At 42.9% G+C, this 144,179-nt stretch overlaps 2 protein-coding genes across 2 annotated transcripts; both read right to left on the reverse strand.

Moving 5' to 3' along the window:
- Positions 1–23,061: 23,061 nt before the first annotated feature.
- Positions 23,062–93,930, reverse strand: tnrc18 (trinucleotide repeat containing 18). The gene is made up of 30 exons (XM_033645147.2): positions 93,760–93,930; positions 91,748–92,091; positions 68,407–68,547; positions 62,314–62,418; positions 59,985–61,853; positions 55,918–56,005; positions 55,528–55,757; positions 54,263–54,409; positions 51,498–51,682; positions 50,406–50,820; positions 47,809–48,801; positions 47,537–47,682; positions 47,315–47,448; positions 47,069–47,182; positions 46,795–46,978; positions 46,372–46,696; positions 44,047–44,259; positions 40,206–40,382; positions 39,225–39,697; positions 38,602–38,736; positions 37,875–38,016; positions 37,661–37,778; positions 35,286–35,361; positions 35,062–35,170; positions 34,633–34,749; positions 32,361–32,513; positions 28,294–30,068; positions 27,966–28,202; positions 25,489–25,563; positions 23,062–24,198 (listed from the first exon to the last, which is right to left on the reverse strand). The coding sequence occupies exons 2-30, from the start codon at positions 91,953–91,955 to the stop codon at positions 23,992–23,994; spliced, it is 9,291 nt and encodes a 3,096-aa protein (XP_033501038.2). The 5' UTR covers positions 91,956–92,091; positions 93,760–93,930; the 3' UTR covers positions 23,062–23,991.
- An 18,212-nt stretch (positions 93,931–112,142) lies between these two features.
- On the reverse strand, positions 112,143–117,022 carry actb2 (actin, beta 2). The gene is made up of 6 exons (XM_033645256.2): positions 116,884–117,022; positions 115,312–115,441; positions 114,241–114,480; positions 113,369–113,807; positions 113,081–113,262; positions 112,143–112,955 (listed from the first exon to the last, which is right to left on the reverse strand). Exons 2-6 carry the CDS (start codon positions 115,432–115,434, stop codon positions 112,812–112,814), a joined length of 1,128 nt encoding a protein of 375 aa, XP_033501147.1. The 5' UTR covers positions 115,435–115,441; positions 116,884–117,022; the 3' UTR covers positions 112,143–112,811.
- Between the last annotated feature and the right edge of the window lie 27,157 nt (positions 117,023–144,179).

The raw sequence follows: 144,179 nt of genomic DNA on the forward strand, positions 1-144,179 counted from the left end.
AAAAGGCCTTTTGTGAAGTTTTTTCAGCAGTAAATTTAACACTAAAACACTTTTTGTGGTACAAACAGAATCTGAGGATGCTGGAGACCTTTATGAAGACACTTCAGGTTGTCTTGTCGACACCTGCCTCCTCAGTTTGTACGACATGTCACCACTACACTGAATCAAAACAACACCAGGGGTCTCATTTATAAAAGTGCGTAGAATCCTTACTAAAGATGCACATACAGACAAAAGCCTAAAATGGAGTGCGGCAAAAATATTCAACAATTTCTTCGACAACTGCCTCCATCTAACAATCGGTGTTGCCAATTTCCTGTCTCCATGCTCTTCATGCTCTTCTCCAGCATGGGTCAAAGATCACAATAGATCATAACTTTTCCCATGGGAAGTGACGTACGCCTCTTTCAGGCCTTGTTTTGTGCGTACGCAATGCTTGTAAACGGGAACCCAGGCCAGAGAGGTGAGGCGGAGAGTCACAGTATACTGCAGCTACTGCTAACTTCTTCACCAGAACATGTACAGTCAGTCAACAGAGCACTGAAATAGTTGGAAATGCTCACACAGACATGCACACTCACACACTCAATGCTCTTCAGTGTATGATCAAAAACTACAGTGCTGTCCCATAACAACAGAGCAACTAAAAAGTGTGTTTGTGTGTGATAAGAAGTAAAAACAAGCAGCTTGACTTTAAAGTACTTTAAAGTAAAAGCAAATATTTGAAGGCAGAAACAACCGCAGAGGAACACAGGCCTTCAAACAAATGCAGACAGTCCTACCTGACATCACTGTGAGTCCTCGGAGCAGCGCAGCGCACCACGGAGGAGCTCTGTCAGATGGTGCATTTAGTGGTCACTTTTTAGCTCGTAATTTTTCTGCACTACACATTTCTGTTCCAGCTCCTGTTTTCTGTCTTTTCTCCATCGTCGCTCATTACGTTTACAATGAGAAACGTCACACAGGTGGGAAACGACTGAGCCAATCAGATTTCACCAAAAACGAGGATCAGTCCAACAAGGGAGGGGTGGCTCGTATCTCTCCCTGAATATTTAAAGTATTAGATATGTCCGCTCGGCTCTGTGCTGTCTGCAGCAGAGAGGACAGGTGACAGTCTGGTCCATACACCTGTCTACAGGGGCGGTACGAGCACAGTTGGTGCCCATCTCCCCCCAGAGAGCAGGAAAAGAGGAACCAGCTGGGAAGGGGTGCTGTTACTTAGTAGGCTTTGTTATGTAGTTATGTTGTGGCCTTATGTAATATTTCAAAAATAATAGTAGTAATAGTATCAATTAAAAAAAAGTAAAAGATAAATATTTAGATTTTTTTCCTCCCCCATTTGTACCCCCATGGAGCCTTAGCAGTCTCCTATACCGCCTATGCCACTGGCCATCACTGCATGTTCAAGGTGGAATGGACCAGCCTCTCAGGAGTCTTCCTGAACTTACCTGTTGCCAGTCCGCCCTGGTAATTATTATATGTAGAAGTTCCTGGTGAGAAATTATTAGTAATAAATAAATGTACGTAAAACCCTACTGACAGGTCACTGTTATAATAATCAATTAAATAAAAATACATTTGATTAAATCTAAACTACTTGCCTCTAGTTTTACAAACCAGCGCACCAAACTAAAAACTTATTTACTTTTATGTTCCTGTTAAAATGTTCACATTTACTAGCAATTTAATGACATTTTATAGAAACAGTGTTCCATTTAATCACTGTGCTCTTGTAATACTTTGTTGATCCCCGGGGAAAAATTGTGATAGGCTACGATACAGTGGCTCTGATATGTAGCACAGAGAATTGCAATAAAGTAGAAATAAAAATTAGGTAAAAATATTTTTTTAAATATGCATTATGCTGCAATGCTTAGAACAAATATGTAAAATATTTTTTAAAAAATAGGCTAAAAATATGTGCATTGTGTTCCAACGTATAAAAACTAGCAAGATTTAGAAATACAAATGTGATATAATATCTAATAGTACAATATATATAATATAATATAATAAATATAATATATATCTGCATTGAGTTACAATGTTTAAAACTAGTATATAAAATATTTAAAAATACACAAATATCTGCAATATGCTACAATGTTCAAATGTAGTATGTAAAATATTTTTTAAAAATATAAAGGATAAAATATGTGCTTTGTCTTACAATGTATAAAAAGTAAGAAGTTTTAGAAACATAAAAACTATTTGCTACAATGTTTAAGATTAGTATATAAAATTAAAATATATAAAAATATGCACATTATGCTACGATGTATAGAAATTAGTGAGATTTAGAAATATAAAAAAATATCTGCATTATGCTACAATGTTTAAAACTAGTAGGCCTATGTAAATTATTTAAAAACAGACATAGGCTAAAATATGTTTTTGCCCTATAATGTATAAAAACTAAAAAGTTTTAGAAACATGAAAAAATATGTGTATGATACTACAACGTTCAAATTTAGTATGTAAACTATTTTTAAAAAAATATATAGGATAAAATATGTGCTTTGTCTTCCAATGTATAAAAACTAAGACGTTTTCGAAACATAAAAAATATGTGTGTTATGTTACAATGTTTAAAACTAGTATGTAAAATTTAAAAAAATATGTTTAATATGTGCTTTGTCCTATAATGTTTAAAAACTAGTACATTTTAGAAATATAATAATATATGTATTATGCTACAATGTTTAAAACAAGTATATAAAATATTTAAGAATATAATATGTTGCAAAGTATAAAAACTACTAAGTTTTAGAAATATGTGTATGAGCCACAATGTAGGCTTCAGTACAATATATATGTACAAATAGTAATAAGAATATGAAATAAGTACAGTTTGTGCATCACACTTCTTATACACATTCAAGAGTAGTGAGGTAAGAATATATATTAAAATTAAAATTAAAACTATTGCAGCAGTTGAATCACTGCACCAATTATTGTACAGCTGAGACAGTGATGCACAGAATTATTGTACCGTTAAGTCACTATGGCAAAGCTGAAAATATAATAAATAAATTATAGAATTATAGCTGCTGATGGTTGAATTAAGTATAAGGGCTCAGTGGCTGACACTTTGAACAAACTCTTCACCAAACTGTTGCCTTGTGCATCAAATGTTTTTGGTTGTGTCATTTCGTTTTTACATTTTTACAGACATCGTACACCTGAAGACAGGTGAGATTAACACGACTTGAGCAAGAATCTGAGTGAGAGTGAAGTGAAATCTGCATTAGTTGCTTCTGTCCAGCAGAGGGAGCTGCAGCTCAGAGAACGACATCATTGACTGAGCAGAGCGAGGACTTCAGGTCAAAATGGACACTGGTGTGTGTGGAGCGTTTGTGAGACGGATCAGAGGCTGTGTCTTTATTTAACTTCACATCTATGTCAGGAGCCCAGGAGGACAAAAGGAGGAGATTCTCATGAAGTGAATATCTCCTTTGTTTGACCTTTGACCTCTCTGCTGCAGGACCTGTCTTGTGTTCATAGTTTCACAGAGGTCAAAGTGTGCGTCTGTGTGTAGGAACCTATTTGGGTGTTTGCCTGTGTGTGTGTTGTTGTGTGTACTCGTGTGTGTGTGCGTGTGCGCTAATTTTGGATGTGGCTGCAGGGGAAGAAAGTCTCTGGTGTGTGACAGAGCAACTGATCATTAGTCATTCTGCTCCACATACTGTAGAGAGCAGGAGGAGGAGGAGGAGGAGGAAGATGGAGCAGATAGAAAGGGAGTGGAAGGGTAAAACAGGTTTGGTGGTCGGCTCTCCTCTCTGTGTCTAAGTTTTAATGGTGCCGTGTTTTAAAGGTCAATATGCACTCTTCAAACGGATGGTAATGTCTCAGCATGAGGAAACAAATGGTGATAAAACTCACACCAGGACTATTGTTAGTCTCTTCTTTGTGCCTTACTGCTTCCTGTCAGATTTATCTGTCCATCACTTGTTTAACCGCCTCCACGTGAATGTCCAATTTGTGCCATAAATCTGTATCACTTTGTGCCATAAAGCGATGCAGTTTGTTCGATTACATAAGACCCGTTTATTGATGTGAAAATGGTGCATGTGACATTTTCACATCATCAAAGGCTGGTTCCTCTTCTTCTTTAGTGTCTCTGCGGTGAGGACGAAACCCTATTAGAGAAGGAAGTGAGCACTATCAGAAGACATATTTGTTTAAACTGTGATGCACTGAAACTGCTGGGCTAGCCAGTAGCTTCTTTTCTGCACATTTCTTATCATACTTCACTTTATAATTATTATATTATCACAAATTTAGATTAGGAAACTCACATCACAGAAGTGAAACAGAATCAGATGATGGATTAGAGCCATTAGAGTCCTTTGAGCTGGTTAAACTGGTTGACTACTTACAAATCTAGTCTGAGTGGGCGGAAGTTCGCTGCATAGATCAGCCTCTCATTGGGCGGAACGAGCCACCCACTGAAGTCCCGCCCTACCACCTCCGGTTGCAGTTTTCAACACGTCCTTTACTAACTTTTGTGGTGTTTGATCTTGCGGGGATGTAGCCATTTTTCTGCCATGGCTCGCGTCCTGTAGGTGATATTTTTGAGGGCGTGTTACACCAAAACCTGTTTCCCCCCGGCAATATTTTTGCAAGCGCACCGTTGCTGTGGCACCGCCCAGAACGATTGTGATTGGTTGAAAGAAATATAAGTAGCCGGGGCGTTTTTTTCTCCAATCTTAAAGTGAGAGTCGGCGCAGCCAGACCTTTCTTTTCTTAAGAAAGGTCTGGTGAGTGAGACTATTACAAATCTGACATTTTTTTCCTGAGCACGATCGAAGGCTCTGATCCAGATAATCTATCAAGAGTGACCCAGATACAGGGGTGTAAGTATAGACAGTGCAGGTAGTGCGATTGCACTGGGGCCCCTGGGGTGGAGGGGCCCATAGAGAGAGCAGTGGACCCTTGCAAGTGATTCAGATTGCCACCTTTGAAACCAACACATTCTCACTCTGACCTTGTCACATATCGACGTTTGGTCATGGACTTTGCACGTCCACATACAACGTCCAGGGTACCCTAGGAGTAATGGAGCTGTTTACAGTTAAAGCCATTTAAGTTACAGGAGAGAACACCCACTTCTTCCTCTGTAACGCACCCATCTACCTGGTAGTACACCCACCTCATCAACCTTGTAGAAATCTGACCCAGTGTTCTCTTGCTCTTGAACTGGTCAACCACACCCACGTATTTTGGTATTGCCCCAGTTTAAGAGAAAGTGGGACATTTAATATCAAGGACATTGTTTTTTTAATTCATCTAAGTGTGTAAAACAACACCGTCGACTATAGAAAGATGTGGTGAACACTCAGTCACAGTCACAGATTAATCCATATTTGTGCTTTCCAGTGAACTCTGCCTGTGTATCTGTGTTAAACAGATGGCCTGATTCTAGTCCTCCTGCTCTTGTTCTGCATCTCATAATCACTGCTGTTTTTAAAACGTTAAAGAAAAGAATAATACAGAGTTTAAAAAGAACTGAATCTTTTTTCTTGTTAACTGCTGTCAAAATGTGAACATTAGTATAACATGTACTTGAGCTGAGGTGTATTGTCTTGCAGTAACACAATCCTCAACCTGTAATTTATGACTTTCTTTCCCTGCAGCCGGACAAGGATGAAAGTTAAGGCGATGAATCTCCGACAGGGGCAGAAGTGGGGGGTGGTGGATGGGTCCAACAAACACTGACTTTCATCTGGGAGAGCCGTGTTCGCATCCCGTCAGATTCTAAAGCCAAACCCTGTTCCTTTTTCCTAAATCTAACCTCGTGTTTTTGTTGTCTAAACCTAACCACATGTATTTGTTGTTGAAGGAAAAAAAAACATCAATTTACAGGTGTAGTGCTTTTATTTTGAAAGAGACTGTTTGTAAATCTTAAACTTCCTGCGAAAACTGAAGTGTATTTTTTCGGAGTGAGAATGTGTTGGTTTTTACGCTACCAGACACATAAACACCCGGCAAAGTACTGAAAACAGCCTCTGGGATAGTTCCTGCTACAACTGACGTCACCAGGGCCACATTTTGCCATGATAACACACACACTCACAAGACCAAGACAGACAGAACCCGTTAGATTCTGAAGTCGTCATATACCGCCGCTTTGTCTGTGACTTCGGCATCAGACACCAACGCCGAAAGCCACCTTTTGTGGTGGTATGATATGCCGTCGAGAGTTGTCAGTTTGTAACACAGCCGGACGTAACCTTTGGTGTTAAGATACACTGCCGGTCAGCTAGACGGCACTTGTCTTGGCAGTATGATACACCACTAGACCGTGTCAGTTTGAAACGCTGCTGATAAGGACGTAATATAAGGAGAAGGAAAGTCCAACACATTCTCACTCCCACCTCATCTCATATTGAAGTTTGGTCATGGACTTTCCATGTCCAGATTCAACGTGCAAGGTACCCGGGGTGCGTTGGTTGTTGGGTTTCTGGGACGCCGTGTCAAGTTCAGCCTGTTACATGCATTGTCTTCTTTCAAAATACACTTCTGTTTTCACAGGAAATTTACAATTTACATAGTCTTTTTTTCCTTCAATAACAAAAACACGTGGTTAGGTTTAGGAAAAAAAGAACAGGGTTTGGCTGTAGAATCTTAGGGGATGCGAACACCGCTCTCTCAGGTGAAAGTCGATGTTTGCTGGACCCATCCACCACCCATCCACCTGACGCTGTCTGACGCCGTTGAACTATAATAGTGACCGGCCACGTACCATGCCGCCATTAAAGGACATCTTTTTTGGTTGGTTTGTGACACCGCAAGTGAGTGAGACCGTGCTCAAATGTCCTTATGGGGCAGTAGGAATGGCTGGTGAATTGGTCAAACAAACCACAGACTTTCACCTGGGAGTCTGGTGTTCACTTCCTGTATGAATGTAGAGACAAAGCATGATGTTTTTTTATAAACCTAACCATGTTCTTTGGATGACATCTTGGTGTTGGTTGCTGCATCCAAGAACATGAACAGCAGACACAGAAGGATACCTTGCGTATCATATGTAGACACAGAAGTCCACTGACACTGAAGTGGTGATGTCTGATGACTTGGGATGAGAACATGTTGAACAGTACCAGCCCTTGGCACGCTGTCACAGCTGGTAAAGAAACACCCTGATTGATTAGAAAAGTGTTGGAGAGATATGGAAAATGATGATTCTTCAGAAGACTTCGTCATTGCCCATAGCTGATAATGTATCATCTGTTGTCTGCAATTACCTGGACCATCCTTGTCTTAGCATCACCTCAGCTGTATTTCGACTCATACTACTGTCCACTTTACTTATTGCGTGGGATTTCTCCTTCTTGAGGTGTTTGTTTTCCCGTAGTAGGTTTTTTGTTGTGGACATTTGAAGCCATATAAAGCCGATGTATAAATGAAACTGACTTGACCTGAGAGAAGGGCAAAGCTACATAAATAAAGTGAGGAACAGCCGATAGAGGAAACCAAGAAAAAAGTAAGAGCAGAACCAAAGTGAAAGAGGAAGATGAGTGCGTGAGAGAGAGTGAAGATGAGGAAAAACAGTTGAAACATGAAGGTGTGGAAGGATGATGAGGGAGAGGAGGAAGAGGTGATGGATGAGACGAGAGAAAAGAGAGAAAACCAGAGAACAGATGATTGGCCAGAAGAACAGACGCAGGCATCCTGATAAGTGACACGATACGCAGATACGTCTCATAAGCAGGATGGATAGAGGACGATAAAAACAGTCTGTCCGTGTATAACAAGATATAAAAATGAAATATGACAGAAAACTTCCTGGGTGGTGAGCGTGCGCCCTCCCCCACAGGTGGCAGTCTCGAGCTGGAGAAGACTTAAGTTCCCATCTTCTTATTTCCTGTTCAGGATGTTACTAATTCAAATGTGCTTTAATGGCATTTGCATCATTAAGTTTAGCAACCCGAGATCAGGTTGTTCAAAGTTTACAGAGTCGGTGAGACACTTAACTCATAATGCAGTAAGACAACAGTTTAACTGTCAAGCACAAACTGGCTGACTCTCAGACTCAGATTAAAGTTCAGGGCATCCAATTCGATAGGTCAAAATGGTGGTCAGAGGGCAACAACGGTCAAAGACACACTCACATGGACCACCAGGGAAGCGCTGGAACTCTCACTCAGAGGTGAAGACGATCTGGCAACAAATGAGGTGAAGACATGGACTTGAATGAATTAAGACAAGAAAGACAATGAGACACATCAGGGCGGGGCAAGAAATCTCAAAGAAGGGAAACTTGACAGGACATGGAATCTGAGAGATGAGACAGCAGTTACAAGTAATACAGGGATGACTAAAAAGCTAAAAAGTTTTTTTAAAATTAAGTCAGTATGTAACACCTACTTTCTGAAATGTATTTTTAGACCTGTTATTTTACAACAAAAAAATCTCTGATGACCTCCATGAAACCATCAGGGAGGGGAATATGAGGAGAAACACATTTTCCACATACAACATGGTTTTTTTTTTAGCTTTCTATTATTTGTAATTACCTTGAAATAATTTAATATATACAATTTTATCCATTAAAATATGTGATTTAAAAGAAATAATCTCACCAAACTGTGCTTTAATTAGATAAAGATAGCTCACTCAGTGTAAAAGTGGATGGATCCATGGATGGACATGGATAAACCAACGTGTTTCAACGAGAGAGTCTTCATAAGGGAATAAAATGCATTGGAAACAGGTGAGGGTCATGTGACACAGGTTACATGATATATTGGTAGAGTCCTACTAGACAAAAACCACATTGATAGATATTGCAAATGAAAATGACATAAATGTATACTGGTAACACGAAAATAGGTTCAATACCAAATAAATAGAAATATATTTATATTCTCTTCATATTATATATTGTGACAAACCTGCACATAAAGTGGCAGAAACTGAAAAATATAAATTATGTATGACAAGGACTAAAAACAACATGGGTGAATGGACAAGAAACTAATAATGTGTGTAAAATTGAAATATTTGTGAGGGTATAACTCGTGATAACTAACAAAAACAACATTAGAACATAGGCAAAAAGTTTTTAGGTGAACTTCTTCAGGTTTAGGCAACGAAAGAATGTGGTTAGGTTTAAAAAAAAAAACACACACATCATGGTCCTGCTTAAAATAAGTACTCTTGCTGTTATTGTAATATAACGTCACGTGACATACGAGACTGAACATTCAGACACACACACTGGACACAGACCCCCCTGCCCAATAAGGGCGTTCTCGCTCTGTTGCTGCAAGCGTCAAAAAATGCTGCTGCTTGGGTCGTCTCGTATCGCCACTAAAGGGTAATACTATTCAACTTCCAGGTCAAAGCCCGGGGCAGAAACTGTGGAGCATGCTCAGAGCGCCTCGGCCAGTTTGGGTCTGATTGATTGTACACATGCAGGAGGAATTCAACTCTCAGTCGCATTATCTGGATGTGTTAGACTGACGTTAAAGCCTCAGTGTGTAAAAATGGTGAGTAACAGTGACATCAGCGGTCAAATTCTAGATTGCAGCGCTCACTCACTCACCCCTCCCGTCGGGTAAGTGACGGTGGCCTCGTAGGACAAAAAGCCTTGCGCAGACAGCAGAGTTTTGCGAGTTTTTCAGGAGTATCTAGCGACGAGGTGAATATTTATTTAGGAATCTAAACCATGTTATGATATGTTATAGCTTACCAGTGAGATATAGGTTATCTGTGAGATATATGTTAGGAGTGTTAGTCGCGGCACAGTGCAGCAAATATAGGTTGGTACGATTATAATATATGCGATTCCAGAGTGTTCTTCCACAGGACACAGGGAGATGAGGAAGAGGGAGAGGGAGAGGAGGAAGACCAGGGAGAGGAAGGAGGCGAGGGGGTAGAGGCGGTGCAGGAACAGCCAGGCGAAGAGGTTACGTTAGTGTCTCGGCTACCCAGAGGGAAAAGGAGCAGGAGAGGGTGGCAGCCTTCGCAGCAGTGTAAGAGGAATCAACAGATTAGGCTGTAGGCTAGGCTAACCATTTAGCTGTAGCTCTGGGATAACGTTAGCCAAGGCTAGGATATTGTTAGCACGTAAAGGTAGCTGTCACTCGAACTTAGACGAGAGGGAAAAGTAGTTGCAAACAAGAAGCCAGAATGATTTTAAAATATCAGATTGAATTACCTGTCTAGCAGAAAGCAGGCAACCTCCGCATCCCTTGTGAAATCCTTCTCCTTCAGGAGTTCTTTCCACCTGGAATAAGCAACGCTGATATTCACTCGCGTTTTGTCCCGTCCTCGCTTATCTGATGTTTTTTTGTTTTATTTGGTGGCGTGGTTTCCCTCTTACGGGGCAAAACATATGTGTGGTCCTCTATTTAAAGTGCGACAGAATCATAAAAGTACGAAGCAGGTTCACGCAGAAGCGCCACAGATTGATCTTCACCTTAACCGTCTCCAGTGACGGCGCGTATATCCCTTTCGGCCACTGTATTCAAATATAGTGATGCAAGAGGGCAGCCTCCAGCAGAGCGCGCCCTGCCTGTGTATATATAGAGAAATCATTCTAAGCCTATGAGAAAGCTTTCATTTGTATGTGAATTGCATTACACTTAAGTAAATATATATTTATGAAAGCAATAGTTGATATTTGCTAATAAACAACCACGTAAATTACACATTGTAACTTTAAGAAATTTGATTTAGTACGATTTCAGTCACACTAACATGTTTACACGTTTCTTAAAATTCCGGTTTAAGTCGGACTAACACATAAATCCATTTTCTCTAATGTCGTGTAAACGTACTGAGTGGCACCAACAACCTCCGCCAATGATGGCAGCATGTGCAGTATGTAGCCTGAGAAGCAAAACACAGGGGTGTAAAGTCTAGAAGCTGCTGCCTCCAAAGCTGACTGCTCAGAGCTCAGGGTAACACATGAAGGCAAACCAGGATGAGGATATCAGTGTTTTAATCAGCTCTTTTCTTGTCTGGATTTTAGGGACATTCAGAGGATGTTGTTAAGAGAGATTTTAGAGACTAAATCATGTCCCACTCAGTCTCTCAGTAAATGATGCCCCTGCTCTGTCATTAGGAGGAGCTGGCTGTCTTCAGCTGTCAGGTATTCAGTGGGCATCACCACGTCTTCACAGCAACAATTGGATTTCATTCACACACTGTCACTACTGTCTAAATACCCACAACGGCAGCTGTGCCATGTGTGAGACAGAGAAACGAAGTGTATGCGTGTGTGTGTGTGTGTGTGTGTGTGTGTGACAGAGAGAGAGAGAAGTAAACATGCCTGAAATACAAAGACTGTGATGTTTCATTCATTACGTTGTCAGCATAAATAATAGATAGCTAATTGATATGCAGTACATCACACACACACACACACACACACACACACACACACACACACTTCCATGTGGGATCACACTCTGAACTAATATTTGTGAGGCTCAGTTGTCATTTCACATTCAAATCTATCACAGGAGGCAAAAGATAGAGAGAGAGATCAAAAGGCAGAGGAAACAAAGCACACACACACACACACACACACACACACACACACACACACACACAGAGTTCGTACATATATACTATAAAAGCATGCAGCAGGGGAATTACTAGTTACTCTGTGATGGCTCTGGGAATACGTTCCTGTATCTGAGGGGTCGTACGGTGATTAATTATCGTGTGTGTTAAGCTAACTTTAGCTCACTTTCAACGTTGTCCTGACAAGCTTTAAGACATATCTGAACAAACTGCAGTCTACTACTTTCTCACACTCTACCAACCGTAATCAGGCCTGACAATAGACAGCAGATTGTCAGACTGTCCCAGTCTCATCCTGAAATAAACTCTGAACCGACCATCATCCAGGCAAAGCTCCCTGTGATTTGTCCTCTGTCAGAGGGTCTCATACTTACACAGATCTTCGTTTCCCTGTTTTCAATGTACCACTCGGGAGCAGCCTCTCACCCTCAATCAGAGCCAGAACAGGTACCCTCCGCCTGTCAATTTATATGCAGATTTTAGGGTATCTGCAAGTTTGCTTCTCAACAAAATAGCAGTCAAGCTAAGGACCGTGGATTTATGAAGACACCTGGCAACAGCATTGGCAGCAGGACCCCGTTCATTCCTGTGAAAGTTGCTTAGTTGCATGCGAAGCTTATGAAGCTCTAATGAAGCTCAGAGTAAGTTCAGTCAGGAAGACTTTTTTTTATGCTGCATCCATTAACAGTTCTCACTCTATCCCACTCACACCTCTTCCACCATCAGCTGACTATGAGTGTTCCCTCTCTTGGTTCGCCAATCAAACTTTGCCACAATCTCCTTCAGCCATTCAATCTGTTCTCCTCCCTGCTCCTGTCAGCTGTCATTTTAACTCTTCTCCGCACCATTCACCAGTCACCTTATCCAGAGCCTAGGACGAGCTCATCAAAAGCCCACTCCTCTTCACATCCCGATCCTCAGCTCCCTCTTTATCCCATCTCATTACCACCACTAAGTCTAGACTCTAGACTTGTCACCTCTCTCATACCTATGTGCACATGCAAATAAATATTCTTTTCTCTCCTGATTGAATTTCAGCTGTATGAATTTATGCTGACGATCAGTGCAGCTTCCACATCTTTGTCCTACAGAGCAAGTGCATTAAAGACTTTTGGCTGTTGAACTTCTGCTGGCTGAGTGGCTGATTTTCTTTGCTAACTTGAACAGATATAAAAAAAAATCTTGCAGCTCTTCTAGACTTTGGAAATGTTAGCGGTCCAAATGGGAGCGGGACAAGACATTTTCCAGGGGTTGTGATGTTAAAAAAATGTATCCACTGATTTGTAGACGAGTCTTCTCCAATGTAAGTCTATGGTAAAGAGTCTTTCTGGACACAATGGCATCACATGCGGACACTGGAAACTGCAGCTTTGAAGCCCGGCGCAATAGAGTCCACCAGGAATGAGTCCTAAAATTCTGAAACGAGTGAGCACGTTAGAGCGTTCGGTTCCCTCGTCCAAAGTCCAAATTACAAAGTTAGGTGCAGTATAAATTACATATCAAATAACAGTAAGAGTGCAAGGGGTGGGATCAAATTTAAAAGTTAAATGCAGAGCGGAACAGGTATGTTTTAAGTTGAGTCTTGAAGGAGGTGAGGTCTGTGCAGCCACAGATGTGTTGTGGTAGGGAGTTCCAGAGGGTGGTGGCAGCAATAGACAAAGCTCAGTCTCCCCAGGTTCGGCACTTGGTCCTAGGTATGGTGAGGAGGTTGGCGTCAGAGGAGTGGAGGGTGCAGGAAGGAGTGTAGGGGTGGAATTGTCGATAGAGAGATGGAAGTCTTTGGCCGTCAGGGTAAGGGAATCTGGACCAATTATGAGTAAGTCTGATTTGTCGTAGTTGAGTTTGAGATTTGTTTGCATCCAGTGTCTGATATCAGAGAGACAGTTTGAGAGGGTAGAGTGGGTCTGAGAGGTGATGGATTTGGTGGAGATGTAGAGCTGGATGTCATCAGTGCAACAGTGGAAACCGAGGCCGTGACAAAGGATGATCTGACCGAGGGGGAGGAGGTAGAGGATGAAGAGGAGAGGACCAAGCACCGAACCCTGGGGGACACCTTGGGACAAGGGGCAGTCGAGGAGGAGCAGTTGTTTATGAAGATGAATTGCTTCCTACCCCACTCATGAACCTCGAAGCTTCTGTGTGTTGTAAAAATGGCGGTTGCTAACAAGTGGCGAAATGAGACTACAAAGCACCATCATGCCGAGCTGTGCCATTCTCATTATGGCGGTGACGTTACGTCATGCGACCCTAGCGTAGGTTGTTTATAGCCTACGTTTGCTTTTCACTTTTGCCGATTGCACTCAGACGTAAATAATCATGGAAGTGGTGTTCAGTTGTGAAGATTGTCGTGTAAGTATCATAAATGTTTGTTTGCCACAGGTCAATTATCCAAAGAGTCAATAGAAAGATGCCACTGGCTTTTTGTTGAGGGAACCACAGCGACGCTAACTTCCTTGTCGGCCTACAGATAAACGTCATCCCTGGCGGACTCTGTTTCTGGGGCCCTGCTAAGAACATGGGATTTGTTAATTGCCTAGTGACAGTTTTCAACAAAAAAGGCAGTGCGGTGTGCCTCGCGCTCTGTCTGATTGAGCCCTTACCATCACCATGGTGACCTTTGCAGTCACAGCTGATTGAGATGTGCTTTCTTTAATTGCAGATAAACAGCGGTGTCGTTTACAAACATTTTCACATTGTCTATATTATTAAATCTCTCGTTTGATCCATTGTTGTTGTAAAAATATTGATTACAGCCACTTTAATACACAGAAGAGAGTGGTATCAATCTTATCAGCTTCCCTCCCGAAAACAAGCTTCCCTCCTAAAATATCCAGTTTCATGTTTTTGTTGCGAAGCAGCAGGACGGACAATGACACGAAGATTTAAGGCTTCAGGTGTCTCCAAGGTGATGGAGATCAGACCTCCTGATTTCAGTCTGCATAAGCCAGGAGGAGGACAGAGGGGGGGGATACGCGAGTAATCTGAGAGTGACGGACGTGATCGTTAAAGACAGACAGAAACACGGAAAGAGGGAATGAGGGTAAAGTAGAGTTAGTGTAGAAACAAACAAGGAAAACTCTTTTTTTTCTTCCTGACAAAACAGAGTCGAAGGACAAACACAGTGTTCTGAAAGTCTGAGAGCAGACTCCAGTCTGAATAACAAGCCTTTCAAACTGTTTGTGCTCGCTCAGTGTGCGTTTGAACGCCCCCTCACTTAGATACCTGTCTCCTGGGAAACTGGTGTGTACGACCCACTCACTCACACACACACACACACACAGAATAGCCGAGGAGTAAGGACAGAAAAAGAGGTGGTGGTGGGTGGGGGGATTCAAAAGTAATGAGTTCAAACACTCACATACAGGAGCAAGCACACACACACACACACACACACACACACATGCACACACACACACACACACACTTGCGTCTCCCTTGGCTCCCTGTGTTTAAGCTGCAATGAAACCTCAGCCAATAGAAAGCCTCTGTTCCTGTGATGTCAGCCAATCAGAACGCTGCATGCTGACACACCCACAGGAGGGTGTGTAGGGCGCTGCTGAGGGAGGATGGATAGCGTGTGTGTGTGTGTGCGTGTGTGTGTGTGTGCCAGTGTATGTACCTTTCTGTTCTAGTGTTCTGTATCCATGTGTGTGTGTGTGTGTGTGTGTGTGTGTGTGTATGTGTCAGAGGAAGCGCCCAGCAGGTTCTGATGTTATGCTGATGTTGGTCCTTTGGGGGAAACAGAGAGGCGGCCGAACCCCTGACTGCTGCTCTCACCGTGAAACAGGAACACACACTCAGTTCATGTCAGCAAAGATTTGATTACACGTGGACACACAGGAATTCAACACGCACACATGCACGCACGCACACACACACACACACACACCCTTGCCAGCTCTTTGAGGGCAGAGTCATGAACGGTCAGCGGTGGAAAATGTGTCTCCCGCGGTCAGCTCTGCAGCTCAGCAGAGGAAGCTGAACTTTCCTCCATTTTATCACAACCAGCAGCAGCTTCATTACTGGGCTGCCAAAATGGAGGCCTGATGGAGTCCACTGTTGATTAAAGGGGCAGTCCACACAAACTGAACCCAGGCACAAAAAACAACACCAGAGCAGCTAACTTAGTTGAGTGAGCTGCTTCTTGTGGTGGCAGTGAACGCTGCAGGAGACAAAGTGATGGAGCAGAAAGATCAGCAAAGTGTAATTGTGCTCTGAACTATTACATTAAAGGAACAGTTTGACATTTTGGGAGAGACACTGACTCACTTTCTCGCAGGGAGTTGGATGGGAAGATCGACATCTCTCATGTCTGTACGGTAAACAAGTTTTTTCTCTACGATGATGAAGGTGTGACCCGCCCTACTCTGCATCTGACTGGCTTACTCTAACATTCTTACCCTAACCTGAACAAATCTCACTCCTTTTGCTCAAAACGAAAAGGGACAGCAAGTACTAGCCAATCAGAGAGAGAGCAGGGCTGGGTCATGCCTTTGCCTAGCCAGCACCTTGAAAGAGATGCTGCTAGTGCACCCCAGGACGTACCCTGCAGTCCCACCATCCACTCCCTGTCGCTCAGAGACTACAAAGCCAGAAAGTTTGCTGATCTGGCAGAGAGGAGACTGCTGCTATCTAGCTGGTGCACACATGGAAGTACCCAGCAGCCCCTTCAATTCACTCCCCCTGGAAAGTTTGCTGTAGGGAGTCGGGGGCTGGTCACTGCTAAATATGACAGCTACAGCAGCAATGTCATTAGTTAAAGGGAATCTGTGCAGATTTTCAACCAGCTCTGTGTCACTGCAGTGTGGGCAGGAAGAAGTGGCCAAATAGCTCTGGGCACTCACTGCACAGGTGGGAATTTAATCACCCAAAGCTCCTCCCTCATTTGCTGGCAAAAGTCTGGTAGACCTCCACCAGTGGATGAGCGGGGAGCTCCTGCCAGTCATGGCAAACACTGTTCATCTGCCCACACTGTGATAACGCATCAGGTTGAAAATCAGGCCGTAACACCTGGCAGCCCACTTTCATCATTCAGAAGTGGGCGTGGTTTTATCTAAAGAGGGTTGGAAAAGCAATAGACGCGTCCCGATGAGCACGGTGAAGTACAGTGGCGATTAGTTAGGGCCGTAGACATGACGCATCTTTAACCTCTTGTGCCTTTTTTGTGCCAGCTTTCAAGAGCATGGCGGCAGGTTACGTCTGACGTTGCTATGCGACCCAACAAGCATCATATAGCCTGTTCACCTGAAATCCTGAGTGCAGAGCTGATCTTCTTCCAGGGGCTGTTTATAAGTGTGTAGGCCTATCGTCTGTGGGACAGATGTAAAGCTCTGGGTAGCCCTGCACTAACATGATCAACTTTTCCGTGTTTACCAGACTGAATATTTACAGAAGAAGGGAAAGATATCTGTCAGCTGTGATTGGTTGGTCCTTGCCATGACATGCGGTGTGCACTGCTGTGTTTCAAAAGTTGAATGTGCCATGAAAAATATGTGTTTGGGAACACGTGCGCACTGCTCTGGCATTTAAGCATGCCTGCCCCGTGTCTACATTTAAAACAATGAATTTGACGACACAAAAACGCAGCATGTGAACGACCCCTTAAACAGTGGTGTACACACACGCATGTGCGGCCAGACTGTCTCCCACCACGTCAGACAGGGAAGCTCGGATGACAACACACAGAGAGGGTGTGAGGATGTCATGACTCCACTATATCTTTACACAGCAAACAGTGGTTTGCTATTTTAATGTTCCGAATGTCACATCCAGAACTTTCAACACATTAAATCTCATTTATTCAGGTTGTACAAGTCCAGTCTTTATGCTGACCTCACCAACTGCTGGGTTGAATCAATCCTCTCATCTACTAGAAAGAAAGAATTTTCCAAAATGTCAAACTTTTCTGTCAAATTATCTTTGTGAAGATTTAACAAAACTTCAAAATGAATCAAAACTGTGCTCCTACGTCTTTTCCTGCACATGAATTGAACAAAACCGGTCAAAGATAGATGAAAGGGAAATGTGCCGCAGTTTAAAAGACACACAAACATCATCAAAAGACATCGGAGAAAAGCCTGCAATCTTTGTTTTCACACCAGAGACTCAGAACACCAGCAGTACAGTTCCATCTGTTTATTGATTAACTATAAAATATTGAGTTACTAAAACAATTTAAAAGAAACACTGATAAACGTGGTTGCTGTCTGTAAAAAAAAAAGAAAAAAAAAAACCTTACACATACAGTATAGGGTGACAGAATATATCTGGTTTCAGATTTATCTCTAAAATGTATTCTTTTTTGCATTTTTACAAGATTAGACATGTGTACAAAGTATATTCTGATAGCTTTTTCTCCACCGGACAGTGAAGCATCATTTACAAAACTTAGATGATTTTTCTATTTATTTTCAAAATAATCTTTTTTTTTGTTTCTGTAACAGGACGATAACGATACTGAAGGAACAGCAGACGAAGAACCAGCCTCCAGTCCACCTCTCTTTCTCTCCCATTCTCTCGTATGCTCTCTATCCCATCTCTCTTTCTCTCTCTCTAGCAGCTAGCTCCCAGTGCCTGTCAGCAGTATTGCTTGAGAGGCGTGGACGATTGTTCAGAGAGGGGAAGCAAAGGGGGAAAACAAATGACAAAAACATGCACAAAAGAAAAAATACAGAGCTGAAAAAATAGATCACAGCAAAAACAAACATTTAAAAGTCAAAGTAAAAGATAAACGATGATTAAAAAGAACATTTACAAAGTCAGGCTCTTAAACGTACGACACCAAATGAAAATGAAGGCGAAGTGGGCAATAAGTGTTTGTGTGTGTGTGTGTGTGTGCGTGTTGGACCCTGTTCGAAGGCCTAAGGCTGGGCTTTGGATGGAGATAGAAGGGGCAAATAGAGATTGGAAGGCAATAACACACACCTTAAAGGGTTACAAAGGTGTGTAAGTGTGGGTATGTGTGTGGTGGAGGATAAGAGTGTGATGTCCTATCAGGCTCCGTCCTCTCACACAAACACACACACACACACACACAGAAAAAAAGTGCTTCAGCAGCTCCAGGGGTAAACAAACATTCATAACGGGGACGTTAACGGGTTCACTCTGCAAACACCGGTACGACCTGTGTACCCATTGCGCTCCCACGGCTGAGATGGCAGCCGCAGATCCATTTTGGCCGACTGTCACTCAAAACTTTTTGAACTTTTCTCTGCGGAGTTGTGAGTCTCGGCCTGAAGGAGCAGGCGGGGCTTTAGCAGATGAGATTTTCTGTAGAGATGTTCCGATACCACTCCTGCCTTCCTGATACCGAATCCAATACCTGTCCTTGAGCATCGGCTGATACCGAACACTGATCTGATACCACTGCGTAAAAGACTAACTATTCAGGGCTCATTTATGCCTAATGTTAGATATAAAGACGGACGGAGCCTTCTGTCCGTACTCTGGGACAGTGCAGTGTAGTTCAAGCGTGATACAATCGTAGGAGACCAGGAAGAAATTTAAATAATATCGAGGGAATCTGTGCAGATTTTCAACCACCTCTGTGTCATCGCAGCGTGGACAGTGCATGCAAGCCAACGTCCGTCAGCAAATAAGCCCCAACACTCGCTGCACAGGTGGGATGTCAAACACCCAGAGCTCCTCTGATAATTGCTATCGTAATGTGGCAGGGCTCAGGTTTAACTCTTTGTGAAACATGAACAAATACATACAGAGAATAAATGCCACAGACTTTATCTTATTGTCTAGTTTGAGATTTTGCTAACGGCCAACGTTACACTTTTTACTGGAAATCAATTTTCAGGGTTCCCTCACTTTTTTAGCAATATTTTAAAAACCTTTTATCCCATTTTCATGACTCTATTTACGTTATTTAAGTTGCTAAATGGGTGGCAAGACTTGGTTACAAGACCAAACAGCTGTAGCAGTGCGGCACTGATTTGAAACAAATAAATCTAAAAGTTAATATCATAATGTTAATTTCTTTGCATTCATTTGAATGACTTTAAACCTGTTTTGAAATGCAAAATAAAATATTGAAATTTTAAACGTGGAATTAAAAATGAGATTAAACGAGATGAACTATTGAAATTCAGGGATTAATTGTGATAAAAAAATAAATAAATAAATAATTGTTTGACAGCTCTATTCAAAACTTTCCCAGAACATTCTGTTAATTAAAAAACATTTTCAGGTCTGGAAAACTTTTCCAGGAATTTCATGACAGTGGGAACCCTGAATTCTTCTTTGCCGCACTGAAATGTCGTAGCAGCGCAGCACTGATTTGTAAGAAATAAATCTAAAAATCAAGATCATAACATTAATTTCTTTGCGTTCATCTGATTTCCAATCAAGACACTCTGGTAAGAATGACTTTATCTTGTAAAAAGGGACTTAAAACGGCTTCGAAATGCAAAATAATGGAATTTTAAACATGCGATTAAAAATGAGATTTAACAAGATGAACCATTAAAATTCAGTGATTTAAAAAATTAACTGTTTGACTGCTACAGTCAAAACTTTTCCAAAACATTCTGTTAATCAAAAACAATTTTCAGGCTGGGAAACAGTTTTCTTATTTCAGAACTTTTCCAGGAATTTCATGACCGTGGGAACCCTGAATTCTTCTTCTTTTGCAGTGTAAAACTACTTTACAGTTTTGCAGTAAATTACGTGGTATCGGATCGATGCATAGACTCGTATTTGCCGTTACCCAATGCAGCATTTTAGGCAGTATTAGAGGCATTACTGGTACTGGTATCAGAACAACTCTACTTTTCAGGCGTCAATCGATCAAGTTATCTAGAAAAACAGCACATATAGTCACTCTGTACCTTGTTAAACCACTTTCAATACTAGCAGCACATTATCAAACTTTTCCTTTAGCTCTCCTGCACTGAAAAGCCACTTCTACTGGCAGACGTCTTGTGTCATTTAACGGGAATATGTCACATTAACAACATTAACATCTCGGGCCGTCCTCCAGACGGCCATCTCAGAGTGAGTACAACTACGATATCATAAAATCAGACATAACCAAAAGATCTCAAAAGAGTAGAAAATATTAAACCTATTGAATATCAACAAGACAATCTTCAATCTCTGCGGCGAAGCAGAGCGAGGGCAACGTGGTAAGAAACATACGAGAAAATCAACATGATAATCACAGATATATATACTATGAATACAGTATACCATATACTGCATACAGATACTGATATATCTGATACACACTCTATACACAATAGTGTAACAACGTGGGTTAAGAGCTCAGGAACGGAGTTGTTTAAATCATAAAGAAGAAAGGCATTTCTGGGGAAAACACCAGTCTGATTACTTTTATGATGGTGGGAGGATGGGGCGGGACCTAAGTGAGATTTGGCGAATCATCATCATAAGGCCTGGGAGAGTAAAGGCCGCCCGAACGCTCACAACCCTGAGCACAACATTCAACAGTCTCACCCTAAAAAACGGTTAAACTAGGCACGTGGAAAAAATTCATAAGCAGCTAAAAGAGAACAGAAAAGAAGTGTGTGTCAAAGGGATGCGTGTGTGTATCTGTGTGTAAGGGCGAAGGGGCTTCAGCGGCATGCAGGAGGGGGGCGGTTAGGTAAATACTCTAGGAAGACATACAAGACTCCCAGTCACAGAGTCTCCTCTGCAGCGGAGCTCGTTCAAAGTGCACTCATGTCAAAGATGATTGCTTTGGAGGGGCGAATATGTGATCAATAGACGTCCATAAAACAGCAGAAGCAAAAGTAAAAAAAAATAAAATTCAGCACGAGACATTTAGAGGTTGAAAACGCTGCAGCCAATGAGGGAAGCCAAACTGTTAAAATTGAATTATGTTCATGATGTAATCAGCGCTGGCGGCTTCACACTGACTATCGGTGCCATGACCTTGATGCGCCTTGGACTGACTGCAATGTTTACAACCCTGAAAACACCTTAAAAAAGGAATAATCCACCCTCTGAGACTCCCACACTGTCAATACATCAGCTCCTCTCGTTCAGTGCATGCACGAAGTTACTTTGTCATCAAGTGTTGTAGTTTACTTTTCTTGGTTGCCCATTTTTGTCTTCAGTTTTCCAGTATGCTTTAAATCTTGTAGCTGTGCTGCGTCTCTATAGATACAGTCAGTGTGTCGTTGTAGTTAGGGGGGCGGAGTCTGCCTTTAAATGCTGGGAAAGCGCAGTTTTTCAACTCACATAGGAGACTATAGCTATGTTTAATTAAACCAAATCAGAGCCCTACAGCCAGTAACGCTATGATGTAAGAGACTAGCATGTTTTAGTGAATTTCATGCACGTTTTAAGACATAGAACTACAAGACCTTGGAGGCTCACAACTTTTTACCGGTGGCTTAACAATCTAAAGCTGTTTGGATAAAGTGTTTTGTCCCCATCAGTTTACCAAAAGTGTTTGTTTTTGCCACTGACAGGCTCAGATTATTATTCTAAGCATCTGACATTATGGAAAGAATCCCTACAGAGATACACCTTTTTGTTTAACTAGAAACTCCAGACTACAGACTAGATTTTACGGATTACTTTTAAGGCTCTCCATGGTCTCTGTCTCAGCTCTATCTATGACCTCTTAATGCCGTACAAGCCAGAGGTCTTTTGTCTGTTCCAGAGGCCCGGCTGAAAACTAAAGGGGACAGAGCGTTTGCTGTCCCGGACCCCTGGAACAATGTGCCCGAGGAAATCAGGTCGGACAAGTCAGTGATCTCTTTTCAATCCCTTCTTTTAAGTTAATTTAGTCTTTTATTTCCTCCGTTTTTATACACTCAGTTTTTTGATCAGTTCTTGAGTTGTTGTTTTCATGTCCTGTCTGTTTTAATTATTGACACGTGGAGCACTTTGTCACTGTTTTGACAAGCACTTTATCAATAAAGATTATCATCATAACTGTTTTAAAAGCTTTGATTCATCACGGATATTTTTCACTGAAGCTTTGATGCCCAAAAACTGGTATTAGGGACAGCTCTGCTTTGACTGACGCATGGAAATTACTGTTTATTTAAATGGAGTCTGGTAGGTTTGACTATTGTGATTTCAGGTGTGTTTCTGGTTAAACAATAAGGATGTTACTCTTTGACAAAAAGGTCTATCTCTGTAGGGATCCTTTGAATAATGTTGTGAGACACTTAGAATAACAATCTGAGCCTGTCAGTGGCAAAAACAAGCATGTTTGGTGGATGTACACTGACGGTACGAACATGCTCTCGCTCAATATTGGACCAATTTCAAAAAATGACGTTCCCAGTAGTCACTTAGACACAAAAACATGGGAAAATATGCTGAAAATACCCTTTAACTTTGTATTTTTACGTTTATTTTCCCATAAATACCGACTGTATCTATTGAGGTGTCTGTCCAGTAGAGAAACTGGTGTCTCTGCCTCCTTCAGGATCTACCTCTCCACGTTTTTGATGTTCAACCTCAGAGCAAAAACGGGCAGAATACAAGATAAATCAACAGCAGCTGGTTTTGTTTCATAGTGTTTGTTCAGGGTGGATTTTTCCTTAAAGATAAAGAACTCAAAGATGAAAAATGGGAAGTGCTTTAAATAGTACAAGATTCCTTCCTCTCTCTTTAAGCCTGAGTCTCTGAGGGAGTCAGAAGTTTTAGTAGCATGCAGACAGCTTTCCTGCCAGCGTTAGGATTGTCAAGGGGAGTTTACAGGGTTAAATTAAAGGAGTATAGAATTTAAGTGTTTTAAGTGCTCTCTGTTGGACAGCAATGGAAGGAGTTTCTACCTCTCACTTTCTGTGCGTCTCTTTCTCTGTCTGTCGCTCCTGCTGTTCTGTAGATACATTTATATGACTGTAACATGACTGTAACATCACCACGGCAACATCATAATCACAACGTCACATCACCGCCGTCTGACGGACAGACACGGGGCCTCTCTCCTGTATCATCATTCACAGTTCATTAAAGCTTCTCAACTGTTTACCTCTTTAGAAAAAAGTACTCTGACATAAATCTATTACATGAAAATAAAACACTCATATTTTCCTCTATATAACTGTGTGTGTGTGTATTACATGGAAGTGAGTATTTACACGTGTCTGTGCATGTGTGGGTGTAAATGCTTGTTTATGCAGAGGATTATTTACATGTAAAAGGAGACTGAGGTGCTCGTGCGTGTTCTGAAGAGTTTCCCATGAACACATCGAGCAGAACAGTGTTATGTGTTGATGGAGTCTGTGTGTGCAAACGTTTCAGGAGACGTGTTCCTTGTAATACTGTCTATAGCGTCTCCGTCTCTGTAGTAGAAGCTGTTCACGACAGTCTGTTTGAAGTGTATCGTGGTGTCTGAGCGGTGGAGTTCATTGAAAGATCCGTCATGAGTGAAGATCAGTGATTAGACTTGGTCGGGTTTGACTCCCAGTGAGTGTCACGATTTGGTTTCAGCAACTCGTAGTGAGTTTCTGTCTTTGTTCAGCAGATGACTGGGACTCCGTCGGTGTTGAAGATCATGCCGGTGGTGGGTTCGTAGGTGCCGGCCAGGTAGTAGAGGTCCTCACTGTCGGCGTAGCGGCGTGTGTGGGTCATCTGCTCGTACTCCTCCACGCTGACCACCAGGCACTTGTGGCTGACCGTCTGCACGTCGTTCTCGTCGCTGTGTGACGACTGGTAGAGGGCACGCTGTGACAGAGACAGAGGATTTTATTCTAAAGCTACCCAAAATACTGTGAATGAAACACCTGCTTCTTTTCTACCCAACTAGACAACAATACTCTTAGAAATAAGGGTCCCACAAGGGTTTTTCCTGAGGGGCTGAGGTCCTACCAAGAACCTTCTGAAAACTTTTTTTTTTTGAGAGAAGGTTCTTTGTAAGACTAATGCGGGATTTATACTACTGCGTCAACATAGAGTCTGCATACCCTACGCCGTAGCCTGACATGCACCTCCCCAGAAATGTAACTACGCATCACAACAACACAGACCTTCTGTCTATATTTGTCTAGCTTACAAATATTGGCTATATTTGTAAGCTGAAACCATTTCCTTACTTTAATTTCACAGATAAGAAGCTATAAATTGTGAAGACAATAAAGTCTCCACAAAAATAACATTTTAAGTCTTGTGTGTGATTTATCCTGGCTTCATATGAGCAGAGGAAATCTCCGCTTATCGCTAGGCTAGTTTATACAATATAAAATGCCATAGGCTTGTGCTAATAACGTTAGCATGTTGTATTTGTTTGGAAAACGTGTTTAGTTTAAGACAGTTGTTTTGTCGGTGAACCTTGTGTGTTGTAATGGAGCTGAATTTTGTAACGTTACCTTTGTTAAATGTTGCTGTTGATCCTGGTTTAATATGAGAAGAAGAAAAGTCTGCTAGCCGCTAGGCTAATTTATACAATGTAAAATGCCATAGGCTTGTGCTAATAACATTAGCATGTTGTATTTGTGGGGAAAATGTGTCCAGATAAAGACAAGTGTTTGTCTGTGAATGCTGCGAGTTATAGTGAAGCTGATTTGTGTACTTGTGTTTGAAACTGTCTCTATTAAGCCATGTTTAATGTGTGTTTAATGTGTGTTTTGAATCAACTAAACTTTACAGCACTTCACAGAAACCCAACCCCTGTGTTTTGGAGGTGTAACTGCAGAGTGACACAGACACACCACCCCACATGTATAAAGTGCTCACAACAGCGTAGGCGATGTGCGAGGCAACCAAGAAGTTGCATAAAAATAGGATGTTAAAGGAAGGTTTAAAGCTTTCTATTTTCTTCATCACTCCATACTGATTATATAGCTAATAGCATTGTTTATTGATGTATTCAGAAATGTTTTAAGTCAGCTTTGGGGCTCCATATTGTCCAAGCCTCCCTCGAGTCTGTTTTATGGTTATAATAAAATCAACAGGAATTCTGAGGCCTGAAAAATCAGAGCTGGAAAACACAGGTGTAATAATTAATTCTTTCCTCACCTCCATGAAGTCTTTCCTCTGGATAGAAGAGTGCAGAGCTGCTGGTAAAGACTGACCACACATCTGATCCCAGTTCTGTAGAGGACAGCGGTGTTAGCAAAAAAGCTTCAAACTAATCATACACAAAAATATATTCAGCCTGACGTGCGTTTCTTTTACTTAACAGCCATGAATGAATCATGCATACAATACTAAAAAAGTCATGATCAACCTTCTCACGATGATCTCATGTTTTTTTAATGATAGAGTAGCATGATGTATTGCAATGAGGAAATAAGAGAGAAAAATGAAGCAGGAAGTTTCCATTAGTTATGAGATTGGACTAAATAATTCCCCTGTAATGAATTACAGTTCCGGAAATTAAATACGTGTCAAAGCGCTCTCACCCGTGAATAAGACCTTCTGTTATTCAGACGTAATACTTCAAGAAACAAAATTATCTTGTACTGAATAAAAACATTTTTTAGATAGTGATTTATTGAGTTTTCTAACTCAACAATGACCACAAATGTTTAAAGGTCCTATATTATGTGAACATTCAGGTTCGTTCTTGTATTTTCGGTTTCTACTCGATCATGTTTACAAGCTGTAATGTTAAAAAGCAGTTTACTTTTCTCATTCAGTCTGCCTGAATACATTCATAATCACCCTCTGTCCGAGAAACTCTGTTTTAGTACCTGTCTCTTTAAACCCCCTTCCCAAAAGCCCAGTCTGCTCTGATTGGTCAGTGTTTCCCGGTATTCCACATCTGCACTCTCAGCATCTCAGCACCGTCATCACAGCCAGGGAATGACGGTAACGGCACTCACTATCTTTATATAGTATAGTTGTGACATCACAAATTCATGGAAGTCCTAACGGCTCATTTACAGGCAGTTACTGAATAAGGACTGTGTACACTTCTCTGTGGATTGAGCATTTTGATCACAGTATCTATATATAGCATCTATGTCTGCTCTATAATAAAAAGGACATGTATATCTGACTTTTTACAATGTTTTACAAACCTTTAAAGGAACAGTGTGTAAGATTTAGGAGGATTTAGTGGCATCTAGTGGTAAGGATTGCAGACTGAACAAGCTAAGACTTCTCCAGGTTAGAATTCCATCGGTAGCCCTTTTTAGATAGGAGTTGTGCAAATTTGCAGGAAAGCCCAATCAGTCTTTTTTCAGCATTGGCAGTATAAAAACAAAATCAGGGAGTGCAGCAAAATGCCGCCTACCTACTTTTGTTTATACAGAATGCGCCTTTTTCGGGGCAATGGGGGGCGTGAGCAAGTAACAAAACGTGTAGCTCAGCGTGTGACGTAAACAGTGACGTGGGAGGGAAGCCGCAGCTGGTCAGTCCTTTGGCGATTCTCTCATAAGTCGGCCCGTTCTTCACCGTCCCCGTCATCTGACGGTTAATGGCCTCTTCGTTTGCGAGGACAAGGAGGGCGCGCAATTCCTTGTCTCCCCAGTTGCTCATCTTTACAGTGTCTGTCAGGTTTGCGTTTCCCTCTTGCTACTAGCTGCTCGCTAATTCCTGCTATCATCATCAACAGCTCCTCCCGTGGCGGAAGGCCGCCTCGTTCTTTTTAAACTAAAAGGGTTCCGCCAACATGTCTACCCTACGAGGTGGAAAATTGGGCACCTCGGATCAACTTGCCAATCCGACTCTGTGTGTCTAAATGCTCGCAGCTTGCCGGCAAAACGGCCCAACATACTCCGAAAATCTGGCAGTGTAAAAGGGGCTTGAGTTAATTGTTCCAGAGGTTGTTACCAGGAGTCGAATTACCTGCAGAGGTCTATTCCTCGCCATAAAAAACCAATACAGTGATTTAAACAGGTAAAAACACTGAATAAAGAAGTTTCACCGTACATATCAGTGATTCTCATTTGTTTTTTGGTTCATCACATACACGACGCTAGCCCGGCACCTGCTAATGTGTGCTTGCCGCTCTGATCCAGACGTTCAGGAGGTTATCACCGTGAGCTGAATTATCTCCTCCTCTCTTAAACAAATGAACCTGGTGTTTAAACCGGTAAAAACACCGAATGAAGCAGTTTCACATTTTAAAAATGTGTTTTTCCGACACTGCTCATCGTGGAAGGGCTGCAAACTACGACGGTCGACGCATGCGTCAATGATATACTATCAAGCAATTAATAGTTTGGTCAGGAAACCAATAAGAGCACATCATTGTCATGCTCTTCAGAAACTAAATATGTTAAGTTTTCATAATTTTGTAAATTTCGCCAATATCAAACTGTTTAAATCCTCATTTTGACAAACAGCTTTTTCAGTCTGTGGAATTTACATGTGGAATTCTTTAGCTATTTAACTCAAATTGGATCCTGATTTAGAATTGGGACGGGCATCGCAAATTAGCTCAGCCCATAAATGCTGTGGTGTGTGGCATTAATGTATGCTACACTCTTGTCGCTATACAAATGAACTTTAAATAGAGTTTTTCAAAACTTCAGGCTCCCTCCTACCTTCTTGTCGGTGAGTTTCTTGCCAGGGTTTGTCTCCTCTGGATGATAGAACCAGTTGACCCTGACCACCATGTTGCTGCCCCACGACTCCCACATGCTCTGGATGCGGCCGATGAAGGGCAAGTTGGGCCGGCCGGCGGACAGAAACACAGCACAGTCACCGATGCGGATCATCTCTCGGCCGCGCACAATGGCCTTATAGAAGAGTTTCTTCGCCTTGCCCTTCATACCACGTCTCTGGGGGGGTCAGAGGAGGACAAAGTGGTCACAGAGTGAAAGGAGGAGGATATTTGGACAAATACAGTTTTACCGTGATTTTTCTCCTCACCTGAGTGGGTTTTCCAAACCACTTCCAGAGCTGCCTGGCTGGAAGGAAAGCAGAAATTTTGGGCCTGTTCTCCACGCTGGGGAGCCTCTGACGTTTCGCCAGCTCCTTGGTTGTGGGGAGGTGGACGCCCTCTCTCCGCTTTGGTCTCCCCACCTTCCCCTCTCCTCCGCTGGGCTTTGGCTTCGGAGGACGACCCCTTTGCCCGGAGCCCTTCCCAGTGGCTGGTTTAGCAGGTTTAGCCGGAGCAGGAGTGGAAGGAGTCGGAGAAGTTGACGGGGAGGGAGACTGTGAGGGAGGAGACAGCTCCTCTTCCTCCACTTTTACCTCCACCTCCTTCTTCACCTCCACCTCCTCTTCTTCTTTTGGTTCTTCTTTCGGTTTGTCCTGTACTGGTGGTGGGGTGACAGGGGCTGGTGGAGGCGTAGGTGTCCTCTCTTCATCTGAGCTGCACGAGGAGTCATCAGTTGACGATGATGACGAGGAGGAAGACGATGATGAAGAAGATGAGGAGGAGCCAGAGCAGGATGAAGAGGAGGACGAGCAACTTGAAGTGCATTTCTTCTTTTTCTTCATCTTCCCTTTCTCCCCTTCTTCCTCCGACTCTGAGCTGCTGCTGCTCTGAGACTCCTCTTTCATCTTCCTCTCATCTCTTTTCTCCACCTCCTTTCTCTCCTCCTTTTTACCTTTCTCCTCTCTTGTGTCCATCTCTTGTCCTCGAGCAGCACTTCCACGATTTTCCGTCTTCTCCTTAGTCAGCAGTGGTGCTTTGTAGGTGGAGTCTTTCTCTGGGAGGCTAGACTCTCTGTCTGGAGCCCTCGGTTTAGCCTTCAGCAGTTTCTGATTGGTTGTGGCTGTGGTGATGGGGGTGTGTTCTCCTCTGACGCCCCGACCCTCTAGCAACATCAGGGCCTTTGTCTTCTTGGTCTTGGGGGAGGTGACACCTTCATGGTCGAGCTTCACGAGGGGCTCTGCAGACAGAGGTTTGCGCCTCACCAGCGAGCCCATGTCACTTTGCCCCGTGCTGGGCTTGGGTCTGGAGATGGGGCTGGGTCTTGAGGGTAGCTGGTCGGACGGCATCTTCAGTTTGGGTCTAGGGGCAGATGATGACGAAAGTGAAGATGATGATGATGATGACGGTCTCGGAGTGAGTGAGGAGCTGGGTTTGCCTGTTGACAGCCTGGACATGCTGCTGGGTATGAGTCCAGAGCTGTGGCTGGGTCTCGAGCTGCCGTGATGGTCCGAGGAGGGTTTTGTTTTTGGTGAGGAGGCAGCGGTGGGTCTGGGTGTGGATGAAGCACTTGGCTTGGGTGCAGTAGATGATGTCGCCATACTGGGTCTGGACATTGGTCTGTTTGTAGTGGGACTGACACTGCTGCTGTTCTCTCTTTCTCGGCGCTGGTTGTTGTATGAGCTGAGGTTGGGCTCGCTGTACAGATCCACAGTCAGGACTTTCCCGTATGTGGAGGGGTAGAGGGAGGGAGGCAGAGCGCGGGCTGGTTTAGGAGCTGAAGGCTGGGCTGAGCTGGCCTTCCTGGGCACCGGGCTGGGAAGGGTGGGGCTACTTGCGGGAGATGTGGTGGAGCTCTTGCGGGCTGGTTTTGCCTGGGTTCCCATCGTTGGTCGGGATGCAGGACGGGGCTTCTCCTGAGCTGCCTTCTGGATTGAAGAGGTCCTGTCCTGGGAAGGCTTGACCGGAGCCTGGGGTCTCTCTGTGGGCTGAGTGGAGCAAGATGGAGGATCGGCTTTCTCTCGGCTGTCTGGGTTCATGGAGGTGTCTAAAAAAAAGACGGGAAAAACAACAAAAAGGTTTAACCTCTCCTACTCCACCCCTCACTACCATAGACCTAGTATTGTCATTTTTAGGGGGGGCAGGGGATCTTTAGGTTGAGAGAGCAGGTCAACAGTAGATACCACATAGAAGTGGTATACATCACCTGTAAGCTGGGAACCTGAAGATTAATTTGAGATGCAGCTCAGCACTGTATGTCAGGTGTTCTGGCGATAAATCTGTATTAAACATTTCAAACTTTTAAAGTATTTAGCGTATAGGGGCTTAGAGCATTATGATGGAAGTACATGATAGTTATTCTCATCCTCAACAATAAGTTGTTGCAGCAATTTTGGGTTGTTATCATTTGTTACACAGACTTGATGCCAAATCTAAGCATTTTTGATGACCCTAGAATTCATAATATGGTCACAAATCCCTAAAAAATCCCACAATAATACACCATAGAAAAATCCTGCTGTGATTTGGAATCCAAAACTTTTATTTGACATTTGGAGATTTCTATAAGAACTGCATTTCTTGGTGTTTGGATGGTGAACACTTCTGTTCTGAAAACTGCTGAGAAACGCCCTTATTGGTAGCATACCTATGAAAGCCACACACCCTCTGAATGCCCAAGGTCTCTACTTTGTGGTTGTAAAGTTTCACATGGCTGTGATTATCATAGAGGTCACAACACGTCATTTTATACAGTGATGCCTTTTTTTTAATCCACAACAGTCACAGCTTTCTACCCAATTTATGCATTTCCAATACTGCTTTGGGACCCCAGTATGCAGAAATATTCAAATACAACAGGTGAAAATAACACATTTGTACTGCACGAGGAAAAGAAAAATGCATGGGACTCGCATAAAGTGGGCGTTTTTATAAAGGGGAGACTTGTGGGTAACCACAGAACCCATTTTCTTTCAGATATCATGAGGTGAGAGGTCAAGGGACCTGTGTGAAAATGTCCATGCCAGTTTTTCACTCGCCAAAATTTAGCCTAACTTTGAGCATCATTTAACCCCCTCACATAGGAAAGCTAATACCAATGGATTCCTTAGTTCTTGTATATTGGCTCCAGCTTCAAAACTCAGCCTGCTATAACCTCTGACAGACGGTAATGTTGGCTGCGGACGTGTCCCTGCAGAGTGGAAAAGGTTACTGGAGGAAACTGGATTTTTTTTTTGGTCAGCTGTAAATGGGTTTACATTGGACACGCTGGAAGTTTTCATTATGTGGCTTCATGATTTTTGTGGTGTGCAGCCTCATGTGCTGAGAGCAGTAGAGAAACGAGCAAGGAAACAATTCTGAAATGAAAACACTGCATGTTAGAACTGCTTACCCAGTCGAAACAAGGCCGGCGTCAGCAAATCAGACATGCAACATGCCATTTATTACAGCTAGGGTAACAGACTCCGAGCTTTACGGAACAACAGCGAGGCTGCAAATTCATTAAACTGATATCAGAGATGACAGCCGTGGTCAAATATGAGATGTTTGATGAAAGATCTCTCTGAGCCTTGAGCTATTTTTGCTGGTTCTGTGGTTTTAAAAAGACTAATCAAAAGACAAAGATGACAAAAGCAGTTTTTATTTTACCTCTTTAATGGCCTCTATGATAAATATGTTAAAATAAGGGCAGCGACAAACTGAATGTAACTCATTTCTATTATTATTCCCAATAATCAACATAAATAAAACTGTCTTAAATGGATAAGTACGGCACTCAGGAGTGAAACACATTGCTCTTCTGTGATGAGCACTGAGGCAAATAATGTGAAATCCATCCTTTCTTTTTTTTTTACGATGACACATTTGGCTCCAGTGCGTGAGATGTCCTTTACTAGTCCCATGGAATTACTCCAAGAAGAAAAAAGACAGCGTATCTCAAATAAAGGCAAACTTGATGGCAGTACTTAATGTTCAGTACTCTAGTTTTATCTCTAGCACCCCCTCCATTACTTTTACCTCCTTTAGGAAATATTACTTTTTCTTTCTTTGATGATTCGAACAGATTTGACACGTTTGGTCAATCATTTCTGTGACACTCATTGTTTCTACCAGCAATTTCACTGAGACATTAGAGTCAAGCAGAATGAGACTCGGAGGATATCATCTATTAGTAGGATAAGCAGCGGGTCGGTAGGTTGGTAATAACAATTAGAAAAAGGAATAATGATGATACTAAAAGTCGAGCTTAAAGCCCCAGTGATCCAACTAAAGACAAAGACTTTTATTACCCAATAAATCCATCCATCAACTCCTGAAGGAGGCAGTTTGATTAGCTCACCTGGTTTGGGTTTGGGTTTTCGGCCTGGCTTTCCTTTGATCTTAGGAGCGGTCTCCTCTGGCTTTGTTCCCGCTTCTTTGCCCTCTTTGCTGCATTTGCGGACTCGCCTCCTGGAGCAGCTGGCCACGAGCAGAGCAGGGGACGGCTCAGCGCCTGGACAGAGGCAGCAGACTTTATGGTTTATCTGAAATATTTGACCTTTATGCTGCGTATGCTTTCACCACAACTGCAGGAAATTAAATCTATTCAGGTTTCTTAAAAAAAAAAAAGACATCAATAAACATCTGAATAGAGGCATGCTGTCTGTTACCTGCAAACCTCTAAATCGAGCCAACACGATCGGCTATTTTGACCAACATTATGTCTTTGTGAGTGTGTGCACTCTCAGAGTTCACTCCCTCAGAAAACATCATGTTAGAAGCACCTTGCTTGTAAAGAAATAAATATTTACACCAGCTTCTGATGTGCAGAAAACAACAAAAGTACCCACAGAGAAAAACTCTAACAAGGTGTTTTGAGCTCCGTGGTCAATAAATATTTTGTTTTTTGTCAGCCAAGTGCTTCATGTTGTTTCTCTCCTTCAGGAAACAATATTTTCCTCCCTGTGTTTGATGTGGACGACCATGGAGGAAAAAACAGGCTTTAGTCTTGGAATCAATCCACTTAGAAACAACTATCACAGTACATACATACATACATACATATATATATATATATATATATATATATATATATATATATATATATATATGTACACACAGAGCAGTTTAAAGAGCAGCGATGCACCAGCAGTGACATAAGGTAGTTACGACAGGCCCCAGTGTACACTAAATACTAGTTATGAAGACACACACACCATTAGGCGCATATATATATATATATATTTTACCAACAATGTGTTGGACTGAGTTACTTACTTACTACCTTCTCCTCCTGTTCTTTTCTCTGTTGTCTTTTCTTACTGCTGCTTTTATGTCTGAAAGCCATGACTGCTCCCTCAGCTTGCAGATGTGCTCAGCTTGTCAGTCTCGAAAGATATGTGTTTAAACTAGCTGCTGTGTATAGTATTGTATCGTCGCTGTTGCATGATCAAATAGAAACTTGACATGGACGACATACCCAGTATATTTGTATATGATGAAAATACCAAAGAAAATAAATAATCATTCTAGGTTTTATAGAAAAAGCACCTAATTTTGTTATTGCTACAGACTATTTTACCAAAACAAAACAAAAAAAAAGCAAAAAAAAATTAAACCATGACGGAGAAGTTTTGCCTTTTTCGAGGGCATAGCAAATGGCACCATTTTAAATTTAGCGTGTTACTCTTTGAACATAGGCGTATATCCGAGGTAGCAAACTGAATCACTCACCAGGGCCTGTTCTCTGCTCTCTCTATAGCCCAGTTCAGACCAAAGATTTGCGACGAGTCAAAACCAAAAGACTGCACACGCAAAAATATGTCAAAGCTCAAACCAAGCAGCAAGGGTAAGGGTGCTTTCAGACCTAGAGTTGTCTTGCTTTGGTCTGAATCAACGACTAATTTTGTCACAAAGTTGTATAATTGCGTAGAGTTGGTTCGTGTTCTCACGGCAGCATTTACAAGCGGACCAGATCAAATGCCTCGTGTGAGAAAGCTGCTCTTGATTGGTCAGAATTTCCATGAGGGAAAAATCCAGGAAGTAAAGCAAACGTTGAAGAAGAGTACACTTGCAAGATAAATGTGACACTTTCTAATGTCACAATGGAGGGACAACTACGCAGGTTGATTTTAGCGCTGCTCATCGTGGACTATATTGCTGTCATTGTTCATTTTAGTCAAACCATACAGTTTGAAAACGAGGCGCGGCTCCAACTAGGAAACAATGTTTTGATGCATTGGATGTGCTGAATGTGCATATTAAGGCAGTACAGGAGGAGGTGCACATTAATAATCCTCCAGGACTGTAACATGCTCATGTTTAACCCAAACAATGTGTCATGTGACTGCAGTTGGTTCACATCCAGGTCGGAACACATTCTCACCACAAACGAACCGCACCAGAGTTCGTTTGTAACCAGACTGAGACCACCTCTTCAAGAAGGTCTCGGTCTGGTTGTTTTGGTGCGCACCTGAGTGTGATTGCTGTGTTCACACCTGCCCAAATGAACCACACTTAGGGGGCAAATGAACTTGAGTTTGACTAAACTGAACCAAATAGGGCAGGTGTGAACGCACCCTAAGATTAATCTAACTCTGTGACTGGGACTGTGTATGTGTGTGTGTGCTCACAGTGGATCTTGTAGTCCGGCGGCAGCAGTCTGATGTGAGAGAGGGGGATGCGGCCTGTGTCACCATCGTCAAACTCCACCGTGATGAGGTCATCATTCTCATCGATATCTGAACTTCCTGTTTAAGAGGAAGAAAAATAAGCAGAGAGTATTTAGACATTAAAAACCTGTGATAACGTTTGTGTTGTGATTTGTAGAACTGTTTGACATCCAGTCACTCAGGCAATATCAGTCGTCATTGTTTGTGTTCATTGCAGCAGAGCTCATTGAATGGAAAGTGTTCAATAAGAACAGAACTCCAGTTATGTTCCCATTACCATTCAGCTCTTCTAAGTAATAAACTCAGCAGTTTAAAGATCTTTAACGTTTGTTTGTGCTGTCAGCTACAATTAAATTGGCTGCGTGAGTGGCAGGTGTGTGTTTGCTGTACCGTTGACAACAGTGCCGGGATAAAGGCAGCGGTACTGCTGGCTCCAGTAGGCGGCGATGCGGGTGCCTTCTGGGAGGTAGCGCACTGATGGAGGTTTCACATCGATGATCTGAACACACAGAATGAAGACTTAATATGTCAACATACACAACATCAAGGCTTTCACATGTATGACCAGAAACAGAGAGATGTGGAGCTTTGAGTCGTCCACCGGGTTTACTCACAGCCTCCTGCAGCAGTTGTTCCAAGCAGTAGATGTGAGGTCGGTTCCCTCTCTCCCCCTCCACCACCACGCTGTATCTGCAGGGGTAAAAATGTGGGAATAAGTTTGGGGTCAAAAGTTTGCTATTGGTCAGTGAGCTTTAAATGACACCGCCTGACAGTTTCAGGAGTGTTAACAGTCTCTTTGCCAGAGACAACATGGCACCTTTATCTTGATCCTGACTGCTTTGATGTGCAGCAGGCTGGGGAATGTGAGGTCTTTTGCTAACTACCACTACAGTACTTTAGTTCTGGCTAAAATGAGCGGAGCACAGCTAATACCCACGTCCCCCTGGAATATTAATCCCGTCTGAACAGGGCTTTAGTCTGTTTGTTTTCTTTTAATTGAGCCACTCTGGATTTGAGCATCAGCTCAATGACCAAAAGTAGATCTAAATCTGATGTTTTCTTGTTTGTGTGTGTGCAATTTTGTTTAAAGGAACAGTTTCACATTTTTGTGAATTATTTCTATTTGCTTTAATGCAAAGACTGATGAGAATATTTGGGGTTGGGCAATATATCAATATTATGTTGATATCATGATATGAGACTAGATATTATTTTAGATTTTAGATATCCCGAACACAACAATATCATCACAATATCAATATCAAGGTTATTGCAGCTTCCAAATAAGTAAATAAAAAGCCGTGCATTCATATGGTATCAAAATAACTGGAAAACCGAGTTTCCCACTGTGAAAACGCCACCTCATGTTGGAACAACTCAGAAAATTGAAAACTTTTTTGCATAATTCACCTCATAGTACAAAAAGACAAAAGTAAATGTTTGGTTGATGTTCAGAAACTTTTAGTAATTCACATATTGTGTATTAATTTTTAATATATGTAATGTAATATGGTATTAGGTTGTACCCGTTTCTGTCAATGTAGAGTGACACATAAGCTAGTTAAATACAGTTGTTTATGAGCACTAACCCTGATAACAAGTCAAGTAAAGCAATATTTTAGAGATTTTAGGGAATGTACTAGTGCAGCAACAGTACAAGTAACTATGTAATACAAAGCTTCTACTAGTTTCACCATATTTGGATAGTATCTAGCCTGGTTCCAGACTATAGACCCTGTCCACTCAATTGAGTAGGCTTGCATCTCTGGTCTGGCATACTGCAATGAATTTGCAATTTATCTCGTCCAAACGATGGACGGACCAATGAACGCCGGGGGTGGGGGCGGGTCTAGCGATTAGCCAATCAGCGCCACGCTGATGTCAAGCTGTACGCCAGTGGGTAACTGGTGAGGATAGCAACAATGGCGACCGCTACAGATCCTACAGACCACATTAACGATGCTATTGAGGTATTTCGCCACTACTCACGTTAATGGAGGACCAAATTAAGGAAGCTGCTAAACTGGATTTAACGGCGATGCAGCTGGGTGTGCACGACGACGGAGACATTTTAAATGGGCAATGCTCACTTGTTTTCAGCACCCCCGAGGCATGGATACTAATGACGTCAGATTCTGGGTGAGTTGCTGATCTCTACTGATTGGTTAGGGAAAAATCAAATTCCCTCCCCCTTGTAAATCGCCTTCAATGGAAGCCATGTCAGACTGAAGGTTCTGGGATGTTTAATGTTCAGAGCAATAAAATACAACAATCTTCTTTTTCACATCCGTGGCGTTTCCAAGTTACGACTTAAAACTCATGAACAGTGGAAGAACAACCTCCTAACTTGGGAAATGGGACCATCCAAGGAGCACCTGAATGCAGCATTAATACATACGTCTGTGTGGTAAATATGAAGCTACAGCCAACAGCTTAGCTTAGCTTAGTTTAGCATAAAGATGGGGAAATAAGGGAACAGTTAGTCTGACTCTGTGCAAAGGTCACAGCATCTGCCTACCAGCATGAATTAAAACATTTTATCTCCTTTGTTTTATCAGTACAAAAGCCTAAGTGCAAAAACATCAATTGACTGACAGCAGGCTTTAGCTTTCTATGCTAAAACTATTTCTGTAAGACTACAGAGTGTCTCTGCATGTATGAAACATGGAGGTAAAATGCTTCTCTCTGTGTTGTGCATATGAAAGATCAACAAAGCTTTGTAACACAACACTGTGCTTTGCACCTGCAGACGCTGCCCAACAATATTTTCTCCTGCAGTTTAAATGTTTGGGTTTCTCCATGTATCTTCATCAGCAAGCAGCTGAATCAGGAACTTTTAAAATCAAGGACAGCAAACTTCGGCGAGGACAAAAATTGGAACACACTGATGGATTTGTGGCTTTTAATAGTGCAGACAGATATTTTTCCTCGAATAAAGGCTGCAAACAAATCACTGTGCTCCCATCTTTTTTACCCTCTGTGTACTCACATGTCAGGGGAGTGTACAGTGTTCACGTGTCCTGCGTACAGCAGCTGGTCGTCCATCGGGATCAAGACTCTGAGTCCGTCCACCAGAGAATCCTTATCCAACACACACTGCACTGGAGCTGAACACAAGAACAATAAATGCAATAAATAAGCACGTCGTTATTAACTGTGTAAGTAACGCCTGGCAGCAGTGGATGGTGTCTGTGTGTACTGACCAGGTGTGGAGGACCTCTCCGATACGCTGTTGCTACGTGGCGGGACGAGTTCATCTTCGCTGAAGCTGCTGTCCTGATTGGGCTCAAAGTCTTCGTCTGCCGCCATGCTCTCCATCAGCCGGCTCACTGCTCCTCTGGAGGGCTGCAAAAACACACACACATACAGGCTTTAATGTTCGAGCACTAATTATCCAATAAGTCAATCAGTGAGATCTGTGATCGTGGAATAAACCTGCTCTGTAATGTAATTCTGCTCTTTAAGATTAACTTGTGGCAGACCACCAAACTACCAGGCTGACACGCCACAAATTAACTTTTCAAAGTGAAACAGTAACATATTACAACACTTATGCTGTTGAATACACAATCTTTTTCTGCTGCTCCACCACCACCACAAAGAGCTCTGCACACTTTAGTGTTTCCAAAACAAACTGGAGTTTGTGGCTGGTGGCAGATGGAGAGCAATGCAACACTTTGGCAGAAATCACACGTTACAAGAGGTTTACTCTCACTAGCAGAACAAAACCGTGTTAATTACAACACACGCTATCAGTTGAGACTTATTGTTACGGCATGTGCATGTGTTCCTGCAGCACGGCTGGCTAGGAAGTTAAGTGGGTGTGTGCACGCTTAGGTGTAGCAACTTAAACGCTCTGGTTTTGTCCTTGCCAGGGTAATTAAGTTCACATCCATAATGACTTTGCAGCTGATCCATCATCACACTGACCTCTCTGGCCTTGGTCTTGGCTTTTGGTTGGCTCTTGCGTGCCGGGCTGAGGCTCAGAGGTGCAGGGCTGTCTGTGATTGGACTGCACAGAGTGGACGGGCTCACGGGCAGAGGAGAGTCCTTCAGCTTCTTTTTCTGGTCAGAACGTACAGAGTTAAAAACATGCATATGAACGACGGCACTGAGGATGAATTGGACGGATTTACATCTTTACACACACACAGACAGACACACACACACACAGTTACACACAGACACACACACACCGAGGGCGGGATGCTGCCAGGCTGCCTGCAGTTGTCCTTTCTTGTCAGTAACACGACAGAGACAGCAGGGGAGTGCTGCAGTGACTGAAGTACTGGGAAACCCTGCTGGCACTCTGACACACACACTCTCACACACACTCTCACACACACTCTCACACACACTCTCGCACACAGAGGTGTCAAGGGAGACAAAAGCATGCGAGGGAATGAGAGTTTGAGGGAGGAGGAGAGGACTGAAACAGTAACAGAGAAGAAAAGGAAGAGGAGCAAAGAGAGGCGGGAAAAAGGACTCGGGCCTCTTTGTTTTTTGGGCTCGTCTCAGTTGGCAAGTAACAACTTGATGAATTATTGACGTACTTTCACCACATCTTTCCCCTCTCTGCTGGGCGGAGAGGGTTTGGGTCTGGAGACTGGCTTCGGGGTGAGAGACGGCGCTGAGCTGGAGGAGGAGGAGGAGGAGCTCTGACTGGCAGAGGTGGAGGCTGGCACGGGCATCTGATTGGCCGTGGTGGTGGCATCATGAAGGAAAATCCTCTCGCTGCGTCGCCTGGTCCAGCCCTCATCCTCGCTGAAGCCTCCGAACCCAGAGCTGGAGGGCAGGTCGAAGCTAAATCGTCGCGGCGACCGGGGTGAGGGGCGTGGCTTGGGCAGAGGCTTGCGTTTGACTGGCATAGTGTCATCCCGCTTAGTGGGGCTGGTCTGGTCGATGCGGCGGGTTGCTGGGGGCAACAGGGGGAGCTCTGGGGCGGAGCGCTTGCCATGCAGCAAAGAGGGGAACTTCCTCAGTCGCAAGTCTGAGCCAGAGTCTGACCACTCGCACTCTGACGACCCTGAAGGAGGAGAGGAGAGGGTCACACATTGTGAGAACACACAAATACACACTGTACAGGAAAAACATGCAGCAGTAATAAACCCAGGTGTTAGATTCTCTGGGATCAATAACCCTGTGAATAGGACTATTGATAAATTTGAAACTAATACATAATTCAGGGCTGAATCATTACATGCACCCTGATGTGACAATTAGAAATGAATGAATATTTAACCATGAATCAATAACATAATCCTGAGCAAATGCTGAGGCGGTGAAGCTGCTCAACCACAAAAAAATCACAATTATAGGCTATCGAGGGAATCTGTGAAATCAGTAAACACAGGAGAGTTTGTGCGGAGAACAGGCATCTCTGCATTTTGGTTGAATATAATACGAAATAAAACAGAATACTGTATTTCTTATTATGCGTGTTCTTGTTACTTTGCATAAAAAGCTAATCTGTATTCTGTTTTTTGCACAGACAGACATGAAACTCTGATCTACTCTTATGTATTTGTCTTTACCCAGAGTGCTCTGCCTGCTGCGGTGTTTGCCGTCATGGAGAAGGCTCAGCGGGGTGGAGCTGACAGGGAGCGCGCTCGCCGCAAACCTGGCCAGCAGACCCAGCCCGCTCTCCTCACAGCCGCCATCATCGTCCGAATCTGTGTCGTCCTCGTTGTCGTCCTCGTCCTCGGAAGTTTCTGTGTTCAGAGAAGAGATTTTTCAGCTTAGAGGTGCATGTGGCTGCAGCATGGGTCTGGGACAAAGGTCAAATCACTTCCTACTTCCTCTTCCTACTGACTGCGGACACAAAAGCTGCACCGCTGAGAAATAACAAAAGAAAAATGATCAAGATACAGCTTTACTAAGACAAGACTAAATACAAAAGCTGAGTTAAGCCCTGCGTAGAAGGGTGCAGCAGCCTGGACTTTACACACACACACACTCAAACCCACAGCTTAACATGTAGGCTGATCAGATACAACAGTAGAGGGAGAGGATAATGCAGCCTGCCTTCACACTGTAATGCTGTGTAAGCAAGATACAGCTGGAAAAATTACGATTTAACCAACGTATGCATGTGAGCCACGCTGACACACGCACACACACACTACTGCTGAGACCATGTGAGCATTAACTCTGACTCAGATATCATATATTATTTTAAAAAACCTCTCAGAGAATGTGACAGAGAGAAGTGAAAAACCTTCTTCTTCTTCTTCTACGTCTGACCGGCCAGTGCAGCACACAAGAAGACAGAGGCAACACACACACACACACACACACACACACACAAACATATATTCATTGTAGCCGTGTGTTGCAGGTAGTTAGCAGTTAGGTCCATGGCGACAGATGAGCAGGAGGAGTGTCTCCTCAGGGGTTAGAGCGTTAACATTGAGAGTGGATTCACAGTACATTAACTATTTTTAAAATCTTTTTAATCTCACTGAAATTAAAGCGTAGAAAATTTAGCAATAATTTGTGCTAACAGAGATTTGTATTAAAAAGTAACACCAGGCTGAAAGTCTGTGTTTTGCTGCCCTCTCTGGTTGAAGGTTTCACCTGTAATCGTACCGAGCAGTGATGTCACGGTGTGCCAAAGTACACCTGTACATCACTGCAGCGAGGTGAGCAGTTAAACCAACAGAGGTCAGCAAGAACAAGATTTTTATGGGGTGTTAAGTTACCCTTTAACCAAAATAGTAATACTCTATTTGGTTTATCAGTCTTATTTAAATTTGTTGTGGCTCAGGACAAGAGTAAAATTAATATTCAAAAAACTAAATTTCAAGGTGTCAGGATTTGCTGTGCTGTGAATCCACTGTGCGTTAACTGAAGCAGGCAGACGATACAACAGACAGGCACTGAGAGGACAGCCCTGTGAGGCCCCTTGGTATAATGTTGGTATGAAGTCTGAGTAACCATGGTTACATCCTCCTTCCCGGCAAAGCACCAAAAGTCTCCCAATTAACTTTTACAAGCCATCAGGAGACATAAAGTGGAATTGGGAGGTAACCATGGCTCTCTTAAAGAGCTTTAATTTGTGAGAACAATAAAAAGAAACAAATAAATAAACAGATAAATAAATTAGAGATGCACCGATTGTGAAATTGTGGGTCGTTACCGGTGTTTAAAAAAACAATTTGGCTGATAGCTGATACTAAATTTTGTGTTGTTGTTTGTTTTGTTTTTGTTGATATTATCCCCCTTTTTTTACCATGGAAATAAAGGAATCTTTAGTCATTTAGGCCGTCACTACACTGTCAATTTAGGAAACAAATTTATGAAACAACCTTTACTATAACCGTCTTTCACATGGAAAAACATCTTTTTAAAAATAAAATCTTCAAACTAAATATATCTTAGTTTCCTCTCCAATATCTCTCTCATGTTTATGTGAAAACATCGACAAATTTTGTCTTCAAATAGCTGTAATAATTCAAGTTTCTTGCCAAAAGCTACGTTTTAGAGGGCAACATTTGAACACACCATGATAACGTTACAATTTGCCTTCGCCTAATACTTATCTTTCCTGATAAGAGCTTGAACACATCATAATCTAACTCAATGCAACCACTGTTAGAGAGTTTGCACATCTGAGAATAGCGACAGAGTGACCCACACTACTCTCCCTTTGGCTGGCAAGTACGCATTGCCTTCGTTGGTTGGGTTGATTGGGTTTAGGTTAGAGGAGTGAGATTTGGTTGGAGTCAGGGTCAGTCAATCTGAGGCAGTTTTGCAGACAAGGGCAGGTCATGCCTTCGCTGTGCTAGGAAACACAAATTTGCCCTCTGTTAGCAGTTAGTTCAAGCCACCAGCTGCTAACAGCTAACGTTAACTAGATGTTTTCTGGCTGATTACGACACGGATTTGTTATTTACAACAAACCATCATCAGGAAAAAGATATAGCGTGTCGCCTGTCGCCTCAATAGTGAGTTTACAACGTGCTTTCTTGGTCCCAAACACATTCTCTTCAGTCCCTAAGAAGCCTTATTTTTTTTAGTCTGCGCAAGATTGATGCGTCACAACAGAAAAATATCGGCTACTGCCATTGTGAAAGTCATCTTATCTGCTGATACGCCGCTGGTGTTCAACAAGCAGAATACTGGCCGATACCAACGCCAATAAATCGGTGCATCCCTTTAAAAAAAAGTTAATGTTCTGTGTGTGTAGTTCAATTTCAGCATAGTCCATGTTAGCGGTCAATAAAGAATAGAGGGAGGGGCACTTCCTACTTACAGAGCAGGTGACAGGGGTGTGGCCTCAGGCAGGGCGGGGCAGCGCGGCGGCGAGAGCGCAGCCTAGCCGTAGCGTAGCCTGGCCTTAGCACAGTCAAGCTTAAGCAAAGCTTTAGCCACTAGCCGCAGCGAGGTAGCGTGGGCTCAAGGCTGCGCTAGTCCTTGCCAAGCTTCTGTAATGTCACGGCAGCAGCAGCACAAGCACATGGAACAGGCTGAGAGACACTCAAAGCATCATGGGTAGGACAGGGAGGGGGGAGGGGGAGGGGCAGAGGTGAGGTGGGAAAGGTGAGAGGACAGAGCAAGGTGTCTGAGAGAGCAACGTAAAGGGAAAAGGGTTATTTGAAGGTTTAGTAGACACAGAGGAGGGGCTCTATTGTCCAAATATCCCCAGTATCTTTAGTGATTGGTGCCATCAAGGAGTTTAGAATGAGTAGAGATGCAAAAATGTCCCCCATATCATCAAAACTAGATCACATCATTGATAAACATTTAACTAAAAATTCAAAAATTAGAAAAAGATCCAACTATCATCACATTTTTCTATTTCATGACCAGGAAATAAACAGATTCATCTCGGTGCTCTCTATGTTTTAAGTTCCAAACCTTAATCTGAGCAGTGTTTTCCAACCTTTGCCAAGAGGACTAAAGGGATATTTGACGAACAGAGCAGTCTAAAGGATGTGTGAGGTGCAGCTGGACAGACTGACGGAGACAGACAGACAGATGAAGCAGACACAAGGACCACAGCGCTTCGCTTTCTGTGCCAATCAAATCAACACCTTTAATAAAGCTTATAGGTACCAAACTGCAATACAACTTTATGAAAAAATCTCACAGTTCACACAATTTTTCAATGTACAAATGCTACAAAAAACGGTTTGCAATCCAGGCAATATAAAACACCATAGAAATAGGTTTGTAACTCTTTTTAAAAACAAGGCAACTTTTATAGAGAAGCCAGCAGCAAGAGAGGTAGAGATCGTCGCGCTTAAGCACAGTCAGGAAAAACAGCTGCCCTAGCGAAACGCAAACAAAGACACAAGCTGTGACGAGGCTCAGAGACACATTTCTGTCTGACTCTACAGCGAGGGGCGGGGAGCTGTAAGATTTGTCAGTAACCTTGGTCAAAGGAGTCGTCGGAGGAGCTGAGGCCGGCCTCCTCCAGCAGCAGGGATAAGTGCTTGTGTTTCTTCTTCTGAGACTTCTGGCTGGACAGCGGAGATGTCGGCGACGATGCGGACCGCCTCTTCCTGGCCAGGTTGCCGTGGGAACGCGTCCCTGAGAGAGGGGGCCAGCCCCCTCGAGCAGAATTGTGCTCCTCTGAATCTGAGTCTGGTGCAGAGAAAGGACGGTTAATGATTCATGAAATAAGGAGTCAGACACCAAGAAGATTTCTGCTTTGACCTCAGCAACATCAGGATCCTTCAAACTAAACCTCAATCTATATTGTTTTAAAATATTGACTCAGCTATGGTCTACATAACTACGTGACCTAAGGAGTAGCTGTATAATGCCACGAGTCAATGCTGCATGCTGGTCTCAAGAGGATGAAGCGCATGCAGGGGTCGTTTAGTCTGCTGCTCAATAGGAGTGTAACGATTCATCAATCTGGATCAATAGAAAACATCAATCCAGATCATCATCTTTAAGGTTCGCCTTCATTATGAAACTCAGATAATGGCAGGCAGCCAAGAGAAAGACGATATTCACTCCTATCTCATGAATAAATCAGCTGTGTGGAAACATTTTGGATTTTAGAAAAGGTGTCAGGGACGTCACTCCACTGACTTGTTCCTATCGCTGCAGCTACATCAGGCGTTTTCAGACCCAAACAGTTACGGGAACTTCTTAAGAGGAACTGCCCACTGAGGAGCTCCCACAAAAACTTCAAATTTTCAGGTGTTTTTTTCTGTATGCAATCACACTGCCAATAGGGAATGCTGACATGATGCACTGCAAGCTGGCCAGTGGTTGGTACAGCAACGTCACTTTAGCTTTGATGAGTCAAAATCGCATTATTTCCACAGTCGCACGTTTGCTCAACAGAGCCTGAACTTCACTGTCAGCCCATTAGTCCGTGTTTTCTCCCTTTTTCTTTTTGCTATTAGCTATTTTTTTGTGTTGTCTGTTGTTTACACAGCTAACAGGTTTATAAAAATAATATTCATATAATAATTTTTCTAGGATGCCTTATACAGCTTGTGAAGAAACTGCAAATGAAAACTAGCCTTTCAGCTAATTTGGGTGCATTTGCAATTAAAATGTTGATTAATGCACATTGTCCCTTTTCTTAAATAGGTAAACAAAATAAAAAGTTGTGTTCGCCCAATCACCATACTATTGTGTCACTCAGGGTTCCTCAAAACAGCACTCTAAGAACTTCCCAATCATTTCTGGACACAACATGCAGTGCGGTCCGAAAACGCCTATAGCTGCACTCGTTCAACAATTTGAGGCTGAAAAATGTGCAAGTGAGATGAAATTCAACGGTGCTGTTTTGTCGGGAGATGCAGTGAACTAAACCAATGGTGAATAAGAAAACATATACATAATAGATGTAATTTGTCAAGGTACGAGTAAAGGAAATGTCCGCTGGTTGCATGGCTAATTTATGCAATGTGAAAGACTATGCTCCCATGAACAATTATTTAATTTAATTACCACAGAGGTGATGCTTTGAGCTCAACACTGATGGCCAACGTTGAGCTTGAAACGTCACCTCTGTGGTAATTAAATTAAATATATGTAAAGGCAGCATAGTCTAGTGTGTGAACTCAGTCTTTCTGTCTTTTGCATGATCTCTTGTCCAGCACCAAATGTTCATCATCTGGATGCGCGAGCTTTTCTGTATCTCACAGTGCAGTCTGTGAATTTTGAGTTACTCTTGAGCTGAATTTTGTTGAATGTTCTTTTTGTTAAGCTGTATTTTGTTCGTTATTGGAGTCACGTTAAAGTAAACTTTACTGCACTTAACAGGTTGTCATTACATACAACAATCTATGTGTTATTTTGTTCCAAAAGCAGCTTCTTCTGCAATCGACTGTGTTATAAGGGCAGATTATATAATCTCATATTGTTCACAGGCCCCTGAATTAGATCAAAATTGTATCGTGGAAGACTTTGTGATGTCATCAAATATTGTTTTGTTGTCCCAAGAATAGATATACTATTGTACTGTGGTGCAAGTAGTGATTTACACCCGACTACTCTACCTCAGGTTAGTTAAAAAATGTTCTCCATACAGTAATAGTGTTAAGTGTTTAAATAAGATAAGAGTACTTTTATCACTGAACTAACCTATAAGTTACATTTTAAAGGATAAGTCTGGTGTTTTTCTGTATTTTGGAAACGTATAAAACTGTTGAGTTACTGTTATCTGTAGTACTTTGACTCTATTCTCTGACAGCATCAGTTATATAAAGCTGTTGTGTCTCAGATACTCACTGTTGGAGCAGCTGCTGAGCTCTGATCTCATGGGAGAGAACATAGCAGTCTTCTTCTGACCTTTCACCTTCCGGACGGTCTCTGAGGCAGAAGCCTTGGTGGCCATCTTGTGTTTCCCTGCTTTGGCGGACGGTAGGATGCCGCGCTGCTTCATCCGACTTTCCGCAGACTTGCTCTTTGACTTGTCTAATTTGGAGCTGGAGGTAAGTTTGCGAGATGTGCCGAGCGAGCCGAGCGAGCCGAGCTGCGAGAGCGAAAGCGCTCGGTCGAGGTCTGACGCCAGCTGCTCCTGCTCACACACGTGGCCTCGTTTCACCTTCAACACCTGATAAAAAACACCACAAAAAACTTTTGTTAATTAATCCGAACAATGATGTTAACACTGCAATCGAAATTAAAAAATGCACTTTGAAGTGGCCATACCTCCAGAGCATGACTGGTGGATGGCTCCTGGTCATTCCAGCTCTTCTTCTTCTTTTTCTTCTTCTTAATCTTCACTCCACCACTTCCTGCCTCCACCTCCTCTTCTTCTCTGGACACCCGGAACCTCTTCCTCTGTCCCTCCCCGGCTTCAGAGTCCTCAGAGTATTGCACTGTCCTACCCACCCTGAGACATCAGAATATTTGCATTGTTTCTGCACTGCCAAAAAACTAAACATTCAAACAGAAGCACATGCCAGGTGGAGCTCTCACTCACTTTCCAGGCCTGCCATCCAGTTTGGGAGGTGTAGCCAAGAGTTTCCTCTTCCTGGGTCTTCCTCTGCCCCGTCTGGTCAGACTCCGCCTCTCATCCTCCTGCTGCTGCCGCTCACTGACACATGCATAAAAGAGTTATAGGTGTGTTTGTCTGGGGTGGAGACGTGGGAACATATTTGTGTGTGTGTAATTATAGCAACGGTGTAATTAATTCATCCTGTACGTGCAGTAAACTACGCGAGCTCACCGCTTGTCTCTGCGTCTCTGCAGCTTGCTCAGATCTCTCTGCTTCTCCTTGTACGTCTTCTGCAGCTCAGCCAGGCGGACGCGGTACTCCACTTCCACTGCATCCAACACGTCCATGGACATTTTACTGTACAGCTGAAGAGGAGAGAGAAAAGTGTCACGACATTTCACATACTGACACATTTTCAGCTCTGGGAGGCCGCGACAGTTTTCTGTATCTTACCGGCTCCTCCTTCCTCTGCCTCCAGCTGTACTTCTTGTTGGGGTCCAGCGTTCTGGGCAGATCAATGTGGGACTGTTTCTCAATGGCCTCCAACAAAATCTGTCTGCTTGCTTCGAGAAGACAGTCCAGACCCTCTAACGTCAGATCTGAATGGGATGCAGAGGAAATTCAAAGATTAGCGAAATATAAAAGAGTTGAAGAGAGAGTAAGACTTAATTTTAATTTTTCAAATTTCAACTTTTAATTCCCCTCACCCCCTCAGATCTACTCACCTTGCTCCTTGCTGATGTGCTCCATCTCTCGCTGGGCCATCTGGCTAAGCAAGGCCATCCCCTCCAGCGCCACCATCTCCAGAGCGCCGGCACAGTCTGCACCCATGGGAGGGTTTTCTATCTGTGGTATGAGCGTCGGGGCAGGTGGGGTGTTGGGGCGGGCCTGCGCCATCTCACTGGCTGCCAGCAGAGCAAACATCCCTGCCATGGGATCCTCAGAACTGATGACCAGCGGGAGCGGCGATTTGGAGGTGGGAGGCGGATAAATAGGAGTTTCAGTGACACTTTCTTTCTGACTCGGAGTGTGCACGTTGATTGGAGTGTCTGGCTGTTCTTGTTCACACACTGTGCTGGTGATTTGTTCTAGTGACGTACACATCTGAACAGACTTCTGGCTGTCTGATTCTGCGGCGATGCACGGGGGATATCGCTCTGCATCCTTGATGACCTCTGGTTTAGGCTCGGCCTCTGTGAGCGGAGGAGGCAGGGGGTATGCTGCCTGACAAGAGTAAGATAAAACCTCCATTTTGATGTGCCCTCCTTCCTTCTCCTCCTCCCTGACTTCTTCCAGTCTTTCACCCTGTCGTGGTGGAGGGCTGGGGACAAGCAGAGGTAGCGGTTGAGGTTGAGGCTTCAGGGCTTTCCCGTCTTCCTCTCTGTCCTGGCTGGGTAGCACAGGGCTGCAGCTACGGCGAAGAGGACCCAAAGGTTCTGGCGTCATGTCAAGTGGAGGCTGCTCCACACCTGGTTCCTGCTTGAGGAAAGATCCTGTCTTTGACGGCTCTAGTTTCTGTGGCTTGATGTCTGCGTCCAGCAGTCTTGGATGGAGGTGGGCTGAAGGCAAAGGGACAGCAGAGGCAGGAGCGGGAGAGCGGGAGCGGTGGGGTGGGACAACTTCTGTGCTTGCCCCTGTGGGTGCTGGGATGTGATAAGGGGGGAAAGGTGAGCCGAAAGGTGCAGTGATGGACTGGTAAGGGTAACCTGGAGGGAGATCTGTCATGGCAAAAACAGAAATACAGAAATTAGAGTCATTAATATATTAACACAATATTATGAACAGGCCAGATTAATTCATTGCTCAAAGATCCTTTAATAGACCAATCCGTCGTGACTTCAAGTTAGCAACTACAGTCACTTCCAGGTAGACAACTGGCAATTGATTTCAATGGCAGAGATTAGCGGTGCAGTGGTACACCAGTTTTAAGGTACACTGTGATGATTATCATACCGTGTACATTTGCGTATCTACGGTATTAAAGAAAAAAATGCAACTGGACGAAGAAGCTCAACTTTTTTTTTAGTTACTTTCAAAATAGAGACTTTTTGCACAAACTTCCACTTTAAAAAACAGCTTCAAGTTTCATTAATAGTAATAAAATGTTCGTTCAACTGAAAAAAACACTTTCGTTGTAATTTTTCTAAGGGTCATTTTGACTTATAGTTATTGTAGTAATTCTGTAATACAGTTAATACCCTTGCAACCCTTGCAGAGATTTGTGAAATCAGCAAACGTACTCGTTTCTGTTGTCATTTTCAGCTGTAACTGTAACGTTTAAAGTTATATAATGAAACGCAGTGGTCCAACTTATCTGATGTTGCTGCTGCGCTTATGTTAGGCACTGTGTTGCTTTGCTAGTCGGTATGTTCGTAACAACTAATTTCACTGATGTTTAAGTTAGTTAAGTCTAATAATAATTAAGTCTAACTAGTCGACTACTCTAAAAGTTAGAAAACACTCAAACAAAACAGTCAAAATTAAGCACAATTCAATCCAAAAGGTTAAACGCAGTCCAAAAAATATTTTGTTATATTATATGAGCCTTTTTGATTTTGTTAATTACATTTCTTAATAACTAAAGTGTATTTTAAATGCTACTGAAATGTGTGACACTGTGCACCGTGTATTATGAACCTCTCTAAAAAACATGACAGCAACTTACTTAATAAAAGCTAACAACTAATATTTAGTGGGGAAAAAAACAGTTTGAAAATAATAACCAAAGTAAGCAATAATAAGCAATTTCAAGGGGTGAACACAATCGCATACATTAATAATAGTCTTAAATAAAAGGTTTAATTTTGAGTAGAGAGGCTAGCAACATTTAATTGACGAGACATTTGCTCAAATCCCTGTTTGCTAGCGTGTTTGCTTCAATACCTGTCACAGTGGGCTGTTTGACAGAAAGGTAAAGAGGTGAAAATAATCTAAATAAACCGCACACTTAAACTAATATTGATTTTTTAGGTAAGCCTCTTTTAAGATGGCTAAAAACTAAGCCATTCAGGCAGCGTTTGCTCAGCTGTTTCATTTTATGTACATGACGCAAGGGTTTTTTAAACCAGAAGTTACTGTACACACACAGTCAGATTCAGTCTGTAGATCACAACTTAAAACTTTACTAGCCTCATGTTTGTCCAGTGTAGCTCATAAAGTATCAGACACACAGTAGATAAGCCCCAACATCTCAAAAATCCTGGATAACACAAAAGGTCTTATAAAACATTTCAGAATTTAGCGACAAAAATACCTGTAAAGAAACAAGTCTTTTAAACGTCTAATGACTGAATGTTCAGTTGTTAAATTCCTCCAGACTTACCAGAGTAGATGCCTTGAAAGGGAGCAGAGGCCGGCTTCTGTCCTTCTCTCTGCTCCCTCCGTCCCACCTCCCCCTCCTCAGCCGCCTCCAGTTTAGGCCGCCGTGGCGAGGACGGTGGCGGAGAGGCTGAGCGGGGGGACGGCGGGTGAGGCAGGGGCGTCGGCGGGTGAGACAACACTCTCTGCCCGCCTTCTTCTGACTTGAGGGTGGTCACTGGTGACGGGAGCGGAGGCAGCGGGGTGAGGGAGGAGGTAGATGGGGTTGGCGAGCGAGAGGGAGGGGGAGGTTTGCGGGGGTGCAGGATGGGTGAGGGAGATGGGGAAGATATCGAGGAGGGGCGAGGTTTGGGGTCGGCGTTACGCTTGTCTGCCTTGTCTTCCAGCTCTGGACGGTGCTCGCTTGCCTTTAAACGCTCCTGAAACACAGGAGAGGGGACGGCTTCATATGTGTGTGTGTGATGGGACACACTTCAGGGTATAAATATTAGTGTGTGGCTGCACTGTTTAGACTTCCTGGACTGTATTCTACTGCAGCTGCAGGATGTGCTGTGTAAGTGTCTGTTTATTGAACGTGTTATACAACTTTACTATGACATAAAAATATGTGAAGGGCGCACATCATCTCTGGGAAATTACTGAGGCTTTGTGACCCATTTTTAAAGATTGAAGTCTTCAGCAGGGAGCAGCCGGTTTGAGGCTGATTGTCACCGACAGAGAAGGAGTATTGAGATGTGGCTGCATTATTGGCTCTGGTCTTTTCATGGGATTTGTTGACAATAAGTAGAATATAGAATAACCTTAACAATAGCCTTGTCCTTTGTAATGTTGCTTTAACTCTTCACCCTGCTGTAGAATGAGATTTTGTGTGTATGCAATATTATATATCTCATTTCTAGCTCTAGGTTCCTCTACAGAGCCAGAAACCACCATATGTTTTCATTATTGATATGATGTGTGTTTGTAAGGACATAATGCACATAAAAGACCCGCTATGTTTTATGTTTCTGTTTGGATACGTAGGTGGATGTATACATGTGTTGGTATGTAAATATCTCTAAATACGTGCACATTAAACAACACAAAGTCCACTTACGACTAGCTGTGCGTTCCTCTGCAGCTCCAGGACCTGCGCTGTGTGCTGCTGGATCATGAGCAGCTCCTGTTGCCGGAGCATCTGCTGCTGGGAGAGGAGCTGGAGCTGGGCTGCATGCTGCAGCGAGCTGCCTGTACCGTATACCCCCGACCACACCGGGGCTCCACGCTCCAGTACATCACCTCCTGTGGAGCAAAGGAGGGCAGAGGGAAGTGAGCTGTTTAAGTAGCATTTACATTTGTCATGGTATGTTGAAGGGATGAGCCAGTGATTAACAGCATTGTTACTGCTTCATTTCTCAAAATAAAGACTGCATTTCAACAACCCTCAGGGTGTATTTTTACATACAAAAATGAACCAGTGTTTAGGTTTGATTTAGTTTTAGCATTATCATCACTTGGATCAGCAGAGGCTGTACGTTTAAACCATTTAGCCATTACTTTAAGCTAATAATTTCAACAGTTTCCATTACTTCTAGCTAACTATTTCAACCGTTTTATTTTTAGCTAACCAGCTAATTATTTCAACCATTTACCCATTACTTCTGGCTAACAATTTTAACAGTTTTATTGTTATCTAACCATTGAAACAGTTTCCATTAATTTTAGCTAACTATTTCAACTGTTTTTTTACCTAACCAGCTAATTATTTCAACCATTTACCCATTACTCTAAGCTAACTATTTTAACAGTTTATCATTACTTTTAGCTAACTATTTCAACTGTTTTATTTTTAGCTAACCATTTCAACTGTTTAACCATTACTTTTAGCTATTTCAACCATTTTATTTTTAGCTAACCATTTCAACTCTTTAACCATTACATTTAGCTAACTGTTACAATGCTTTACGATTACTTTTGGCTAACTATTTCAACCGTTTTATTTTTAGCTAACCATTTCAACTGTTTAACCATTACTTTTAGCTATTTTAACCGTTTTATCTTTAGCTAACCATTTCAACAGTTTCCATTACTTTTAGCTATCTATTTCAACTGTTTTATTTTTAGCTAACCATTTCAACTGTTTAACCATTACTTTTAGCTGTTTCAACCGTTTTATTTTTAGCTAACCATTTCAACTCATTAACCGTTACATTTAGCTAACTGTTACAATGGTTTATGATTACTTTTAGCTAACTATTTCAACCGTTTTTTGTTTTTTTTTAGCTAACCATTTCAACTCTTTAACCATTACTTTTAGCTATTTCAACCGTTTTATTTTTAGCTAACCATTTTAACTGTTTTTTTTAGCTATTTCAACCGTTTTATTTTTAGCTAACCATTTTAACTCTTTAACCATTACATTTAGCTAACTGTTACAATGGTTTACGATGACTTTTGGCTAACTATTTCAACCATTTTATTTTTAGCTAACCATTTAAACTGTTTAACCATTACTTTTAGCTATTTTAACCGTTTTATTTTTAGCTAACTATTTCAACAGTTTATGATTACTTTTGGCTAACTATTTGAACCATTTTATTTTAAGCTAGTTATTTCAACCATTTACTCATCACTTTTAGCTAACTGTTTCAAAGTTTTGCCATTACGTTTAGCTAACCATTTCATCAGTTTCCATTACATTTAGCTAACTATTTCAACAGTGTAAGAGCCATTTAAACACATATATGTGGTAAAAATGTCTGTGTTCATATGATACCATATTGGTTCTGATATTACTTAAGTTTGCACTGTATATTTTGATAAGTGTGTAGTGGAATCTGCTAAGGTTATGTTTATGTTTACTTAATTTCTATGTTAGAACACAGGCATAAGTTATTTACCACAGGTGTGGTGCCGCAAGGCGCATGACCAAAGGAGATTGTTGTCTTGTGTACAGACAACTTTAAGTCTGTGTTATGTTACGTTTTTGACCGTGTTAAGCAGTGTTAAAGTGAATAATAACAGGTTTTTACAGTGAGAATATACAGAAATAGGACATCTAGTCAGTAGTGGGCTGTATGAGATGTATTTTTGGAAGGACTTGGCCTGCTGTTTTTTTTTTTCTTTTTTGTATTATCTGAAACTTTGTTCCAACTTTTCCCCTGCCTCGTGTGAGCACTGTGGATCTTCACATAAGAAACAGAAACACGTCAAACAAGTCAGAACTAAGACACCTTGCAGACTAGGGAACTCTGCTATGTTGAAACCAGCACTATAAATCATCCATATCTATTAGTTTTAGATAACTGTGCAGACTTTGATAGCTCCTCGTTTGATAACTAGTTTTTACACACTCTTAATCACAAGATTGGTGCTGTAGCTGACTCAATATGAGGCTATGTGTTTTCAATCAAAGCTTAATTTATATTTTGTCCAAATTAGTTGAGCTAATCTAGATTCTCTCCAACTCCAGAAGTACCTCTTGGGTACAAGTACCCCTTGGTTTGGAATAACTGCTCTATTTTGATGCTTCATATTAGTTTCTCTTTCACTTTCCAGAAGTGGATAATCATGTTTAAAGTGCATCACAGCACCCTGCTGTTCTGTGCTGTACAGTAGCAGAAAGCAAAAACTACTGGCACACAGTCCACGCCACCATATGGAGGCTGTCACTCTTATTGGATATGGTCTCATCTGTTTATAGTAATTACAAACACTAACATCTGTTTCAAAATGAAAACGGTGATCATTTCTTTTTGCTAAAACGCAATAAATAGTAATTTTATAAGTGATAAAATCAGCAAACCAGCATCATGTGCACATACTTTAGATTTCATTGATGCACATGCACACACACTTATACAGAGAGAGCAGCTTTCATACCGTAGTGTGGCAGGTGTTCAGTGGGGATGACTATTAGCTGTCCAGACTGTGGGTCCCTTGCAAACTGGTAGGGAGGGGGTATGGAGCCTGGCAGAGAGGGTGGGTAGCCTGGGGGGAGGGTCTGGTGGAGTGAGGAAGGACCCAGGCCTGAATGGGAGGGGAAGGGAAGAGAAAGTGTGAAATGTTAGAGACTGAGAGGAAAAAAAACATTTTCCCAGCTAAAACTAACATAAACTCAGCATCATTCTTCAGCCAGAGTACCCATGGTAAAGTCATAGTGGGGTTATATCAGTAAGCACTCTCTGAATTTAGCTGCTTTTTGAGTGATTTTGTTTTTTTGCCCTCTGTGTCTAGACAGAGCTGTCCCATGGGGAGCTCCGCCTGCGTGTGTGTGTACCATACTTTCAGATGTTGTGCATGTACAGTTATGTGTAAACTCACATAAGTATGCAAGTGTGTGTCTGTGCGTCTTGATGCTGTTATTTCTGGACAAGCGAGCGTTGGAGGAGCAGGAATGTCCTGCAAAGATCAGGAATGTCTGTGGAACTTGACCCCTAGAGGCTGCGGCTGAATGAGCCACTGGACGGGCAGACAACACCTCCCTTTGCTGCTGCGCCAATCGTGAGAGGCTACACGGATGCATGTAGAATTTTGCAAGCACGCCACGTCCTGGGGTTGAATTGATTTAGACTCTTTAGTCTTTAGCACCGGGCTGGATAACTCCGCTGACAGAGAGTAAGACATAATGCTCAGTGAAAAGGGCAAAAGCTACTGTACTCCTAATGCTTAGTGTGGCGTGCAGCTGTACTTGTCCACATCTGTCACTCTACCTTAGGGGACATATGAAGTGTCAGCTCACATGAAGAAAATACAAGGTCATACAGCTCTGACAAGGGAAATTTTGCATTTATCATGCATGTGGGTGTTTGTTTATGCTTCTTTCGTCTAAAAAAAAATAGTTCACAGCCGACAGATATTCAGATTGCGATCACATAGAAAAAAGAAAAACAGCAAATGAGAAATGAAAACTTGGTAATATTTGGCGTTTAGCTCGGAAATGACTCAAAAATTAAGTGTAAAATTAAGCTGATTAGAATTCAAAGTACATCTAATCACTTGTCTCCTGCTATAAATTCTTGAAATCACTAAATACATGCCTGACTTCAACCATCACACTAAGGTGTCACAAGGTATGTTGACTGCAATTTTGGGAACATCTAAACATATGCTTGTAAGTGTCTCCAGTCACATGTACGTCCACATACTGTATGGGGAGCTGGAGAGCCACACTGGGGGAGCTCCAGGTCGAGGCATCCAGGGGTGAGAGGTCAGAGTTGAGGGGTCTGGAGGCCATCGCCCCGCCCCTGCCAGGGCAGCTCCTCCTGTCACCATTAGGTTGGGGGTCATGAGGCTGGGAGTCATCATACTGGGTGTCAGGCCGCTAGACAGCGGCGTAGGGTGCATCTGAGTAAACTCTGCCAGCTCCTTGGACTCTCTGGAAGGAGACAAGTCAGTTTTATTTATTCTGTGTGTTCAGAAGTATACTGTCTGAACAAAATGTCACTGAGTTCATATTTTCCAACAGTAGACTTTTTACACTATTTCCATTGGCAACCACTCAAACTTGTGTTAACAAGGTTACAATTACTCCTTACCTGAGCACTTTCTCCTGCTCACGCTCCAGCCGGCCGGCCAGCAGTCTGTCGTCATGGTGACGCCCACGGTCCTCCCCTCGCTCCTCATCTGTAATGGGACAAAGATGTTTAGTGGCTCCTTCAGTGTTTAAACCCTGATCCCACCTTAAGTATGTATTAAAGGAACAGTTCACCCGCAAACTGAACATTTGTACATCAAATACTCAGCCTGTGTTACAGTGAATTTATGAAGAAAACTTTATTTTCTCACATGCCTTTGGTGAACAAAGATTCAGAAAACAAAGGGGTCATAGAGGTCAACGTTTAACTATATCAAAACATCTGTTAAACAAACTGTCACACAACTCATGCAGTATAATCCAAGTCTCTTTTATCCAGTTGTATGCCCAGTACTTCCCAAACAGACAGCCCTTTCCGACCGGGAACTAAACTGAAACTGAAACTTGATCTATGCTCTCTTCAAAGCCAGACTCCACTGACAAAAACAGTCATTTTACTTTGCCGTACACAGGAGCTGCTGGTCAACCACTGCCTCAATCAGTAGGTTTGCTTGTGCTATTGCGTGACTTCAGTGAATCCAAACCAACTCTTTAAAGACTCAGTGAGGTAAAATTACTATTTGTCAATGGAGTCTAGCTTTGCAGACAGCATAGATAAGTTTCACTTCACGTTTAGTTCTCAAGCGGCAACCATCAAGGCTGAAAAATGAAGCCAATGCAGAAGTGCCAAAAACTGCAGTTCATCATATGGACAATTGAGTCAATCCCCATAGACACCGATGTTACAATGCCCACCTTTACAGCATAAATAAACATGTTCACAGCCTGGTAAAAAACGCCTTTGGTCTTCGTTGTTATGCTCTACATTCATGAGAACTGTACCAGAGGTGAATTTTCTTATAACTCACCTGTTTACATTCTATCAAGGCCCCAAATTTTGCATATTTAAAGTAGGGGCTGCTTTGAGTGACAGGCTGGGAGTTGTCGCTGCACTCTCTGAGTCAGATCCACCCTCTCGTCCAAATATGATCACCTCTGGCTTAAAAAAAAAAACACAACATAGCGATAGCCAAAATGCTGAACTGAAGGCTTCAAAACGGTAGTCCACAAACCAATAGGTGATGTCATAGTAGGTAAGTCCATTATTATATGCAGTCAGTGTTAGTTCCCCGTCAAAAAGGGCTGTCTATTTGGGAAGTACCGAGCATATAACTGGATAAATAAGACTTGGATTGCACTGCGTGCTGAGGCGTGTGAGAGGTTGTAAACACATGTTTTCATATAGTTTCGATGTTGTTAAATGCAGGTCTCTTTAATTACAATTCATCAAGAGTTTTCTAGATTCTTCGTTTACCGTGGAGGCATGCGAGAAAAACAAATTTTCCTTCACAAATTCAGAGTAAGTAATGTGAGTAATTGACATTTAAATGATAATTTTGTCAGTGAAGTGTTCGTTTAACGAGAAAAATGAGCTGCGAAAGAAGATACAGCAGATAGCAGAGAGGTAAGAGGAAGCAATAATGTGGTGAGGAAAGTAAAAGAGGAAAGTGGGTGACAGCAGAGGAGAGAGGGGAAAAAGACAAGGTGACACTGGCTATATAATGATGACACGACACAGCATGTCAAAATGAGAGGAGAAGCTAAAAATATGATGTTGGGCCACAGCCTGAACACAAAGCGCGTGTGCACACATACTGTACAAACACACACACACAAATGGAGTGACAGCTCTCACTCTGAGTGTCAACTCTTATCAGTTATTAGTCTAGTGCCACAGGAGACGTGTGAACATACCACTGCCTCACTATACACACACACACAGTGTTAAACCCATTCTGCTTACTGTAAGGGCCAACGGCAAAAGACAGAGATGGAGAGGAATAAAAAAGCAGCAGCACTCAACCAAGCAGTCCAGAATAAACATGAGGCTCTCCTCCTCGCACTCTTTCCCGTTAACCCTCTTCCATCTCATCGACGCTGACTGAAGGTCCCCAAGCAGCAGAAAGGTTTTATACAAGTGTGCTGAACCCTTCAGTTCTGCTCTATAAGTGTGTGTATGTGTGTGTGTAGCCCAGAAAGGGACAAGAGACTTTAACAATCCCTGACATGCTCCGCAGGAAAGGTTTCAAGACTGTTACCAAGGTTACAAGGAGCCTGTCCCACATGCTATCCTCTCTGCATCAGAAAGCCAGCGATTAGCGCTCTACGCCCCCTCTTTCTCCCCATTCCTCCATCGCTGGTCCTCCCTCCATCTCACTCTTTCACTTCTTTACTTCCTGACATAGCTCTCTCTTCCCGTCTATCAACGTATCGATCTACGTCCCATCTGTCCATCTCTTATCATTAGCCTATCCCTCTTCTTCTCCTTCCTGCTTCCCTCCATCTTTCCATTCATCCATCCATCTATTTGTGATTTCTGCGTAAATCCTCCGCTGTTTATTTAGAGCTCTTCGCAGCCTGTGAGACTGATGCTATTAGACCAATCACTCTGCTCAAGCAAGGAAATGAATAAACGCCCCCAACAGGCATGCACACACACAGGCATGCACACACACAAACATCTCACACAGTTCTTCGTATACACCCGCGCACGCACACACAAACACACAGTCCGTCACTCTCAAGACTGATCCATTGCTTAGCAACGCACCCATGGTCTTATTGTAATTCAAGGCTTGTTTGTAGCTTTTAGCAGCACTCTGTAATGACATGTTTAATGCAGAGAGGGTGGTGGTGGGGTGGGGAAGGGGGCACTGAAGAAAAGAGTGGAGAAAGAGCAGGGGGCCTGAGGTGGGACAAGGAGGGAGTGCCGCCACAAAGACCTTCTCACAGAGGAAGGAAGGGTGGGGAAGGAGAGAGACATTCAGCGAAATGAAAAGAGCAAGGGATGGAGAGAGAGGGGCTGAGCTGTGGGAGGACAGAGAGAGCATGGAGCTGAGAGAGAAACAGAAACAAGGAGAAAGACAGAGAGATGGAGAGAGAGAGAGAGCACTGTAGCTGAATGACCTTGACGTACAAGAATAGAGCGCTGTATGGCAGGAATTGCTATGCAACACAGAGAGCCTACGGACTCGCCAAAAAGAGCCTTTCAACAAAACACAAGTCATGACATAATTAGTTATTTGGGGGTGGGTGGGTCGGGGGGGGGGGGGGTATTTCCACCATTCCAATCACGTTACGTGCATGAACACCTCAAAGTCAAACACGGGCTGAGTGAACACGACTTTGATCCGAAAGAAAATGAATCCTCCATTATTCATGGAAACCAAAATGAGGAATCATTTGCTCGTGGTTCATTTAACTGAGGGGATCTACTGTATGTTCCCTGCAGAGCCGCTCTGAGAGGAGCCAGAGCGAAAGCAGGAGGAAATATATTAGAAAAATGTTTAAAACAAGTTAAGTACACTTGAATTAACCTATCAAATATATAATTACTTGTGTGAGGGTAAGTGAGGGTCACCGCATGACTCCTGCAAGCATTTCAAACTTGATCCATTCATTCACCAATGATCCATTTCTCAGTTTGTACTATCATTACATGCAAGAAAATAATATTCTACTCGAGGGTTAGCTCCACAGGAACATAGGCTTTAAAGGTACAGTACACCCCAGGATGAAAAATAAATATTTTTTCTCTTGTCTGTAGTGCTATTTATCAGTCTAGGTTGTTTTGGTGTGAGTTGCTGAGTGATGGCGATATCTCATAGACATGTTTGAGTTCTCTCCAGTATAACAGAACTAGACAGTACTAAGTTTGTGGTGCTAATAGTGCCCCAAAACTACATATTAAAATTCAACACTAATGTCTCTTTCCATAGATCATGACTTGGTTACTCAGTGGTTCCCAACTGGTGGGGTTGTGGTCCAAAAGTGGGTTGCTGGTCCATTCTGAATGGACTGCAAGTGACTCGCGAACATGTCAAGTTTGTACAAAACACACTTTATTTTTTAGGTACAGTGAATTTCCAGCACAGAGCTTTTATTTTGAAGTGAAACTGTGTTCAACAGTCAAACAACAGTGATGCAGTGAGTTGTTTGGTGTTTATTTTACATAAGAGATGTCATTACCTTTAATGGCTGTTTGCAGCAGGGTCCTCTGTGTGTCCGAGGGTCCACTGGTCTGTTTACTGGTGCTCCCACTGTCTCTTTGCCGGGCCACAGCTACAGCAATGCCAACCGGAGGGTGCCGCACCTCCCCTTCCCCCTCTCGGCCAAATGAGCGTGCGCTATCCGGCCGTTCCTGCTCTCTTTTCAGCTGTGGCGGCACCCTCAACGCCCCGGAACCACCCGATGATCCAACTGAAACCCTTTCCCTGTCTCTCTCACGTTCTCTTTCCCTTTCACGCTCTCTATCTTTTTCCCTCTCCCTCTCTCTGTCACGCTCTCTTTCTTTCTCCCTCTCTCTTTCAGCTTCCACCCCGACGCTAGCCAGGCCCCCAAAGGGACCTCGGCCATCCGCAGCGTGCCTGGAGGACCCCGGACCCTCAGCAGCAAAGTTTCCACTGTACTTAATGAGACTCTGCATGGCTGAAACCTCTGTGGGATCTGAACCTGCTCCCACACCGCGCTCTCCTCCCAATGACCCTCCAGGTCGGTAGAGCACCGATGGGTCCAGGTAGCGTCTCTGACTCCCCTCCTCACCTGCACGCCCATGTGTGTGTTGGGAGGGGTGTGTCTGGGGGGAATGGCTGTGGGAGGAGTGGGAGTTGTTGCCTGGCCGACTGGTTGTGTGAGGGGACATCTGCGTGTGTGTCGGCTGGCTGTGGGGAGAGGAGAGTGTGTGTCCATGCTGGGCTGCCAGGGCAGCCATGTGACTCGTGGCATAGTTGGCTAATGGGCTGATGGTATTCCACTTAGGCTCCGCCCCTGCCCGCTCTATACCCAATCGCATTGAGTGTTTAGAGATGTCCCTGTTTTCCGGGCTGAACCTTGATTGACTGGTGTAAGAGGCATCCTGGCCTCGTTTACCAATGGAACCATTGGAACAAATGACAGAACCTTCCTCTCTTTGATTGCCTGATTCGCCAGACTGGGAGAGGCGAGGATGCTCCATCAGGCTCCTTTCAGGAAACCTGTAGCTCTCCCTCTCCCTGTTTCTCTCACGTTCGCGCTCTCTGTCTCTGTCGCGCTCTCGGTCGCGCTCTCGTTCTCTGTCGCGCTCCCTTTCTCTGTGTTTGTCACTGTGTTTGTTGTCGCGGGCCTGCGAGGCGATCTGAATGGGCCCAACCCGCTCGTCGTAAACCTCCACAGAAGGCACATATGTCGGTGCGCTAACTCGCTGCTCTCTGATAGACTCTCTGGTTGTGGAAGGGTGAGGCGGTCCAGCGGCAGAGGGCTGAAGCGCAGGGGGGAGGGCGTAGGAGATGTGGAGGGTCCCGGCTGACATGGCCATAGAGTCATTTCTCCTTTGTCTGTCTAAGTGAGAGTTATTTGAGTTAGCGTTATTTGAGTTATGGTTGTGGTGGGGTCGAGAGCCGCCCTCTTCCTCCCGACCTCCTCTGTCTGTGTCTGGTCCATGAAACCTCCCACCCCCGCCAGATGGGAGGGAGTGCTGCGGGGGTGACGGCCTGGATCGTGGCTCCACAGTAGGCTGGGAGTGTGACTTCTGCTGGTTGGAGTGAGGATGGAAGGGCCAACTGTCTCTGTCTCTCTCCGTGTCCCGGTCTTTCTCTCGTTCCCGGTCGCCGCTCCTTGCTCTGCGTTCCTCCTCGCTCCTCCCGTCCTGCGTCAGGTCCACCACGCTGTGTGGCCTCTGCTCCTCTCTCGAACGCTCTCTCTCCCTGTCCCTCTCTCTTTCCCTCTCCCCTCGGTAAGGCCGGTCTCTACCCCCTTCCCGGGACGTCCTCTGAGGGGGTGTGGAGCTGGACGGGGCAGTCGGAGGAGCAGATGGAGGGTGGAGAGGCAACTGGCTCAGGGAGGCTGGCAGGAAAAAGCTCTCTAGAGGAAAAAAAAAACAACACAAAACATAAGAGACATGAGTCTAAACACACACCCACAGCATGAACACAACCTGTTGAAACAGATGAAGATTTAGAGCAAAACAGCAGCACAGAGGCAGAGGTGAGCATGATAAATATTTAAATGTCGACTTGCCAAGAAAATATAACAGTAACAAAAACCTACAGAAGATCTGCAACAGTCATATCCACGAAGAAAAGACGCATACTATACATTTAAACGTGAAAATAAAATACAAAACAAAGCTCAAACTGGTCCCCTGTGAACTGAATGTTCCCCATTTCTGGCTTCATTCCACAACAAACTACGAGTCTCCTCACTAACTGAAAAGGCTCGACATGAAAACCTACTTCCACTCATGTATCACAGGTTATGAGAGAATATGTGCACTAAATTCAGCCACTTGTCTCCATGAATGTTGCTGGTGACAGCGACTGACCTTTATGTGAGTCGTAGAGAGGGTGCTGAGACAGCGAGGGAGGATCCAGGTGCCCCAGGGACAGATAGGGGCTGGAGTACAGGCTGCTTGGCAGAGGAGGGTAGCCTGCAGACACACACACAACACAAAAAACATGTCATTACGATGTAGTTTACACAGAAACTGAGACTATACAACAACTTATTCTCCAGCTCAGTCTTGTAAATATTATGTCTCCCTTGAAATTCTCACGAGGACCATTTGGAGCCACTGGACAACCCTAGAGACATGATGCATGAGGATTTAGAGGCATCTTCTGCTGTAATGTAACAAACAAAAATATTATTTCTTACATAAAGAGCAGCAGAGTTGACATGCAGTTTATTAACTGGCAACTATTTTAAAAATTTCATGGTCAGTTTCTGTATTAAAGTACCTGAGTGGAAACATCAAAACCTAGAAAAAAATCTTGAAATAATGCAAAAAAGTTTACATGCTGGGCAAGGAAAAACAAATACAGCAAAAAATAACATAAAGTCATTGCACAGGTCACTGCAAACTCTCCTTAGCGTCTCTGGATGGCTTCTAACACACTTTGCACACAGCACTGTTACTAAAACTTCTCCAAGAGCACATTACTAGTTGTTTAAAACTCTGTGTCGATTGTCCAGTGTGTCTGTGTTATTATACATCCACTGGTTTCCTTCCTTTGAGGTTTGACTGTCCCTCTTTTAATTGTGACATCTCATTACGCCCTCTTCTGCAGAGTCACCTGACCACGGCTATTCAAAGAAGGCTGGGGCACGCTCTTTGACCTCATGGGAGCTATGAGGTATGACACAAGTGCAATGTAATTAACTGGAGCTGTGATGTTGGAGGGTTACAGCAGATGGTAGCAGAAATAAAGGGACAGTGTCCACTCAAGTGCTCTTTGGGTGAGGCCTTTTTAGCCTCCTTGGATGCACTCAACCTGACACACCTTTTGGGAACACTAATTTAGATGGTGGCTGATATACAAGAGAATGTTCGCATGTAGAAAATATTTGTTTATGGTCTTTTTCAATATTTAAAGAATTGTATTTTTCACCTATATCTTTACTTTTCGTACAAAACTATTCCAGCTTGAGGCCAACAGTGGAAGTCTCAGTTTGACAAATCAGTCATCCTCTAAGTCCTATGATAACGCCCCAGCTATTGCTCATATACTGCTCATGTGTTGTAACCAAGTACACTGACATGTTTTAACCTCCTTGCATCTGACCAGGAGTCTCATTTATAAACACCACTTAAGCATAAATCGAGGCCTGAAAGAGGTGTACGTCAATTCCCACGCAAAAGTTGTGATCCATAAAACAAACTTGGTGGGAGACACTTGACCCTTACCAACATTCTAGCGACAGGAAATTGCAGATGGTGAGGTGGAAGCCTGATTGTAGAAACTGTCAAATATTTTTTGGCACATGCCATCTTTGGCTTTTGTCCTTATGTACATTTTTAGTCTAAATCCTACACATTGTTTTATAAATGAGACCCCAGGCCCCCAGAAGTGCACCAGGCTTTGAAGCCAATTTTCATAGTGACCAAACAGTGAAGTTATAAATTGCTGGCTCCAACACAAAAAGACATTTTCACATTGTCTTGCACGGTGATAGAGGCATCTGTAAATACACGGATACATTTTTTAGCATCACAACCTTTGCAAAAATCACTTGTCTCACTATCGGGATTCAATCCATTCGGTCCAGTAACATTTAGAGAGTCTAGAAGAGCCACACGTTAGAATTATTTCGGTGAAACCATAAGTAGCTAAGCTTAAGTCTCTAATGCGCCTGCTCTATGGGCCACATAGTGCAGAAGCAGTTCCCGGTCATCTGGGTAATTTTATACACGGCAGTTGAACCATTTTGGCTTCATGCACCACTGAGCAACTCGTATAGGGATGAATGGGGCCTGGCCTTCAATGCTGTATGCTGTAATGACCGGAGAATTAGCGCCATCTACTGCGTATCTTGATAAACCAACTCCCAAAGTTCAGGTAACAGTAGTCCATGGATAAAGGACATAAATTTGCATTATACTTTGCAGATTTTTGGAGAATTCAGTCAAAACTTGCACTACATTTAGATGGACCTTTAATAATTTGTGTGCTTCATGAGTTCACCTTTGAGCTATGCGATCATCGAAACATGATAATTTGGGTCAATACTGAGATCACGATTATTTCAAATGATTACTCATTGACGATGGAAACATCTGCATTTACTGAACTCAACTTAAAAACAAATACATGGTGCAAGAGGAGAAAGAGAGACCCCGCGCTGTTGGTAGAAGGGCCTGGGACTGCGATTACTTCCAGCAGTATAGGAATGAATTACAACACAATATACTTAAATATATTTCTTGCTTTTTCCCTGATGGTCTGCATAAGTCTCAAAGTTTGTCACTAAGATGGTCTGAGAAGTTGTTAAATCCGGTGAGAAAGTCAGAGAAAACACTGAGCCTACTGCTGTAAAAGACAGGGATGCAAAATAATCTTTTCATCTTGATCATCTTGTTTCATAATCGTTTGAAGCCAAATCCTGGTTGAAAATAAAATTCAATTAATCACTCAGCCCTAGATTAGCTCGAGGTTGATGTTGAGTGAGAGTCTGCCTGACAGTCAGTTGCCACTCTCAGAGACCGGCTCTTAATATAGACAAAGCCTCGCGCCTGGTGTAATGCTCTGGATTCTGTGTTGGGACTGAGCTGGCTGCAAGTGTGACGCTGGCTGGTGTCACCACATGTAACAAAAAAAAAGGCTGCCACCCAGAGAGGGTGAGACATTCCCTGTTCCCACACTCCAGCCACTCCAAGATATATCAAAGACGTTGCTGCCATTCCAGCACGCAGCAGCGAGCAGCAGAGCCGGAGTATAAATCTGGTGAGAGGCAGAAATGGAGAAGCAGGAGGAGGCGGGTGGTGAGGGTGTCAGTGGTTAGAGGGAGGCATAGAGAGACAGAAATATAAGAGGAATGATGTGAGGGGACTAAAGGCATGCGGGATAAGTTTCTTGCAAAGCTTCCTTTAACCACAGCTAACAGCTAACCTTGATCTCAGACAGCTTTGATACGGGTTCCTATGCAGCCACGGAGCATCCCAGGCATATCCAAAGTCTGCCTCTTAGCTGCCGCCCGGAAACATCTCCAGCTTTTAGTGGCTATTAAAGCCAGCTACCAGGTATTAAGAATCTCTCTTACGCCGTCAGAGATTCTATTCATATCAGAGCAAGTCGACTCTAAGGCTGCTTTAGCCAGCAGGAGGTTTTAGCTTCTTTAGCTTCAGACACTTCATCCTCAATTCAGGCTCAACTATAAGTCAAGCGTCAAAAGTCCATCCATCCTTTATCCCTCCTGCTTTGGCTGAATATAAAGTCTAACAAGGTGTGTGTTGGCGGGGGCTGAAACTGATCGACTTCTGTATTTGAGGGTATGATTTAAAGGTATGTTCCTTTAGAGTTTCATCGAAGCAATCCCTGTTTTTGATACTTGTTATGGTTGGCATTTTTTTCTGCAACAACCATTGGATATATTTACACCATTATTTTAGGAGGGGCGGCCCACCCTGCCTGACCAACCAGGATTTATTGATTTTATTCATTCATTCTTCAATAAATAGGCCTTTATGGATATTAAGACACAAACATGACATAAGGTTGAAATAATGTCCCTAAATCATGTATACAGGGTGTCTACAGATATAACCAGGTTAAATTTAAGACTTTAAGACCTTTTTAATACCACCTTATATGAAATTTAAGACAAACGTGCAATGGAAATTCCTTTTAATGACACTTATTTTTTGGACGCGTGCTGAACACATATACCTCTGATGGAACAGTAATGTTAGCAGAGGCAAGTAGAAACAAACCTCTGTGAGCAGAAATGGATAAAGAAAGGCGTCTTTTGATGGCAAGTTTAGATGCAAAGCCCTGCCCAATAGTCATTTGCATTTTCTGTCTATGTGAAATGAGTAACCACCAGAGTATGTCGAGCTGCTGAAAAAACAGGGGATGTTTAGTTAACCTTTACAAGTGCAGAGCTGGGCACTACATTGTGTTAGTTAACTAAGTAATGTTTCATTCAGGTTAATGTGTCCATCTGTTGTTGCTTGTTGGGCTTGAGTTTGCCATGGTTTGCTTTCAGTATATTTTTTGAGCATGCAGAACCTTTGAGGTTATTCTGGAGAATATTCTGGACACTATTTGTCATTGGTTTGAATTGTTTAATAAGTTTAATGTAAAGAGAAAATCTCATCACTGTCTTAAATGCTATTTATTATTGCAATACTGGTCTCTTCAATGATTGTAAACAGACACTGGGTATGTCAGGCTGGAGAAATGTTCGCAGTAGTGTGACTGAAAGTATTTAAGACCCATTGAATCTGAATTTAAGACAATATAAGACTTTTTAAGGCCTTATATTAAGAAAATTTAAGGACCTGTAGACACCCTAGTATATTTCAAGTATTGTGTTTCTGAATGTTGTGGCATTATTTCAACATAAAAGGTTGTTTATGATTCATATATTTCAAAGTTAAGGCATTATTAACTAAAGTTGCAGCATGCGGATTTGCATAAAGGCGCACTTTATTCATGTTCTTTGAAAGAGACCAACACCATCAACCTGATGGCAAACACACCGTCTCTGGACCACCTGAGAAGCCTAAGATCTGGCTGAGGAAAAGACCACAGTGGAGCCAGCCATCACCCACATCTCTGTGGTCAAAGCAGCCACTGCTAAAGTTGGAGTGCACTCTTATTCTGACCTTCATGGTACATGGAAACAGCCCAGGATACACATGTGACTAAGTCCGCTTCCCAAAAAAATGTCCACACAGAGTGCCAGTATATTCAAAATACATATAGTGATATATGATGGACTGGATTACAGTAAGTATAAAATATACCAGCTGTGTTCCTAAATTAGGAATATGAAATCCCACTAAATTGAAATCTGAGGAACCTTATTATACCACCAGCTGCTGTTTAGTTTAGCTTAGCATAAAGACTGGAAACAGGGGGAAACAGATAGCCTGGCTCTGTCTGCAGGTAACAAAATGCATCTACTAGCACCCCCAAAGCTCAAAATTCACACATTATATCTTGATTGTTTAATCTGCAAAGAAACTGAAGTGTAAAAACACAAAAATGCCATTTTTGTTTCGAGTTATGTGCCGCACTATTCTTGGCTCTGAGCAGTTGCCAGGGAACCAGCAAAGAGTCGGAGGAATTACTGCTCAGACTCTTGGTTATAATCACAGGGCTGCCCCCTTTGAACTGTCCCTAAATCGAAGACAGTACGATCGAGACAAAATCTTAAAAACTAATCACACAGAATCTGATTTGCTGCAGCGGACTGGACGAGATCTGTGTCACACAGGCGATGCAATCAGCTTTAAAACGAACCCTAAATAGAATCCATTCGTCCTTCTCCCTTTACCTTGCCAAAATGCACTCTGGGATATGTTCCCTCCTATCTGACCTTCTACTCCAGCGAGATTTGATAAGGAGACACAAAAGGACAGGAGGAGGGAATGAGGAAGGAGCAGAGATTGAATCACTTACTGGGCAGGCCTTAAGATGAACACAGAGACAGAGAGGTCCACAGAGAAGATAAAAACACACTAAGATATAAATATACATACACCTTTGTGCGTCTAAAACTGTGTTCGGAAGCTGGGTCAGGAGAGAGGTGTTGTAGGAAAAGTGGGGCAGGAGAGCTACACAGAGACAGACAGAGACAAAGTGCACACTGGACAGGAAGCTCAAAAAAAGAACAAGAGAGAGGAAGATAGATTACAGTAACGCATGACAGGCGAAAGTAAGAGACAGGTGGAGGACGGAGGAAACGAGACGCATATAGGACAGAGCCAGCAGCGCACCTAGCAGCAGAGAGACAGAAATGGAACAGGATCCCACTGGTGTAAGCACTGAGAAGCAGAAGAAAGAGCCTCCTGGGCTTTGGACGGCAGCAGACTGTGAGAAATATATGATGTGTCTTAAGAATCTGAAATCCTTACTGAGACAGAAAAACACAGGGAGAGAGATGGAAATGTTTGTCCAGGCAAATGATTTACCTTCATGAGCCGGTGATGCCCAGAGCTGAGCCATCTGCAGACTGCTGGGATTGGCCGATCTGTATGCTGGGTCAGAGGTCAGGGGGGAGGGGCCGGGAAAACCTGACAGGAAAGGACTGGAGCCTGCCGGGAAGGCATCGCCTGGAAAAAAAACAGAACGAAGACTGTCAGTCAACCACACGGCCACAAGAACCAAACTAATAAATGACGATCGATTTATACTGTACATGCTGTCACTTTCCAGCGTGCGTGCTTTTGGGGTGTGTGTGGTGCACAATCGATGCGTGCTGATGGTTCTGTGCCGAAGCAGTCTGTTGTAATCACATTACTACTGAGCCACCATGCACTCTGCTTCCACAAGACAGACCACAGACAGACTGCACTCTGAAGAGAGGGGACAGTTAATGTAACCACCGACTGAAAACCGCAATCATCACAGTGGGAGCGAGGAAGAAGGGAGCTGTGTAAACCCAGCTGGACACATGCATGTCATCAGATATGTCGCTGTTAGGGAGTTTACCATCAGAGCTCCCTTTAGTTACCTCCTGGTCTTTCCTATAAACCACTTTCTACTTGTCACCTTGTGGGTTCTGCCTTCAATAAATCATATCTATTCGATTTTAAATTCTCCAAAAGATACAGAACTGGGCTGTGTGAGCAGCCCAATTGGTGACCTCAGCACTCTGCTGATGATTCTTTCAATCAATCATTTGGTCTATGACATGCCATCAAACACAAGAACTGCCTGGGTCTAGACCTTTGAATCCGCCCACTCCACAGAGTTGACTGATTTGTCTGGCATTGTGACATGAAACAGCGCTTTCTCCGTTGACAATTCATCAGCGAGTGCCCCGTGACACTTACGATTAGCCATTCAGTGCCATGGGTGGGACTAACACTATTGTCTAGCATTATAAAGCAGTGTAATGAGGAGTAATAACAATAGCGAGCGCTAAAGACGAGATAGATGCTGCTATCGAGGCTGTTTAAATGACGTGTTAATGTCAACATTGCCCAACATCGTAGTTTGTTTTTACCTCGCTCCACTCCACTCTTAAACCCCAGCAAGAGAGGTACATGGCTACGCATCAGTGTGGACTTAAATAATGCTTAATTCAGGCGACTATGTTGGTCTCTTGTGATTGATTACAGGCAACTGAACCCTTCTCCCCGACTGACATCGGCTACGGTGGACGTCAGAGTAAAGATGGAAAGGGGTGTAACAAGCTGACAATCCTGTCTGATATCAGGCAAGTAAAGGAACGCCCATCATAACTTCCCAAAGCCCAAGGTGACACCCTCAATTTTCATTACAACCAAATGATATTCAGGCACTATGATGTATGACAAGAGCCCCTTTTACACCGTCTGTTCAAGTTTGTTTTTGCCACTGACAGGCTCAGGTTATCATTCCAAGTGTCTGACAACATTATGGAAAAAATCCCGACAGTTCTAAACCTTTTTTAAAGAGTAAGATTCTTTTTGTTTAACCAGAAACAGCCCTGAAATAACTATTGTCAAACCCACAAGGCTCCATTTAAAAAAAGAGCGATTTTTTTGTCATAAAACACACTCCATTCAAAGTCGACAGACACAAAGTAAAACTTCGAAAAACCATCTTGGTTCGTCTCCACTGTTCCAACAATCACCAACTCTGGTTTGGTTGAAATAAACCCTTAATTCACCCAGTTAGATGTGAAAGTATGCTGGCTCTATACACGCTAAAATTACTGTTTATTTAAATGGAGTCTGGTGGGCTTGGGCAATTCAGATTTTGGGGCTGTTTCTGGGTAAACGAAAGGGTCTTTCTCTTTAACAAAGAGGTCTATCTCTGTAGGGATCCTTTCCATAATGTTGTCAGACACTTAAAATAACAATCTGAACCCGTCAATGGCAAAACCAAACACTGTTATTGGATGTAAATTGACGGCTGGTGGTTTTGTGGCTGCCGTCTGCAGGGGTCTTGCTAAATACTCAACCAATTTCATAAGCTGTATCTCCCATTAGTCACTTTCACACAAGAACATGTGAAAATTGTGTCCAGGTTCAAAAATACTAAGCTACCCTTTAAGGGAGAAATCACAACATAATATTTTTACTGTTAGACAGCAGCAGACATCTTCAAAGGGCTCTACTGTGATCCACAGATATGTACTCTGTGCCCAGGCTGATAAAATACTTGCCCAGCATGAAAACCAGCGTTAAAGTTTAATATTTCCACAGACTGATACAGCCTGTGGCGTACACTTTAGCATCATTGATGTCAACTTTTCGACATTTGATTCATTTCAGGTTTTTCAACAAACATCCCTCTATCACATGAGGGCTGCTGGCATTAACTTTTTTATGATAAAAAGAAATAACAACCCCAAAAGTATCATTCTGCCCTGATAATGTTCAAATCTGGCTTCGATACAAACAGACTGACCGCCACCCCTGCACACAGTGATCTGTTTATACACACACTCTGTTCACAGCATGTTGTCGTCACACACACTTCACCATTAAACCCAGCTCCATCACTCCACCATCGGCAGAGTACATCCTCGTAAAATATTTCATATCTCGGCATGTATGATATGGTTATCGATTGTTTTTATTAGACTCCACTCCTGCATGTGTGACCATTAGTAAACTCTGAACCTTTGAACCGTCCCTGCCTCTTCCAATCACAACCTCCTAAGAGCTGGAAAAGGTTTCATGTTTAGCCGAGGTTCCCCCACCCACCCAGCCCATTACTGAACGCACTGCACAGCCATTACCCTGATAAAACTAACCATGTGTGTAGGGGAAAGGGTGCCGTCTGTATATGGGCGAGGGGGAAGGGACTGTGTGTATCTGTGTGTGTGTGTTTCTGTATTAGTCCTGTGGGAATCTGAGAAAGACATGCTGTGCTCACCGAGTTTCCCCTGCATCTAAATCAGTACATTAAAACCGCAGTCCGTTAGCGCCTGCACACACACTGCATTTTAAATCAATAGCAAATGCAGCTTTCCAATTAATCACAAACAGAGGTGTGTACACACGCATACAGGAGTATTGCAGTGTGCCTCAGTGAAGGTGGATCCTTCCACACTCAGCTTTTATAAGACACAGATTTATTCTCGTCTCCCCATGTTTGCATGTATGCATGTGTGTGTCTGTGTGTGTGTGTGTGTGTGGCTTCAGTGGCTGCACTGCATCTCTGTGTGATCACTGACATGTGCAAACAGTTTTGTGAGGGTTTGCAGTGAATGCCCTTTGAGTCAGAAACACTGCAGGAGCCTCAAACACACACAAACACACACACACACACACACACACACTAAACAAATGGACAAATACACGCCTAAGATACGCACGTAAGAAAATGCAGGCATGCACATACGAATCCACTGATCACGCAATTTACTGGGCGTACACAGACACGCAAACACGCAGATACGCACACAGCCTGTGACTAACCTTCAGTTTGTCTCAGTATGTTAACTTTGCAGAAAAACACACCTCCCTCATCCTGCGGTAAAGAGCAGCACAGTGATGAGGTTATACCTCCAAAAAGAGATGACTATCTGTGTCGTTTAATGATACAATCTATTATTCATTATAGCAGAGACATACTCACACACAGAAGTCATTATACTACTTTGTCCTTTTCATATGCATACATCACCGCTGTCCGAAGAAAACTAGGCATCTCCACATTTGATGACTTGGAATTCTTAGTAAGGATTATGTGGCTTTTATGCACTGGAAAATTCTTTAACTTCTAAAACTTATCATTTTTACAATTTGAGTCCTGATTGACTTGCAGACACCCATGGTCACTGGTGCAAAAATTACAATTAAGTGTGTTTACTTCTACAGCAAAGACTTGCTGTCAACAGTCCGTCAATAATATGTCTTTTCCCATTGTGTCAACTGTGATCTGAAGTCACACAGCATGCAGTGAAAGTAGTTTTCCACTCTTCATCTCTGGCTGCTTTCACACCAAATCTGGCATTGTAGCCAAAAAAGCCACTCCTCCTATTAATTTGACTGATGGACCCAGGCTGCGGCAGAAGTGGCAAGAACAAAAAATAACACAGTGCCCTGTGTCAAAAAGCTAAAACCGATTACATTTTTGGAGAAACACAACCCGACATAGTGGCCAATCACTTTACTGGCAATCAGACCAGAAGGATGCCCGCAGTCCACAGGAAGAAGTAATACAGCTTTTCTATCGTTAAATATTATAGTGAGTAAAAGAAATAATGTATTAACAGCTCTTCTGTACTTTCCTACAAAGGACAACACTCGCTTCATTTGTGTGTGTGTACACGTGTCTTTTGTGGCTGTAAAGATACAACTGATACGAAGACAATTACTCAGTCACTGAGATGTGGTGATTGGCTTTCCAGAGTTGGTCTCCACTCTCCACAAATGGGCCATTTAGGTGACATTCCCACTCAATCACACAACGCCAGATTTGGTGTGAAGCAGCCTTCCAGATCACTGCGACTGCTCCTTCATATTTCGGTACTCAAACTAAACCGCTGACAAAAACACACTAAAAGTAACCAGTGTCTTGTTTATAGGCCAACTATGTTGCATCAGCAATAACTTAAAACAGCTCTGATACAGCTGCAGGAGAGCAAACAGCGAACAGTGTGGCGATTATCAAACAATCAAACAATGGAACACTGGATTACATACATGCATTGTTTCCTGTCAATCCCAATGCATGTGCAGGTAATCTGAATCCAATGGCGGACCCTGCCAGCCACAATGAAACTGCTACACAGAGAGGTAATTACAGTATGCAAATATATTTAGAGGCTATTGCTCAGAAACGCCACCATAAATATTATCAACAACATGCTTTGACTCCACTGAAGATGTGTTGCACTTTTAAGTTAAATAAACTATTAAAAAAGCTAATTTGGTGATACATGGTTTTCACAGGACAGCCACAACATGTTGCAATAAATTGTGTGTTATGTTACAAACATTTATTCTTTTATGGACATCAGATGCAAAAGTCAAAACAGGTTTATCTATACTCCTGTGTCATAAGCAAGGAGCATTGTTGCATTTAGTTGTATGCATCATGTATAATATTAAATATAATACCTATGTATTTACTATTTTATCTCACAAGCCATGTGTGATACTTTCTGTAATTTATCAGTGTCTTTGTTGTACTACTGTCCTGTCTTGGTGGCTACATATTGTTTTAAGTTGCAGCTATGTATAGCACTATTGCCTAAGCAACATTTCCCCTTGGGCACAATAAAGTATATCTTATCTCATCTTAAATATCTCATGACAATAACCGGCTGTTGAACTGAACATTATGTTTCCTGTTTTTCTGAGTACCGTCCAATTTTTAGTGTGACCATAAAAAGCACTTTGCTATTTGTTGTTAGTGTAACGCGAGTGATCCAATGCCAGAATAAATATTGGCGTTATACATTTCTGCAAACCACAGATGCTACATTTGCACATTATTATGTAGCGGAAGTGTTGAAACTTAATGTTTCAACGACACTGATGTTAACATGTGGTTATGTTTAGGCACGAAAAACACTCTGTTATGGTCAGGAGAAGATCATGTCTTGGGGGACACTGCGTACAGCATAATATCAGTTAAAAAACAACCCCTTTTATGGCACTTTCCCCACTGGGAAAACAACAAATAGCCGCTAAAAAACACCCATGTTTAAGGTTAAAAAGCTGCAGTAAACACAGTGACAGGCCCCTTAAAAGCACCAATGGTTAAGACTAAAAAGCAGCAGGAAACACAGCGAGGGTTCCTTAAAAAAGACCCATGTTTGGGGGCTAAAAGTCGCAGGAAATACAGTGACAGGTCCCTTAAAAACACCCACAAAAAGCCGCAGGAAATACAGAGACGGTTCTCTTTAAAACATCCATGTTTGAGACTAAAAAGCCGCAGGAAACACAGCTACAGGTCCCTGGAAAACACCCACATTTGGGGCTAAAAAGCCGAAGGAAACACAGCGACTAGTCCCTTAAAAGCACCTTTGTTTGAGGCTAAAAATTTGCAAGAAACACAGTGACAGGTCCCTTAAAAAAGCCCACGTTTGGGGCTAAAAAGCCGTGGGAAAAAGAGCCAGGAATAGTTAGATAACACCCACATTTTGGGGCTAAAAAGCCGAAGGAAACACAGTGATGGGTCCCTTAAAAACACCCATGTTTGGGGCTAAAAAGCTGCATTGCACACAGCTACAGGTCCCTGAAAAACACCTACATTTTGGGGCTAAAAAGCTGCAGGGAACACAGTGACGGGTCCCTTAAACACACCAATGTTTGGGGCTAAAAGCTGCAGGGAACGCAGTGACAGGTCCCTTAAAAACACCCATGTTTGGGGCTAAAAAGCTGCAGGGAACGCAGTGACAGGTCCCTTAAAAACACCCATGTTTGGGGCTAAAAAGCTGCAGGAAACACAGCGACGGGTCCCTTAAAAACACCCACGTTTGGGGTTAAAAAGTCGCTGGAAACGCAGCGGTGGGTCCCGAATAAACACCATGTTTGGTGTGACACTGACTTACTAAAAAAACGACCAATTTTGTTGTTTGTTTGTCTTGAAATGTGGACACCTGTGGTCTGCAGCTTGGCAGGCGATAAACCTGAGTGTCAGGCCATCTACCATCCCCTCCACCTCCAGAAGACAAAGTCAGCTCATATAATCTGTCATTTTAGAGACGCTGATATGATACATATGTGAAAATGTATCCGTGGTTTGCAGAGATGTACAATGCCACCATTTTTTTCCTCAGGCGGCTGGTCTGATATGAGATAAGGCACCGTTTAACTCAAGTGACTCATGACTTTTCTTGGTAATTTCATAATGTCAGTTAGAATATAATCAACCATTAAAAAAGAAACCTATTTGCACCGCCACCTTTTCCATCCTTCCCTTCAGTGTGTGTCAGGAGACGTGCCAACATTGTTGTGTTAACAAATCATTCTCAATTATAAAACACTTTCTAATTGTTACCTGGTGTGTGTGAGGAGCACACCCAGACATACCCCCTCAATGAACACAGAATACATTCACAACCACCACCTGTCAAGCATGTTAAGGTCCTGGTAGGATGTCAGCCGCTTTGAATTGCTTCAGGCCAAACACACACACACACACACACACACACACACACACACACACACTCACTCTCTCGTTGATGCCCCACTAGAGTATGGATCAATCTCTGCATCACAGCCGCCTACAGGCCTTTTTATCCATGTGTGCAGTGAGTACACACACAGCAACATACGGACCACAGAGTCGCTTCATGCCAGTGATCAGGAAAAAAAAAATACAATCCCAAATTCCCTTTCCCCCTTCCTGAACAGTCCAAGGGAGAAAAAAGAGGGCGGGGTAGAACGAGGGAAAACATTTGCTCTCCTCGTTCCAGAAACAACATCCAAATGGTAGCTGAGAGGGAAATGTTTCTTTAAATGTTTTGGAATTACTCTTTCATTACCTCCCTCTCTCTTTCTCTCAGCCCTTTCCTTCCTTCCTCTCTTTCCCTTCACAACTCCATCCCCGCTTTCCCACCCTACACACACACACATACACACACACACATACTTTGGCTCCCACTTCACAAGACAGTTAGTTTGCCATATTGGGATAACCAAGTTGCCAAGAAACGCGCTCTCTGACTCCCCAACACGTTCTGAGCCTCCATTTTCAGATCCTCATAAGAAACGTATCTCCATATCAGAGGGAAGAAGGCCTGCTGGAGATCAATCCTGATAGAGCTGTAAATCTGACACACATAAACACACACACACACACCCGCCCACACAGTGAAAATCAGAGGAATCAAACTCGAGAACAACAGTCTTGATCGCAAAATCAATCTGAGATGGACTGAAACACAACAGAATCCAAAAAAACGACAACGCTGGATCATGTACAAAAGCCCTAAAAATACGAGAAAGAAAAATCTCTGGTATAAATGTCTGCCACAAACACACACACACACACCACAAACACGTACACACACACACACACTCTGTGAACCCATCTGTTATCCATCAGTGGGACTTGGAGCGGGGTTAGCTGGGGGGGAATCGCTATTGATCTCTGGTTTTTATTCCCTGCAAGAAAAACATTCAAACAGTAAAACTCTGCCGTGCTATCCGCCTCTGCCACAGCTAACTGGCACACTGACACTGGTAACCATTAATCCTGACAGCAAAGCAGAGAAAGAGGTCCTCACACACACATACACACACACACACAGGTGAGGGCTTGTGCAGGTTTTGCATACATGTCTGGTAACACGTATCTCTCTTTATGTGTGATGGATTGTTTGGTGTGTTGATTCATGCTGCGAGCATGTGGTTTAAAAAATGTCTGTTAATGATTTCAGGGTGTTCACGTCTGGTTTTCTGCCTTCTGAATTGTTTAGAGGAAACTTTTTTTTTCTCTTTGAGAGCTGAAGTTAAACATAAACCCACTTAAAAATGCTTCATTCACGTTACAACACGACAACCTTCAGCTCTGCAAACCGCAATGCAATGTGTTAATATCTGATGTGGTTACTTTGCGTCTTTGTGTATTGATTAAGAAATTACACACTACATTTGCAAAGGAAATGCTCTTGTGAAAAACAGACATACGTGCAGAAAGCAAACTTGGTACAAATGTGTTATTAATGGCTGTGAGGTACTTATCTCTTTCATTTTTCTAGAGAAAGCATACTGAGAAGCCACAGAGATGTGGTTCATAATATTATTATTAATAGAAAGTTTAAAAAGAGGGGGAAATTAGTGTCTCGAACAGAAGACCAATGGCTAAAAACTACTTAAGAAATATTCTAAAAAAGAAAAACCTAACATACATCTTGAGATAAACCTTTACCGATCCCCAGTATGGAAGGATTATTGAACTGGCCAACTGGGCGCAGGCCTAGTGACCAAAAGTGACAGGGGCCGCCCTAGCCTTCATCTTAAAAATGTCACTAAGCGTGCTTTCACACCTGCCCTGTTTGGTTCGGTTTAATCAAACTCAAGTTTGTTTGCCCCCTAAGTGCAGTTAGTTTGGGCAGGTGTGAACACAGCAATTACACTCAGGTGTGCACCAAAACAACCAGACTGAGACCTTCTTGAAGAGGTGGTCTCCTTTGTGGTGAGAAGGTGTTCCGACCTGGATCTGAACCAACTGCAGTCACATGACACATTGTTTGGGTTAAACATGAGCATGTTACAGTCCTGGAGGATTATTAATGTGCACCTCCTCCTGTACTGCCTTAATATGCACATTCAGCACATCCAATGCATCAAAACATTGTTTTCTAGTTGGAGCCGCGCTTCGTTTTCAAACTGTATGGTTTGACTGAAATGAACAACGACAGCAATATAGTCCACGATGAGCAGCGCTAAAATTAACCTGCGTAGTTGTCCCTCCATTGTGACATTAGAAAGTGTCACATTTATCTTGCAAGTGTACTCTTCTTCAACGTTTGCTTTACTTCCTGGATTTTTCCCACATGGAAATTCTGACCAATCAAGAGCAGCTTTTTCGCACAAGGCATTTGATCTGGTCCGCTTGTAAATGCTGCCGTGAGAACACGAACCAACTATAGGCAATTATACAACTTTGTGACAAAATTAGTCCCTGATTCGGACCAAAGGAGACGACTGTAGGTCTAAAAGCAGCCTTAATTACCAACCAGGAAGAGACTCAAAATGACCTAGAAAGACCACAAAGAGATGCAAAGGAACTGCAAAATAACCACAAACAGACAGAAAACAACAAAAGACAGAGATAAAATTACCTCAAAGAGAAACAAAAGCACATGCATCACAACTACAAACGGACTCAAAACAACCACAAAAAAGAGGCAAAATCACAATGAAGTCTGTGTGTCTGGCTCCTATGTAGGAGAGGTGGTGGGGCCTTTTGCTTATCTGTGCCCAGGAGCCCCATGTCTAATAATTGGCCTGTGATCCCCAGTGGGGAAATTCAGTTGTTGCAGCAGCACAAATGGAGAAACAAGAGAAGAATAAAGAACACTCAAATAAGAATCACATGCAAAATAAATCTATACAAGACCATTTGGAGACAAAATTACAAGGTAAAAAGACTGGTGTAATTAATGATGCAAATCTTGAGACTATAAGAAGTGCAACTGAGGTAAAAATTGACATTGTGCAAGACACCAGAATCCATCAACAGCTCTGCATGAATAATAGAAAAATGTATGACTTTCCTAACATATTGCCAATAAACATATACATCTTGGGTTCACTCCCACAACAAGCTACAGACTATTAAAGCTAGACTATGCAAAGATTACGTTTAAATATGCAAGAATATAGGTACATATATTTTTATTACTCATGACAGGTGCAATGGGTATGAAAAAAAAAGTTTAGGAGCAATGTCTTGTTACAGATGTGGATGCAATGTCTGGATGGAAACAAGCTTGTGACTCATATTCTATCACATGATGTAACATTGTGCAAACAGGAGTAGAGGACTTGTGACTACACTGGTTTTATTTACAAGAAAGTTGGAAGTAATAATCAGCTGAAACTGGAACATAAGTCAAAACAAAAACAATCCCAAACCAAAGCCGGGCGTAGACTTTTTTAGAAAGATACAGTACAGGCCAAAAGTTTGGACACACCTTCTCATTCAATGCGTTTTCTTTATTTTCATGACTATTTACATTGTAGATTCTCTCTGAAGGCATCAAAACTATGAATGAATACATGTGGAGTTATGTACTTAACAAAAAAAGGTGAAATAACTGAAAACATGTTTTATATTCTAGTTTCTTCAAAATAGCCACCCTTTACTCTGATTACTGCTTTGCACACTCTTGGCATTCTCTCCATGAGCTTCAAGAGGTAGTCACCTGAAATGGTTTCCACTTCACAGGTGTGCCTTATCAGGGTTAATTAGTGGAATTTCTTGCTTTATCAATGGGGTTGGGACCATCAGTTGTGTTGTGCAGAAGTCAGGTTAATACACAGCCGACAGCCCTATTGGACAACTGTTAAAATTCATATTATGGCAAGAACCAATCAGCTAACTAAAGAAAAACGAGTGGCCATCATTACTTTAAGAAATGAAGGTCAGTCAGTCCGGAAAATTGCAAAAACTTTAAATGTGTCCCCAAGTGGAGTCGCAAAAACCATCAAGCGCTACAACGAAACTGGCACACATGAGGACCGACCCAGGAAAGGAAGACCAAGAGTCACCTCTGCTTCTGAGGATAAGTTCATCCCAGTCACCAGCCTCAGAAATCGCAAGTTAACAGCAGCTCAGATCAGAGACCAGATGAATGCCACACAGAGTTCTAGCAGCAGACCCATCTCTAGAACAACTGTTAAGAGGAGACTGCGCGAATCAGGCCTTCATGGTCAAATAGCTGCTAGGAAACCACTGCTAAGGAGAGGCAACAAGCAGAAGAGATTTGTTTGGGCCAAGAAACACAAGGAATGGACATTAGAACAGTGGAAATCTGTGCTTTGGTCTGATGAGTCCAAATTTGAGATCTTTGGTTCCAACCGCCGTGTCTTTGTGAGACGCAGAAAAGGTGAACGGATGGATTCCACATGCCTGGTTCCCACTGTGAAGCATGGAGGAGGAGGTGTGATGGTGTGGGGGTGTTTTGCTGGTGACACTGTTGGGGATTAATTCAAAATTGAAGGCACACTGAACCAGCATGGCTACCACAGCATCCTGCAGCGACATGCCATCCCATCCGGTTTGCGTTTAGTTGGACGATCATTTATTTTTCAACAGGACAATGACCCCAAACACACCTCCAGGCTGTGTAAGGGCTATTTGACCAAGAAGGAGAGTGATGGAGTGCTGCGGCAGATGACCTGGCCTCCACAGTCACCGGACCTGAACCCAGTCGAGATGGTTTGGGGTGAGCTGGACCACAGAGTGAAGGCAAAGGGGCCAACAAGTGCTAAACACCTCTGGGAACTCCTTCAAGACTGTTGGAAAACCATTTCAGGTGACTACCTCTTGAAGCTCATGGAGAGAATGCCAAGAGTGTGCAAAGCAGTAATCAGAGCAAAGGGTGGCTATTTTGAAGAAACTAGAATATAAAACATGTTTTCAGTTATTTCACCTTTTTTTGTTAAGTACATAACTCCACATGTGTTCATTCATAGTTTTGATGCCTTCAGAGAGAATCTACAATGTAAATAGTCATGAAAATAAAGAAAACGCATTGAATGAGAAGGTGTGTCCAAACTTTTGGCCTGTACTGTATGTATAATTCTAATTCCCACTGTACGAGGAATTCATCTGTGATGTAAAGCCAAAGCTCACTCTGTGCAGTCAGATCACCAAGCCACCACCTGAGTGCTCACATTTGTGTGAAATTGAAAATAAAAACAGCCCGTCGGACCCTGCAGACAATTCTGGCTGTTGACAAAGGTCAACAAATATTTGTTTGAAAGCTCCAAGGCAGGTAAATTTGTTCACCTAGGTTTGTTTGGAGGTGTGTAACATACACATACATCAGTATGGTTCACAGTAATGCATTATGTTTCTGTCATTCATATCGGCCATGGTAGGAAGAGGAGGAAACATCAAAAAAGGCTGTACACTACCGCCATAGCTCGACCAAACTGGCCTCTAGGGCCGCACCCGACTCAGAGTTATATCAGTTTTTCAGTTTTGGACGGTTCATACGAATATTTGATGATTTTCTTTCCCCCATATAAAGATTTGAACAAAGCTCAGTGGGATGGTAAACAAGCTGACGATAACAATATTTTTTGCAGACACTATATATCAAACAAAAGCCAGACACTGTGTCATATTAAGTATTTGTGAGCTGTAAATTCACCACTTCCAAGAAGATAATGTCTCGGAGACTTATGGTGCAAAGTCTCTCCTCCTCTGTGCCGCTGCGTTACAAGTCAAGAGCACTCACTTCAGTGTTGAGGGTCAAAAATGTCCCCAGAAGTACACGTCACAGCACATTGACCAACGACTGCTCTACTTGAAGCAATCTCAGTCGAATGAGGGGGCCCCAACTGATGATTTGAATCTCCAACATTCAAGGGGCAGCCCTCTTTACTTCCATATTTTCCATGTCGCCATGGCACTTTCAGATGCTCTGTTTTAGGCTTCATGCAGGTGCAGTGAGAGAAAAGGCACTGATCTTGGGGCATCGACCTTTGGCTCTGCTTCAACTGTGCAAGAGCCTGACAACAGTCGACCAAAATTTCTGACATGTCAGAAATTCATGTGGACATCTGACGGCCGATCAGGAGCAGCTGATCAAGCCATGATTTGTCCTCACTTTCCTTTGTATACTTCATGGCAAACGACTCATGACAAAGATGAAATTCAGTCTGACTCTAAACTGAGTCAAGCGGCTCAAAAACCAGATGAGAATACAGTGTACTCCCAGCTTTGGTGGTGTTAGAAACTGGAATATGGTTAAAAAAGTGTCTGCTACAATAATACTCTTTCCAAAAATTGATGAACTGAAAATATAATAGTCCTTTTTTCACAGCAGACATTTTGACTTGTCATAGTTGTTAAAGCTCAGGTGCTACTGATAACATTAACAATGACTCCGTTCTATTCAAGTGTTTCAGTAAACCATGACAGTGTGACAGTGATCCAGCACGAACAATACCAGAATGCTGAAACTGACGCAGCTAAATGGAGCAATCTCAATTGAAATCCAGCTAAAACAAGAGCAGTCAATTTATTCACCTCAACAAACGACAGAAAAGACACAAAGTTAGTGGGGGGTTTTCTCGCGACTCTCTCATACTAAAGTTGCTCTGACAGTTGGATGGAAACACACATCGTTTGTGTGTTTGAGTCTCGCTGTGCCGTGCTGTTGCACTCAGAAATCTCCTGTGAAGACGGCAGGTGTTATTTTGACACACTCCTCGATACCAGCAAATGGAAACATGCTCGCAACAGGCACGTGCACACACACACACACACATACATACACACAGTCATGCAGTGTCACTCACTGACAGAATGGCATGCACAGTTGCAATGAAACTCGCGTACATTAAAGAACAAACGCCATCTACTCCATCTACACTTGTACCACAGCACAGGTGTTGGTTGACTTTTGGTTTAACATTCATCATAAAGCCATAAACACAAAGGCACTGAGGTGCTGACAGACAGGAAATGATTTGATCTTTTTAAACAGGACATTTGTCGGTGGTAGATAAGATTAATCCAGACTGTTCCGGTGATGTTGGTGCAGAGTAAAAAAACCACATTGAGGACAGAGACAGTGTGTCATTCATTCAGTTTTACAGGCTAACGAGTCATCAGTAAATCTCAAGACTGGCCCACGCTGTTGGCTTTTTCAGTTCTTAACAGATGTTAAAAATGTGACAGACCCCACATATGACAACATGTAATGATACATTCAACAGTTTTGTTGCTGTAGTAAGTGGAGAGCAACGATTTGGCCAAAACAGCACAACACACACCGACAGATTCCACTCACAAACAACCAGAGGCCCATCCATGGATGTGTTCTTCGTCTTCACTCACTAAACCGGAAAACTTGCAAATCTCTTAATCAGACGTGACGTCAGAGTAGACAAACATGGGGGACAATGGGCAGAATGAACTAACTGTTTGTTTTTTGCACCGCTTTTTACAGAAAATTCACAAAGAAACAAATTCAAACATATGGATTAAGTCTTTTTCAGGCAGTCAAACAAGTCAGTTGTGTTGCTTTGCCGCCAACACACAACTCTCATGCACTCTAAATCCAAAATCCTTTCACGTTAGGATGTCGGTGGTTGATCATTCATTCATTAACTGCTGAGAATATTTTTGACCAGTTACACATGTTGATCTATAATTCTGCTGCTCTTAAGTTTGCTGAAGGGTTTCCCAACTGGGTCTGGTGGGAGCTCGCTAGCAGTCTCGCTCCTTCATCAGTTTTTGCTAGTAATGCCATCTAGACCCAGCACCATTGCTGTGGGAACATTGTGCCCACCATTAAGCCTCATCCAAGGATGCCCCGATAAGTAACCAGCTTAAATTTAAGATATTTTGGGGGGCTTTTTGCCTTTTTATTTGGTAGGACAGATGTAGCGTGAAAGGGAGAGAGACAGGAGGGACGACATGCAGCAAAGGGCGAGGACATAACCTTCTGTACATGGAGGGTCTGCTCTACCGGGTGAGCTAGTGGGCGCCCCAACCGGCTCAATTTTGAGCTGCAAACCCCCTTAGGCATTGCTTTTAGCTCTGTTAGCACAATTAGCAGTGTCAGCATGGCCAGTGCTAACATACATAACAATGCTAAAGGGGTTTTGCAGCTCAAAATGAAGCCACTTACTCACTGGGACGAGACCAGAGGTTGCCCACCATGCTTCTGCAACAACGGGACGGTGTGAATGAGCAGTGCCACTAGCTCGCTCCCACCTGACTTGAGCGCTGCGCAGAGCAGAGCGTTAGCTAACCTGGGGAGACCAGTGGTTTGGAAGCAGGCATTATGTTTCTACATGTTACTTCTGTCTGTCAGTCAGCAAAGCCAAGAGAACACAAAAGGCGAGACATATCAGAAAAAAATTAATTAAACCACCTCAAAATGGAAGCTGAAGCTCACCGAGTCCAGTGAATGCCAGACTAAAAGAAACGGCCTTTCGCAATTCATGTCATTTTAAAAAAAGATTCCTCAAAATAAACTGGTTAATTACCGGTTAATGGCTGCCTAGCTATTCAAATGAAAACTAGCCGAAACTGACATCCCTACTTCCAAATAAATGGTCAGGACTAGCTCTTTATTATCTGCTCCAGACTTCAGATTTTTGTTCTGATGTCTGCTCTCTGTTGTATATCACTCTTCTACTATGGACTGCTGCCGAAATACTCAGGTCAAGTTTTTCACAGGCTGCCACTGCAGGGTCAGCGCAAGAGCAGATAAGTGCTTGACTTGATGTGCAGCAGAGTTTTCTAGGAGTGAAGCGTGCATTTTAAACATCAATATCACAGTCGATCATGGTAATTTAATTGAGGGAAGCCAAAATAGTGATCGAGGTTATTCGATTCATTGTGCAGCCCTGGTGTAGTGTAGTGAATCGTGTAGGGTGTACCCAGCATTAGGGATTCCTTTATAATAAATGTCAGGCGTTAAACCGTCACAACTGCTGGTTGTTTCGGCGGCTCGACTTGCTAAAGCACATACCACATCGTCAAATCAGACTCTTCCTCACATGTGAAACCTGCTCTGCGCGACTCTTACATGTCACTACGTATTTTAAATCTTAACTATGTTTGCCTGGAGGAATATTATAAGCCTTATGTAATGGGACGCGTAGAGACTCAACACGCAGCCAAACAGACAGACACAACGCAGTGTGTGACCTTTGTGTGTTGGAGGCTGTTGTTTGACTTAAAGGGAGGGTTCTGGCAGAGTGAACGACTTAGCTAATGCTTTGGGTATTTCGACATGCCACGGCACGCTCGTTTTCTCACACACATACACACACCGGCCTATCACTCTTACGTTTGACAGCTCTGTGTGTGTGCGTCATATGTGTGGATGAGTGTGTGCGCGTGTCGTTTGTCTGCCCCTGACGGGTTTATTGTAGAAGGGCAGCAGTGCCTTGTGCTTTCTCTTAAGGGGCCTGTTTTCTCTCCTGAAGGATTCAATTAATCTGAGAGGGGACGTGTCCGAGCCACGTCCCCTCACACACATACACACATATGGGTCTGTGTCTTGAATACATATAAACACACACTCAACACATTAATTTTAACGTAAACAGACACACTAACCAAGTGCCGTGAAAGATAAATTGGCATCGGCCGAGACAACCCTGCCCTGCCCTGCTAGCTGCATGAATTATGCTTACACTCAACTCTGTGTGTGTGTGTGCGTGCGTGTGTGTGTGTGTGTGACTGAAAGAGAGAACATTTGAAGGGCTACCACATTTATCTAACCGTGTACGAATGTGTTGCGGTCAGGATAAATCTCTTCCTTTTCTCTCTTTTCTCTCTGCAGAGAGTCTCAGGGGGAAACCCCGGCTCTAACTGCGCTAAGCACAATCACATGCTCCCATTCCCATACACAAGACCTCAATCCTCTCATCTACACCGTTCCCCTTCGCGCACACCACACACACACACACACACACACACACACACACACACACACACACACTCTCGCACAAACAACAATGTCAGCTCTTATCCCTTGAAAACAAAACACTGCTCTCCACCTTAGGGATTGTGCCCACTTAGTTCTCCCTCTCCATTTGTCTCAAGCTGCTGTTTCCATCTCCATCTATTGACTTCCTTTCTCTGCAGTCGCTACAACACCTACATTTGCCTCTGCGTCTCACTCCTATCTCCTGCTCCCTGGTGAACACTGAAATGTGTGTGTGTCTGTGTGTGAGTCTGTGTGAGAGAGAGAGACCAGAGCAGAAAAGTTGCTGGTTCAGACGTGTTATCCCTTAAGTCTCTCCAATGAGGGACGTCGCCCTGAACGACATTTTCGCCTCATTAAACATGCATTTGTTCCGAACTGCACTCCTGAACATGTAAGGTCATTCCATACAGCTGAAGTAATCATCTACAACAATGGCCGTCTGATATATCACAACAGAGATACAACCTACACCCTATTCATGAATGCTTCTACAATTTCTAACACCCCCAAAAAAAGCAACCGATACACGGAAAGTGATGTGTTTACGTTTCCAACAGCTGTAGCAACATTGTGTTGTTGGTTTAGAAGAAGAAGTGAATATTCAACTGGTCAAAAACCAAAAGGAAAAGCTGTCTCATGCTCTTTGATTGCCCCTTGATTTAAGTGATCTCTGGGAAATGCCAAGATATTTTGCAATTTTTTAAGTCTAATTTTAGGAGACAGCAGTGCACCCCATCTGACTGACTGTTTCACCGGCCTGTGTTCTTTGAGATTATACTTGCAATATGTTGTTAGATTGGAGTGAAGACTCAAATGGCTGTAGGAAAGGGGACAAAATGAAGACTACTGAGAAGTCAACGGAGGCTAAATCCTTGCCGAAGTCAGTTGCTGATCTGGTCAATGATAAGCCGGCGCTGGTGACTGAGAGGCTGGCTCAAACTCTTTGTTCGACCAAGGTGCATGCATCTAGCCTAGCAACCCAATGGCTTTGCTATTGGCTTGGCTAGTCATTAGCAACCCAAAACAACAGACAATCAACAGGGACTTTACGATGCATTCAGGTGCAGCTCAGAACATCTGAAATCTATACTTGAAAGGCCACAAAGATTGCTTACAATGGGAACAGTTCTCTATTTTCTTCCAGTTTTTGTTTGTTGAAATACATACATTGTATATGATAATATGCTAAAATCATAACAATGTCCCATTCAGTCCTTTTATTTAAAAAAAAAAAAAAACCTCTTTTACTGTTTGTTTTACTGAAGCTTTTTTTGTGTAACAGTGAAGTGACTTGTAGTTACTTAAACACAGCAGTAATGAGATAACAACGGCCAGAGCCAGCAACGACAGTCACCAAAAACAAGACTGACCACTTCCTAAGCATGGTTTGGGAACAAACGGACAGCAGAAACCCCGTAGAGCTGCTATGGAGGGTCATTGTGATGAAGGACAAAGGGGCTTTTAGGACAACAAATAGAAAAGAAATGAAGTTAACTAAGTGTGTATCCTGAGGCCCAGCTGTCCTTAAGGTGACGTCAAGAAATAAAAATTAAAAGTTCCCGTTTTAAGCACCCTTCGTGGCCATTCCAGTACAGATTTCAGAGTTTACAAGGTGCACATAAATGCACCATGAAGTCCCTGTCAGAGGTGGGTTGCTAATGACCAGCCAAACCAGCAGACGCTTCTGTTGGTTGATAGCCTTGACATGCTAGTTACCAGCCTCAGAAGCTAATGACTCGCCACTCCAGTTATGATTATACCATATAATTATAAAAAATGCTGTTTTGAGAGGTCAGGTGGACGAAGGCAACTTTTGTGGCCATTCTAGTGAAGATTTTAGAGTTCACGAGGAGCGCATGAATGCACCATAAAGTCCTTGTTGGCATTAAGTTGCTAGGGGTAATGACTACCCACACCAGTAACCGATCCAGTGGGTTGCTAGGTTAGACGCATGCACCTTGGTCGAATGAATAGTTGGCTTGTCATTTCCAACCGCGGGCCGCCGGTTTACCAGTGCCAGCTTATCAATGGCCAGATCAGTAGCTGGCTTCAGCAAGGATAAAGCCTCTGCAGACTTCTCAGTAGTCTTAATTTTGTCCCTTATACTGCACTACAGAAGATTGTGAACAACACTGCTATTTAGCAGCCGGGGTTTCAATAAAAAACAATACGCATAAGTGTCACAAATATTAAGTATTTATTAAAAATTGTTATAGTATTTCTGAGAATCGACACAGTATCACGATACTCAAGTGTAACTGTATTTTTTTTTTACACCCCACAGAGATGTGGTGCAAAAGAACCTTTAGTAGAAAAGTGCTCCGAAAATTCCTTCACCTGCAAAACCCCACACATAATCTCAATTCCTGATACGCACCCTTCACAATAAATTAATCTGCAACCTTTAACAGTAATAGTAGAGTCTCTCCGGCACCGTCTCCTTGGTGCAGTCACATTTCAGCAGGTCGTACCTCTGCTGCTCTCAGATGCCAGAGGGAGGGAAGAGGACAGATGGCCTCAATCTGGTGATGGAGGCTCCGGCAGACCTCCTCTAGACAAGAGGACCATTTACAGCCATTTTACATCTATAAACAGTGACTCAGACCTCATCGTGTTTAGATAAAGCCTGGAATAGGTGCTTGAGTTATGAGGCAAGATTTGGTGATGGAAAATGAAGTCTTTACAGAGTGCACAAGCAGCACAAATGTCAACAAACTCTTTGCTGCTTCACAATGCGTTTAAAACAAATGTTGAGCTGCCTCGCGCACACACACACACACACACACACACACACACACACACACACACACACGCACACACACACATCTGCCAACCTTGAGATGTGGAAATAAAGGAGACACTCTGTTAAGTCAGGTGGAAATCCTATTAAAACTGAACTAAAACAGATAATAAGGGAGACTCCTGGGAAATAAGGGTGTGTTGGCAGCTATAGCAAGTCAACCCCGCTATCAAGAGGTCAGCCAAAAACAACAGTGCAAAACAAATGTCTTGAATTCCATGAGACACATGTAAACAAAAAACAGTAGCAGCAGGGCGACCTTGGCTCCTGTGATTGCACGTCAGGTCCTTGAGCGCCGCGTTCAAGCTGTTTATTGCAATTAAACGGGGAACATTATGAACATTTGCAATTACCAGGTAATTATCATGTAACAGGGCTGTATAGTGTTATTACAAGCATGGGACCGAGATCTCGATTGGGTTTGGTTAATGTAATGTGTGTGGGGATTTGATATTGAGGAGTGCCATAAAGCTAAATGACCTGTATCGTACGGTGGTGTGTTTTTAGTGGGTGGAGGCTGCGAGTGTGCGTAGGGGAGATGAGAGTCAGAGAGTGAGAAGGTCAGTGTGTGGGCAGAATAAAATGTATCCCGTTTTAAAGGAGTGTTTAAACTGCCAATCTGGGCTGGAACAGTGGTTGGGTCAATCCCACTTCACAAACAACCCCCCCCCCCCCCCCCCCCCCCCCCCCCCCCCCCCCCCCCCCCGTTACACATCAAGTTGTTCCACACACACACACAAGTCCGTACACACATGCACACCACAAGCAATTTTCAGCTCGTTTCAGAGCCACGGGAGGGGAAATGGAGGAACATCATCCCAACTGAAACTGCTGCTACAAAGACGTGTATTTGCACGGTTTGCAGCACATCCGATCACTTCACCTGCAAATATTTCCTTGTTATTCCACAGCTGCAAAAATCAGCTCAACTAGCTACAGTAAACTGGCACATCTCTTTGCCACGGTACACCCATCAATCATCCCAACGCTCCCTGCTGCGAGTTGATTTCATCTCTGACAGCTTTTCATGTGCATGTGTGCAGGTTGAGTGTGTGTGGGCTCTCTGTCGGTGTGTCAAATTAACGCTTCATCAGAGCCCTGCCCTGGGAGCAATGCCTCACTTTACTATACCTCTAGTACCTCCCGCTCCAAAGTGACAAGTGCTGCATTGAACCCACGCTCAGCAATAAGGACGGGGGAACACAACTAAACTGGAATATTATTATCTCCGGGCGGGGTTTACCTCTGAAAAGAAACCAGAGGAGCTGTAATTGTATCTGTCTGCAGCGACATGACTTCAGGGGGATGTAAGTAAGTAACTCGAGGAGAGCGTTTGTCAGACTTTCCATTTTACGAAAGACACGGCAGACCTATCTTTCCTACACAACATATGGTTTGAACCTCGATGACAGAGCTCTGACTTTCCCGTTGACTGACCACAAAACTGTATGCAAATATGCACTGTTATCTTTTTTAGCACAATGTTATTTCAAGGCTTCTATTACTAATAGCAGAAGCAGACATCGCTGTGCGGTTAGTGAAAGTAAAATCACCAGCAGCTCAGCGGGGACTAAGATATACTGCAGACGATCTACTGGCTAACGCAGAGACACACCTACATGATGTAAACACATGGGGATTTGCTTTAAGGAGCATCTTCCTGATTCACACCACACCTTCTCTTTAATGAACAGACAAATTAAAACCCACCAGTTTGCACCCAACATGTGCTCATTTAAAGGTACAGTGTGTTAGATTTAGGGGGATTTTGTGGCGTCTAGTTGAAGAGCTGAAACTTCTCCTGGTTAGAATTCCTTCAGCGTTCATAGTTCAGGATGTTTTTACCAGGAGCTGAGTTATCCACAGAGGTCTCTTCCTCTCCAGAACAAACACATCCAGTGATTTAAATTGGTAAAAACACCGAATAAAGCAGTTTCATATTTTAAAAATTGGGTTTATCTACTCTTGGACACTCTTTGGCATGTCAGAGATGGTCTGCTAACCCAGCACCCGCTAATGTGAGCTCACCCTCTTTCTCTTATAACTTAAGATCTGGATGTTTAGGAGGTTTATATATGGAGTCAAATTGTTCACAACAGTCTCTTCCTTTCCAAAACAAACAGACCAGGTGATTAAAACTGGAAAAAACTCTGAATAAAGCAGTTTTCAGTTTTTCTGGCACTGTTTAGCATGTCAAAGATGGACTGCTAGCCCAGCAACTGCTTGCGTGAGCTCATCTTTTTCTTCTGATAATTTAAGATCCAGATGCTTAGGAGGTTTTTACCGGGAGCCAAATTATCCGCAGGGGTCTGTTGCTTTCCAAAACAAACACACCCAGTGATTTAAACTGGTAAAACCGCTGAATAAATCCATTTTACAAGAACACTGCTCATCAGGGAGGGGCTGCTAACTAGGGTGGCAGACACGAAAATACTGCCCTATCTGGAGCCAGTGTTTGGTTTGTCCATTTTGGGCGACTCTAGAAATATGGTGGTGCAACATGGTGATATCTGTAGATGGGGACCTGCTCTGTATGGAGATATAAGGTAACAAAAACATAAGGATTCTTATTTTTAGGTGATTGCACACAAAAGAAAACATACTTTTTATATTTTATTACGTTTCTGCCAACACCCCCCCTAAATCTTACACACTGGACCTTTAAGTGCGCACACACACACAGAAACACACTCACTTGATCTCTCTCCTTCTCTTCCCCTCACACAGATTCCCCAATTTAAAGCAGCAGCAGATATGTCCAACACAAATGGAACAAACGCAGCTAAAAGCAGCACCAGCCATTTGCCAAATGTTCCAGGCGAGTGGCTTTTACTCCAAATACAGCAGACTGAACCACAGCCATTCTTCGCTCTCACAAACACTTCAGAAACCCCCCCAGAAAGGTTAAGAGGTGGTCTGTCATCTCTCTGAGGGTCGCAACTTTACCACCCCCCGTCTCCCAAAACACACACACACAAACTGTATCTGCTTCCACGGCAATGACGGTAAAATGGTCCACATGCAATCCAAGACCATTGCCCCTGACCTGCATACTGCTGCAACAACACCCACACCACAACCCTGAACAGTCAGCCCTGTTTGTGCCTTAAAAACCCACCGCTGCGTGTTGCACGCTGCCAAGTAATTTTCCGCTAATGCGTTGACCATTGCAAAGGCGGAGAATCCTGAACCCGATCCCATACTTGCACATCTGAAACTTGTCACAGCTTTATAAACAGCCACACCTCCTTTATGAAATCTACAGCTGGGTACATTTCCCACGGAACGCCGTAGCGACATCCGAGCAATGACCGCACATGATGCCACAAACTGTGCGCAATATTTGCGCAGCGTTATTTCAAGTTCATAATTTGATGGTTTCAGGTAGCAGGCATGTTACAGCATTGAAGCATCGTGTACTTACTGTGGTGTGGATGTAGGTTAATGGCCGATGGCAGGAATTTTCCGGAATGGAGAGGCGGCGGATGACTCGCGCCCAAGTGACCGGGCGAGGGAGGGATCCTCCCGGCTGCTGCTGCTGCTCCGAGTCGGTGAGACTCCATTGCGAGCCCCGCCAACAACGGAGGTGGTACGTGGACGGATCGGGGAGGTCCAAAATCTCTGCCATCCATTATCCACAGTGGGGAAAGTTGAGAAAAGAAATAGTCCGCTCGGATAGGCCCCCTATTCCGAAAAAGCCAATTCTGGCTATAATAATGTCTTTAGTTTTCCAGGCGATTCGGGCTCCTTATCAGCCATCCTGCTGACCTACAAAACACAACAAGAAAACAGTGGCTTGATAAATAATCTAAAGGCACACCGAACAAACTGTTGGTAGTTTTAGGATTTCTCCTCTTTCCAGCGAACAGGCGGTCCATATGTGCAATGACGCAGTTTGGAAAACCACTTCAAAAACTAAACGTCCATTAAGCTGGTCGACAGGAACACGGTGCGAGTTGCTCCTGGTGCAAAACTGCAGCTCTTTAATGCAGCTTTAACTTATATCTACAATATTATGATCTAATGTTGGAGCGGACGAGCAGCAGCGCTCCACCCCCACCGCACACCGAGCAGGCGGCCGCTCCGGGGCTCCGCTTCCCAGGGAAACACAACCAGGGAGAGGGGCGGCCAGCTGCTCTGCCCCGGCTATAAAATAAAACACCAAGCACATCATGCGATGGAAACGCACACGGTCACATTTTAACAGCCTATTCTACCTTTTTCCGATTACCCAGTTGTTTTCCTAAAGCAGCAATGTAGGCTATGGGCCGAGGAGTCGCCCCTGTAAACCAATACACCATAAATACTGGAGACGCATCAAATATAAATTTCAAACGGGTTAAAAATAAATAAGGTTGCAAAAGCCTGCATCATTAATCAGCGGGGTTAGCGGTGTTTTGTTGCCCACAGATGCGAATTTAGTCCGGGCTACTTCGCCATTTGGACATGGGTGCAGCAGCCCAGAGGAAAGAAATCAAAACCCAGCCCCGTAAACACTCCCTGGGTAATGTTTAAAAACTAAAACCTCATTTTACATCCAACTAAACGACGGTTTGACTTTGAGGGCACTCATTTGAGCTCATATTAAATCATATAAATACTGTTTTCACTTGATAAATGCATGTTTATTCAGTTTAATCAACATCGACTCGTGCAATGCGTCTTAAATCTATTAAAAATGTCCATTTAAATATTTTGCATAGCAGATACTTGAGGATACAACTGGCAGATGTGCGTGTGCGTGATTTTAAAAGCTCAAAAAAATAAATAAGTTACTTTATGGAGGAAAAACAACAAGCAAATGCGAGTTTATCCGAAGGCAACAAGATGGTGAAATTTAGTTATTATTTCTGGAGGCATTTTTTACACTTCTAAGTAAGAGAAACGCAATTTAAACATAATTAGTTGTGTAATTTTAGGCTAAAAAACAAGGCGAAAGTCGAGTTAACCTTCAAAGGCTGCAAGCAAACACATCACAGCAGCGACTCGTGATATCCAGGCGGGCGGGATCTGAAGATCAGCTTCCTAAAAATCACAATAAACCTTTATTTTAACTTGACACAAACAACACTGAAGCAGTAATGCTGCTTTTAAACCCCCCGGTTGAAGCACCCCCGGGAGGCTAGCTAGCTTGTACCGTCCTCGGTGTAGCTCCATGCTGCGCGGCGGCAGCGGAGCAGCTCGGGCATTTCAGCCACGTTTCAAACTTTTCACGCTTCCATTAACGACACGCAAAACTTTCTCGGCGGAAACATCTCGAAAGTGGGATTTTTAAACAGCGCCAACATCGCTTTAAAAAAAAAAAAAAAATGTCGTACGCTAAAAAAAAAATCCTCCGCGCCCTTTTCACTTCGTTTAAATTGTGTTTTAAAACACCGAGTCACTTTTGGGAGAAGAAACACCAAAGAAGAAGAAGAAGAAAAATCGACCGCTTACTTGAATGTAGGAAAACCTGGAGGTGAAGGAGCTAAAAATGTTTCTAAAAGGCGTCCAGGTCGCTGGGAGAACTGGAGTAGTCCATTACAGGCTGGTCCGAAGGTAAACTGGGGGATAACTGGGGGGGAGCGCGAGCCCCTGACGCGTCCGTAAACTCCTCAGCAATGAAACACAGCATTGTTTTGCAGGCCCCGCCCACCTCCCTCGCTGCCACCCAACCCGGGACCAGCCCTCTACGTTCTCACACAGCTGCGCTCTGATTGGCTGCCGGGCCTGTCAATCAAACCCAGTGTGTGTATGAAAAAACAGAAAGCAGCCCTGGCCTCTCGCCAGCACTATAAAACCAATTATGGAGCAAGGAGGTTGAGCCGTTTCAAGGTCCCCTCTCCCTTCAGGACTGAGTGATCAAAACAAGCACTGGGTTTCTCTTTTTTTTCAGTGGTGGTGGTGGGGGCCAGTTTCAAGGCGACCCCCACACCCCCACCACCCATTTCCACGCTAATTATAATAGACGCTCAAAGATTGGGAAGTATGGGGGCGTTGTTACTCTTAAAAAATATTGCACTCCTTTTTTTTTAATGTAGTGTGGGCTTTAGTTTCTTCTCACCAGGAAGCAGTGCGTAATTAGTCACTAAATTATTTTCCATCACACCCCTGCTCTCCTCTAAAAAGGAGCCTGAATGCAAACATAAAAAACTTGAGATAATAATCTCACAGTTTCTAAAGGCCTTTCAATTAATTTCTAATTGAATTATTCAACTTTTTCAGGCGTCTTTTTTCCCATTGAAAAACCCCAGACAACCTATAATGGGTCAGTTATTATGCACAGGTTGTATGGTTATGGTAAAGACGTAGATTCTGGGTGGGAATATTTCGACCCTATGCATATATGACATACACTTTTAGTAATGAGTGGATCTGAAGCCTGTACATATATTAATTTGTAACGTCGTCAAAATCCAGCGCTTAGGCAGTGACTTGCGGCGTCAGAAACCAATGAAAATAGGCAACCTTTAACGTCGGGATGATACACAGCGTCAGGGGGAAACACAGCAGGACAAGGACAAACGTTAAGGCGATGAAAGTCCCGGTCCAACATACAATGACTTTCACCTGAGAGAGCACTGTTTGCATCCCGGGAGATTCCAAAGCCAAACCCTGTTCTTTTTTTCTTAAAACCACCAAGTGTGTTTGTTGTTGAAGGGAAAAAACAGCAAGTTGCATTGTTGTACCAACGTGGTGTTTTATTTTGAAAGAGTCTGTATGCAAACGTTAAACTTCCTGTGAAAACAGAAGTGTATTTTGAAAGAAGACAATGCATTTAACAGGCAGAACTTGACATGGTGTCCCAGGAGTCAACAGCCAACACACCCAGGGTACCTTGCATCTGTATGTGGATGTGGAAAGTCCATGACCAAACGTCGATATGTGACAAGGTCACAAGCAAAGGAATGCAATGAAGCGTCAGTGTTTGACGACCTGGGATTTCCACCATGAAGTTATGCTGAAAGGCATAAACTGGTGCTTAGAAATTAACCAGAATGCAGGAAGTTAAATGTCTGACACTCAAAATTTCTTGCTTTTAATATGTATTCCCAAATATTGACAAAAAAAAACATATACTTGATTTAGGGACACGTCCCTCATAATGCTTAGAACACATGTCCCCATCAATGAAAACAATAAAAAGTAGCATTATTTTTATGAACCTCTAGAATGCAACTCATAGATGCGACAAGCTTCCACTCAGTGGTGGCTCTAGGACATTTGGTTCCCTTTGCGAGCCTCCGCCTGGCGCCCCCAGGCTTTGCTGTGTAGTTATGTTGTTGTGGCCTTATGTAATATTTCAAAAATAATACTAATAATAGTAAAAAATAGAAAAATATTTTGATTTTTTTTCTTCCCCCATTTGTGGCGCCCCCCATGAATGATGGCACCCTTAGCATTCGCCTGTATTGCCTATGCCACGGGCCAGCGCTGCCTCCAGTAAAGGTGGTGGCAGTTACGCAACCTCAAAAGCAGTTTTTACTCTGAGATTGCGTAATATGGCTGCTACTTAGTTCCCTCATTATGAAGTCATTGCTTTTTTACACTGAGCCAAACAATGCAGGCATCATGCCACCAGGGCATGTGACTTTAAATAGCATCCCGGCGTTCCAGAAATGAAAGAGGTGAGACAGGTGTGACATTTAAAACAACAGTGCCTGCTTCCAGTGTGACGTGACAGACACGTTGGCAATGCTTTATAAACAATGACAATGGCATAGCATACCATTGACAATAAGTTACCATCTCTGTTATGTGGCAGCTGATGTCATCTTCTGCTCAGAGGGTAAGGAGCTCCTGGACCAAACTGTCTCTCCAGTTTGGGCTGCTTTTCTTCTTTGAGTTAGCTGCTAACTGCTGCTAGCTGCTTTTTAAATCACCCAGTGGTGGGCCACACACATAGCACATTGTCGAAACGTCGCACTCGCCCCATCCCGTCCATGGTCCCATCGTGCCGGCCATACCTTTGACACAGACGTCTTTTCACTGCTGTTCCGACCTCCACTGCCAGCTGAAAGATGAAACAACTCTCTCCCCTCGTTCTGCAGTCGTACCTTTAATAAGGAACAGCAAAGCAGAGTAATAGCGCAACATTCCCGCCTCAAACAGGCAGTGTAAAGGGGGTTAATGGTTGCAATGAGTGGTTGCGGTGAAAAAATTAAATTTCCCCTCAGGGATCAGTGAATTATTTCTTCTTCTTCTAATACAGACCCCAAGATGTGCCTGCAGTTTTAGTATCACAAGCCAAGGGATTCAAGGAAGTGTCAGTATTTGATGCCCCAGGAATGATAACTGGCTGGAAGTATGACATTTCCACAATACATTTATGCAGAAAAGGCACAAATTGGTGCTCAAAAACTAACCTTAATGAAGGAAATGAACTGTCTGACAGTGAAAATTTCTTGAAGGAGAGTCCCCACACCCCCTAATGTTCACAAAAAAACTTTGAATTATGGAATAAAAAACGTACATCTCACATAGATTAGCACAAACATGAGGCTTGCACATCCAGGACACCCATGAAGGCTGGGAAGAAGGAGTCTATACAGTAACTATTATCTTATCTTTTGCACACAATGCCACAAAGTTTTTGGCTGCTTATGTGCAGCTATGCAAGATAAAAATGAAGTACTGCCTACAGTTGGAGGAGAGGTGGGGAAACTTATCTTTATTCCATCAAATGCTGTATTATCTGTTAATTGGGGTTAAACTGGCTCTGCAGTTGTTCGCCATCACTCAGCATTATGTGGGTCTGCGGGCACATTTCACAGGTCAAAGGCTTTGTGGATCTTTATCATGTCAGCCAGGGACTATCCTTGTTGTTGCCTTCACGGACGCTGTTCTTGTGATTCCCACCACGGGGTAAAGCTGTCGGTATGCAAATGAACATAACAGGCAGCATTTGGATGTCTCCTTGTGTATAATCTGGGAGATGGTGGAGTCTTAGCGGGGACAGATTTGCATTAGAAGAGGAGGAGGAGGAGAAGTGGCGTGCTCATTTAGTGCTGATATTCAGACAGAGGGGTGGTCGACCTTTGGTGTGACCCGGGGCTCTAAAAACATGATGCACACAGTGTTTCACTCTCACGGTTATTTTATCATCCATAAGTTTCATTTGAGGTGAACCGCTCCGCTTTACATAGTTACAAAAAATGTTGATTAAAAAAAAAAAAAAAAATCTGAGGCGGTGTCAAGTTGCCCATGTCACCCCCTCCCCTCCTCTCCTTCAGCCCGTCCTCCTCCACATGAGGCCGGTTTCAAGGCGGCCCTCTCCGGTAGGGGAAAGGAAGCGCTGCAGCAGACACCAAACCGGTGACGGAGAGGGGAGAGGACAGCGGAGGCTCATCTGATGCAGCCACGGACGCGTCATACAGCGGAGAAACGAGCCCGATGTGTGGCTGCCACACTCGCCACACTCCCGGCGGCCCCTCTTGGTGTTTTTCCCCTCTTTGGAAAACAACCTCAGCACCGAGCCGAGCTTATAAAGAAGAGGCCGCTCAGCGACAGCCCTGACCTGTCTGCTCGCAGCGCCTGTCACCCCTGACGGGACCCGGGGAGGGAATTACCAGGCGGAGATCAGAGTGATGTCCCGTCCCGGGGCCGTCCGAGGGGACCAAGCCAGCCTTTGTTCTCCAAATCGCTCCGACTGGGAATTCAGACAATGCCTTTAGATCAGGGCCCTATTGTTGCTGTCTCTTCAGCCCGCGAGCAGGAGGCAGGTTTCATCTTCTCGTTGTTGTTTTTCTTGTCAGATGCGGCGGCGTTTCGTGGGGGGTTATCTCCACTTTGAGGTGGGTTTTGCTGCTGTGCGGGTTATGAAAAGTCGAGGTGGTATGCATATATTTTTATCAAAGAGCTCAGTCATGATTCCTTTAGATATTAAAGCGCGCAACAGCGGTCTTCTCCACAAACGCGGCATTTTACGCATGTTTTACGCACGGGTTTAACCCAACGGTATTCAGCAGTAACTGTAATTTAAATATATAATCTTGATGAAATTACCTCCAGGTTGATGTCGTTATGATAGATCGTTACAGTCCTAATTTATACTAGCCTGACATGCTGCTGAAATCCATCAACCAACATAATCCAATAAAAATGTATTCGTAATTTTTATTGCGCTCTCCATCAACAGAACAGTAAGCAGCCAAGAGCTGTGTCTGCTTTGCTTCCAGTCCTCCTCATTTAATGTTAATAACACAGATCTGTTAAGTTCTAGGTTAGGCTTATCCCAGTGATGCGTTACTGCAGCAGCAGCAGCAGATGGGACCATTTGGTAGATTATTTCTTTTTATAGCCTATACACCAACTGGGTTCTTTGAGGATGGCCCAATTGAAAGCCCAGAGCTTGTCATCTATGTGTGTCCACAGTGGAAAAGTACAGAAAACCATGATTTATAGCCTGAGATGCTGCTGAGTCAATAAAACACCATGGCCAATTTTTCATTCCCCTCAGATTGTTTTTATTCTGCCGACCACAGATTACAGGATGAGAACATTTGTTATCCCTGAGTCTTATTTTAGCCTCATTGTGCTTTTCTTTCTTCCCCTTGTTGTTTGCCTCTATCACCATATCTCCCATCAACCCCCAGCTGCGTGGCTGTCAAAATACCATTGTTGGGGTTTTGGGGTGAGTCTGTCCTATCAGCTGAGGGATCAGGTAAATTATTTTATTTGGCAGCCAGGCAATCTGATTTTCTGCAGGCGTGTGGCTGCATTAACCCACAGGGGACGCAGCGCAGAGGCAGCATTGATTAATTCAGCTGGGGGTTCAGCCCTCTATGGAAAAGAAATACATAAATAAATAAACACAGAGAGATGTCCCCTCTGCATAAGCACCCGCCCCTCAGCAACAGCTCTTCACTCAGCACTCGAGTTGAGGGGATAATAAAACCTGGATTTATGATCTGCTCCAATTTAAACATATTTTATACAGCATTTTTTAACTGGACAAATGAGAAGCAGAAATAAACAGTCCAGATATTTTATGTGACCCCTCCCAACACAGACACACACACACACACACACACACACACACACACAGCGCCCGCATGCCCAAAGTTCTAAATCATTCATCATACCTTGTCTCATGCTCGACACAAGTGCTGTGTTGTTATCGGAGGGACTGCTGCTGCTGCTGCACTGCAGCAACACACACTCACTACATGATTGTGAAGGAGGCTAATTGCAGTGTCATGTTTTCTGATGGGATGAAACAAATAGAAACAAACACACACACACACACACACACACACACACACACTGTATATATATATATATGTATGTATATATATATATATATATATATATATGCAGTAAACATGCCACTGAGTCTGAGATGACTGACATCACCACACACACCAGCCCCCCACTTGAGGCACACATACACACACACACACACACACACTCAGCTCTCATGGGGTACCTGCCAATCATCAGACAGTGGCTTGCAGGGTTTTATGGTGGACTACTGGAGGGAGGAAGGGGGAGGGAGGGTGAGGAGCTCTCTGCTGGAGGACAAACAGCCGGCCACACGCACACATCTGAATGTGTGGAAGTAGATTACAAAGATAATCTACACACTGTTTGTCCACAAGTGATTATCTTTCAACATAAATATCAATTTTCAATAAACTGAGCTGTATTTTGGATGTTGCAGTGTGCAGAAATAGTGAGACGTATATGGTCATATATGTTCTTCCCATACATTATATATATGGAGTTTATTATTTTAGTAGGACTGAGCCACCACATGCACACACAGCTCTACCAGCCCAGGCTTCAGGAGAAAATGTTGGTATTGTACGTTTCTGCAAACTACGGGTAGTTTCATTTGTACGTTTTATACGTATCATTTCAGTGTTTCTAAAGTGACATAGTTCTGGTAACATGTATGAGATGACTGTCACTGAGAGGTTGAAGGGATGGTGGATGGTGTGACACTTTGGCAAGATGCCTGCCAAACTGCAGAGCACTGTTTGAGACCACCAAACATCAACACTGGCTGTTTTTAGCCAGAGGTCGCTGCTTTTCTGGTGGAGATTGTTCCACCCAAAGCGGGTGTTTTTTTTTACAGAGATATTGCCACGTTTAAACTGGACTTGGTGCCACCACAAACTGTTGGTTTTTACTGAGACATAGCAGTATTTCCAGCCAGTTTTGTGCCACACAGTGTTTACAGTCAAGTTTGTGCCACAAAACTTGGTTTTACCAAGACATCACTATGTTTCAACCTCACATTGTGCCACCATAAAAGGTTGTTTTTTACTGGGACACTGCTGTACTTCCAGACTGTACTTCACTGAAACATTACAGTGTTTACAGCCAAGTTTGTGCCACCAAAAACAGATGTTTTTTTACAGAGACATTGCTGAGTTTCAACCGACTTTGTGCAACCAAAAACTGTTGTTTTTCATTGAGTCACAGCAGTATTTACAGCCAGTTTTGTGCCACTAAAAGCGACTGTATTTCACTGAGACATCGGCATGTTTGAACTGGGCTTTGTGCAACCAAAAACGGTTGTTTTTACCGAGACATCGCTGCGTTTCAACTGGGCATTGTGCCATCTACAGTTGGTGTTATTTACTGAAACAATGCCACGTTTCAACCAGACTTTGTGCAACCAAAAATCACAGTGTTTACAGTCAAGTTTGTGTCACCAAAAGCAAGTGTTTTTTACCATGGCATTGCTGAGTTTCAACCGGAGATTGCGCCATCAAAAGTTGGTGTTTTTTACTGAGATATTGCCACATTTGGACCAGAGTTGTGTAACCAAAAATGGTTGTTTTTTACCAAGACATTGGTGTGATTCCTGCAAGTTTTTTGCCACTAAAACCGATTGTATTTCACTGAGACATCACTGTGTTTACTGTGCTGAGTTTATGCCACCAAAAGCAGGTGTTTTTTACTGTGATATTGCTGAGTTTCATACAGGGCTTGCGCTACCAACAATGGTTGTTTTTTTACCATCACATTGCTGCTCTTCAAGCTGAGATTGTGCCACTAAAAATGTGCATTTTAAGCCAAAAAAATAGGTGTTTTCCTAACCATAACCAAGTGGTTTTTGTGCCTAAACCTGACCACATGTTAACCACAGTATTGTTGAAACATAAAGTTTCAACATATCTGCTATATAATAACATACAAGTGTACCGTGCCCATGGTTTGCAGAAACGTACAATGCCAACATTTACTCTGGCAATTTGGGTCAATTAGAACACACAAACAAACACAAATTTCTACCACATCTAACCAAGTCCAAGACCTACATGTCTTCAGAATCCACAACATCTGCTATATTTGTGTAAATCGATGTGTGCTGTCCCGTCAGCCAAAAGGCTGCAGTTTGAATTCTATTTGAATCATATCAAAATAAACACCCTTATTTCTAGAAAATGGCACCAAGACGAGGACACACATGGAAGTCAAAGCAAAGTGATTCCCATCTGCCACCGCTTCAAACCGAGCCGGGGGCTGGAGGGTGGGTGGCTTGTCAACTGTGCATGCAGGGTGCTTGAGCAAGCCTGCAGTGCACATGGTGTGTATTTTTGGTGCCTGTTCCTGTGCCTGAGTCGTGTGGTTAGAACTCTGAGAAATGGTGGGGCTTTTCTTGAAAAAAAACACTGGGCCTCCACCGCAGCCGTAAGGAAACATTGATGCAACAGGCACATCTCCTGCTGAGTAAATGCACAGTGGTGATGTGTCAGGGTCGCTGAAACCTCAAGGAGAAAATAGAAAACGCCTGCACACCTCCTTTTAACCCTGACACTGCCTCTCTCCATCAAGTGTGCTCTTTCTACAAATCCCTGATTTCTATTCTGGACTGTGGCAGGCAGGGAAATGTGCCATCGTGGGTGCTGAACATATTGGTTTGACTGAGAGACAGATAGAAAACAACAGATTAAAAATGAGCCAAGTGACCGGTTTTTATAGCCTCCTGTCAGTCAGCAGCTCACTGACAGAAACAACACTTTACATCTGCTGTCAGTCAATCAAACTAAATAATATTCAGTGGGATACATGCAGACGGGGTGCATTACCTCCAGTGAACATGTCACCCCGGTAGAATGCAAATCACTCTAAAGGCACACAGAAACAGGAGCTACTGTATTTGAATATGATCAATTATTCTCTGCTGGCCTCCTTCTGTCAGCAGTGGTAGCCTTCTTTTTGCCTTTCACCCACTTTATGTTCCAAACAGGCCCGTGTAGCACAGCAACCCCACCTGTTGGGGATGGATGAGAACTGCGTGCAGGGGGGTGCATCAGTGACCCCGACCGGAGCTGCAGTAAAGCTGCACAGCTGTAGTAAATGGAGGAACACAGCAAGCCTCATTTTCTGACAAATTGGTCCCCCTCTGTGTTGTCTCTGGAGTGCCTCATTCACAAACACCTGCAGCGCTCACACCTGCACGGGCGAGCACTCACATAACCTCCACAAGCACAGGAAAGTGAAGTATGGCTGCACTCACTCACTCACACACACACACACACACACACACACACACACACAGGCATGCCAAGCACTGCCTCCCTGCCAGCGAGTGTTTTGCTGGCGTGGCAATAAAAGGATATCAGAGGGAAGCAGTCTCAGCAGAATCACAGGCGGGGGGCTGCAGCGAGATGGAATAAATTTCCAATACCAAGCACACTTGATCTTCAGTGTGTATGCAGCAGGCTGTCTGTATTCAACCTGCCTTAATACATGCACGTATTAATTCATATCATGTATGTGCACAGGCCCCTGTGTCCCCTCAAACAGCCCTCTAAGCTCCTCATATATCACCAGGTGCCTCCCTGCAGCCCAGAATACTGTATGAAACTGGGACAGCCTGACTAATGGATGCAGCATGACTTTGGCTTGTGCTGGATCTGTGGTGTCACACACAGAAACAGGATATATGATGCATAGTGCACAAGGGTGGGGCCGCACCATCCACCATCCATCTCAACCTCTGTTCCTCTCTGTAATATGCAAATGTTGAGATCCGTTTTTAGATGTGGACAGGAAATGTGCTCGTGTCAGCAGTCGATCTTTTCCCACCACTCGAGGAAAGCCATCCATCCACCCTTTTACTGCTGTATTGAACACAGTTCTGTCTCTTGCACTGGCCCATTTCCATTTTCATTACCAGTCTGCCCATTACAACAGCCCAGTAACACCACATCCATTCAGTCTGATTTAACTTTATTATCAAAGACGCCCATTTCATAACCCAGTTTTAAAATAACTGATTCAGTTGTAGCTGTATGTATCAGCTTTAATGTGAGTTAAAGTGTGGGGATGCAGAGAACATGATGGCAACACGCAGAGAGCAGTCACACCTCTTTTTTGGATGTAAATTAAAAATGGAGCTTCGCTGCCACCTGCTGTCTGAACTGTGCAACTGCGTCACATTAACAAACAGGCCATGATAACAGTAGGAGAGTCAGAGCAACACTCAACAGTACTGTGGTCAGTGGTGGAATGTAACTAAGTATTGTACTTGAGTACAAATGTGGAGTACTCATACTTAACTCCATGTTTTCTTCTAATGCCACTGTATACTTCTTTCAGAGGCAGGTATTGTACTATTGACTTTAATACATTTGTCTGATGACCATAGTCAAATCAAATCAAATCAAATAAAAAAAGTGAGAAATAAAATCTGTAAAAAAAAATAAAAATTAAAAAAAAAAATCAAATCAATTAAAAAACAGATAAACTAAATCTTTTAAAAATTAAATGAAATGAAATCTAATAAAAAACTGAAAAATAAAATATAAAATTAATCAAATCATAACAAATTAAATCAAATAAAAAAACAGAGAAATAAAATATGTAAAACAAATCTGATAACAAAACTGAAAAATAAAATCTTTAAATAATCAAATCAAATTAAATCAAATAAAAAAGAGAAATAAATTCTGAAAAAGAAATAAAATAAAATAGACGTTACAACAATTAACAATAAAATATTTTAAATAAATAACATTTAAAAGAGCAAATAAATACAAAAAAATGCCTATAGTTACTTTAAAGATTTTAATTTTTATACAGAAAAATATGAAAATACAGCAGAAATAATCAGTTGATTCATCAACTGCCAGAAAATTAATTTTTCATGCATAAATGCAAAAACACCATAGTTTAAGATTCCCAAATATTTTTGCATGAAAAACTTCTTCAATTATCAAAAATGTTTCAGCTGTATTTAAATATTTCTATGAATAAAAATTAAACCTATAAAGTAACACACTGTAATGCAGCACCTCAACCAGTCCTCCCTCAAACTGCCTGTCTTGCCACACAATATAAATGTGAACGCCTTATTATATTAAATAGAGATAAAATGTGAGGATTTGCTGCGTTATAATTACACAATGAAAACAGCTGCAGTCCAAAACAAAATAGTTAAAAAGAAATAGCTCCACCTCAACAAAACTACAACAGCAAAATGCTGCTTTTACATTATTGTATGAGTTATAATAATGATCCTATTATATCCTCCTGAGACCCTGCCTCCTCATATGAGGACATCACAGTCTGGGTTTGCTGCACCTTAAACTTCATTCTGTAACTCAGACCTGTTGTCCTTGTTCATGGACACTTTTTGTGCCATCTAGTGCTAGTAAGAGCACAGTACACCACTAATTTATGTAAAAACAAGATGGCAGCCAGTTCTTATGGAAACGTATTGCATTCACTTGACAAATTAAAAAAAAAAATCTGTTTCATTGAGTAATTTTTTCTGTTTTTCGTGTTTTTTTTGTTTTTGTTTTTTTTCAGGGTAATTTTGTTTCTGTTTTCGTGGTAATTTTTTTCCCTGTTTTTCGTGGTAATTTTGTTTCTGATTTTCATGGTATTTTTTTTTGTTTTTCGGGGTATTTTTTTCTGTTCTTCTGACTATTTTTTTCTGAGTTAAGAGAGCAATAGAACAACAGATGCTTTCTTTTTCTGTTTTTAGTGGTAATTTTTTTTCTGTTTTTCATGGGGTTTTTTTTGGGTTTTTTTTCAGGGTAATTTTGTTTCTGTTTTTCAGGGTAATTCTTTTTCTGTTTTTCGTGGTAATTTTGTTTCTGTTTTTCGTGGTATTTTTGTTTTGTTTTTCGGGGTAATTTTTTCTGAGTTAAGAGAGCAATAGAACAACAGACGCTTTTATTCCTTTCTTGAGAGCTCGATATAATGGAAGCAAACATGACCTGCTTGTTTCGTTTAATCCAGTTTTACTTTGTTTTGGGTTTGAGACACTGGGAGATACTCTTGTCTTTAAGTCATATAGATGGTGTTATCATTAGTTTGTCGACTTTACGCAGGCACCTTACAAACTACATCCATGAGCAGGAGTCACCATGGATGCAGGGGTCACTTGCAGGTGCCAGGTGGGAGCTTCTCGCGGGATTTTGAAGTGTCTCATCTCCTCGTTCAGGAAAAAACAATTACCACAAAAAAACAGAAAAATAAATAAATTACTCAGAAAAACAGAAAAAAATACTCAGAAAAACAGGCCTTTTTGTATTTGTCAAGTGAATGCAAATCACTTCAGTAATCTCTGCCAAGTCAGTCTGCAGCTGATCCCGACACACAAGTGGACAAGGTCCAAAACCTGATCACATTTTATGGTTGAAACTTGGTTTATTTATGATTAATAATGTTTGTAGTTTGATATGGCAACAAATTTGACCAATTTTAGGGACAGTAACAAGATAAGAAGCTGTAAATTAGGAAGTACTTGTTTGAAGACACTGGGTCTTGCATTTTTCTACACTGAGTATATTTACCTTTAATACTGTAAGTACATCTGTCTGGTTATACTTACATGCTTTTACTTAAGTAACATTTTAAGAGCAGGACTTTTACTTGTAACCGAGTATTTTTACAGTGTTGTATTACCACTTTTATTTAAGCAAAGGATCTGAATGCTTCCTGCACCACTGAATGTGGTTATGGAGAGCCTACATCAGTGATGCTCAATTTGCGATCTATGAAAGGTTGCCAGGAAGCATGCCGACTCATCCTCTAACTCACAATGAACATTAATTGATATAACTGGGATTTGTTTTGTGCCTTGAATGTCAAAAAGGTGACAGAGTGCATGAATAGCATCAAAATGCAGCTTAGTAACAGAGGTCCCAGCTGGGCCCAGAGTGTCCTCAGATCCTAGAAACACCCCTGCGTACACCTGACGTATGTGGGCCTGCTGCAACTTGCCTTGTTTATTTATTTCATATGATAAATATATTAATGTTTGTTTAATAACTTGGCCCTGGCCTCATGTCATTTTGCAAAGTATAACCACAGGAAAATCAAGTTGAGTTTCCCAGAGCCAAATAAAATATTGGGAAGGACTTGTTATTAAAGTCTCTGAGATCATCGCAGCTTCATGTGTCCTCAGTGAGCAAAAACATTTTCTAATCTGCCAGCAGTTACTCATCCTCATCATCAAAGCATTTCCAGCCAACAAACAATCTCATGATCCCACGAGGAGAGCATGATCGCAGATGATGTCACGATGATACGCCTGAGGACGCAGAGAAAAAGCTTTCTGTGTGACAATCACTTACAGATCTGATTCTCCTGACCTCGGTGTGATGTGTCCTCTGAGCCCACCGTGACCTTTTGATTGATAATGTCACAGCCGGTCAGCTGAGCCAGGTAACACAGCAGGAAGTAGGTCAGCATGAACCCTGGAGCAGAAAACATCGGAAACATGTAAACAGATAAGACACAGTGATGGTTGTGGCGTGGCAGCAGCACAAATCTGTGCAGCACGAGCCACATCCTTTCATTTATCTCTGCTCTCTGGGTTCACGGTTTGGGTTCACTGTTTCCTCACACAATATGTGGTAGCAGTAGCAGCAGAAACTTGATTCAGTCATTATTAATTTCTAAAAGAGATGCACGTAATATATTAAAGGGGAAAAACAAAAGACAAACAAAAAATATAGACTAAAAACATGTAGACTGAAGCTTGAGCTTATTATACCCACCCTTTGTACTTGGCATATTGTCATAATTCATTACTAGATTTCGGGTATCCAAAAATAAATGAAATAGAATAAGATAAAATAAAATAATATAATAACATAAAATTTAAAAACAAAATAAAAAAACAGAAATAACAATGAAAAAAAAATGAAATATAATAAAATATAATAAAATAAAATAACCTAAAATATAATAAAAATAAAATAAATAAATAAATATAATAGAATAAAATTATAAAATAAAACAAAACAAAATAAAATGAATAAATAGAATACAATTCTAAAACAAAATAAAAAGAGAAATAACAACAAAAATAAAATAAAATAGAATAAAATGAAATGAATTAAAACAAAATAAAATAGCACAAAATTAAAAAAAATGAATAAAATAGAATAAAATTATAAAACAAAATAAAAAGAGAAATAACAACAAAAATAAAATAAAATAGAACAGAATGAAATTGAATAAAATAAATAAATAAAATTGAATAAAATTATAAAACAACATAAAAAGAGAAATAACAACAAAAATAAAATGAAATAGAATAAAATGAAATAAAATAAAATAAATGAATGGAATGGAATAGAATAGAATTATAAAACAAAATAAAAAAATAAATAACAACAAAAATAAAATAAAAGAGAATAAAATGAAATAAAATTTAAATAAATGAATAAAATAGAATAAAATTTAAAACAAAATAAAAAGAGAAATAACAACAAAATTACAATAAAATAAAATTAAACAATAAATAAATAAAATTCCCAAACATTTCCTACACAATAATAATCATTCCCTAGTTTTATATTTGTTTAACACCCACTTTTAAAACATTTTTTTTTAAATTTGCAAATCAAACTACATATTTTAATTCCTTGTCAATCCCATAAGATGACAACAGATATAGACAGATATACATAAACACACCTATTCAATTTATTTATTAAATTTTATTTCTATTTCATTTTTTTTACATCTTGTCTGCAACTGCCTGTTCCTTTAAGGGTTCTTCAGTGTATGTAGGTATCTGTTCATGTGTATACTTGTGCATCTTATATCTCTTATTTTTAACTTTTTCTGAATACAGCAGAAAGCAAGTTATTTTGTGTTTTGTACATTATCTGTGTAGTTTTAAGATGAGCTAGATCACAATATTTTAAAGCATGTAAGTTAACAAATAGAGCGTTAAGTGGTTCATAATAATTTGATCGATTTACAGTTCTTCTAGTTCTCTTCTGTAGCATGAAAATTGCAATAGCGTTGGTTTCATATGTGTTTTCACCAAAGCGCCACACAGCAGGTAATGTATGGAAATATGAGCAGCACCACCGCTACATACATGCACATCACATGCTGTGTGTAGGGCATCAAGTGCTGGAGGGGGCACTAACACAGCTAATGGTCATCAGTCATAATCATAAAGATCAGCTACTGAAATTTAAGATGAAGCACAACTACATTAGAGACCGTTATAGGAACTATGATTTACATATTTGCTTGACGTAATAAAATAAAACAATTATGCTGAGGGCACAAAAACGTCCAGCAGCAGCCCTGAATATAAGAGCACAGTACAGCGTATAAAGTGAGTTCTGGGTTAAGATATCTAAAGTTTTATTAAATATTTCAATGGTTTTAGACATACAGGTATAAAATGACTAAATGAGACATTCATGAAAGGCACTATTTTTATATTTGTCATACAAGTAAAAGAGAGAAGCTGTACTCAGTTTCTGTTGCAGGACTGGTTGATGAGGAGAGTGTATAAATGACAAGGCTGTTCTAATGGGATTCATGTTGGGTTCAGTGCTAACACAGAGACAGGGAGCTCACTGTTACTAAATACAGGATGTTTGGGATTATCTTAGGTTTTGCAAACACACCTTTAAGCAATGACTTGTCACACGCCTTTTAAACTCCCACAGGCAAACTGTGGAGCTCACACTGGGGGCTTTGTCATTGTGTCTGTTTCTGATAAAACTCCACCGTGCCTTCAGGGCTGGGAGTGGTAACAGGACTGAAGAGGTACTGAACAGGTGAGGCAGAGAGTGATGCAGAGGTAAACAGGGTCAGTGGTCTCGTCTACTCCTGTGCGTTATATTTCTGAAATCAACAATAGTCTCTACTGATTGAAATGATCTCAATCTAAGTCTGGAAACTGAACTGATGCTGAGTTAAGTGTGGGTGTGTTTGATTTAGGGACTGGAGCAGGTCATTCCTCACCTAGGCACCCTGAGGACGTCTTAAATGGAGAGAATAGGAAGCAACTGTTGAAATCCAGTTGTTGAAATCAGTGAAATTCATACTATTTGTTTGCAGATATCTTGGTTGCAAACAAGACAGAGATGAGGTCTGCACATTAATGAACAACCTGTCACTAAACATCAGCATCCTGCAAAAGGAGGAGCACCTACCACTCATAATAGGAGAGGAGGACGTGGAGAGGGTTACTGGTTTTACATTCCTGGGGACCCTCATCAGCGAGGACCTCAAATGGACTATAAACTCCACTGCTCTGGTGAAAAAGGGTCCAACAGAGACTACACAGGCTTTGTACCACTGCTCAGTTGAGAGCATCTTGATGAACTGCATCACGGCCTGGTATAAGAACTGTTCAGCAGCATTTTACATTAAGTATCTGCTCCTGAAACCTCTCAGCCTTCACAAGTGCATCAACATTAGGTGTGCAAAGTCATCTAGGAGGCCGGATTGGACCCACCAGTTGGGAACCACTGGCCTAAAGTGTAAATGAGACCTGCATTAAACGCTAGTTCAAATCTGTAATTCACCGGTGAAGTCGAAGCAGCTTCATGTTTTACTGCCACGCTGCCAGGTGTGAATATGCACCAATATTTCAGGCGTGTGGTCAAATCCTGGTTCTCCTGCAACTTCCTCAAATTGAACAGTGATCAAACTGAGTCACTTCTCATTGGCGCCAAATCCACCTCAGCAAAATGGACACTTGATGTTGATAACTCCTCAGTTGACCCCTCCCCGCAGGTTAAAAACCCTACTTCTGTCCACACGATATTAACTGCCTTCACACCCTTATCCCGTATAGATTACTGTAACTCGCTCCTTTTTGGTCTTTCTCTCAAATCCATCCACAAACTTCTGCTGCTCGCATCATCACCAGAACCCCCTCCACCAATCACATCACCCCTGTCCCTTAGCAGCTTCACTGGCTCCAAGTTAATTACACCGCGTTGATTTAAGATCTTACTCCACAACCTAGCTCCTTTCTCTGAACTCCTGCACATCCACACCCACTCTCAGGTCTTCCTCTTCCATCCACCTCACTGTCTCGCCGGCCTGCCTGACCACCATGGGGTCTAGAGCCTTCAGACGCTAAGACACTCATCTCTTTTTCAAATAGCCTGTTCAGTTTGACTCCCGTGCATGTAGCCACACATATCCACTGTGTACGCAGAATTTTATTCACTGTAAACTTGCTTTGCTTCTGGTTTTTTTTACTTAACTCCTGACCTCGTTGACTTTTAATCTACTGAAATTTTCTCTATCAATGCCTGTGAGGTGACCTCGAGTGTGGTGAAAGGCGCCTTTAAATAAAAATGTATAATTATTGTCGCTATTTCACCTGAATTAAACGTTTCTATCAGGGTGTCAGCAGGTATCAGACACTAAATCTAATGCTTTTTTTTAAAAGACAATTTCACTAAATTTAAGGCTGATTTATAGACAAATAGCCTCTCGTTATCAACTTTTAATTTGTTTTCAAAAAAAAGATGAGGAAATCTACTGGAGCCTCTCAGGGATGTGTTCGTTCTCCTCTTTTATTTTGTTTGTACACAAATTAATGTGAGTAATCACACATCAAGATTTGTCCTTAAGTAGGTGGACGACCGTTATAGCAAGTCTTCTTCATGGATCAGAATATGATCATGGCCCGCTGCTGGATGGATTTGTTAATTGGTGCGACCAGTCTTTGCTGCGCATTAATGTGTCTAAGACCAGTGAGATGTTTGATTTTTGGAGGAGGCCTCCTGTGTCTTCCTGCTCCCTGTGTGATCAAGGGGGGAGCTGATGGCAGCAGTGCAGTAGTGCAAGTATTTGGGCACTGTCTTAGATGACAAGCGCCTTTTCTTTTCAAGGTAGCTGAGGAGTTTCGATGTACATTCTGCTTTTATTAAGTTTGTTCTCTTTTAACGCGGCCTGTTGGTTTGGTGATCTGAGCCTTAAAAACAAGAACAAGTTGGAAAAGTGGTCAAGTTGTGCTGCAAGATCACTGGTGTTACTTTTAATAACCTGCAGCATCTGTATATAAAGTGAGGGTCACCTGATGGAGGCCCCTCTCCCTAAATCTAGCATCAAGCGTTGCAGATAGTCCTTTGTCCTGTCTCTTAAGCAGCAGTGACCACTAATGGCTAGATTTATCCCTGACAGTATCCCCAATCCTGGATTGGACTGTGTTGTTAATTTTGTCTCTGTATCCCAAATTTCCCCCCAGAGATGTTAGTTTCACCTTACCTAAGGCTAGTGTAGATATTGTCCTCCTTAGAGGTAGATTTTATGTAGGAATAGTCAGTGTGTTAGGTTACATATTTTGCCCACATGACAGTGCAAGTACAGTAAAATGACAGTATAAAGTTCAGTGGTTGTAGGTGTTAAGATTTGTAATATTAGAATGTGGATGTGATGCACAAAAGCTTCACTCAGACAAAATTAAAGATGGATGAATGAGGTTGAATATTTGCAGCAATTAAGACCAAGCTCAAATTCGAGACTGACTTTGAAGACTTACTAGAAATAAATCAAGTCTAGGCAGCACTTAAAGCAAAAAGCTAAGATGTTCTTTAGCTTTCAGTAGCTCAACAGTAAATAGACAGTTCACAGAAGACAAGAGTCAGACGTCATGTCGGAACACATGTGCACTTTATTGGGATTGTTTAGTCAGTGTACAGGTTGGCCCCACCGGTCTGGCACCCCATGTTACCCCATCACTTCGAGACCCCTTGCCCCACCACCCCGGGGATGAAACCTCCAACAGGGGGAAGAAGAGGTCACGATTGGGTTTTGCATAACAAAAACAAAAAAATTAACAGGACCAAGATATTTTTAAGGCTGAAAGTACAAAAAACCCAGACATAATTTACATACAAGCGATACTACAACCATGTTTAAGTATGCGCCAACCACTGGGCAGCCTTCACAGAGGCGAATACGTGTCTGAACAATGCAGTTAACATTTGGAATCATGTGTCTGAACAATGCAGTTAACAAACATTTGGAATGACTCAAAAGAAAAACAAAATGTACATTTTTTAAGTCCCCAGATGCAACTGCAGAATCCTGGGGTGCTTTTTTTAATAACCTAGCCAAAAACATTACGGTCTCCTTCATCGTTCCAGTTTTTTTAAAATCCTGAGTCAAGCGCCAAAAATAACTGAAGCCATGCCAATGAGTTGGTCATCTAGGCTCTGCGCCTGAGTGTGTATGAGAAATGTGTGGTGTGTGGTTGTTTTGCACAGAGCTGAAGTTGTTGGGCGTTTGGTCGGGGAGGGGGAGGAGGAACAGTCTGTTTAGAAGCATTTGCGGTGGACGATGGAGGGGCCGGACTCATCGTACTCCTGCTTGCTGATCCACATCTGCTGGAAGGTGGACAGGGAGGCCAGGATGGAGCCTCCAATCCAGACAGAGTATTTACGCTCTGGTGGGGCAATGATCTGCAGAGAGAAGGCGAGAAACACCGTTAGCATACCATAGCATTTCATTCACATATATGTTATCCTGTCACTATGTAGGCAGCAGCAAAGTGTCACTCTGTGGACTCTGGATCAAGTCAGCTCACCTTGATCTTCATGGTGGATGGGGCCAGGGCTGTGATCTCCTTCTGCATCCTGTCAGCAATGCCTGGGTACATGGTGGTACCTCCAGACAGCACGGTGTTGGCGTACAGGTCCTTACGGATGTCGACGTCACACTTCATGATGCTGTTGTAGGTGGTCTCGTGGATTCCGCAGGACTCCATACCTGAGAGCAGAGACAAAAACACTCGTCAGTATGTTGAAGTGCATTATAACCATAAGAGTAGTAGTATGTTCTTAGCGTGTAGCGCATGTAAAGTTTGGAAACGTACCAAGGAAGGAAGGCTGGAAGAGGGCCTCTGGGCAACGGAACCTCTCATTGCCGATGGTGATGACCTGTCCGTCAGGCAGCTCGTAGCTCTTCTCCAGGGAGGAGGAGGAGGCAGCAGTGCCCATCTCCTGCTCGAAGTCCAGGGCGACGTAGCACAGCTTCTCCTTGATGTCACGCACAATTTCCCTCTCGGCTGTGGTGGTGAAGGAGTAGCCACGCTCTGTCAGGATCTTCATGAGGTAGTCTGTGAGGTCGCGGCCGGCCAAGTCCAGACGCAGGATGGCGTGGGGCAGGGCATAGCCCTCGTAGATGGGCACTGTGTGGGTCACACCATCACCGGAGTCCATGACAATACCAGTGGTACGACCAGAGGCATACAGGGACAGCACAGCCTGGATGGCAACGTACATGGCGGGGGTGTTGAAGGTCTCGAACATGATCTGTAAAGAGAAAGAAAAGCAGTTTAGTATTGTCACTTAGAGATGAGAAAAGTCTTTAGCGTCTGTGGCCACTGCACTCACTACATGCATTACTGTGAGGCTATGATTTAAGTTAGTAGAGGAAAAAAAGTGCAGAAAAATCAACATTCCTTCACACTTGTGCATGTCAGATGTCTATTAGGTGCTGATCTACTGACTCAGCTAGACACAAGTGCAGATAAAGGCACACAGTCAAGAGAGACCTGTTGATGATAGATCATCTTATAGGAGAGAGGTCCTGGAGGAGAGGGGGAGGAAGGAGCAAGTGAGAATGGGATGAAGAGGGGAGACCAAGGAGGAAATGAGGCAACTAGCTCTGAACCTTAAAAAAGGTACAGTCTGGCTGAACTAGATATGCTACAACTCTACATGTGCACATTTGAAGGGTGTGTACCTGGGTCATCTTCTCCCTGTTGGCTTTGGGGTTCAGGGGGGCCTCTGTGAGCAGGACAGGGTGCTCCTCAGGGGCAACTCTCAGCTCGTTGTAGAAGGTGTGATGCCAGATCTTCTCCATGTCGTCCCAGTTGGTCACAATACCGTGCTCAATGGGGTACTTCAGGGTCAGGATACCCCTCTTGCTCTGGGCTTCATCACCAACGTAGCTGTCCTTCTGGCCCATACCCACCATCACTCCCTGGACAAAAGATCACACAGACTGTTAAACATACTGTGCACTGAAACTTAAATTAACCAAAATAATTCTGCAATAAAACACTGAGATAAGTGGGCCCTTTTATATCTAGTTACAGGCAGCCATCTTGACTACATGTACTTTGGTGTTGGAAATACAATGGTGTTAAAATAGCATAAAAGCTATCATAGCATAATTTATAATGGCTGTGTTTATTTAATAGCATAATAGCACACTAATTTCGCAATGGCTGTAAGTATACAAAAGGTGGTCTAGCTGATATAAAGTCTTATTAACTGCATAACATTTGAGCCAAACTTAAGATGTCATTTGAGATATTAACACTTAATTTTGTTTAAATATATTTAGATTAAATGAAGACTGTAAATGTAGGCATTAACATCTGCGTTATTATAATTAGCACAAAGGCTAATTGAAATAAATTACTTGGCTTTATTCTGTATACTAAGTGTATGCAAGTATATTTATATTGTGTGTATGCACAGTTTATTGTATATTAGTTGTATTTAAAGAAGTTAAATAGCTTGTCGATATTCAGTTAGTTGATTAATGAAATCAAAAGTGTGTATATACATTCATGTTTAAGATAAATTAAGGTGTGTAAATAGTAAATATTATGCTAAGAATTGTAAGTATGATTTATTATTAATATTTTATTCTTAAAGAAGTAGGATTAAATGCATTTTTTTCCTGTTGCAATCCTTATTTTATTGTGTCTTTTTCTCTTATTAATTATGTTTAACAACTTTTTTGGTTGTATTTTTTTCTAAAATAAAATACATCAATCAATCCTGTTGGTGATCAATCACTCACCTGATGCCTGGGGCGACCGACGATGGAGGGAAAGACAGCACGAGGGGCGTCGTCTCCGGCGAATCCGGCTTTGCACATACCGGATCCGTTGTCAACAACCAGTGCGGCGATTTCATCTTCCATGGCTGAACTGTGAAGAGCAGAAACACAACCGGTAAGTCTCACATCCGCCTCCGAGCAGCGCCTGACACTCTGACTTCCTGTTCACTCAACTAGATGCAGTTCACCAGACTAGCCGCTGGGTGGAGCTCGTGCCGCACATTCCGACCGAACCAGACAAAAGGAAGTGGCGCTGCATTCTGTTATTACCATATAAGGACATGGTTCGGTTTTGAGCAGCTTTGCGGCTACCGGCGCCATGGCGCGCGGCCAGGCAGGGCGACCGAGTACAGCGAGAGAAAAGGAACATTCGACATTATCAGAGCCGGCACCGCGCGACCACTCCCTCCGGGTCACAACCGTTAACTTCCTCTGCTGCCGTCACGTCAGTGCTTAATCACACTTTGTTAAAGACCCGGCAGAAATCTTTGCTTCAATATCACTGCGTCATACTCAACTGCTTCATTCATTTAACTCAACATGACTGACACACGACCGCAGACACCATTACTACCAGTTCAATATGTTACAGACAGCCTTTTAACGCTGGGAGTTAATTAAAATAAAATCAAGTTGCATAATGACTCATGAATGGTCACAAGTCCTTGACTGATGCTCCATTTCCTGAAAGCCACGCCTTTTATAATGGGTGGATGAATCGCCATTTCCCCTTTTCCCCCTTATGCAAACTGGCTAGACCGGAAACCAATTAAAGACAGATCTATCCATTTAAGCTTTTAAATTTATTCTTTTAACAGGCCTCATAATCTAGGACCTTTTCTTATTTTTATAAATTATTATAATGTTGAAGTAAAAAATCTAACACGACCAGGACGTGGACACAAGCATCCATTAAAAAAAATAAAATAATAAAAACTTTATTAAAAATTGCCACTGCTGCAAGTCTGAAGGGCGGTGCTAGCATGATGTGGCTAAGCTAATATGCTAAAGTAGGTCACACCCCGCCGCATCGGGCGCACAAAGGGAGCAGCCGGGATCCAGACGACCCCAACTCAAAGCCTCTTTCAAAGTACCCTGCTGAGGGGAAGAGATGCAAACCAGCACGGCAAAGACACATGCAAATGTTGCTCAGTCACACGGTGAAAAGACCCAGCCCACGTAGGACCGTTATCTCGCATGGTAACATTAATTATAAGCCGGCTAACGGTACACCCAAAAGCACCTGTGAGTCGCATTAGCAAGTTCAGCGGTGTCTTGCAGTCACCACTGCATATCTTAACACAGGCACATACATTTCCTGGTTTCCGCAATTTTTACCTTTAAAATCATAAAGTTAAATTAGCAGTACAGTTGATGTGTGGCAGGACAAAGAGCCTCGTGGTCACTTCAATCTTTTGCATTCAAAATGGCAAATTTCAGACAGCTGCGTTTTAAATAAACAAATTAACTCGATGTTTACATGAAACATGAATCTAAAATTAGAAATACAAGTATCAGTTCGTGTCTCCTTACCTTTGGGTGGGGGGCTTTTCGCTTTAAGGGAACCGGTTTCAGGCAAATGATATCCCGCACAAGCTGCGTGTGACGGCGCTCAGAGTGAATCCGTTAGCTGTGGGCGCATGTTTTTTATACTGCGTCAGTTGCCCGGCTCTAGCCATAAAAGGTAAACTTTCGGAATAGCGCCCTCTGATTGGTCCGGCGTCATGCACTGGGGCACTGTACTGCACTGGACGCTCGCGATTTGAGGGAGAGGGAGAGAGGGAGGCGATAATAGCAAAGGATTGGAGAAAATAAAAGGGAAGGGATTGATGTTGTGAGGCCTAGTAAAGCCTAATCTCTTCATATTCTCTTTTATATACATGTTAAATCATGTTTAAGCTTTTATACGTGTTAAAATGTCCTCCGTGCACCTGTTCGCGGCTGGTTGGCACACTGACAGAGCTCAGCAGCAAAGGACTCCTCCCTGTGAAGGCTGCAAAGGCCCAAGACTTTCATCCAGAGCTGCCCTCATTCCCAGCTCCTTTCTTTAGATTACATGACTCTATTTGATTATTCCAGACAAGACAGAGGGTGGGGGGGGGGGTGGGGGGGGCGATGCTGATGTTGCTGTCCACTTTGAAAACCAGCTGCAAGCTCAGTGGGAGCCACAGCCACTGCATCACCAGGTCACACACATGGCACACACACACAGTAGTGGAGCTGATCTGCCACAAGCTAGGGATGACCACTTATGTTATGTAGGCCACCCCTTCGCCATAGTGCTCACTGATAATGTTCATTTATTGATTAAGTATTTGTGCTTTGTGGCTACAGGCTCTTTGGGCTCCTCCTGAATATCCTGTCAGAGGCTGGCTGCTCTGCCTTTGCATGAGATTTGATAGTTTGACAAAGGTGTGTCGTTTCAGGGGAGGATGGGGTTTGTTAGGATTGTCAGATTTAATGGTGCTTGCAGTGTACTAGATGTTATAAATAGAGTTAGATAGTAGTGCTCAGACAGTGTACCTTGTGATAATAACAAAAAAAGCCCCAAAATACAGCTGAGTGAAAGTGGAGGTTTTCAGTTGCTGTTTCAGCCATCTGTCTATCATATAGGAAACACCTAGGTTAGGGGATGGCAACCTTTACTATCAAAAGAACCCAAAAAATCTCTCTGGAGCTGCAAAACATATTTGAGCCTTACAATAAGTAGCACTACTACTAACACAGCCTGTGAAGTCTAAATGAGCCTATCAGCATCACTCAAAGGTGTGAATTAGCTTTGGTCTAACGTATACTGAAGCATATGGACGTGAGGCAACAAACTTTATTTAAAGACTAACATTTTGACACAAGGTGCGTCTTCATCTGAGTCCAATAATGAGCATTCATTCATTTGTTTTACCACAAGGTGGCCACTGTGCAGTGGATTGTTAGTGATTATTTGGTGCGTTAACTTTGCAGCGTTGGTGGTAAAAGCAACCAAATCTGTCCAAGCACAATTAAATTCTCTTTTGACTTTTCCTCTTCTGGATTCAGGGTCTATCGCCCCTTTTACACTGCCTGTTCAAGGTGGGGATATTGCGTTGCTGTGCCGCCTTTTTGTTCTGTATAAAAGGTACGATCGTGGAAAAGGGGGGACAGATATGTCTCACCTTTAAGCCGATGACAAGGGTAGTAACAGCGCCGAGGTGAAGTTGGCGTAAAAGGGACAGCTGGCATGATGACATTTTATGTGTACAACCGACCACTGAGAGATTTAAAAAGCAGCTAGCAGTTAGCGGCTAACTCAGAGTAGGAGATCAGCGGCTGAAAACATGTCTGCAAATTGGGGAAACACTGAGGTCCAGGAGCTCCTCACCCTGAGAGAGGGCAAGATCAGCTGCCATATTACAGAGATGGTAAATTACTGTTGCTGCCAGGTTATGCCGTTGTTAATGTTTAGAAAGCACTGCCGACATGTATGTAATATGTCACACTTGAGGCCGACACTGTTGTGTAAAGCGTCGCAGCCATCATGCCTCTTGACTCCGGGATGCTGGCATACTGTCTAAAATCACACATTATGCTGCCGTTGTTTGGCTTTGTGTAAAAATGCAAAGGCGGTGTAAAGACGGGACTTCGTAGTGGCCCCATAGTGTGATCTCCAGGAGCTGGGGAGACTTAGGAAATGGCGCCAGGCCGCGTGGAGCACATTTTAGATGACGAAACGTTTTTTTATTTGGTGTATAGGCCACACAGAGGGAAGCACTTTAGGCCTACAACAATGATAAATGTAAATTCAAAATGTTAAAAAATAACCGTTATTCATTTCCACGTAATTTTAGTCAAAGCCACAGGAGGAGGGCTTAAGAGCCGCAGGTTGCCCACCCCCTTACCAAAGCTATTGTGTGCCATTTTGAACCATTATGAAACAGGAAGACTCTCTGTCAGCATTCCCTGTCCTCCAGCTTCATCAACCAAACCCCTGTGATTTACCTTTTTACCTGCTTTTATTCACCTTTATTAGATAAAACACACACCGCTCGTATTATCGCTCCTATTTTCCACCTCCTGGTCCACTGGACTTTTAAAATATTGAGGCCTCTTGCCCTCTGCCTCATTCACATCATGACTAATGAGGCCCATGTGACACGATCTCAGACTGAGATTTTAAGGCTAGCCAAGGGCCTGTAGGCTAGTAAAATTTCTATCCACTGATTCACTGCCACATTAAGTCTCTGTACACCATCAGACCATTATCATAAATTATACCGCTCCACTCTCCTTTTTTTCACATCTCACTCTTTCTCTTCTCTGCCCTTCTCTCAACTATCTTCTCCTTAAAACATGTGGTACACACTATCATTCACTTTGTGCTGTGTGTGTTAGCGGACTGGCCGGGCAGCTTCAGTGCCATTTAAAGCTCTAACTGAGGCCACTGAGACATGCAGCAACTTCTTCTCTTCCTCCTTTACCACTTCCCCTTCCTCTCTCTGTTGCACCAACTCCTGTTTTTTTTGCTCTTTTCTTCTCTTTCTTGTCCTCATTCATGCTGTGAAAAGTTGCCTTTAAATGGACACTATTGGTTCCTGTGACCCCTTTAAATCAGCTGCAATGACAGCTGCTTGTGTAACTTCCCCTTAACCCTGCAGATTCTGAAGAGGTTAATTTCAGGCCATGTTACAAACACCCTGCTCCCAGACTTAAATAATTATTCTGTGGTGATAAACATTTAATTAAAGGGAACAATCAGAGCTGCACCTGTCATTTCACCCACGTCAAGCTTTGACTCCAGGGAAACACTCTCCGTAGAGACGATGTTAGAGGCTTTGCAGATGAAAGGGAGTGCGTTTAAGGTGATCAAAGGTCTACTGGGCCCACTTATTGATTTACAGGTCTTAAATCTCATAGTAAAGGGTCAAATCTCAAACCTACTTTATCCCTGTGTTACCGATTTTAGCCTCGTCTTTTCATTTATCGTCATTTCATTGGTGATAATGTTGCAATTCTGTAATGACGGAAGGGAAAGGGTTGGTTCAGGTGTCTTGAACCTTGTTTCTCCATGTTGACACTGTGAAAGAATAAACAGGGATTGGCTGGGAAATATTTAATCTGGCCTTAAGGGAGTGCCTCTGCGTCAAGCTGACAGTGTGTGTGTGTCTATACATTTGCACATACATGGGTTAGTGAGTGAGTGAGTCATGTTACGGCCCAGCCTACACCGATTCAAGTGGGAAACAGTTTGTGGCGTGACATATTCTTCTGAATTTACTCCTGCATAAGAGTGAAACTACGGATTATTTTCACTTCAGTATCACTTTGTTAAACGTTCAGTGTGTAAGATTTAAGGGGATTTAGTGGCGTCTAGTGATGAGGATTGCAGCTTGTGACAAGCTAAAACTTCTCTTAGTTAGAATTCCCTAAGTGTGCATTGTTCAAGAGGATTTTACCAGGAGCTGAATTATCCACAAAGGTCTCTTCCTCTTCAAAACAAAAGGGCTGTTGATTTAAATAGTTAAAAACACTGAATAAAACAGTTTCATGTTACAAATCAGTGTTTTTCAGATGCTGTTTGGCACATTGCGGACAGGCTGCTAGCCCAGCACCTGCAACAGTGTGCTTACATTTTTTGTCCGATAACTTAATGTAATTCAGATCCAGACATTCAGGAAGTTTTTACTGGGAGCCAAATTATCCGCAGAGGTCTCTTCCACTCCAAAAGTAATGGAACAGGTGATTAAAACTGTTTTAAATACTGAATAAAATAGTTTTATGTTACAAACCAGTGTTTCTCTAATGCTGTTTGGCACATTGCAGACTGGCTGCTAGCTCAGTACCTGCTAATGTGTGCTCACCTGTTTTCTCTGATAACTTAATATGTGCTAATCTTATTTCTTCCAGACATTTAGGAGGTTTTTACCACGAGCTGAATTATCTACACAGGTCTGCTCCTCTTCAAAACAAATGAACCTGGTGATTAAGACCAGTCAGACCACTGAATAAGCAGTTTCACGTTAAAAATCAGCGTTTCTGGGGCGTTGGTGCCGCAGCAGCCCGGGTTCGAATCCAGCCTGTGGCCCTTTGCTGCATGTCATCCCCTCTCTCTCTCCCCCTTTCACACTTGTCTGTCCTATACATTAAAGGCAAAATGCCCAAAAAATATCTTTAAAAAAAATCAGCGTTTCTTCAGTGATGTTCGGCATGTCAGAGACTGGCCACTAACCCAGAAACTGCTAACGTGTATCCACCTTTTTCTCTGATAACTTCAGATTCAGATGTTCAGGAGGTTTTTTATCGGGAGCCGAATTATCAACAGAGGTCTGTTCCTCTCCTAAACCAACAGACCAGGTGATCAAAACCGTTTAAAATAGTGAATAAGGCAGTTTCACGTTACAAATGAATGTTTTTCAGATGCTGTTTGGCTCATCACAGACAGGCTAGCTCAGTACCCGCTAATGTGTGCTCACCTTTTTCCTCTGATAACTTAATGTGTGCTAATTGTATGTCTAATCCAGACAATAAGGAGGATTTTACCATGAGCCAAATTATCCACAGAGGCCCTCTCCACTCCAAAACGAGGGACCAGGTGACTTTAACCAGTAAAAACACTGACTAAAACAGTTTCATGTTACAAGTCAGTGTTTTCCAGCACCTGCTAATGTATACTCACCTTTTTTTCTCTGATAACTTAGGATCCAGACAGTCAGAAGGTTTTTACCAAGAGCTAAATTATCTGAAGAGATCTCTTACTATCCAAAACTAACAGAGCAGGTGATGAAAACAGTTTCGCATTAAAAAAATCACTGTTTTTCCAAGGCTGCTCGTTGCAGTAGAGCTGCTAACTATGGTGGCCAATGTAAAAATGCAAATGACCCCAACTAGAGCCAGTATGTGGTTTGTATACACTGTGGGCTACTGTAGAAACATGGCGGTGCAACATGGTGATCTCCATAGAGAGATTGCAGTGCTGTAGATAAGGACTCGTTCCCCATATAAATATAAACGCTCACTACAAGGTAACGGAAACACTGTGATTTTTTTTTCAGGTGATTATACACTAAGGAAAACATGCTTATTATATCCCATTTCTGCCAGTATCTCACCCTAAATCCTGCACACTGGGCCTTTAAATCAGCTGTCAGTCATCTTAGGTAAGCAGGACTTTGGATATGCATTTACTCATGTATGTGTGTGCACTGTTAGTAATTGAGAGGTCTCTGGTTAAGTGGTGTGTTGTCAACACTCTTCAGTTGGAATTTCTACGAGCCAAGTGCCTGGAATAGCGTCCTGGGAAGACTCCTCTCATGTGTCATATGTTTACACCAGTGAAACGCAGGCTCTCTGAACCTGCACCTTGCTGCCAAGCTCCTTAATGCAACAGAGCTAATGATTTTTTCAGAGGATCTTTCATCCAGACAGAAGTTTACACACAGGCCCTCATGGTGTTGTCTTTAACAACTCTTACTACAAGTTGTGATTATCTAAATAAGCCGTTCATCAAACTAAGTGACACTTTAATGAGAGCAACAAGTAGAAGCTCTGACAGGCTCGAACCTGTCCTTTACAGTCAGGGAGAGTTCAGAAGCTACTGAAAATAACTGTAATTTAGTTGTAAAAGCTCTCTGCCCTTCAGCAAAAACACCTCATCTGTATGTTTCTACGAAAATGATGTTCAGCAGCGTGACCGAGCGGCCACCCGCGGAGGCCAACGTGGGGCCAGAGTCAGCTGGTACAAAGGTTTTCAGCCAGGTGAATTGTTCAGCTGTACCTTTCAATGCTTGTTGGTGTTTTTTCTGTGTGGCATTCAAGAGCCTGGGGGCTTAACCTGGAGTATCATAACTCACCCATGTCAGTGACTGGTGATACTGACATGGATTGAACACAATCTGCAGTGCTCCGGTGGGGAAAACCCTCCTGAATGTGGCTTAGAGAGTTTTGTATTTGAAGGCCGCACTGCACAAACAGCTTTTGCTAGTAAAGCACTATTTGAGGGCCTTATTCCCATCAACATGACCACAAGGTTTTCCATGATATAAAAGTTTATCACCCCCCGCCAAGTGAGTAGGTCTGTCTCCAGTGCCTTAAAGCAGTGGTTCTCAAACCTTTTTTTCAATATTATATCCCCTTTAAAATACTTTATCAGCCAAGTAGCCCCTGACCAAATGTAAACATGAACATGGTTGCGTTCGTTACAGCCGTGAAAGTATGAAATGAAAATACACTTAAGCCCTGTTTCAACCAAACACTTTAGGTATGGAACCAAAAGTAACCCTTCAGATAACCGGGTCCACCACAAACAGTACCCTTAAATGTGGGCAGGGCTGTTGTCACTCACTGCTCCGTCCAGCACTCACTGTATTTCCTCCTTTATCGGTCTGCACCCGTTTATCATCCACAGAACGAGGCTGCACGCTGACAATTCAGAACAAAATAGAACAGGCTGCAGTGAGAGTCTCTCTCCATGGGATATTAAAAATAGCGGGTTTGTGTATTTAGTCCTTCTCAGTCAAGCTCAGGGGTTTAGTGTTGCTGGAGCCCACAGGAACGACACTCCAGAGTGATTTTTTTTCTTCTCCAAGTGAGGATTAGAATATATGCAGTTCACATAATCCTGTCGAAATCTAAACTAAAAGTGTCTGTCATAAAAAAACTAAAGTGATGGTCAAAGTTGTCACAGTGAAATTTAAGGTGTGCTGATGGATTCACGTCGTCAACTCATGCATTGAGTAACATTACAAGTTAACATTCCACCTTAAAAGTTGCCGGCAGTCGGCCCAGTGGATTAAATTATATCTCAGACTCCAACTGCTGTGAGAGGCAGCAATTTCATTTTATAGTTACAGTTCACTAATAAAACTCTCCGCAGTATGAACAGTGGTTACATGAGCCTCAAAACCAGACACAACTCAGCCCTGAGCAGAGTGACCGTCCTCTACTGACCAATCAGACTGCAGTGTTCACAGCTCCACCTTTTAGTACCAGATCTGTGTGCTAGGTACCCCAACAGAGGGGGGACCAAACATGGGGACGGTAAGGAACGGTTCATTGGTACCTTCCACAACTTTTCACAGTGGAAACAGAAAGAAAGCGAACTGAACTTAACTGCTTGGTGGAAATGGGGCTTTGGTCACTTTCTTATCCAGAGGTAGATAAGAAGATTGATTGCGCTTTCAAGTCTCTACAGTAAATTCGTCGCTGGAGTCAGCAGCTGCCGTTAGCTTAGCACAAACACTGGGAATAGGTGGAAACATCCAGCCTGGCTCCTTCCATAGGTAACAAAATCAACCTTAAGTTCACAAATGTAAATGTTGCAAATGTTTGTGCTGACACAAACAAATGAGATGTTACAGGATCAGTACTGAAATGCTCCTAGGTGTATTTTGTTACCTTTGGACATGCTAGCTGTTTCCCCTTGTTTCCAGTCTTCATGCTAAGCTAAGCTAACTAGCGGTGGGCTGCAGCTTCTTAATCAATATGTGGAATGTTTCTGTACCCCTACATTCACCTTTGGGGGTACCTCACCTATAATGGGGTGTTACCTCTCCCCTTTTGCTGTTTGTGGGAGAGGTAAGTGACATTGCTTTGATGGTAATTTCCATGTTTTAGCGCTGTTTAGATGTGTATGAGTTCATTTTATGCTAACATATTCCTGTATCACTTAATTTGGGCTCGAGTTTGTATGGTTGTCAGGTATGTTTTCTGTGTTTTATCGCACTTAATTAAATGTAACATGGCCGCCCTTTATGCTGTTGAACTCCGTGGTAGAGGGGCTGGAGGATTTTGTTTCTACCTCTTGCCGTCAGAGTTGTCAGGAACAAACGGAGATTGCCTCCAAAGATATCCACAGTATCTTTGTGCTAAGCTAAGCTAACTGGCTGCTGGCTTTAGCTTTTAATTTTAATTGACAATGCGACAGATGTCAGAAGTGACAGTGGTATCAATCTTGTCATGTGATTCTCCGCAAGAAAGCGAATCATCGTTTCTCCAAAATGTCAAACTATTCATTTTAACTTCTTGTTTTTTTGTCTAAAGGAGGAAATGCCAACATTGAGGCATTCAGCTCGACCTCACATGACCTTTCCCAAACATTTATACATACTATCACACACACACACGTGTGTGAAGATGCAGTGAAGCAAGAATGAAACTTCTGTAGATGACAAAGTGCATTTCCAACATGACGTCATATATTTCACATCATCTTCCTCTTCTCTCTCTTTACCAACATCTTCACTCTGCTCAGATCCAGTCTGATGGTTTTATCTTTCGCTCTCACCTCATGCTTTTTGTTTTCCTCTTTGGATGTCCACATTTGCAGGCCTTAGCTTTCAACCTCACTCAAGGCTAATTGCAACTAATGTTTTTTGTATTGAGCTGCAGCCTTGTAGTCTAATAGCAGCGAGACTCAAGGCAGCAGATGTTTAACTCTTTCTGCCTGTGTGTGTGTGTGTGTGTGTGTGTGTGTGTGTGTGATAGATATAGTATTCATGTCCACCCCCTATGGCCGGCTTTACCCATTAGCAACAGGCCTCTCATGGTTCCTCTCCCCTCCCCCGCAAACACACCCACATATACACCAAACATGCCCTTGTTAAAGCCTCAGCTCCCCGGTGCCATGAGTGCCAGAAAATATCAAATCTTCCTCAGAATCAGAGCGACAGAGAGAGGAAGAGGAGGAGACAGCGTTAATGTAGACAGAGAGGAGAGAGGAGGAGGAGGTTGTGAAACTAAATCAGTCCATGATGGCCTTCTTAGGTTGAAAGCAAAGAGAAACTTGTGGCATCTTTACTCATTAGAGGAACAGGAAGTCATGTGGGAGGGGTTTGGTAATGCAAGGAGTGGCAGCGCTGCAGAACAGACTGCTTCTTCTTCTTCTGTGGTGCTGCTGCTGGCTAACTAGTTACCATATTTGAAGAGAAAAACCTGAGCTGATGATGTCACACAGGGGTGTTACAACACCATCAGTTCACTGGTAAACATTGAGACAACGCAGGCACATATGCACACTCAAACACCCATTTAGTTGAGAGGTCAGGGTGGTGAGATGTCAGCAAAGACTGTTGTTTGACCCTCAGAAAACACACACACACACACAGTCTTGACACCCACGTAGACTCACCCACATCATATATCCATATAAAGCTTTCCACTGAGCTCTGAATTACTCACACATACTCGCACTGTCATCAAAGATAGCACTGGTTATGATTAGCTGTTGTTTTTAAGGTCCTTTGACCTTTGAACAACACACACATGCATATAAACAGACGTGCTACAGTTGTCACTGGGTTACTGATTAACTTGTCACGTGGCCTGACTTCAGCAGGCGAAAGGCAAAAAGTCAATGAGATCACCTGTTAGCTCGTTTGATATGAATCAAGACTGCTGCAGGTGCTAAACACACAATTCATTTGGCCCTGTCTACATGTATACAGATTTATTTCATTCATTCATTCATTTTCTGTACACACTTATCCTGTCAGGGGTCGTGGAGGAGCTGGAGCCTATCCCAGCTGACACTGGGTGAGAGGCAGAGTTTACCCTGGACAGGTCACCAGACTATCACAGGGCTGACACATAGAGACAGACAACCATTCACACTCACATTCACACCTACGGACAATTTAGAGTCACCAATTAACCTGCATGTCTTTGGACTGTGGGAGGAAGCTGGAGCACCCGGAGGAAACCCACGCTGACACGGGGAGAACATGCAAACTCCACACAGCAGGGCCCCTGTGCCGCCCAGTAACGTCTCGCAAACATATTATATATTTTCCCCTCTGTTTAATAAAGAAAAAAGTCTGTACACACGACCATCGTTTTACAAAATATCTCCGTCCACACTAGCACGCAAAAATGACTCCAAACGCTCACCGGCATTAGCTGTCATCTGTTGTCTTGCCACGATATTAAAGGGATACCTCACTGATTTTCAACCAGCTTTGAATCACACTAGTGAGAGTAGTATGTATAAATGAACTGTGGCAAACTTCCCTCCATCTTCCCTCCTTGAACTACAGGCTGTACTTCTCCCACCCATGCTGCCACCAGAGACTCAAAGAGTACAGAAGATCAAGAGAGAGAACCGCCTTTTTCTTTCTTTCTTTCTTTCTCTCAAACTGAGACTGAAATCAGATTAAACAGATCAAAACTAGGCAGCCCTGATCAAATCCAAACCTAAATCTAAAATATTCTGTTTTTGAGCCTCAGATGTTTTCAGAAACATATTTTGGCTTATTGTCTAGACATATTATATAGACAGCCCAGTTTTACAAAAAAACCCCAACATCTTTTAAGTTGTGAGATACTTCTTTAAGATAGTAAACCTTCTATCCTCCTTCAATATAAGAACGAAAGAGCTCACTTTAACATATAAATGATGCTCTGGACATGCAAAAGATTTCCTTCCCCTCCTAACTGACAACAATCCCTCACACCAATTGTCCCACTATCTTCTAATTTTGATGGGTCAGATCCAAAACTGTTGTATCCGGTGGACTCTACCATGGAAGCTGAAGCGGTGCTAACAACACCAGGTGCAGCTGATGGTGCAGCAACACTAAGTTTAAGTACAAAGTACCAAGCAGTGCTAAAAAAAAAAGTAAAAAAACAGGTAGCCTGCTATTGTTGTTGTTTCTGGTATATTCTCATTGCACAAAGCAACAATGGGCATGTGCAAATAGAGGAGATGATGTCATCATTTCCCAGACTCTGTTTTACACATCCACATGGACACAAAGTTACTAGAGTTTTTAAAGTCTGCACATAAGGTGGCAAATTTACATTTTAGTGACCTGTTTGTTTGTGGACAAGAGGCCAAAACTTAAAGGGAAATATAAATTTCTAAAACTATGTGTGAAGATGAGAAGATTAATGATATGTTAACAGGAGAGTGGCATCAATCTTCTCATCTAACACTCCACAGGAAAGCAAATAAGAGCCCAGTCTCACTCCGAGGTCGTCGAAATCTGGCACTTGGGCAGTGACTTGCGGCGTCAGAAACCAACGCAAAAAGGCGTACTTTAACGTCGGCATGATAGGCGGCCAGTTGCCGTTATAGTTTAATGGCACCTGGTGGCGTCAGGGGGAAACATGGCAGGACAAGGTTGACAGTTAAGGTGGCAAAAGTCCAAGTGGGGCAGGCAGGTCCAACAAACCTGGGAGAGCGGTGTTCACGTCCTGTAAGATTCCAAAGCCAAACCTGTTCTGTTTTCCTAAACCCAACCATGTGTGTTTCTTGTTGAAGGGAAAAAAACATCAATTCACAGTGTTGTACTGACGTAGTGCTTTTATTTTGAAAGAGGCTGTATGTAAATGTTACATTTCCTGTGAAAACTGAAGTGTATTTTGAAAGAAGACAATGCATGTAGCAGGCTGAACTTGACACGGCGTCCCAGAACGTCAGCAACCAACACACCCAGGGTACCTTGGACAACGTTTGTGGACGTGGAAAGTCCATGAATGAATGTCGATATGTGACGAGGTCGGAGTGTGAATGTGTTGCAAATAAACACACTTTCCAAAATGTCAAACTTTTGCTTTAAATTGAATTTTAAATTTTTAAATTGAGCTGTTGATGCAGACAGCGACTAAAAGTTTTGTCTGTCTGCAGCAAAATCTTCCTCTCCTCTTTTTTTTCTTTCTTCCTATCTTACTAAACCAGCTTTTTCACCCTCTCCTCCTCCTCACACCCTCTCTTTCTCTCATCTCTGCAGCCTGTTGAAAAGTGACTGGCTGACCGATTGTTTGCCATCTGTGACTGGTCATAGTTTCAGTGAGGGAAGCCCTATTCACCACTCTGCCATCACCCCCTTCCTGCCTCCCTCCCTCCTTCCTCTCCTCATCCCCCCTCTCTCCTGTGATACAGCCAATAGATCGGCCGTCTGCAGCGTCATCGATCTGTGGGTCACCGTGGTGACAGTGTGACTACAAGGCACGGGCCAGTTACCAGCTGTGTGTGTGTGTGTGTGTGTGTGTGTGTTGTGCCTGCCAGCTGGCCTGTTCATGCGCCGATTGGATTAGCTTCCCATTTAAGGCCCAACTGGATCTTTAACTCCAACCCCCCACTTCTTACACACACACACACACACACTGAGTTTACTGGCCACTCCTCGTCATGGCTGCCTGACCAGTATCTTATACCAGTCATCAAACTTTGCACAGCTCACTGGAAATCTCTCTACACCTCTTTCATTTCACACCTCAGTATAACAAGTAGTTCAGATTATAAAGCACATATTGTTGTGATGATCCAAACACGTTCTTGGTGACTTACAGGCTTGGCACTTCCTCTTATAAAAGTGTGTCACAGCTCGTGTTGGTCTCGCTCCAGCACCGGGCTCTGAAATAAAAGTGTTAGCTGCTGGCTGCGCGCTAATGCAAAACATCTTCCACTAATAATTGATTAAAGGAAACTCTTAATGTTATTATAGATAAATCGGATCAAGCTTGATGTGTTTCACCCAGTATTCAGACTTGTTTTCGCCAGACAAAGAGAGCTTCTCTTTCAAACTAATGAAGTAACCACATGCAGCATCTGAGGCTGAAATGTTTTTTTCTCTTCCTAGTGAACAAACACCAGGCCCCCCTGTATTCTCTTCTTCTTCTTCTCTTCCTCTTCCTGTGCATCCACCTCACTTCCTCCCGGCGTTCTGAGCTCTTACTGGCTCAAAGTAACAGCTGCCTTTTAAGGTTGTGAGGTTTAACTCAGGTGTCGTGCAAAACAGGGGCTGATGACGGCTTCCAGCGGTTTAACCATGAATGGAGAAGTGTCAGAAATGAACCCAGAGCTGCATGTAAAGATTTCCGGAGGTATTTACTGCATGAAAAGACAGAAACATGATCACATTATCTTATATATAAAAGAATGAAAAAGGACCGGGAGACATGTTTTTACGCCTCTGTGACCTGCAAGACCTGCTTTGTCTTCAGGTCCTGTCGGGCGGAGCTGAGTAAGTGGCAACTGGGAGCACCTGGCCAGTGTCCCAGTGGCAGCTTACCAAAGCCTGGATGTACCATCAGTTCGACCTCTTCCCCTCATCCGACACCACGTTTTTTTGTTTAAGTGGCTTCGGCCTGGTTTACAGTTTGTGTTCTACACCGTACAACACCCTGCACACATCACTCACTCACCCGTTCACCTGACAACACACCGACACACAGATTTACACACCTCATGGCTTAATTATGTTTCGGCAGTTATCTTCTGTTAATGATAAATTTGCACACTTTTCACACTTGCACACTCCTACGAGTTGGGTCATGGCAGTACGAACATCCATCCATCTGTCCCATTCTCGTGAATGTGATATCTCTGGAACACTGTGAGGGAATTTCTTCAAATTGGGCACAAACGTCCACTTGGAGGTCACTTGGACCTCTCAAAGCATGTTTTGGGCCATAGCGCAAGAATTCATACAATAATTACAACAAAATTCCACACAAATGTCTAACTGAATAAAATACTGCCATCTCATATCCAAAAGGTCAAAAGTAACTTCACTGTGACATCATAATGTTCAGCGAAAACACTTTTTTGGCCATTACTCAACGTCATTTCTCAGGAACAGGGGGGAAGACGTTGGTCAGATACTGAATCGGTGACACTAATCTTGGGTGTCCATCTTGAAACTGCTGATTGATTAGATCTTCTGTGCTGCCGGGTTGAGGATGTGTGTGAAGCTTCTTTGCTGCATCATTTGAAGCATCGTTAGCTGTCATGGCTGCATATGACTCAGGACAGACATGGGTGTAAACTGAGGCCTACCATTGCAGGATGATACTTCTACTTTTGAATGTAGGTTGTGCAAAATATCAAAGAGATCTTCTCCTCAAGCTAAGAGGAGCGACGGACTTATCCATCTCTGCATCTAATTCTAACTCCCACTGACGCACACACACACATGCACACACTCCTTATGCACCCCCTGCATTGTGGTGAACCCAGGGAGGCTTATCTGTCCTCAACCATCTGTCTCCGTCTGGTGGGAGGGCTCCTCCTCTCAGATTGGCTCATTTCACAAGCTGCCAGCTCTGTGATTGGCTCGTTTGGGAGTCTCGAGCCTCTGGACAGGCCCCCGGCCCTGCTTTTACTTCCTGATCTTCCTTATCCCATCACTGCCCCCTCAGCTGGAGCTCGAATGCAGTGAGAGAGGTCAGCAGCCTACACACGCCCATGCACTTTGGTCCGTAGTCCCTGGCGCTCGGCTGTGTTTGGACGCTACTTACGTAACGCTACAGCCTGTCGTGCCTCCCTGCTTTCTTTCTGATTCTCCTCTTATCTCTGGATCCTTCTTTTCCTGTCCACTGTCTTTATCTTATTCTGACAAATGACAATTACATGTCAGCTTCTGATTAAACTGTTAAATATAGAGGGATTATGTGCCAAGTCATACCTCTGTCTACATCCTCCTCTCAGCCCTAGAAATGTATCTCCTCTCCTCTCCTCTCCTCTGCATAGTAACCGAGAGCCCACCCTCTCCGTTTGCCACCAAAAAACAACTTCACTGCGGCGCTGCAGCGTGCACCCGGTGCCCCTGAATCACTGAGTAAAGTTTGCATGCGTTGCGTTGCTTTGTTGTATTGTAGCACCTCTTTTTTTGTTTTCACGCCAGCCGGCAGGTTTGTGTGTGTGTGTGTTTGTGCTGGGGGGCTATATTGTTTTGTATGGTGCGATGCTGTTCATTTCTGTTTGCAGTTCCCACCCTTCTCCTCTCTCACACTTGCTGTTTGAATGAGCTGCCTGCTCCGCACCGATTGGCTGCCGGTGGCTGCCATATAAGGGCATAGGCCAGCAGCAGCGGCAGGAAGTGGGGTAAAGAGGAAGTGGAGTGCCGGCTCTTGCAGACCGGCAGCAGAATGTGCAGCCTATAGAGAATTCATAAGAAACTGCCACACCTTTCCTCGGATCCTTGAACATATCACGTCTTCTATTTCTCCTCTCTTCCTCTCCTTTGTCATTCATCCTCCTCTCCTTCGTCTCCTGATTTAGCATCCTTTCCTAATCAGCACATTCACGAGCCAGTCACTCATTACCTGCTGTGCTTATAAGTGTGCTCGGAGTGTGTGTGTGACTGGAAGCCACTTAATCACTCATGGCAGCGATCTTTCAGCTTAGTGCGGCACAGTGGCTTTTCTTTACAGCCCAGGGTCGGACAAAGTCCACTCTGAGCTATGCAGCAGCAGAACATGGTGCTGTTGTGCAGCAGACTGTTACATGAGAACAGCATGATGTAATGTGTTAGTGTGAGACATGCAGGGAGAGCCAGGCTTTACCAGCCTTCAGGGACTTTTTAATCAAAAATGTACACATGCTGGAGATCCTGTTATTTTTTAGACCGAATATATGTAACGGTTACTACTTATAGGTGAGTAGAAGAAGGTTTGAGGTGTCCCACCCTGAAATTTTATGCCTGGCAGTATGGAGAACATAGAGAGGAGCCACTGCTTCTTCATGTTGAAGAGATCCAGCTGTGAGGAGACAAGGGGGCGCACCCAGAACACACCAGAGAGCTTACATTTAGGGCTTTTACAATGGCACTGTCGGCCATGTTGACTTGCATTTCCATTACCAGCATAAACATGCCAAGCTGTGCCAAGTCGCACCCAAGATGGACCATCAGAGTCGCACCAAAGCATGTCTGACCGTCTCTAAATGGGTTACATTGATGTCAGATGGGCTTCATCATCAATCGATGAAGATTCAGAAACACGTTTTAGATTATTTTAATGGCCTGAGTGACAGGAAAGGGAGGAGAGACTGGGGATGACAGGGCCTTGCGTTGGGCCTCTGTGGTACAACTACAGAGCTGGGGTGCTCGGTCAGTGACATGTTTAAGATCCACTTTGTCGTTCCATATCTGTTTTTCAAACAATAAGAGATGCAACAAGATGCCAGGCACATCATAACAATTTTAAATATATAATTATAATAATGAAAAAAAGGTTCCTGAACATTTTTTTTCTTTTTCGAACATTCAGTAATAATTTTCTCTTTCTCTTTTTTAAAAATCTCTTTCATGTCTCCTTTACCAGTTTCTTTTTGCCATTGTTTTTGAAAGAATCTGAACCAAAGTTCTCAGGTTTCAAAGGTTTAAATACTTGTGAAAGGTGTCTGAACGCACCACAAGAATACTGATTTCAGTTCCAGTTTTAAAGGGTTAAAATCCATCTACAGCTTTGCTGCAAGCAAACACATACAAAGCTTTAGGATGTTTTGACACAGTGAAACCTGATTATGATAATACTAGGGCTGGGTATTGTTAGAAAAAATTATGATACCAGTACGAGTGTCCCTAAGGTGATGCTGATACCAATAGAGTTCTTCTTTTGATACCTTTTTTTCTCTACTTCATTCAGTACCCATCATGTGAATGCAACAACTTATTGGGGCACCCACTAGCTCACCTAGTAGAGCAGGTACCCCATATATAAAGGCCTTGTCCTTGCCACAGCAGCCACGGGCTCAATCCCAACCCACAGCCCTTTGCTGCATGCCATCCCCACCCTGTCTCCCCCTTTAAGGCTATATTTATCCTATCAAATAAAGGCAAAAAAGCCCCATATAATATCTAAAAAACAATAAGAAAGTGTTCAAATTATTAAAATATTTATAAAATAACTGTACAAACAACTCTGTAAATACATTGCGCTCAACTTCACCACACCACAGTCTGTAAGGGTCGTAGCTGCTGCAGCAGAGGGCCAATCGCACGTCGCATTAAATCGAAGAACACCTGCAATGATTGGCTAGGAGCTAAACCATAACAATTGTAATTTCTTTCTAGACCTGGGTACAAAAAGGGCCGAATGCAGGTATCATTTGAATGGAAACAAAGTCATCGAAATCCAGCACTTGGGCAGTGACTTGCAGCGTCAGAAACCAAGGCGACGAAAGTCCAACTGGAGCAGGCGGGAGGGGTGGTGGATGGGTCCAACAAGCACAGACTTTCACCCAAGAGAGCCATGTTCGCGTCCCGTGAGATTCTAAGCCAAACCCTGTTCTTTTTCCTAAACCTAACCATATGTGTTTGTTGTCCCAGAGCATCAACAACCAATGCACCCAGGGTACCTTTCACGTCGTATGTGGATGTGGAAAGTCCATGACCAAACGTCAGTATGTGACGAGGTCGGAGTGAGAATGTGTTCATACTTAAAGGCATCAAGTACCAAAAGCCAGCCCTATGAGATACACTAATAAACTGTGCTAACAACCTTAGCATGGGCCGAGACCTGTGCTCTTTAGTGCTCTTACCTGACTACACGAAATAAAACGTTATTTCTTTCCCACTTTACATTGTAACATTGACATTAATATAAAAGTCAAACTGTCTTTCAGTCATAGTAGATTCACTGCTGTGGTCTGAGCCTCATGTAATGCAGCAGTTGGTCTGAAACTCGCAGGCCACCTGAGTCTGACTGTACCTGTGAAGTGTGTGTGTGACTTAGAGAAGGATGAGTCTGCTGCCAGTCTGCTTTCAGCCCTTTTGTCTTATCTCTGTGGGTTTGTTTGTGTTTGAGCTGGCAGGAGTGTGTGAGTTGTTGTGGTGTGCAGTAATGTGCATTCTTTGTTTGTGTGTGTGTGTGTGTGTTTGTGAGAGTGTGCGTGTATTTATTGACCTGGGTGTGTATTAGTGAGGCCACGCCCCTCCTGTTAACGCTGACATCCATAAAAGGAAATCTTTAAGTTTGTCACATGACAGCAATCTGAGGAATGCAAGACGGGTCACATGGGACGCCGTCTCAAGGAAATCAGCTTCACCCCCTGAGGACTGTGAAATTGTGTGTGTGTGTGTGTGTGTGTTTGTCTCATTAGGCTCCCATTTACAAGCACCTCCATTACCTGCATGTATGCATCAATTTGTCAGCACTGAACTGACAATCTGTCGCTTTTTGTTGCGTGCATGTGCCCTCCTGTGACTCTGGGCATGTGTGTGTGTGTGTGTGTGTGTGTGTGTGTGTGTGTGTGATTTCAGGGGAATTCACAGCTCGAGTTGATTTCACTTCTCTCTCAGTTGTGTTTCAGTAACTGGAAACTGCAGAGGAGGACGTTCCAGTATCCTTCTCAGACAGAAGAAGAAGTGTGTGTGTTTGTGTGTGTGTGTGTCTGTGTGTGTGTACTCCATGTGTGGCCTTGTAAACCAGTGAGTCACTAATGTACAAAGGTTGGTGAGTTCAAACTGGTCAGTTCTCCATAAGGATCAAATCAGAGATGTGTCTTTGAATGACACACATGAAACAACAAAATAAAAGCCCCCTCTTCCTGTTGTACTTCCTCAAAGCCTTGTGTAGGACGAAGCATTAAATAATACTTGTTTAGTGTGTGTCTGTGTTCATGCATGTGTAATGAAAGAAGCAGAAATGAAAATCAGCACTCACACCACTTCCTAAAGCTGAGGCTGCAGTGTGGGCTGCTGCTGCTGCTCGGTGCTGCCTCCTACAGCTGCCAACCGTCTACTGAAACCACCAGGCTGTCACTTTTTTTTCCACAGAGGGGGACTTCCTCTTAATTCACTACAGGGTACCATATAAGGTTACAATCTGCAGGTAAAGACACAGACAGCACCACTGTACAAGCTCAGACGGTGGCACTGATAGAGTACAGGAAGCCATATCTGGGCTGTTTGTCTCTTTCTATCTGCTGCACTGTCTGTGAGCATGTTAGTCATGAGGACAGGAAATTTTGGGCCTGGTGAGGCTGTTTAGCTGTCATCAGCACAGCATGTCTGTTTTTTCCAAACCGGAGCAACAGCATAAGAGAGTTCCTGTTTTAGGGTTATTTAAATATTCCTGAGTTGAGGATTTTCATTTTAATGCTGCATAATTTTTTAACCCTGCTCGCTGTCATTTATCTGTTTCTGCCTCATTAAACCTCAAAAATATATTCTGTCACGAACGCTGTTGTCACCTCCCGTCTTCTCAACTGATGTGTCGCTGTTAGCTGCATTTAATCTCAAGGTTTCATGGCTTAACACTTTAACAAGACTCCACAGCCACACCTTAATCTGTGAGGCTAAGTGAAAGTGCTATCAAGTAAAAGTACTTCTATCCCACTGGTAAAAATACTTCACTACAAGTAAAAGTACTGCATTTAAAACCTTGCCAATTTAAATATATGCAAGTATTATCAGCAAAATGTACTTAAAATAAGGAAAGAAAAGGATTTATTGTGCAGTGAAATGTTATATATGATGGTGTTGGATTAATGTTGCTGCTGCATTCATGTGTATGTTGTATTTTACTGCTGTAGTTTTTATGCCACATTCAGAGCACTGATAAAGCACTATTTAGTAAAGACAGAAGCTGTGTCTCAATTCAGGGGCTGCAGCCTTTGAAGGACGTCGGCCACCTCCTTTACAGACCGCATCAGCTAAACTGAACGAAAATAGAGAAAGAAAGAAAGAAAGAGTAAGCTAGTATGTTAGTTAGCCCTAAATCACAGACCCAGAGACTGTTATTATTTGTCACTGGCACGCAATGCATCTTGGGATAAGCTGGGCAATGAAGGATTCATTTGTTGCATCCTCCAATCCAAATTCTGGGAAAGAAGGCAGCATTTGAAGGAGCTTTTGAAATGGGACAGCCTTGGTCACACCAATGCAACTGGTCCTCACATGCAGTCCTCGAAAGCTGCAGCCCCTGAATTAAGACACAGCTGTATTGGAGTAATGGCATCCAGAGACACCGAAGAATGAAGAAGAGAATGACGTCACATCACCTCTGTTTGAGTTGTAATGCGAGCTTCTCTGAGGTTTGTTGTGGTAGGCTGATTCATAGTGTATACCGCTAGCTAGCTCATCACCGCCATTTTGCATTTCACTTATACAGCAACACATTCTCACCCTGACCTCATCACATATTGATGTTTTAGTCATGGACTTTCCACGTCCACATACGACCTGCAAGGTACCCTGGGTGTGTTGGCTGTTGACTCTCTGGGACGCCGTGTCAAGTTCTGCCTGTTACATGCATTGTCTCCTTTCAAGATACACTTCTCTTTTCAAAGGAAATTTAATGTTTACATACAGTCTCTTTCAAAATAAAGGCACTACGACAGTACAACACCGTGATGTTTTTTTTCCTTCAACAAGGAACACATGGCTAGGTTTAAGAAAAAGAACAGGGTTTGACGTTAGAATCTTGCAAGATGCAAACACCACTCTCTTGGGTGAAAGTCCATGTTGTTGGACCCATCGACCACACCTGTCGCCCGCCTCAGTCAGACTTTCGCTACCATAACTTTCATTCTTGCCCCATTGTGTTTTAACCTGACGCTGCCGAGCATCGTTAAACTACAATGGCAACTGGCCACTTATCATGCCAACGTGAAAGGACGGCTTTTTCGTCAGTGTCTGACGGCAGAAGTCACTGACCAACCACCAGTATTTGACAACTTCTGAGTGAGACGAGGTTGCTTCATCAAGCAGCAGCTCTGGAGACAGACCTTCAGTCAGCGGCTGGTGGCCAGCAGCAGCATCAGGTCTAACCGATGTAATGGCAGCAACAGAAAGTTTGCTGATCCAGCGGGAGTCAGGGCTATCTGGTCCCCCAGAGCTGACGGTGGGTCAGTCTCTGGAGCTGCTGTCCACTGTCCTCCCAGTGAGGTGAAGTGTATCGGCAGGGGGTGAGGTGGAGGACACACTGTGACCTGAGGCTCTAGCTAACGTTAGCTACATAAATGTGAAGCTGCAGCAGTCAACCTTTAGCTCCTGTTAGCAGAAGGCTAAACTATTAGCAACACTTTCTCTCCATCTCTGAAAGTCTTCTCTGGTATTAACACGTTTTATTTAGTTTATCGTCAGTGTCTATTTTAAACTCTCTGTATGATCAGTCCGTCTTTGTCTTGAGTTGCTCTGCACCTTAACTTTCATCCTTGTCCAGCTGATGCTGATGTTAAAGGATGGCTTTTTTTGTTGGTTTCTGATGCCACACATCAATGTCCAAGTGCAGGATTTCGACGACTTCAGTGTGACCAGGCTCTGCAATCAGATCAAACAAAACGTATAAAGAGTTTTGTTCAGTCAGTGTGATGTTTTTAAGCGTCATATTTTCATTATTAAGCTGACATGTAGCTGCTTCTTATCTTAATTACTCAGAATATAAAGTGATTAAAAATGGCAACCAAAAGCTGAACCAGTTTTAAAAGTTAGTGTTGAGTCCAGGACAGGAAGTAGCCATGAAACTAAAGACAGTTTTATTCTCCTGCTGAACTCTGTTCCTGTATTGTCTGAGGAATGTGCTGCCGTCCGACACTGTACCACAGGAAATTAATAAACAGATTCTAATTCAGGCATTTGTCATTCCTGGCACTCTGTTTATCAGTGCATGACCTCCACTGACTCAACTCCACCTCCTCACCTCCACCCCCAGGCTTTTAGAGAAAGATAAAAAGAGACGAGGAGAGGAAGAAAGGACAGAGAATAAACTGAAAAATGAGGTGGAGCTGAGAAACAGAAAGGGAAGAGTTAGAAGAGGGCAGACAGGGATATAAGATGGATTCATTCCTGATCCTTCTCTGACTCAGGCTTTGCTCTTTCCCATCAACATCCTCACCCCTCCTCCTCCTACTCCCATTAACAGCCCAGAGCCCTCACCCCTCCTGCCTCCACCAGCCTGACACATCCCAGAGGAAACAAGAGGTGATGTAATGGTCGACAGTCCTCGGCTAGATTCTCCTCTTTTGTCTTTCTTTACTCTTTCTGTGTCATCTCCAAGACTTCGGTATGTTTCTTAATTAACTCCACCATCTGTGTGTGCAGGTTAACAAACCTGGTTGGCAGTGTGTCCAAATAAAACACCCCTCCCTCCCTACTCCCTCCTTCTCTCCCTCCCTCCCTCTAGACCTTCTCCTCTCCCTCTGCATTGTTACACTGACCGCAAGATTTTCTCAAAGCTGCGGCCTAGTTGCACTCCCATTTCTCTCTCAGCTCAAGGTATGTTTCACAGAAAGAGGATACTTACGAGAAAAGACAAGAAAAGTTTGTGTCTGTGCGTGTTACAGCTAACAATGTGGGATTCCCTGAGCACTGGGATCGAGTCAGACCCCAAAATGTAGGTCAAGAGGCACCGCGTTTTCCTCCCCGCGCTGTTGCATAACCACGCACACATACACATACTGTACACGCACAACCGAGACACACTACATTAGCTGATGTGCTGGGAAGACGTCCAGTGTAAGCAACTGTAAAAGCTCTTCATGAAACCCTCAGCTGCAGCTACTCCCTCAAGTGCCATAGCTCTGCATGTTGATATGAAAATGTTCTGTGTGTTTAGGCGTGTGTGTGTGTGTGTGTCCAGATTAGGTGTTTGCAGGTTGATAGCTCACTGCGTGGTCATTGGCTGAGGGCTGCAGGTAATCACCTGGACTGGATTGCCTTATAAGGAGACAGTGGTCACAGACCTGCTGTAAATCCCTCGTTTAAGATCACTCCTTCTTTCTTTCTTTTATTTCTCTACTTTATTCTCTTTACTTTACTTTCTGATCCAATTGCAGCCCTCCTTTTCCTCGCCGCTGTTTTACTCAGTTGTCTTTGTTGCAGAAAGCTTATAGGACAATAGAAGAATGAGAGGTGGGGAATAGCGAGAGGGGGAGCTACACCTTTCTTGGCTCATCTGATTGTAAGCTGATAACCTGGAACATACTAGCAAGCTGTTACATAAGGGATAGGAGACAGCCTCAGGGACTCTATATGTGTGTGTGTGTGTGTGTGTGTGTGTGTAAGCAGAAAGTGTGTGTGACACAGTAAGCAGCAGTCCAACTCCTGTCTGTTTTCCACCCGTTTCTTTGGTAACGCACAGATTAGTCACACTGCCATTTTTTTTTAATGTAAAAGGAATTTGCTTGTGTCTGTGGTTTGTGTGTGTGTGTGTGTGTGTGTGTGTGTGTGTGTGTGTGAGGAGGCCACGATGTTGTCGAGAGGAAATGGAATATGTTGAGTGAGTGTGTTTAGTCCTGGCTTTAATTCTTCTCTCTTACACTGACCTAATTTCACAATATATCACCACAGATATCACGCTGTGGATGGTGTCATGAACTGGCTCGCGGTTCAGACAAAAGGAGGGAGGGCACACAGAAGGGTGGAGGTCAGAGAGGATAATGTTAATGAGGCAACACAAATTAATGAGATGTGAACAATCAGACACATCCATGGTCTATCTGAGCAGGCAGGGGTGCACCACCAGGCAAATGTCTGGGGCCACCCGTATTGGGCACATTTTGCAGTGACAACTATAAACCAGTCCCTCAGGATTTCATGGGCTGTTTTTGGGATTGTTGCAGCCTGATTTTATGTCAGCTTTTCAAAAAAATTGCACTGCATGTTATGATGTTTATAGGCATTTTTTGTGGGGGCAAGCGACAATTACAAAAATAGTTGCCATGCTGTCTCAGATTCGGAACCTATTATTATGAGCAGTGTTCCCCACAGAATTAGAATCTGTCTGAGATGCTGTTGGCAGGGGGACGATCAGCTGTTGCTACATTTTGAAGCACCACTATAGACCCTTTCAGGGCCGACATCACAATGATGTCATTTCATTAGCTGGAAGCAAGACATGACTCGCCATCACAGGGCTGTAGGCTACATTGGAGGCCTAAAATGTGGTCTTGTGGTGTTACTGGAAGCCAGATTAGAAGGAGCCATGGCTCAAAACTCAAAATTTTATCACATACCAGCCACCACTGCCCCTCAACAAATACAAAGGCAACTATGGTTAAATGCTATGGCTATGTCACGGGTGTATAGGATACACCTGTGCAACCTTGGTTTTAGCTCCTCTGGCAAAACCTCCTCTCTCCTGGAGATGCAGAGGGTGCTCTTCATTCTGCACCTCTGATTTGCAGAAAGAAGCCTAAATTAAACTTTATGCCAAAAAGGACTGGATGTTCTATCTCAAATGACACATACCATAAGACCTGAGGAAGCCATGCGAGTGAGGAAAACAAGGAGACACGTTCGTGCTCTAAAAAGCACCCACACAGGAGGGGTCATCCCAGTTGTTTTCTCCAGCTGATAAACATGATAGACCATTGAATGTCCCGCTGAGTCATTCACCAAAAAATCCTGTAAATTTCTGTGTCATTTTAGAAGTAAAACAAAAAATAGTTCAATGGGGAATTATGTTATTTGCATTGAATATTGAAAATAAAACTTGCACAGGGGAAACCACCCAGTGAACCACCCTCCAACCCCCCGTCTACAGTTTCACTCTGACTCTGTTTGTATCTTCTGTTTATCAGCTGTTGTCAATACCAGACAAAAACTGTGAAGGTTGTTTCCATTGAAACATCACATTATACTGTTAGGGTGTTTTGTTGAGCTCAACAATGGATTAAAGATTAAAATATGTTTGTCTGCGCTGCACTCATGATGACTCATACAACACAGGAAAGTTAATAATTCTTCAGTGACCTGATGGGAACCCTGATGACTTCTCTTTCGCTCTCACTCACAGTCATTGTGCACATACGTCGACACAAAATTATTGTTTTCATAGTAAATTTGAAAAATAGTATCTGCCTGCCCACAAAGGACACGTCGCTGTCAATATTTAGAACAAGAGCATTTGTCCTTTCCCGATAAAAACATCAAAGTAGCAGAGGACTTTTATTTTGACGAAGTTAGACATTTACGCCATAAAACTGATGCAGACTAGGCACAGACTGGTGCATTAAATTCACCAGGATGCAGGAAATTAAGTGTATCATGCTCCAAACTTTTCGAAAGAGGACCCCCCCAACCTTCTGTTTTATGTGTCTCCCCCGGTGTTGAATTGAAACCTACACCCTTGAATCCAGATGCCTGTGCTACGAAGCATGATTTAGAGTTAGCGAGGTAACTTCAGGGTTACCTTGGGGTTTTCAGTATCATGAAGCTGCTTCTCTTTTTCCAGAGCAGGTTAACTTCAGGGTATGGGATGACCGCCTGTCAACGCCCCAACCTCTGACCAATCAGATCACTGAAGAAAAAAGTATCCATGAACAAAAGTCCGGAGTGACGGGTCAAAAAGAGGAGCCTTTATGCTGTTATAGGTCCGTAGAATCATTTCAATGTTCCAGGGCTCTATTTCCACTGGTTTTAACAAACACAGAGATCGTTTACGCTCTAAACACATGATTTCAGCAGCAGAAACAGTCTGGTGTTAGTGTTTTATGTGACATATTCATCATCATCCTCAAAGCTAACATCATGTAGGTCTATAGGCCAGTGATGCCTACACGTATCACTCAGTACTGTTTCATCTCATATGAATCAGCCTCCTTCATTCATGGCTCTGATGATGTCGCTCATAATTAACACCCCCGCCTCTTTTACATGAACACGCTTGTGGCTGGATAGGAAAACCCAGAGTTGACTGAACTAGTTCATAACCAGCTAGATATCAGTGCCTGAACACAACAGGGCACATGTGCAATGAGAAAAATAGGGGACATTTTCATGGATGTCTTGTGTCTCAGTGTTCAGAAATCTTTAAAGTATCGCCAGATCTGCACCAAAAATGACTTTTCTTCCCATGAAATGTGTCACAAGAAATAAGTCCTGACAACAAAAAAGAAAAATAAACAGGACTGAAACTTAACTTCCTGCGTGGATGTCAGATTTTTCTTTTTATTACAGATCATAATACTCTTGAAAATGTCGACATTTTTTTTCTTTACCAAACACTGAATTTTAAGATAACATGAGACATGATTGAACCCCTGCACAAAAATGACATCAACAGTTCAAACAGTTTAAACACATACTATTAACTGTACTGATTGGAAATACAGGGCAGCAGTATGCATTACTAACATGTGGATTAAGTTGCATGTTTTCTTACAAAGGAGAAAGTATGATAAGCTAGGTTAAGTCCACAAGTGTACCTCTAATATCATACACGTCACATCTCTGGGCTCTGGTTCAGAAAGGAGAGTTGAGGTTAATTCAGTCTTAGTCAGATCTAACACGTGCAGTTCTGTCCTTCAGCAGGAAGGGGCAGACCTGAGGTACAGTCTGATTCACATGTAGAAAACTGTATGTAACTTTCAAGTTTTGTCAACTTTGCTAAAATAGATTGGCTCATTTTAACTGTAGGAAGATGTAAACAAAATATTTAAACTTTTCTTAAACTGGCCGACCAGTACACAGAGAATCAGAGGTTGTTGCATCATTCAGGAAATGTAGATTAACTAGAGTGGAAAAGAATGCACTCTAAGAAATGAGTCATGGTGTCAGTAGATAATGCTTCAAATAAAGAAGTTTTGAGCATGAAAAATTACGTTTCATTAATGTGTTTTATTCAGTTGGCAACTTATTTTAAGACGTTTTAAAGACATATTTAAACAAGATGGAATTAAAATAAATAAGTTAGAATATCTTAAATATAATAGTTTGACCTCTAAATATCAACACAACTTTTAGATAGATATTAACTTAGTTTTTCAAGGTCAAAGCGAACCCTGTTGGCTGTACTGAACTAAGTTTGTTTGACTAAAAAAGAATTTTTTAAAGTTGAACCAGTGGACTATTTGTTCAGAGTGTGTCATTTTTTTCACATTTTAAGCTGTTTAAGCTGCTGTCTGTCATGTTTCATTACGTCATCACCCTTAAAAAAAAAAAACAAAACAAAACAAAGTTGATCAAAATCCTTAATTTGAATGAAGTGATTCATCACATTAAATGAGTTATCGTTTTCTTTTATTAAATCCATTTTGTTTGATCAATAAATGTAATTCAAGGTGATGTTAGACCTCCCAATTAATACATGCGCATTCTTCCCTTTGTGTGAAGCAAGCCAGAGAGCAAACAATTTTTCGACTGAAATGAAAAATGAAAATGTTGTTTTTGAAAGGCTAAATGCCCCAAAAA

This window comes from Epinephelus lanceolatus, chromosome 18 (genome assembly GCF_041903045.1).
Source record: "Epinephelus lanceolatus isolate andai-2023 chromosome 18, ASM4190304v1, whole genome shotgun sequence".
Lineage (NCBI taxonomy): Eukaryota > Metazoa > Chordata > Actinopteri > Perciformes > Serranidae > Epinephelus > Epinephelus lanceolatus.

Excerpts from the sequence above, each read along its gene's own strand:
- tnrc18 (XM_033645147.2), bottom strand. The coding sequence starts at position 91,955 with ATGGATGGCAGAGATTTTGGACCTCCCCGATCCGTCCACGTACCACCT. Across the intron at positions 61,854-62,313 it reads TCTCTACGACTCACATAAAG|AGAGCTTTTTCCTGCCAGCC; the intron begins GTCAGTCGCTGT and ends TTTTTCCTCTAG. Across the intron at positions 54,410-55,527 it reads GCTCTCCAGCTCCCCATACA|GCCTGGGTCCTTCCTCACTC; the intron begins GTATGTGGACGT and ends CCTCCCATTCAG.
- actb2 (XM_033645256.2), bottom strand. The coding sequence starts at position 115,434 with ATGGAAGATGAAATCGCCGCACTGGTTGTTGACAACGGATCCGGTATG. Across the intron at positions 113,263-113,368 it reads CTTCCAGCCTTCCTTCCTTG|GTATGGAGTCCTGCGGAATC; the intron begins GTACGTTTCCAA and ends CTCTGCTCTCAG. Across the intron at positions 112,956-113,080 it reads CATCCACCATGAAGATCAAG|ATCATTGCCCCACCAGAGCG; the intron begins GTGAGCTGACTT and ends TTCTCTCTGCAG.